The sequence below is a fragment of the Physella acuta genome, unplaced genomic scaffold (assembly GCF_028476545.2).
Source record: "Physella acuta isolate Inbredline_101_S28 unplaced genomic scaffold, ASM2847654v3 ptg000677l, whole genome shotgun sequence".
NCBI classification, from domain to species: domain Eukaryota; kingdom Metazoa; phylum Mollusca; class Gastropoda; family Physidae; genus Physella; species Physella acuta.
In genome coordinates this window covers 330,689-474,867 of record NW_026732196.1, presented here as the reverse complement: position 1 = coordinate 474,867, position 144,179 = coordinate 330,689, and the positions used below count along the sequence as shown (strand labels likewise).

General features: G+C 38.5%; 6 protein-coding genes, 1 long non-coding RNA gene and 1 pseudogene across 7 annotated transcripts; 3 read left to right on the top strand and 5 right to left on the bottom strand.

The window, feature by feature from the left end:
* Positions 1-9,207: 9,207 nt before the first annotated feature.
* On the bottom strand, positions 9,208-9,651 carry LOC131949188 (uncharacterized). The gene has a single exon (XM_059310977.1). The coding sequence runs from the start codon at positions 9,649-9,651 to the stop codon at positions 9,208-9,210; it is 444 nt and encodes a 147-aa protein (XP_059166960.1).
* Positions 9,652-11,702: 2,051 nt separating this feature from the next.
* On the bottom strand, positions 11,703-12,758 carry LOC131949187 (matrilin-3-like). Its single transcript, XM_059310976.1, has one exon. The coding sequence runs from the start codon at positions 12,756-12,758 to the stop codon at positions 11,703-11,705; it is 1,056 nt and encodes a 351-aa protein (XP_059166959.1).
* A 38,066-nt stretch (positions 12,759-50,824) lies between these two features.
* Positions 50,825-68,161, top strand: LOC131949172 (uncharacterized). Its single transcript, XR_009388127.1, has 3 exons — positions 50,825-50,937; positions 59,316-59,605; positions 68,103-68,161. It is a non-coding gene; the product is annotated as an uncharacterized LOC131949172 (long non-coding RNA).
* On the top strand, positions 68,156-70,568 carry LOC131949169 (uncharacterized). Its single transcript, XM_059310960.1, has one exon. The coding sequence runs from the start codon at positions 68,187-68,189 to the stop codon at positions 69,258-69,260; it is 1,074 nt and encodes a 357-aa protein (XP_059166943.1). The 5' UTR covers positions 68,156-68,186; the 3' UTR covers positions 69,261-70,568.
* A 7,619-nt stretch (positions 70,569-78,187) lies between these two features.
* LOC131949186 (collagen alpha-5(VI) chain-like) lies at positions 78,188-100,576 on the bottom strand. Its single transcript, XM_059310975.1, has 20 exons — positions 100,542-100,576; positions 98,592-98,683; positions 98,378-98,434; positions 98,189-98,248; positions 97,263-97,486; positions 95,590-95,752; positions 88,066-88,245; positions 87,522-87,539; positions 87,146-87,363; positions 86,161-86,326; positions 85,610-85,780; positions 85,036-85,092; positions 84,074-84,300; positions 83,080-83,242; positions 82,272-82,451; positions 81,304-81,708; positions 80,300-80,550; positions 79,495-79,651; positions 78,707-78,889; positions 78,188-78,267 (listed from the first exon to the last, which is right to left on the bottom strand). Exons 2-20 carry the CDS (start codon positions 98,680-98,682, stop codon positions 78,242-78,244), a joined length of 2,997 nt encoding a protein of 998 aa, XP_059166958.1. The 5' UTR covers position 98,683; positions 100,542-100,576; the 3' UTR covers positions 78,188-78,241.
* Positions 100,577-106,133: 5,557 nt separating this feature from the next.
* Positions 106,134-109,408, bottom strand: LOC131949170 (collagen alpha-1(XX) chain-like). Its single transcript, XM_059310961.1, has 4 exons — positions 109,169-109,408; positions 108,402-108,564; positions 107,718-107,900; positions 106,134-106,229 (listed from the first exon to the last, which is right to left on the bottom strand). The coding sequence occupies exons 1-4, from the start codon at positions 109,400-109,402 to the stop codon at positions 106,216-106,218; spliced, it is 594 nt and encodes a 197-aa protein (XP_059166944.1). The 5' UTR covers positions 109,403-109,408; the 3' UTR covers positions 106,134-106,215.
* Positions 109,409-110,629: 1,221 nt separating this feature from the next.
* On the bottom strand, positions 110,630-143,346 carry LOC131949185 (collagen alpha-1(XII) chain). Its single transcript, XM_059310974.1, has 35 exons — positions 143,129-143,346; positions 142,688-142,850; positions 142,369-142,548; positions 142,161-142,181; positions 141,774-141,791; positions 141,544-141,558; positions 140,780-141,006; positions 140,178-140,340; positions 139,160-139,339; positions 138,378-138,797; positions 137,564-137,787; positions 136,505-136,667; positions 136,025-136,204; positions 135,843-135,860; positions 135,303-135,320; positions 134,668-134,885; positions 133,990-134,152; positions 133,254-133,433; positions 132,630-132,662; positions 131,676-131,702; positions 129,640-129,657; positions 129,369-129,383; positions 129,066-129,086; positions 127,983-128,209; positions 127,397-127,553; positions 117,511-117,687; positions 116,896-117,039; positions 116,445-116,671; positions 115,480-115,642; positions 114,805-114,984; positions 114,103-114,150; positions 113,090-113,331; positions 112,253-112,415; positions 110,870-111,052; positions 110,630-110,640 (listed from the first exon to the last, which is right to left on the bottom strand). The coding sequence occupies exons 2-35, from the start codon at positions 142,827-142,829 to the stop codon at positions 110,630-110,632; spliced, it is 4,566 nt and encodes a 1,521-aa protein (XP_059166957.1). The 5' UTR covers positions 142,830-142,850; positions 143,129-143,346.
* Positions 120,441-123,348, top strand: LOC131949168 (dnaJ homolog subfamily C member 16-like; annotated as a pseudogene).
* Positions 143,347-144,179: the final 833 nt, after the last annotated feature.

Genomic DNA, 144,179 nt, shown 5'->3' with positions numbered 1-144,179 from the left:
GCTAAACAAATTCAGTCAAGCAAGTCGCACAAGATCACTCAATCAATTTCGTATGTTCGACAAAATATTAATTCAGAATTCAAGCCTGCTGATATTTCCAATACAAAAAAAATTGTTATCTCAATGGTGGGAATATATCGTTATATGATAGCAACAGTGTGAGGTGGCCAACGTAAATCTAATTAGTAATTAATGTTTTCGAGTATAACGTACTGTTATGTAACTATGGTCCAGCACAAGATACAGAGATGGCCGTACGCCCCAGCACAATCTTTTGTGTGGTACTGTGGTCAGCACAATCTTTAGTGTGGTACTGTGGTCAGTACAATCTTTAGTGTGGTACTGTGGTCAGCACAATCTTTAGTGTCCAACTGTGGTCAGTACAATCTTCAATGTGGTACTGTGGTCAGTACAATCTTCAATGTGGTACTGTGGTCAGTACAATCTTTAGTGTGGTACTGTGGTCAGTACAATCTTTAGTGTGGTACTGTGGTCAGCACAATCTTTAGTGTCCAACTGTGGTCAGTACAATCTTCAATGTGGTACTGTGGTCAGTACAATCTTCAATGTGGTACTGTGGTCAGTACAATCTTTAGTGTGGTACTGTGGTCAGTACAATCTTTAGTGTGGTACTGTGGTCAGTACAATCTTTAGTGTGGTACTGTGGTCAGCACAATCTTTAGTGTGGTACTGTGGTCAGCACAATCTTTAGTGTCCAACTGTGGTCAGTACAATCTTCAATGTGGTACTGTGGTCAGTACAATCTTTAGTGTGGTACTGTGGTCAGTACAATCTTTAGTGAGGTACTGTGGTCAGTACAATCTTCAATGTGGTACTGTGGTCAGTACAATCTTTAGTGTGGTACTGTGGTCAGTACAATCTTTAGTGTGGTACTGTGGTCAGTACAATCTTTAGTGTGGTACTGTGGTCAGCACAATCTTTAGTGTGGTACTGTGGTCAGCACAATGTTCAATGTGGTACTGTGGTCAGTACAATCTTTAGTGTGGTACTGTGGTCAGTACAATCTTTAGTGTGGTACTGTGGTCAGTACAATCTTTAGTGTGGTACTGTGGTCAGCACAATCTTTAGTGTGGTACTGTGGTCAGTACAATCTTTAGTGTGGTACTGTGGTCAGTACAATCTTCAATGTGGTACTGTGGTCAGTACAATCTTCAATGTGGTACTGTGGTCAGTACAATCTTTAGTGTGGTACTGTGGTCAGTACAATCTTTAGTGTGGTACTGTGGTCAGTACAATCTTTAGTGTGGTACTGTGGTCAGCACAATCTTTAGTGTGGTACTGTGGTCAGTACAATCTTTAGTGTGGTACTGTGGTCAGCACAATCTTTAGTGTGGTACTGTGGTCAGTACAATCTTTAGTGTGGTACTGTGGTCAGTACAATCTTTAGTGTGGTACTGTGGTCAGCACAATATTGTGGTGAGTACAATCTTCCACATTGTACTGTGGTCAGCACAATCCTCAATGTGATCAGCACAATCTTCAATGTGGTACTGTGGTCAGTACAATCCTCAATGTGATCAGCACAATCTTCAATGTGGTACTGTGGTCAGTACAATCTTTAGTGTGGTAGTGTGGTCAGCACAATATTGTGGTGAGTACAATCTTCCACATTGTACTGTGGTCAGCACAATCTTCAAACCTGGTACTGTACCTTACTATATACTACATTGTATATCCCTGAACACACGTATATATTTTAAAGAGAAAAGTAATGGAGACTTTATACACATAAGTGAAATAGCCGCCTTCATGCAATCCTTTAATATAGAAAATTTGTAACAAAATGGTATTTATTATAATTTATTTTTGATATTATTACGATGTTTAACACAGTATAATGATGTACCATAACACGGTTTTCCTAATACCTCTTTAGAGCAACAAATAGCATTACCGAAACTGCCAGAAATATAAAGGAGTCTGTCACTTTCTGGAACAGTCCTAGCCGTCCCCTAGTCGTCAACTTTACACCAACCCTCACCCCCCCCCCCCCAACCATTTTAATCCAATTATCCTATGTTTTTCTGGACCGTCTCCCGTTCTCAAAGCGTAGTGTTTTATTCAGTAATCCATTCCCCGTCATCGAAAAACACCACAAAACTCCTATTACATTTATAATTACGGGTTTAATGGTTTAATTATTGAGTATTAAGAACAACTGCTCAACACAGCGGTTTAACATGATGGCCAATTATGATGTATAACCAGTCTTTGGCTAATTGTAGGCGCTTATGTTATCAAATGGATAAAATCTTAAAAGAAATAGTCTAATCCGGAAATCGCACATTCTAGCTGTGTTTTTTTTTTCATTTGGTTAAACGTCCAGTAAAACAGCTTGCAGACCAACAGACCAATTTATTCCTGGCAAACATTTGGCATTTAAGTACATGTGTTAGAAATCGATTAGTTGTTTCTAAAATAAATCAGTTAAAATGTTATAGTACAAAAAAATAATAATAAAAAACGTTTTAATAACAAGTTTTTATGTAATAATGCACTGAAAAGTAGAAAATAAATTATACACTACTATTTAAATTACTATAAAGAAAAGCTTGGGTCACTTTAGTATCTATTGGATATCGTTACTAATATTTAGGAAGAGACCCACGCTTTTCTTTATAGTATTAAAAGCTTGTGAGGATGTAGACGTGTTTTGTGTTGTAAGGTGTGGTAGGGCTGGCCCCTAAGTCTGGCCGCTATTGATGTTCAAGTTTATTTTCTATTTTATAAAAGACTAAAGTATCAACCATTAAAATTAACGAGCTGAAATTGTGCTTGTGTTTTCTTGAACCTATCACAGCCAGATTTTCTTCCAGGCATCTCTTCGGGGGGGGGGGGGGGGGCTTGGCCCCCCCCCCCCCCCGAAATTTTTTTACCGCCCCCCGAACGAAATGAAATTTATATAATTTATATAGAAAATATATACTTTTAACAGTGTCCGCCCCCCCCCCCGAAGAAAGTTTACCGCCCCCCCCCGAAAATTTCAAGTGCCCCCCCCCCCCCCGGAGAAAAAAGTCTGGAAGAAACACTGATCACAGCAGTCATCAATACCAATCATACTGATGACATTCTTAACAGTGTGTGATTGCCTTAGTTTAGTCCAGACCTCCCACAATGTTAGTGTAGGTTAGTTCTGTACTTTTAGATAGCCATTGTATCTTATTTTGTGTACTAGCTTATGTATTTATATTTAGAATCGACTATGTTGTGCAATATATATAGTATTAAATTCTTTTAGTGTTAACGTGTCGTGTTTTGTAACCCGTTTGTGGTTGTTTCGTCTTATATCACCTTAAAGTTGTGTCAGTGTTCACAACAAATACCTAGAAAGTTTAGATGAAGCTACACCTTGTTGAAAGGTAACCCAATATTCTAGCAGTTAATGACATTTACCTAATATTGACTTTTATCTACACCATAATCCTAACTTTGAAACGAGTAAACTTAAGTATGTGTTGATGAAATGAACTGCGTCAATTATCGTGGAAATCTATCCCGAAATAATGGCACCAATGGTCCCTTTGTCTAACTCTATGACAGATAATGATATCGGTTATGGAGATTTACAGAATTTGGTCATCCTCACTGCCAACAGTATGGTCATTTTATATAACATAAATTAAGCATCATTTCACAGCAAAGTCATGATTTAAGCAACACGATTCGCGTTATAACTTATAGAACTGAGTTTGTTTGAATTTGGCTTTGAAAAAGTACACTCGTAGATAATTAAAAGAAAATAAATAAGCTAATTAATAAACATTGATCAGTATTTATACAAGCTGCTAAGCAAAAAGCATAGAAAAAAATCCCTTTTTAATTGTTTAATCTAAACCTGTGTTCTACAGTTTATTTCATGTAAAAATTAGCATTTATTTAAAGGACGATATTTCTGAACAACCTGTAGTAATGTTAGGTTAGCCAATCACCCCTCATGTCCTGGGCTAGTCTCTCCAACTGTCCCCAGGTGTATCCAATCATCTTGATGTCTTCTTCCGGGTCACGTCTCCAGATCGTTCCTGGTCGGTCCCTATACTTTAGCCCAGGGGTCGGCAATCTTTTGAGACGGAGGAGCCAAAAGTTACAGTTTACAAAATGTCCTAATTTTTTAAAGGGCCACTTACATTTGTATGCACCTCGGTAGTGGCGAGCATGGAACCATGGCCACGGGACTGGACACAGCACATTTGTGGGGCTGTCTGCTGTCCTACTGCTCTACTGCACCTATTCTCATTGTTTTATTTTGGGTTTTTTTGTGTGTTTCATGTCGTTTTTGTTTTTACAGTATACTATTTTTTAGTTTAAAAATAAAATATAATTAATTTTGAACTGGAGAGTCGCATCTTGACATCAAAAGAGACGCATGCGGCTTGCGAGCCGCTGGATGCCGACCCCTGCTTTAGCCCTATTGGTTCCATGTAAGAGCCTGTCTTGTTATGCTGCATACAGGCTTCCTAAGTGTGTGGACTATCCTAGTCCATTTTCTCTGAAGGATTTCTCCTTCAGCTGGTTGCTGGTTTGTCTATAGCCATAGTACGTCAACTGTGATGGTATTAACCTGCATTAAAATATGTACATTTTCTATAGCAAATAAGTGAAATTCTATTTTTATGAGTCCAGTTTTATACAATAATTAAATATGAACACAATGTTTCAGTTTTTCAAAAACTAATAAATTTTAAAATATTTAATTATCGACGACATAGACGTTTTTAAAAACTGTATATTAGTGCACAAAACAATTATTCTGTAAACAAGTTAATAAAAAGTCTAGTGACAATTTAAGCGCAATTTCCTTAATTAATTTTTTGTGACCGAACGATAGGATATTTTTGAAAACTTTCTTCGGCAATATTGTTCTAAATTAAGGCAGGAATCGATTGGTAAATGTTTCAAGTCGCTAAGTGGTCTGGTTGCCGAGAAATGGACAAAAAACTTCATTTTTTCGAGGTTTTTTTGGCTTTTCCGGGAAATCCAGGAAGGAATTCCGGGAATTTCTTTGGCCCACAATCATCCTCTGAACTTGCTTAACATATTTGCTTTTGGAACTAGTCCTCGATATTGCTTCGTTGAGGGGGAGATACGACTTAAATCTGCGCACATCCATCCATCCATCCAGAAATTACGAGTTGATAATCGCAATTGTCCAGTATGGAAATTGCGCTAAAAAAAAGTTACTGGTAACTACAAAGGGTTTCTTCAAGGATTTTTTTTTTCATTTATTGAGGTTGAAAAATAATTTAACAAAATAAATCACAGTGATTGTTGGTGCTAAAGTTTTAAAACTGTAAACAGTTATAAAAGTGATCTAAGAACTATCCGTGAAATTAATTAAATATTTTATAAGCCACATGCAGAAAACCATAAAGTAAAGACACGATTGTTTCCCTGTCGTTCTCACTGAACATTGACGACGTTTTTTCTGCAGACAGGCCTCAGCTTTGAGAGCAGGAACTTTATGAGTGTGATGACGTCAGGAACTACTACAACTCCCATGGTGATCCCGAACAAAATGGCGCCAAATAAACCGACTGTGTCTGACGTCATTCTGTCGTCTGTAGCGGAAGTCTTGCTCCGTATGTAGGACGACAGGTCGTGAGTCTCAACGGTCAAGCTCTTTTTGATCTGGTCAATTTCTTTCTGAACGGCCATTAGAGTACTGGACATGTTGATTCTGGTCTGAGTCCTACAGGAGCAGGGACAAGATGGTTGTGATCTGGTCTTGACACAGGAGCTACCATCTTGGTCAAGTTGGTAACCTAATGGGCAGGTACAGGTGTAAGAACCTAATGTGTTGACACAGGTATTTTCACAGGTGTGTACGTTTTCTTTACACTCGTTGATATCCAAGCAAGTGACGTTGTCTTTCTTGTTTAAACGGTAACCATGGAAACAACTACATACGTTAGAGCCAATAGATTTTGTACAATTTTGTGTACAATTGTGTCGGCCTTGTTGACACTCATCCATATCCACACAGGTGAAAGGATCGTGTGTGTCAATGTGATAGCCGTCCTTACATGTACACACGTAGCTACCGGCCGTGTTGTTACAACCATCAGAACAGTTGTCAGTTCCTAAACCACATTCGTCGACATCCACACAGAGAAATCTGCTGTCGTTGTGTAACTCATAACCTTGATGGCAGCTACAGGTGTAACCACCTACAGTATTGTTACATAACTGGGAGCAGTTGTGTGTGTTTTGTCTGCACTCATCAACGTCGTCACATGTCGTCATATCCGACCCGAGTTTGTATCCCTGGTTACAACCACACCTGTAAGACTGGTTTACACGTGCGCAGATCTGCTCACACTTTTGACCGGCGCACACATCTACACATTTAAGTTCCTCGGAGCTGAATGTAATATCACTATTGCCTGGCGACATACACAGAGCTTGATAGTCATAGTTGCTTGAATTTCTGTCCATTAATTTACTTTGTGTCATTCTCACAAAACAGTGAGTCGTCCCTTGAAGTTGACACCCGTCGTCTGGATTGCCACCACCCCATGTATTTACTTTTTCTAATTTCCAGAAACTCCCAGTAATATTTTTTACGACGTCGACCCACACGTCAAAGTTCCCATATTTTCGTTTTAATTCATACTCAACTTGAGAATATTCATCGTTCGTATCAAAGATGGCGATAGAGCATCCAATTAGCTTGCATAATCTCGATGAACAGTAAAAACTCTGTCTTGTGTTTGAAAGATTGTACGTCCTGCCATTTACGTTGAGGACTGTGAAGTCAAGCGTGTAGACCCTTGTAGGCCCTTAGACAGGAGAAAATATTACGTTTTAACATTGAATCTGCCAACAGTAGTTGTGTAAGATGTTGTGTTTTTACTTATACATTGCATTAACAGTACAATTATAAACATAGTATTGAAAGGTAATATCAACATATATAGTGAATAATAAATTTAGGATGGTTCAAGCCTAGAGTTATGTTTTGTTTTTAGGTTTAGCATCAGCATAAAATATGGGGTAAAATTTAGTACCGTTGACAGAGTTAGTGATTGGTTTAGAAATTAAATAAGTGGAGTAAAAACAAAACAAACTTCTGAGTACGGATAACAGACGCAAGTCGTTTTATTAATACTAAACTACCGTTGCTAGGATTAAAAATAATTATTTAAAATTTGAAAGTTAAATGACCACAAACTACTCACACCACGAACAGATCAGTAAGATACTCCAACAAAACACGAACATCCTTGGTTCAATCTCCTGACTTGTAAAACTTGATGTTAAAATTATAATTCCTACTGATCAGTATATTAATTTTATCACAAAGGATCTTCTGTACTTATAAAAGTTAGAACGTAACACTAACTATAAATAAGACGAAGCACGCCTAGTTATGCTACCTTATCCAACATGCGTAACTAGGGTAAACAAATCATTCACTTCAACTTTTCAAAAGTAAAAACCGTTCTCTGTCTAGAATAATGGGCATAAAACTTTTGTTTTCATCAGACGTTTCACTGAACATCATCGAGGCAATATCTAACGTCAGTGTGGCGCAACAAATTCTTTCTTTGATCTATCGATCCAGCATTTAAGAAGCAGCGAAGTGTGGAAATAGGAATTAACATTATTCAATTTAATAAATTGGATATGACTAAGACAAATTCTATGCATTTAGTTTTATTAGAAATTTTTAATTAAATATTTTTAATTAAAGTATTTGAAAGCAGAAAATTGACGATGATTAATGAAAAAAATGTTTTCATCGATTAGCAAAGGTTGGTCTAGCAACAAGCCTTAGAGGAACAGACACATTTCTTAAAGAACTTGAGTTATGAACTAGCAGTAGTTGCTCAGTGGTCGTCCATTTAAGACGTCATGTATGTTAGGTACTCATTCCCCATGCATACATAACAACCCTAGAATGAGCAACGTCAATTTTCGTAACCAAAATACAAACACGGGAGGGTGAGGTTAGTTAACGATCTTTTTAATCACCGACCATTTCATTAGCCACATTAATTACTTGATATAAGGTTGAAATTGATTGATATTATAATTTTAAAATACTATATAAATAAGATAACTACTAATACCCTATTACAATTAACCCACAATGAGCTATTTAGTTGTTAATTTACTAGACGAATATTCCACAATTCATGTTACAGAGACCATTGCAGTTTATCGATTTGCGACTGGTGTGGTTCCAGATACGTTTTGCGTACAAACTAAAGTTATCGTTAGCGATCACATGCTAATCATTAATATATTCACAAGAGACACATTTAACAATTTGGCTCGTGTGTTTCTAAAATATCATTTTCCAGGGAACGTATTTGCTTATACATGAAGTAATGTTTGATTCAAGATTAATATCCATGAGAAAGAAAGCTTAACATTTCCATCACTGCATGTGTGTGAAGTGGAGGACATCCTATCAGTTGTCATAGCAACACAAGGGAGGCTAATAAAATAAATCTTGAAAAGAAATTAAAGCTCCCCTTTCACAACGAATGATCTCCATTGGCAGATAGTACAGTTGATACGTTTCCTGACCCCGACGTATGAAGGAACTGTGTTGTCAACATTATGCCCAGCCGTCTTTGCTTTTCCACATCAGATGACATCATAGAGTTTCTAGTCCGAATCGTGATGGTAAATCGAGACCTTCGGGCTAGCAGTCGAGCACTCCACCATTTGACCACGTCTTTCCATTAAATAATTTTTACTATTCATAATTCTTAAAATGGATCATTGTTCATTCAATAATATTACCCCTGTGGTAGACCAATTATAAAATAATATCCGTAGAATATCTAGACTATGATCCAGTGGCCTGGCCGTGTCTATCCGAGGTGTTGAACACTAACTGTAATGGCCGTACTTTATGTCAACCTGTTCATCAAAACACCCCAGTTGGCTAATAATTTTCATGGCTCCCGGTCAAAAACCCCCTGGACATAAACCCCCTGGACATAAACCCCCCGACATAAACCCCCTGGACAAAAACCCCCCGCGACATAAACCCCCTGGACAAAAACCCCCCGCGATATAAACCCCCTGGACAAAAACCCCCCGCGATATAAACCTCCTGGACAAAAACCCCCCAATTGAGGTTTATATAAGGAAAAACCAAAGATGACGAGAAACAAAATTAATATAAAAATACAAAACAAACATTAGGAAAAAACTTTTATTTTTATTATAACTTTAAAAAGACAGATTGTGAAGCAAGGCATAAACACATGGAACAGTGCGTCCATTGACCAATGCATGGACTGTGTACAGTTGTGAAAACAATGCAGGAGCTGTTTTGAATGTACCATCCATAAACCAGTGCTGATTAACCTCCAATAACCTAAAGTTGTCCTTGGTTCCAAACAAAAACATCCTACCTTTTGATTTGGCACCGGAATCGAACAGAAGAGATTGTTGTCCATCTTGTGTCATTGTATATTGTTCAGGAATGATTATATCATCAACATTCCTTGGATCAGACAGTGGGTGTTTTAGCGTTTGACGTTGACGCCTGATGTTACGCCGTATGTGTGGAATCGAGGGCAGCTTAGCCTTGGCATCTTCAGTAATCGTAGTAATGGACTGAGTGATGATCTGCTGGGGTGTTGCTTCCGTTTCTTCTGCCAGTTGTTTCATCTGCTGCACTACTTTACACACTTCCAGTTGAGATGGATCTGGTCCATGCGAATGTTCATTACATCGTCCAACAAGCTGTTCACCATGAATCTTTATTTTTGCTTTGCATTCTGCCTTGTTGCGTCTTTTGGAACACTCAAATGACACAACGCCGTTTGCCAGATCTTTTTGCTTGACATAAACATAGCCTTCAAAAATCACCTTTAAATTTCCTTTATTGGATTGAACAAACTCCATTCCAGAAAATATACGATTTGTCGAGAAATAAATTTGATTTTATATTTATACCATGGTTCTGTATGCCAAGGTGGATATGAACCAAGCTTCCGCCGGTGAATCCCTCACATCTTTCGAATTGTTAAGAATGTGTTGCTTTGATCCGCAGTGCTCCCACATGTGGATGACCTATATCTAAGGTGTTGTCGGTGCCCGATCTTTGATCAAATACAACTAAGGTCACTCCTTGATTTCGAAAAGCATTTTTTTAGGTAGAAACTATTTTCTTAGTCGTAAAAAATTAAATTAATTTAATGTAATTTTTTTTTAATTTCTTGGTTCACATCATCGTTATTTTTTCTTTATATAAACCTCAGTCCGGGGGTTATTATCCGGGGGGTTTATATCGCGGGGGGTATTTGTCCAGGGGGTTTATGTCGCGGGGGGTTTTTGTCCAGGGGGTTTATGTCGCGGGGGGTTTTTGTCCAGGGGGTTTATGTCGCGGGGGGGTTTTGTCCAGGGGGTTTATGTCGGGGGGTTTATGTCCAGGGGGTTTTTGTCCAGGGGGTTTTTGACCGGACACCAATTTTCATACAAACAAATAACAGAAAACGACAGATGTGTTTTGCTTTACTTTACATTACACAATCCTCCTCACCAGATAATACGTTGTAACAATGGTTACTACAAATCCACTTCATTAGTGTAAAAAAATTGTGAACAATTCCGTAACTTTTTAAAAACTTTTTGTATGTGTATATGCTTCTGAAAATTTTAAATGAAATTCCAACAACAACAAAAGTTTTTTAAATATGCGTTTAATGTCGAAAACAAAGAAACTACAGTATTCGGTTGCCCATGTTACAACTGTAAATAGCTACATATTTTCGTAAATACGAGAAACACATTCTAAACCAGACCCAGCTGATATTTTTGGCAGACTTTACCTAATTATTGATTTCTATTCGAAATTAATTTTTTTTTGTTTCAAAAAAGTGAACATTATTTCTTGGAAAAATTCTTTATGTTTGTCTTTGTTTTGGTTCTTTTTTATAATGCTAGTATCAACACATAAACAGACTTCACTCGATATCCTCAATTTTCTAGAGAAGTAAATTTTATAGGGAAACAGGTGCATTAAAATAGTAAAAAAAATACAATATATTTATAAAATATGATAAATGACAGTGTCAAGGATACGTGATTTTACTAAATAAAAATCGCGGACTTTACATAGAATAGAGTTGTTTTTTTTGTTTTTTTTTGTATATAGAAAATTTCTAAGTGTCGACATATCAGTGGCGTAGGCAGGGGGGGGTGAGGGGGGGGGGTCATAACCCCCCACAGACCCCTCGGTATATATAAAAAGTATGAGGGGGGGTGCAAATCAAAAGTTTGAGGGGGGGGGGGTGCAAATCGAAAGTTTGTCCCCGGGTAAAAATTGGACCCCCCCCCTTGAGACGATCCTGGCTACGCCACTGCGACATATACTAGTGTATAGAGCATAGAGATTAGTCAATGAAATAAATTATAGTCATATTCGTTGTATAGGTTGTGTATTTCAATTTATTAAGAAGGGTGTGGAAGAAATTTTTTAAAATATAAATATTTGATTTAAAAAGTACATTGTTGGTAAATACGAAATGTTTTTCAGTGATTTTGTTTTTTTTTTGATAGGGATATTAACAAGGTGAAAAAATATTAATAACACTATGGGTAGGTGCTTAGATGTATAAACGTATTGAAGGTACCAAAGTCCTAGAAGTAGAAAATTATTTTAACAGCAATTAAATTAAAACTAATTACGTAACATGTAATATTGTCATTTATTTCACTTATCGTCTAGGACTTTTTTTTTTACAGATAATCATCAGCTTTGAGAGCAGGAACTTTATGAGTGTGATGACGTCAGGAACTACTACAACTCCCATGGTGATCCCGAACAAAATGGCGCCAAATAAACCGACTGTCTCTGACGTCATTCTGTCGTCTGTAGCGGAAGTCTTGCTCCGTATGTAGGACGACAGGTCGTGAGTCTCAACGGTCAAGTTCTTTTTGATCTGGTCAATTTCTTTCTGAACGGCCATTAGAGTACTGGACATGTTGATTATGGTCTGAGTCCTACAGGAGCAGGGACAAGATGGTTGTGATCTGGTCTTGACACAGGAGCTACCATCTTGGTCAAGTTGGTAACCTAGTGGGCAGGTACAGGTGTAAGAACCTAATGTGTTGACACAGGTATTTTCACAGGTGTGTAATTTTTCTTTACACTCGTTGATATCCAAGCAAGTGATGTTGTCTTTGTTTTTTAAACGGTAACCATGGAAACAACTACAAACGTACGAGCCAATAGAATTTGTACAATTTTGTGTACAATTGTGTCGACCTTGTTGACACTCATCCATATCCACACAGGTGAAAGGATCGTGTGTGTCAATGTGATAGCCGTCCTTACATGTACACACGTAGCTACCGGCCGTGTTGTTACAACCATCAGAACAGTTGTCAGTTCCTAAACCACATTCGTCGACATCCACACAGAGAAATCTGCTGTCGTTGTGTAACTCATAACCTTGATGGCAGCTACAGGTGTAATCACCTACAGTGTTGTTACATAACTGGGAGCAGTTGTGTGTGTGAGCCTCACACTCGTCTAGGTCCCCACATGATTTTTTATCGGACATCAACATGTAGCCTAGTTTACATTCACAGTTGTAGGTACCAACAACATTAGTACAGATATGTTTGCAAGTACGATTTAAACACTCATCAACATCCACACACGTCAATCCGTCCACACTGAGATTAAAGCCTTCTTTACACGGCAGTTTACAGAGCGTGTAGTTGTAAAACACGTTTGACTCCTTGTCCTGTAACCCAACCTCTGTCATTTGCACAAAGCACTGTGTCGTTCCTCTTAGCTCGCATCCCTGGTTGGGATACCCCAACCCCCACACACTTTTTGTAATTGGCTCTAGTCTCCAAAAGTGTCCTGTGGTATTTTTTATTATATCTATCCACACATTATAGGACTGAAATCTTTGTAATAAATAGTCCTGGATGTGAAAATAGTCGTCGTTTGTGTCAAAGAAAGCTAGTCGAGTTTGAGTGCCGACTTTGGAGCAATAGCTTAAAGAGCTATAATAACCTAGACTTTCTAAACTCAATATGTAACTTCCGTTGTTTGTGTTGATGGTTATACGTCCCCCAGCTTGAGTTTTGCCATACCCTGTCAAAATAAACAAACAATGTAAACAAGCAAGGTAAGCATAGTCGCTAATTTATGATTACCTTAAATTTGTACTACGCTGTTACGTACGAAAATAAATCTTACATTTATGATTGCAAATCTATTTTCGTTAATTTTGTTAACCTAACTGTAATGAACACACACACTGTCATTGAACTATCAAAGGAGATCACTGTATTTCTGCGCTTAGGATGCTCAATATTCAATGAATAATAAAATCATTATGATTTTCATAACAGCTTCCAGAATAAATCTTTTTAATTTCCGGGGTATAAAAGGAACCCAGGAATATCTCAAATTCCAATTATTGCAAATATAATGCGCGCATATCCTATCGCTATATTTAACTCCTAAATGATAGGTGAGGCGTCGTAAATTCAGTAATCATGTTTATCATGTTTCCTGTCCTTTAGATAGTCACACATGTTTATTATGTTTCATGTCTTCTAGATAGTCATATATGTTTATCATGTTTCATGTCCTCTTGATAGTCACACATGTTATCATGTTTCCTGTCCTCTCGATAGTCACACATGTTTATCATGTTTCCTGTCCTCTCGATAGTCATATATGTTTATCATGTTTCCTGTCCTTTAGATAGTCATATATGTTTATCATGTTTCCTGTCCTTTAGATAGTCATATATGTTTATCATGTTTCCTGTCCTTTAGATAGTCATATATGTTTATCATGTTTCCTGTCCTCTAGATAGTCACATTATTATGTATGTCATGTTGCCTGTGTTCTAGATATTCATTTATGTTTTCTGCCTTCTGGGTAGTCATATGTATATCCTGTTTCCTGTTTGAATTATATATTTCAAAGGGTATTCTGGAATGACATGGCCTAAACTAAAGGGATTAACAGCTTATCTAGCTCGGCCTCTGACAAGTGGCCTTAAGAACAATGTTGGAGGGGGGGGGGGGACTCAGTAAGATGTTATAACTGCCTGTCGTTTAACTTATTAACACGTTTTTCTTAACTCAGCTTCGCGTTTGTGGATTTGTTTGTTGTTAAAATTGACATCGAAAATTAGCCCACTTCTGATTGCTCTACAGATCTGAAATTTGGCATGCAGGCTACTTTCGCCTAACAATTTCAGATGCAATCATAAAAACTAGCAATTAGAGACCGTAATTAGCTTAATTTAATTACGCCCCAAGGACCATAAAATTGAGGACATGATTTCTAAATATACCGAAAAGACTGGAGGCCTATTGACACAGTTACTTCGGCCCCAATCGATGTGAGCGCGCTGGCCGTGATCGTATAGTGGTTAGTACTTCGCGTTGTGGCCGCGACAACCCAGGTTCGAATCCTGGTCGCTCAAGATTTTTAGTCCGTGTATTTATAAACACTTAGTCAAGTCATACTTAATCAAGTCATTAGATAAAATAGAAAATAAACTATATAAAAAACTTTTTTAAAAACCACGTTTTTCATGTGTAGCAACGGACTAAAAAGGAGAAAATAAAATACTTAAAAAAACTTTTTAAAAAACCACGTTTTTCTTGTGGACTAAAAAGTAGAAAATAAATTTTTCTTTTGTGCTTCCTCGAGCTGTGCAGATTCTTGTGATGACTGACAAAAAACGTGGGTCGGGCAGATGGGTCGGGAAATTTGATGGTGAACGTACCCACGTTTTTTGTCAGTCATCACAAGAACCTGCACAGCTCGAGGAAGCACAAAAGAAAAATTTATTTTCTACTTTTTAGTCCACAAGAAAAACGTGGTTTTTTTAAAAGTTTTTTTTTAAGTATTTTATTTTCCCAGTGCTTTGTCATTGTTGGATTATGTCTTTCTGTTAAGGTTATATATTAATCAACATATTAAAACCTGACATGCCTGCTTAGTACAGATATTGTGCTAACGCCCATCCAGATGTTTAGCTTAGACAATCGTAAGGAGTCTAAATTTATGTTTAATAACTATCAACGCTTACAAGGAATAGATAAATAATTCATCTAAAGGCGTCGTTTCGAAAGTTAAAAAATGCGAATTACTTACAGAATAAACAAATGACGATGGCCATCCAACTACCAGCAGATAATCTTAAAGACATGATTACTGTTTTTGCTATCAAAGACTTTTTAAACTGACATAAAAATATATATTAGAATGCTTTCATTGTAAAATTTCTGAATGTTTTTACACATTTTTCATTAAAAAAAAACAGATCCAGAAATGGTAAATGTTAGACATAAATAAAGATCTAGACTATATACCATTTAAATATAAATACATTCACTGAGAGATGATTTTTTTGGCTTATATATTTTCAAAAAAAGTAGCGAAAGTTTAAAATGAAATGTAATTTTATTCTCATAAATTAAATCAATATAGTATAGTATTTCCACTAATTTTCAATTCTAAATCACGTATCTGTATAAAAGCATTTCTTTGCAAAGTATTATACCACTATTTTATGTCCTTCAAAGAATGAAGCGAAATTATTAAAAATTAAAACTCTCCAGACAAATCACCACCAGACGAAGAACAACCTAACAAGAATGAAGTGCCTCAACAAGTGCCGTATTAGACCCTCGCAGTATCACAAAGATTTTTCTTACCTCACCTCTTCTTTGTATTTACCGACATGGTTGGCTGAACAAAAAGAACGACCTTCTTGGTAGTCGGCGAATTACACAAGTGAGCGAAACAAATTCAGTCAAGCAAGTCGCACGCTAGGCACGATATGTCTGTGTTTGCAAAGCTATAAAGTTCTCACTACAGTAGCACGTGATTAAAGTTTCACTTTGTACTGTGTCTATCTCATAGGATCGCTCAATCAATTACGTACGTTCGACAAAATATTAATTCAGAATTCAATTAAAAAATGATATCTCAATGGTGGGAATATATCGTTATATGATAGCAACAGTGTGAGGTGGCCAACGTAAAGCTAATTAGTAATTTATGTTGTCCAATATAACGTACTGTTATGTAACTATGGACCAGCACAATGTACAGTGATGGCCGCACGCCCTAGCACAATCTTAAGTGAGGTACTGTGGTCAGTACAATCTTTAGTGAGGTACTGTGGTCAGCACAATCTTTAGTGTGGTACTGTGGTCAGTACAATCTTTAGTGTGGTACTGTGGTCAGTACAATCTTCAGTGTGGTAGTGTGGTCAGCACAATCCTCAATGTGGTCAGCACAATCTTTAGTGTGGTAGTCTGGTCAGTACAATCCTCAATGTGATCAGCACAATCTTTAGTGTGGTACTGTGGTCAGCACAATCTTTAGTGTGGTAGTGTGGTCAGCACAATCCTCAATGTGGTCAGCACAATCTTTAGTGTGGTAGTGTGGTCAGTACAATCCTCAATGTGATCAGCACAATCTTTAGTGTGGTACTGTGGTCAGCACAATCGTTAGTGTGGTAGTGTGGTCAGCACAATCCTCAATGTGGTCAGCACAATCTTTAGTGTGGTAGTGTGGTCAGTACAATCCTCAATGTGATCAGCACAATCTTTAGTGTGGTACTGTGGTCAGCACAATCTTTAGTGTGGTAGTGTGGTCAGCACAATCCTCAATGTGGTCAGCACAATCTTTAGTGTGGTAGTGTGGTCAGCACAATCTTTAGTGTGGTACTGTGGTCAGCACAATCCTCAATGTGGTCAGCACAATCTTTAGTGTGGTTCTGTGGTCAGTACAATCTTTAGTGTGGTACTGTGGTCAGTACAATTTTTAGTGAGGTTCTGTGGTCAGTACAATCTTTAGTGTGGTACTGTGGTCGGCACAATCTTTAGTGAGGTTCTGTGGTCAGCACAATCCTCAATGTGGTCAGCACAATCTTTAGTGTGGTTCTGTGGTCAGTACAATCTTTAGTGTGGTACTGTGGTCAGTACAATTTTTAGTGAGGTTCTGTGGTCAGTACAATCTTCAGTGTGGTACTGTGGTCAGCACAATTTTTAGTGAGGTTCTGTGGTCAGTACAATCTTTAGTGTGGTACTGTGGTCGGCACAATCCTCAAATGTGGTAGTGTGGTCAGTACAATCCTCAATGTGGTAGTGTGGTCAGCACAATCCTCAATGTGATCAGCACAATCTTTAGTGTGGTACTGTGGTCAGCACAATCTTCAGTGTGGAAATGTCGTTAATACTATCTTCAGTGTGGAGGTTAGTCCCAGTAAATGTCTAATTAATGAACGTAGGGCAAGCACGAAAATTACCGTAGCTGAGCTGCAGTTAAATATCTCTCAAACTGCCATACAAGATGTGTGAATAATTTTCTAAACTATTTTATTTTAAAATTATTTTTAAAACTTGGCCTTTATACACCAATGCTGCTGTCTGTAACTGTCAACTAAGAAGAGCATATTTACGAAGCAAAGATGTCTGTAATCTTTCTAATTCGGAGTTTCCAACATTCTTCCAACAAACCTGCTTTATTTATAAGTCTTTAACTGCATGAATACAAAGCCTACACAATGGATACAAATAAATTGCCCCCTTGTTACTGAAAAACGTTTTAACGGAATTTACCATTATTACATTAAAAACGGGTTGCTATACAAAGATTTCTTAGGAGCGCCTTAACAATACAATATTAGCATGTATATTGCATTAAATTTTTATTTGAATTTATTATAAAATTCGATGCTAATAATAAATTTGATTCTATTGTTAAATTTGAATTAATACAATATTAGCATGTAGATTGCATTACATTTTTATTTGAATGTATTATTAAATTCGATGCTAATGTTAAATTTGATACTAATGTTAAATTTGATACTAATGTTAAATTTGATACTAATGTTAAATTTGATACTAATGTTAAATTTGATACTAATGTTAAATTTGATACTAATGTTTAATTTAATACTAATGTTAAATTTGGTACTAATGTTAAATTTGATATTAATGTTAAATTTGATACTAATGTTAAATTTGGTACTAATGTTAAATTTGATACTAATGTTAAATTTGATACTAATGTTAAATTTGTTACTAATGTTAAATTTGGTACTAATGTTAAATTTGATACTAATGTTAAATTTGGTACTAATGTTAAATTTGATACTAATGTTAACTTTGATACGACTCCAGATGTTATAACCTCACCAAACTCCCAGTACATTGTATCTGTAAATGTATGTAACGACTATTCAAAATTCCGATAGCAAAATTCCGAGTCTTCCTGAAGACATTTGGGGAATAACAAACAAACGTAACATACAAACACAACATACAAACATAATATACAAACATCACATACAAACATCACAAACAAACATCACATACAAACATAAATAACATACAAACATAACATCCAAACATAACATACAAACATAATATACAAACATAAATAACATACAAACATAACATATAAACATCACATACAAAAATAAATAACATACAAACATAACATATAAACATAACATACAAACATAACATACAAACATAACATACAATCATAACATACAAACATTACATACAAACATAAATAACATACAAACATAACATATAAACATCACATACAAACATAACATACAAACATAACTTACAAACATAACATACAAACATAACATACAAACATCACATACAAACATCCCATACACACATCACATACACACATCACATACACACATCACATACAAACACATAAAAACATAACACACAAACATAACAAACATAGCATACAAGCATAACATACAAACATCACATACAAAAATAAATAACATACAAACATAACATAGAAACATAACATAGAAACATAACATACAAACATAACATACAAACATAACATACAAACATAAATAACATACAAACATCACATACACACATCACATACACACATCACATACACACATCACATACAAACACATAAAAACACAACACACTGTGACCTACTTAGGTCTAGTCATGTTTTATTTTTGGTTTGACATTGTTATAATACCATATATGGATTGATGGTGCAACAACCGGGTTTTTTCCACTGTCTTATTAAGAGTGTCTAAGACTCAGAAATTTTCCATCAAGATCTGATTGATTGATTCAGATCAGATGACCACCCCAACCAATGGCTACATGAGTTGAGGATAATCTCCCCTGTTGCCTAAGTCTATAACTGGATCGCACACAGGCCGCACGAGGCAGTCCATCTTGACCAGGCCGTCCATTTTGTCCGGCAATCCATTCTGACCATTTGAACGTGAGAGAGCTTAAGTCCTGAGTGTGCTATGCATTCTTAAGTTGTTTTAGTATTCTAGTATTATATTACTTGTCGCCAAGTGATTCTTGATGCTATAGCAGTGTTGTGTGACCTGTGGCTATTTTTATACAGTGTTAGAATCTGTGATAGTATTTTTTCTTACGCTTTGTAAGTTGGGTTTTGTTATTTTCTAAACTAAATATTTTATCTTGTTTAACCTTGTGTTCTGCCACAACTGTGTTCGCTTATTAAAGGTTGTATGCAGATTGAATGAGTTGTTAACTTCAATAGTTACACTAGTTTTCCCTAGACATCGAAATCGAGCCCTAGTGTGTTGTTGAGTTAGTGTTCATTCATTTAGGCTTTAGGTCATTTGCATATAACCCCAAGAAAGAATCCGGGGGCGTTCACCATCTATCTGGCTGGTAGATAGGTGTCCGTTACAAAGTGGGGGCTCGTCCGGGATTTTATCTGTCGTTCCAGTTGTTGGTTGTATCAGTTAAACACTAAGTTTAGTTTGATTTAGTTGTTTTTCTATCCAGTGGAGCCGTGTTATAAAAACGCGCAAGGCTAGAATTATCTAGGTCAAAAGCCAGACGTGCCACGTCCTAGATTGAAGAGGTCAAGTTCATAACGCAGCGTTGGGCCGTGTTAATTTAGAGAATCTAGGCTTGTTGTGATTTTGAAGTTAGTGTTATGGAATCTTTTTTGTCTAATCCCACTGTTGAGGAGGTCGAGAAGTTGAGTAGGAAAGTTTTGATTAGTGTTGTTAAGGAATTGAAATTAGATTATTCTGTTACGCAGAAATCAGAGGTTTTGAGAGATAAAATTGTTGTTCATTTTATTAATGAAGGTGTATTTGATGAAAGTTTGTTGGCTGGGGTGATACTCCGTGAGGAGAAACCTCTAGAGAAGGTAGAATTAGAAGCTAGAATTGCTTTAGAAAAGGAGAAAGTTACTTTAGAGAAGGAGAAAGTTGCTTTAGAGAAGGCTTTAAAAGAACAGGAGTTAGAGGCTAAAATTGCTTTAGATAAGAGGAGGTTGGAATTAGAATTTGGTCAAGTTAGTGAAGTCACTTCTCTGGTAGATCCAAAAAAGTTGTCGGTGGGGCAAGTGATTGCCAAATTTGGGAAATTAGTTCCTAAATTTGATGAAACAGATTTGGTCGTTTTCTTTAACTCATTTGAGAGTTTAGCGAAGACATGTGAATGGCCCGAAACTTCCATTACTGCTTTATTGAGCACGGTCCTTACAGGGAAAGCTGCAAAAACATACCAGGCACTCTCTCACGACGTTCAAAATAACTATAGTTTGGTCAAGACTGCCATTTTGAAGGCCTACGAACTGACGCCCGAGGCCTATCGGATAAAATTCCGAGCACTCCGCAAGTTACCCACTCAATCATATGTGGAATTTCTCTTTGAAAAAGAGAAAATTTTCTCAAGGTGGCTACACTCTGAGGAAGTTTCTGATTTTGAGAAACTCAGGTCACTTATCCTAAGGGAAGAATTCCTAAAGTCCCTGCCTGAAGACATACGACTACACATACTGGATAACAAGATAATTGACATCCAGAAGGCCGCTGAGTCGGCTGACACATATATGTTGGTGCATAAGAAACCACCAGTGTCAGGAAACCGCCTCAACCCCGTGCTTCCCCTTTTTGGCAGCAATCCTCCTGTTGGCCAACACTTGAAGGCATTACAGTCCAGAGAGAAGCCAAGATCAACTCTCAATCGTCGAGCAGTATGCCAGTTCTGCAAAAGACCTGGTCATCTTGTTAAGGACTGCTACAAACGTCTTCAATTTAACAGAGAGGCGGTGCGTACTTCTGCACACTATGCTCTATCCCCTCAAGCAGCCGGTTCAAATATGAACTCTAGAATTCTAAGGGACGCTAACCCTAAGTGTCCGCAGGAAGGCAGTCAAGTCTCCACACATTATGTGCAGTCACATTTTGATTGTTCACGCCACCATCCAGTTTCTTCCGAGTCTACCGATCTCGAGGGATCGAGAAAGGTTGACTTTTCATCTTTCATTACCGAAGCTATCATTAGCAAACCAGGTGATCCGTTGTCTCAGCAGAATATCACCGTCCTAAGAGACACAGGAGCGTCACAGTCACTTCTTTTGAAAAGTTCAATGGACATTACACCAGAGACGAACACCGGAAACGTTTCCATTATCCAGGGAGTGGGGACAAAATCTACTGTAGTCCCTCTACACAAGTTTGCCCTGAAACATCATCTCGTCGAAGGTGAGGTCATTTTAGGTGTGATAGATAGTATTCCTGTCCCAGGAGTACACCTACTTCTAGGGAATGACCTTGCGGGAAGCAAAGTATACCACTGTACGGTTCTAAACCCTTTGTCAACAGTTCCAGATAATGATAATGAACTGTATCCTGCATGTGTGGTGACAAGAAGCCAGACCAAACAATTGGCTGACACAACGTCTGAACCACACCTACCATCTTAGTCAAGAAATTCGACTCCCAAACTGGAGTCTATGCTTCTAGAAAACACAAGCCTGGGCTTACCCCTGAGGATATCTCAGGAAGACATCATTAAAGCTCAACAAGACGACGCGGAACTCAAAGCAATGGTCGAAAAATCTCTCTCATCTGACGATGGGGAGTATTTCTCCGAGAACGGCCTCTTCTTTCGTCGCTCTGTACCAGTGGATGCCTCACCTGCCGAACCATGGTTGGGTAAAAACCAGCTGTGGGTCCCTCCACCCTATCGGCATGAAATACTGAAACTGGCACATGACCATCCAATGTCAGCGCACCCAGGAGTCACTAAAACGACGGCGAAGATCAAAGAACTGTTCTTTTGGCCCAAAATGAGAAATGATGTGTCGCGTTACTGCAAAAGTTGCACGAACTGTCAGTTGGCCGGAAAGCCAAACCAGAAAATTCCTAAGGCCCCTCTGAGTCCGATTCCTGTATTAGAAGAACCCTTTTCTAAAATCGTCATGGACTGTGTAGGTCCCTTGCCTAAAACCAAGGCGGGCAACGAGTACCTACTTACCTTTATGTGTTCAAGTACCCGTTTTCCCGAGGCGTTCCCCTTACGGAACATTAAGGCAAAGACTGTAGTCAAAGCCATGACCCGGTTCTTCACTACCTTTGGATTACCTAGAATCGTTCAAACAGATCAAGGCAGCAACTTCACCAGTCACCATTTTCAGGAAGCGCTAGCCAAGCTAGGCGTTACCCACATCACCAGCTCAGCCTACCACCCTCAGTCTCAAGGCGTACTTGAGAGGTTCCACCAAACCCTAAAATCCATGCTAAGAACATTCGCTAAAAGTAACACCCAATGGGATGAGACTGTTCCATGGATTATTTTCGCCGCGAGAGACTGTGTCCAGGAAGCTTTAGGTTACTCTCCTTTTCAACTTGTGTTTGGACATTCTGTCCGTGGTCCCCTGAAGCTGATCCATGAACGTTGGACAGGTACCAGTGATCATCCAGTGGAAAACTTTGACGATTTTCACGTTCGACTGAAAGCCGTGTGCGAAATGGCTCACAAGAACTTAAGAAAGGCCCAAGTGAGAATGAAAGGACTGTATGATAAGAGTTCTCGTAAACGAACATTCAATCCAGGCGAGAAGGTTCTTGTGCTAGTGCCTAATCTGAACAATGCGTTATCCTTAAGATATTGTGGACCCTTTACTGTGCATTCAAAATTAAGTGATTTGAACTATGTTGTCAATACGCCAGACAGAAGAAAGAAACAGACAGTGTATCATGTTAACTCACTGAAAAAGTATTATGATAATTGTAACAATTTTCCTTCCACAGCTAAAATTACTTTACCTGTATGTTCAAATGTTTCTGATGATGTGATACATGATAAATTGAAACCCCCAAAATTGGTAAATTCTTCCTTTTTAGATCATCTAAATGACCACCTTATGTATTTGTCCACAGAAGAAAGCCATAAATTGTCTCAGTTATTTGAGACATTTCCCTCTATTTTTGGGGATGTCCCCAAAGAAGCGAAGGTACCACCTCATGATGTAGACGTAGGTGATGCAAAACCCATCAAACAACACCCCTAATGGTTTTTATAGATACAAACGTATGCCCTTTGGTATGCGAAATGCTGGTCAAACTTTCCAGCGGGTCATTAACTCTGTCATTGCTGACATAGACCAATGTGAGGCCTAAATAGATGATATAGTTGTATTTTCTAATACTTTTGAAGAACATATTGTTCAGTTGACTAACCTTTTTAGAAAATTGTCTGAAGTTAATTTTACTGTAAACCTGCATAAAAGTGATTTCTGTAAAGGTTCAATTACCTATTTGGGTTATCAAGTGGGAACGAACCAAGTTAGGCCCATTGAAGCTAAAGTAGATGCTATTGTAAGGTTGCCTCCTCCCAAAAATTGTAAAGAAATCAAAAAGTTCCTTGGGATGGCTGGTTACTATAGGCGGTTCTGTCAAAACTTTTCAGCTGTTGCTGGACCTCTTACTGCATTATTGAAAAAGGGTGTTGAGTTTGAATGGTCAAATAAATGTCATGAAGCTTTTTTAACCATTAAGTCATTTTTATCTAATGCTCCTGTTATGGCTGCCCCAGATTTCAGCAAGCGCTTTAAACTTGCCATTGATGCTAGCAACTTAGCCATTGGCTCAGTCCTATTTCAAGAAGACAACATGGGGATTGACCATCCAATTGCTTTTTTTCCAGGAAGTTAAATGAGAACCAAAAGAATTACTCTACTATTGAAAAAGAAGCTTTAGCTTTGGTTTTGTCCTTACAACATTTTGAAGTCTATGTCACTTCTTCAACCAATCCAGTCAGAGTGTTTTCTGACCATGATCCCCTGAAATTTACCTCTAAGTTAGGACAGAAGAATCAAAGAATATTGAGATGGTCCAAAATTTTAATCTGGAAATTTCACACATTAGGGGTATTGATAATGTTGTGGCTGATTGTTTGTCAAGGATGTAAAATCTTATTACACACATTGATCATGTGACATATTTTGTGGTTCATTAGGACCATTCACAAGTTTTGTTTAGGTGACACTCACATGAAAGTGAGTGGTATGAGTTTTGAATTTTTTCAAAATGACAATCATGTTGCATATTTTGTTTATTTTTAGGTGAACCTTAATTAAAGGTGGTTTTTCTTTATATGTAATCTTCTATGATAAAATGTCTCATATGACTCAGTTGATATTGTAGCTAGTCATTGAAATAAAGGTTTTACCCTGGCGGGTTTACCACTTTTAATATCCACATGGAAATATTGTAATACCCCTTTCTGAGGGATTATGATGTATTATTATTTTTTGAAAGGGTTACTCCCCTTTCACAAATTGTAAAAGTTTGAGTTACTTCCCTTTTATGTTCAGGGATATTTTCATCTGGTATTAAGATTTTGATTGGCTACATTTGTAAAGCATTTTTTTTATTTCATTGCCAGATTGGTTCCTTATGTATGTTTTTGTGGAACCTATCTGTCACTTCCAAAAAGGGAGGGGATGTGACCTACTTAGGTCTAGTCATGTTTTATTTTTGGTTTGACATTGTTATAATACCATATATGGATTGATGGTGCAACAACCGGGTTTTTTCCACTGTCTTATTAAGAGTGTCTAAGACTCAGAAATTTTCCATCAAGATCTGATTGATTGATTCAGATCAGATGACCACCCCAACCAATGGCTACATGAGTTGAGGATAATCTCCCCTATTGCCTAAGTCTATAACTGGATCGCACACAGGCCGCACGAGGCAGTCCATCTTGACCAGGCCGTCCATTTTGTCCGGCAATCCATTCTGACCATTTGAACGTGAGAGAGCTTAAGTCCTGAGTGTGCTATGCATTCTTAAGTTGTTTTAGTATTCTAGTATTATATTACTTGTCGCCAAGTGATTCTTGATGCTATAGCAGTGTTGTGTGACCTGTGGCTATTTTTATACAGTGTTAGAATCTGTGATAGTATTTTTTCTTACGCTTTGTAAGTTGGGTTTTGTTATTTTCTAAACTAAATATTTTATCTTGTTTAACCTTGTGTTCTGCCACAACTGTGTTCGCTTATTAAAGGTTGTATGCAGATTGAATGAGTTGTTAACTTCAATAGTTACACTAGTTTTCCCTAGACATCGAAATCGAGCCCTAGTGTGTTGTTGAGTTAGTGTTCATTCATTTAGGCTTTAGGTCATTTGCATATAACCCCAAGAAAGAATCCGGGGGCGTTCACCATCTATCTGGCTGGTAGATAGGTGTCCGTTACAACACAAACATAACAAACATAGCATACAAACATAACATACAAACATCACATACAAACAGCACATACAAACATAACATACAAACGTAACTTACAAACATAACATACAAACATCATGTTTCAATTGAAGTACAATTATAATTATTTCAGGTCTTAAAAATCATCAAAGCGTAACCAGATCATTGTTCCATGGCTTTATTGATTCTTTATGCCTAGAACAAGTTCCGCCATTCTATAAAGCCACACCTAAGATCACGTGGAATAATAAAAACATTTTAAATTATAGGGAGTTATACTTCCATTGGAAGGTTTGATTTGGAAGTATTTAATAATATATTTAAAAAAAACTGAAACAAACTCGAGGACTAAAATTATTGTCCTGTGTGTGTATTTCGCTGCTTTATTTTTAAAAATTATAAACCATTTGATTAGACAGAATTACAAATATTTTGTAAGTTCGTGCACAGTTTTACTGTTTTTGTTTTTGTTTTCGTTTGCAAAGGTTTCATTGATTTTTTTTTTAAAATGAAGCCAGAGTGATCTTACCTGAACTTTCTCGAATATCCTTCTGCAAGAATAAGTCTTGGAATGACTATTCAAGGGCAAAGGGATATTCAAATAAAAATTTGTGACAAAAACTGCTCTTACTGTATATATATATATATATATATATATATATATATATATATATATATATATATATATATATATATATATATATATGTATGTATGTATACACACAAGGAACTTGTTGGAACATGCTTTATGAGAATGTGGTATAAAAATAAAAATCATCAAATTCGGATGGTTTCTCTGAAATCAGAAATTGATGGAAAAAAAAAAAAAACGCTTATATTACAAATTTAAAATATGAATAGAGTCGTATGGGAAAAAAATTGCACAAAAATTATTTACAATTCTTATGGGTTTTTGAGGGTTTGGAAATAGCTTGAAGAACTACTTCCGATACCCGGAATCATCAAACATTTGAATGAATGAAGAGAATTAGATATTTAACCGTTTTTTGAAATTTTGTCCATCCACCTGAATTTGTACTAATGTTATCTGTATTTTAGAAATCTGAAATAGAGAAAAGTAGGCTACCATTTCCGGATATCGGAAGTGGCTTAAAAATTAAAAATGATCCAATTATATGATCATATGAAAACCTCAGCTACCTAACTGCAAAAATACTAAAGTTCCTACGGAAAAGAAGCTTCAATTGCTGAAAAAATATATGCACATACAATTTTATGCATATAAGGGAAATTTCGTTCATCTAACTTTTGAAAATACTGTTAGTATCACTTCCAGTTATCGAATATTGTTTTAAGAATATACTAACATAGATGCTTGATTATGCTCATTGATTAACCATCATTGAGACATAATCTACATCTTTTTAGTGAATTAAATATATTTTACTAAAAAAAACATTCAAAAAATCTTCAGTATAAGTTTTTAGATAGATACATTCAATGCAACAGCAAGTATTTACTTCTGTTAGAGATAAAAATTAAGTAAAATATATTGTCCGTCCGAAAGCAGAAGAAAAATTATGATCTTCGACAGACAAGCCTCAGCTTTGAGAGCAGGAACTTTATGAGTGTGATGACGTCAGGAACTACTACAACTCCCATGGTGATCCCGAACAAAATGGCGCCAAATAAACCGACTGTCTCTGACGACATTCTATCGTCTGTAGCGGAAGTCTTGCTCCGTATGTAGGACGACAGGTCGTGAGTCTCAACGGTCAAGTTCTTTTTGATCTGGTCAAGTTCTTTCTGAACGGCCATTAGAGTACTGGACATGTTGATTCTGGTCTGAGTCCTACATGAGCAGGGACAAGATGGTTGTGATCTGGTCTTGACACACGTGCTACCATCTTGGTCAAGTTGGTAACCTAATGGGCAGGTACAGGTGTAAGAACCTAATGTGTTGACACAGGTATTTTTACAGGTGTGTAATTTTTCTTTACACTCGTTGATATCCAAGCAAGTAACGTTGTCGTTGTTGTCTAAACGGTAACCATGGAAACAACTACAGACGTACGAACCAATAGAATTTGTACAATTTTGTGTACAATTATGTCGACCTTGTTGACACTCATCCATATCCACACAGGTGAAAGGATCGTGTGTGTCAATGTGATAGCCGTCCTTACATGTACACACGTAGCTACCGGCCGTGTTGTTACAACCATCAGAACAGTTGTCAGTTCCTAAACCACATTCGTCGACATCCACACAGAGAAATCTGCTGTCGTTGTGTAACTCATAACCTTGATGGCAGCTACAGGTGTAACCACCTACAGTGTTGTTACATAACTGGGAGCAGTTGTGTGTTGTAGTTTGACACTCATCAACATCTTCACAGTATTTGGAATCCGGTAAAATCGTGTAACCTTTTCGACATTCACAGATGTAGGAACCAGCTAAGTTGGTGCAGATTTGTTGACAAGGGTAACGCAGACACTCGTCAATATCAACACAGTTGATTCCCACTGAGTCGATATCGAACCCATCTTTACATTGAGCCCTACATAGTGCTTGGAAATTAACTTGTCCAGACTCTCTTGCCTTCAGACCATTTATTGTCATCCTCACCCAACAGTGAGTTGCTTCAACAACCTCACAGCCATCGTTCGGTTCCCCTGTAGGTTCCCAGGCTGTTGCCGAGATGGGTTCCAACTCCCAGAAGTGTCCGCTTGTGTTTTTTATGATATCTACCCACACCTGGTAGGTTTTATAATAATTAGTGTAAAGATAATTTTGAACAAGGAAATATTCTGAGTTTGTATCAAAGATTGCAAGGGGTAAACCAAGGCTGGCACAGATCTCAATGGATTTGTCGTAGTACTGTTGCGTCGTTATGAGAGTGTACGTTGTGTTTTTTAAGTTGAACGTTGTTTTGTTTTGCGCGTGGGTACCCTGCGACCATATTACTGTAAACCAAGAAAAAAGTATGTTCATTTAATTATAAATTAAGACACAAATAGAAGGTAATAGAGTGTGGTGTAAATGAGTTACGTATAACGGTTCAGGCAAGGCTTTGCTCAAGTTAAGGTCAGCATGACGGCTAAAGCATGTTAGTTTTTTTTTTTATAAATACCGAACTTTAAATTACAAGTCCATTGTTATATTTAACACTAGATCTATTTTTAAATTTAAAAAATTTGAAATGAAATTCGAAGGCCAGAACCATTTTTTAAATTCATAGAAAACAATAAAATGAAATTTAAAATCCGTTTAAATTATACTCGTGTTTTAAAATAATTTCTCTAGTTTACCATTATTTACAAAACTATTTCATTGAAAGTAAAACAAAATCATTAAGCTATGCGTTTTTAACTAAGGGCAAGCAATAAAAAAAACTAATTTAGTGTACACGGGCACTCCCTTAACAAGACCTAGTGGCCTGTTTTGTTTGGTTACAACAATAATTACATGAGACTTATAATTTAAACAGAAGATCGGGATTATCCTGGTCAGTAATTACATGCGACTTATAATTTAAACAGAAGATCGGGATTATCCTGGTCAGTAATTACATGCGACTTATAAATTAAACAGAAGATCAGGATTATCCTGGTCAGTAATTACATGACACTTATAATTTAAACAGGAGATCAGGATTATCCTGATCAGTAATTACATGCGACTTATAATTTAAACAGTGGATCAGGATTATCTTGGTCAGTAATTACATGAGACTTACAATTCAAGCAGAAGATCAGGATTATCCTAGAAAACCCAGACATTCTTGAATCCGAATTTTAGTTCTTGTTACTGATATGTTTTGTAAATATCCTGCAATGGATCTAACACGATATATATTTAAAATCTTTGAGACTATCTTTTGCAGCTAAAAGGTACTATTTTGGTTATCCAATAGCTATGATACTTACAGAAACTTTTCTCACAAAATATCGTGATTAAATCAAATTAACGTTTTCGTTGTGAAAGTACAATAAAGTATTTGAATGAAATAAAATACATTTTGCAAAGTTTTTGTTTGGATATATTTTAAATTACTTCTTAAATTAGGAAATAGAAATCAATAATTAAATGAAAATTAATTAGATAATTTTTTAAACTTTTAAATAAAGTACCATTTTCTGCACGTTATCTCACATAACCATCTCACACTGCAGTAGTGATTGCCCGACAACGACTGTCCGACAACTTCTACCCAGCATCAGTTGTCCGGTAAAGAAAGTCCAGCATCAACCGTCAAGCAAAGATCAACTTCTCGATCAAAGAACCATTCGATGTATGTATAAATTTGTTTTGTGTAAAGTTCATTTCATTTTCCGGCAACTTCCGGCACATAGAACTGCCCGCTAAGTTGTTTTAAATGGGACTTTACGGGACCTCAATACTTTGTTCTCGCAATTTCAGCCTGTTTCGTTTCTCTAAGAACCATTTTTAATGAGTTTGTATTATATAGGCCTACATGTTGAGCTTGTGTAGCAGATAGGATCTGTAGAAGCTGTTGAAGTAATAACGGCGTCAAGTCTCATGAAAAATTCACACGATTATTTTACAACTCTTGGAGGGTTCGTTCAAGTTAAATAATGACTGCAGACGTTCTTCGTTGTTTCTTTTTAGATGAAAGAGATTGCATAAGTTGTTCTCATACAAAGACACAGGGTTGGGATGAAGGAGGGTGGGGTTTACGTTTCTTATGACAAATGTTTTATTTCGCTCAACATATGTCAAGTAACGATCTTATCCAAGACAGAGGCGTAGCTAAGACCTGAAGAAATTAATTACTCGAGTGTGAGTGAAATATGAATATATTTCTTCTTCTTTCTTTTTCAGTTCAAATATAGTGGGGAGGGGGGAATCTCCAACAGAACTTTAAATTGCTGGCTATAAAGGGGGGGGCGGTAGACATACTCCGGATGTTGGGGGATTAAATACACATACATCCCCCCCCCCCCCTCCACCCCAAAGAAAAAAAGAAACAATGTTTATACTATTTTGGATATAACTCATCCGAATGCGCAAAATAAGCGTAATTTGATGTATAATATACTCCTCTTAAATACATCTCGGCGATTACATCATCCACAAACGAGGACATTTAAGTATTACAGTTTATAATCGGGCTGTGGAACAACACAGTGAACCGCTGAAAACTCTAAAATGCTAGCACTTAGAAATATTCTAATTACGTGACTACTGTTGATATTATACCTATTGTTTTATCGGTATATTTACAAAGCTTATTTGTAGTTCTATTTTATGGCCTAAAGCCATTTTGTTTTAAGCCCACGTTGTCACACTAACATACCTATTTCTGCGTACTTTACAAACTACGACCTTTTCTCTAGCGTTTGTGTGGGTTTTTTTTTGCATCAGATTTCTAAAGGGCTGTGTGTGTGTGGGAGGGGGGGGGGAATTAATCAAAGCATAAGCTTGTATCGATCTTATCGATTTTACTAACCAGTGAACAGTTTTTAATTTTCAGTTAATTAAAATTGAATTGAATTAAAGGATCAATAGATAGAGTAACCATGACGTAGTTTGTTAATTTTTAAATAACCCTTAGTGGTGGTAGTTGGTATGATGCGTACAGTGGGGTATATATAATGTGTATGTTGCTTATTATGTTGCTTAGGGGATCGGCGTGGTCTAGTCGGTAAAGCTCATCGTCGCAAAACCGAAAAGACTCGAGTTCGAACCATCGGGCAGTTGAGGCTCGTGAGCTGGGTACAGCCACTCTTCTAGGAGAGACAACTCCAAAAGCAAAAAACTGCCTTTAACTTTGTTCTTGGTTGGATAAAAGCTATTGAAGCAAATCCAAAAAGAAAAGCAGGTTGAAATCGGAGTCAATGGCCTCAACCAGTTGACACGTATACTTAATTGTGTTGGAGGGGATCCTTTCCAACACTTAAACTAAGAGCGAAGAAGAACAAGAAGTATATTGCTTAAATATAGCCTAAATACAATGTATGCAATATGGTATATATAACACAATGGTTCTCATAGTATATACATAATAGAAGGTTTTTAAAAATTTGGTTTATGGTTTTTTAAATATGGTTTATAAAACATCATTTAAATTGAATGTTTTTATATTTAGAATGTTGTTTTAAAAATTTAGTTCATAGAACATTGTTTTAAAATGTTGTTCACATAAAACTGTTTTTTTACAATGTGTTACATTAAATGCGATCAAATCAACGGAAAAATAGCTCTAGAGAGTTAAATTTTTCAAAACCAACGACCCAGTTTTAATAAACCAATCGATTAAACACAACAAACCCTAACCCTGACCCTAACCCTGACCCTAACCCTGACCCTAACCCTGACCCTGACCCTAACCCTGACCCTAACCCTGACCCTAACCCTAACCCTGACCCTAACCCTGACCCTAACCCTGACCCTGACCCTGACCCTGACCCTAACCCTAACCCTGACCCTAACCCTAACCCTAACCCTGACCCTGAGCCTGACCCTGACCCTGACCCTGACCCTGACCCTAACCCTAACCCTAACCCTAACCCTAACCCTAACCCTAACCCTAACCCTAATCCTAACCCTAACCCTATCCCTATCCCTATCCCTATCTCTATCCTTAACCCTGACCCTAACCCTGACCCTGACCCTAACCCTAACCCTGAATCTAACCCTAACCCTAACCCTGACCCTAACCCTAACCCTGACCCTAACCATGACCTTCACCCTGACCCTGACCCTAACCCTGACCCTGACCCTAACCCTAACCCTAACCCTAACCCTAACCCTATCCCTATCCCTATCCCTAACCCTGACCCTAACCCTGACCCTCACCCTGACCCTAACCCTGAATCTAACCCTGAACCTAACCCTGACCCTAACCCTAACCCTAACCCTAACCCTAACCCTAACCCTAACCCTAACCCTATCCCTATCCCTAACCCTGACCCTAACCCTGACCCTGACCCTGACCCTGACCCTGACCCTGACCCTAACCCTAACCCTGAATCTAACCCTAACCCTAACCCTGACCCTGACCCTGACCCTGACCCTAACCCTAACCCTGACCCTAACCCTGACGCTGACCCTAACCCTGACCCTGACCCTGACCCTAACCCTTACCCTAACCCTTACCCTAACCCTAACCCTAACCCTAACCCTGACCCTAACCCTGACCCTAACCCTAACCCTAACCCTAACCCTGACCCTAACCCTAACCCTGACCCTTACCCTGACCCTAACCCTGACTCTGACCCTAACCCTAACCCTGACCCTAACCCTGACCCGAATTCCCAGCACCAACGAGATTCGTCTGGTGTACGACGAACCGCACACCCATTTAAATATTAAGCCACAGTCAATTAGACTCAACACAACACAAACACACAACCATTCTACGCCTCCAGACTTTTCTTGCCGCCAGACCACACACAGACATACACTCGCGTAAAATTGAGACCAAATCCCCCATCCCCTCCCTACACAATTCAAATCAACCACATGCCCCCCCCCCCCCTTTCCAAAGACCCCACCCCCCACCCCCCGTTTCCACACACACATACACACGTACAATCAAATCCTATAATTCAGTGCCTCAAGAATCTCACAATCTGATTCTCGTTTTTTATATATGATCGACGGTTCTGTATTGAATAATAAGCATAATTAATTTAGGGTCGGTATCAAATCCATCGAAGTCTGACGTCAATCGTAAGGTAGCATTTATGACGTGGTGCACATTAATTATGCATGCAGAATGTTGTGTTTTTTTTTTTTGGAGTCGGCCATGCACGGCTATTGAATTGATTACGAACTTCTAAAAATGTCCTGCGGTTGGGTGCTTTCGTATGAAATTGTTAGGTGCTTTTGGATGTTTGATTTGTTGGGGGCTGTTGTGGAAATGCTATTTATTAGGTGCTGTTGTAGAGATATAATTTGTTGGGTGCTGTTAAAAAACCGTAATTTATTAGTTGCTGTTGGAGAAAGGTAGTTTGTTAGGTGCTGTTGGATAAGTAAAGGTTATCAGGTTTTAAGTTCTGTTGAAGTCTAATGTGTTAGGTTTGACGTTCATAGCAAACTTTCTTTCTAAGAAAATATTGAAAACCGACAATTGCATTGGATGTTGGTTTTCTTAAACTTAAAGCTTCAAGGATTTGCAGAAACATATATAACAGAAATACATAAATACATAGACCTTTGAGTATAACAAAATTTTAAAGTTAAAAACCATTATGCTGCAACCAAGCAGAAAGTACTGTATAAAAATATAATTTCTACAATATTGTGTTTTAAAATGTAAAACTAAGGGATGTAATAAGATAATCGCTCGCAGTACACAAAATCGGAGTTATGCTGCTTGAATTTTGTAGATCATTTTTTTTTTAAATTTTACTGCCATCTAAAACATGCAACAATAAGACTGATAGCAGTGGCATTTCCAGGTTTTGGTCATTGTTTAGGTTGCTTGGTTTTTGTGTTGTGTTTAGGCTTCAGTGTTTTGGGTGTTGTGTTTAAGTTTAAGTGTTTTTTCTCATTTGTTTAGGTTTATGTGTTTTTGCTCATTTGTTAAGGTTTATGTGTTTTTGCTCACGTGTTAAAGTTTATGTGTTTTTGCTCATTTGTTAAGGTTTATGTGTTTTTGCTCACGTGTTTAGGTTTATGTGTTTTTGCTCATTTGTTAAGGTTTATGTGTTTTTGCTCATGTGTTTAAGCGTATTTTTCGTTGTTGTTGTTTTTAGGCTTATGTGTCCCGGCTCTTGGTCTACTCTACGACTATGTATATGTGCATACAGTGTAAACATGTACAACAAAGTTCCGATCTGATTAAAAGAGAACTGAGACCGTCAGATATGACACACACACAAATTGTTTGACGCTCCTAAAGACGCCAAGAATCACTGAACTGTGACCGTGTTGTCTCATAGCGTGGGAACGTTTAGCAGACGTGAAACATTTGCTAGTTGTTTACTGCAGCGGCGGTACAGTAGGTGACGACAGCGGTACAGTAGCAGACGGCAAGGGTACAGTAGCAGATGGCAAGTGCACTACGCCTGACGGCACTGGTACAGTAACTGACGGCAACGCTACAATAAAAACAAATCTAATTAAACTTTTCTTCTATTCTTTTAAAATGGCACAAACATTCGTAGCTATAACACTTGTTTGCTAATAAGAAACAACGCACACACACACAATATATATATATATATATATATATATATATATATATATATATATATATATATATATAAATTAAACTATTTTGTAATTTTCAAAGGGAAGTAATTTAAAAATAAATTCAACTCACGCTAATAAAAAATTGTGAATGCAAAATCTGCGGGCCTCCAAGAAGGAATTATTTTTTGAATAATATAATCAGCAAAATGTGAATGCAAATTATGCTGACCTCCATGAGGGAATAAGTTTTGCAATAATATAATTAGCAAAATGTGAATGCAAATTATGCGGATGTGTAAGAGGACATTATTGTTAAAATATTAGAATTAGCATGGATTGATAAAAGGCAATCTTTTATTTATTTTATTCACTGAACATACTATTTACTATTTATAATTTGTAATCAACTATGTTGCACTATTATAGACGCGTCATCACAATCATTAGGTGCGCAATGGTTTTAGTCATGAAACTCTATTGTAAATTTTTAAAATATAAAGTACTGAAAAAAATGCATGAATTGATAAAGTGCAATATGGTAGGTAAAACACATATATTTTAAATACTGCCTTTTATTTATTTTATACACTTAACCCTTACTAATTATTATTCGCTTTGCGGACAAGCTGGGGGTTTTATACTCGTTCACTGAATCAGGCGTGTACGCCGGTGCTCGGGCAGGGTGCGATTTGGCGCCATGGGCTAGACTGTGAGCACTATGCGTTTATTTTTGCATTTAAGTTGTGTTTATGTTATGAGTGTTGTGTATATGTTTTCATTTGTTTTTATTTGCGTTTTTTTTTATTTTGTGTTAATGTGTTGCGTTTGTGTTTTCGTTTGTATTTGCATCGTGTTTGCATTGTGCTTGTGTTTTCTTTTTGTGTTTGTTCTTTCTTTTGTGTTTTTGTTGTGTTTATGTTTTCTTTGTGTTTGTGTTTTATTTTGGGTTTGTGTTTTCTTTTGGGTTTGTTTTTTCTTCTTTTGTGTTTAAGTTGTGTTTAAGTTGTGTTTGTGTTGTGTTTGTGTTGTGTTTGTGTTGTTTTTGTGTTGTGTTTGTGTTTGTGTTGTGTTTGTGTTGTATTAGTGTTGTGTTAGTGTTGTGTTTAGTTTTGTTCTGTTCCCAAGTTGGTACATTTAAAAAAGATTTACCAAGGTGGAACACGGGTATGCAGCTAGTACGTATATATACATATATGTATATATACAATGCGCGCATTGGCCAATGTCGCCTCCTATTGACCGGTAAAAGTCCTAAACTTTACTTGATTTTGGTCTTTGGCCGGCCAATCCGCGGACTGGCCATGGTGGACCGGCCAAGTCCGAATTGGAAAATTATCTGGCTAGGGACGACCGACCAAAATCCGAATTAGAAGATCATGAGCAGATTTTTTTTAACACCGTAAGGATCATGAAATTAAGTCTTTATTGATCATTAATTAAAGTAAATGACAGAAACATTCAAATTATTTTACTGTACTATAGTCTCAATCCATATTATTACTTTTTACAAGTTGAACTTTTATAGCATTTAAAATTGCATAGTAGCTTGTTATTTTACACTTGCGCAGCGATTTGTTGTGCACTTGGCTGCCCGATTACAGCGAGTGTATCCTTGGCTGCCGGTCAGTGATTGTGAAGACGCGATGGTTCGTAGTGATTTTTTCTCGTCAACGGACGAGCATACAGTTGTTTTAGAACGCCATGTTCCGTTCCTAGCTTGTAGAAAGCGCCCCCGACGTTCATGACAACCCCCATTTCTTGTTCAAAGTTCTCAAGATCTTTCTCAGTAACTTAATTATCGAGAGCCTATCTTGGTAGATTTGAAGTGTTAAGTCTAACTTTTGCTTTGCATCCAAACAAGGCTTCGTATGGCGATACTCACAATAAAACAGCACCCATAATAATGAAAACGCAATCACAATTTAGTCTAGATAGTAAATTGGCCAGGACATCCCGGCCAGTGCGTGCATAGGCCGGCCAATGTAAGAAATACGCTATCAAGTTTAAGCGCTTCAGACTTTGGCCAGCACGTCCCGGCCAGTGCGCACATTGGCCAGCCAATGTACTGAATACGCTCTCAGTGCTAAGCTCTTCGGGCTTTAGTCAAGAGAGCCGGCCAATGCGTACATTGGCCGGCCAATGCGTGCTTTGGCCACACTTCTGGCTTTGACCGTAACATATATATAAGGTGGCCGGATGGTAGACTTATGACGCATGTCTCTGTGGTGTAGATCATGTGACTTTTGCTAAGTTTAACATGGGAATCAACCATCCACTACCAACCATCAAATGTTCTGATTATAGTTAACGTCTTTGACTGTGTATGACAACATTCCTTTCATGTGTAGCACCAAATGTCTCAAAATATTCATGGCTGGTTTAAAAAAAAAACCTATAAAAATATGTTAATTATAAAGAATCAAAGCTATTTTTTTTTAAATCACGGTTGCCGATCACAGAGATATGACTTCAGAAACATTGTATATTTAAATTTCAGATGCAAGGGGATAAAAATTTAGAGAAAAATCAAAATGCATCCTGTTTCATTGTCTTGATTTAAAAATAACGAGCCGGCCCGCGGCATAACATACGCCGCTATTTAGTTGTTTCTAATTTTCAATAATTCATAATTTGTGAATTCGACAGTACCAACGCTGACACTGAAAATATTTCTTTAAAACACTATAAGTAGCTCGTTAAGGACCATAACCCCCCCCCCCTTCCTTCCCTCCCCCCTCCTCCCCCCCCCCCCCCCCCCCCACCCCTACGTTTAAAATCGTTGGCTCTGCTTGTAAACATTTAGAGTGAACACAGCTCACTAAAACCATGTAGGGGTGGGGAGGTAGGGAGAGCGTTTGCAGCTTGTTTTTTTAACGGCTCGAAGAAGAGAATTATATATATAGATATTGTTATTCTAAGGGTAAAAGTTTAAGAATGTTGGTTTTTTTTCTGGTTGGGTTAATTTAATACTGTGGGGAATTTTATTGTGTGGGAGTGTATATTTATAGGGATGTGGGTGTGTTGGTGTGTTAGAGAATGTGTTTAGGAGCACGTAAAACTGTCGTGGGTGTGTGTGTGGTCTGGGTGTTTAGCAGTGTGGGTGTGTAACTTGTGTGGGTGTGTGTAACAGTGTGTGTACGAGTATAAGTAATCGATTGTGAAATAGTGTGTGTTCGTGTTGTTAAAAAGTATGAAGTGTGTGTTGTGTATGTGTTGTGTGTGTGTTGTGTATTTGTTGTGTGTGTTGTGTATGTGTTGTGTATGTGTCGTGTATGTGTTGTGTATGTGTTTTGTGTGTGTTGTGTGTGTGTTGTGTATGTGTGTTGTGTGTGTTGTGTGTGTGTTGTGTATGTGTGTTGTGTGTGGGTTGTGTATATGTGTTGTGTATGTGTTGTGTATGTATGTGTTGTGTGTGTGTTGTGTGTTGTTGTGTTGTGTGTGTTGTGTGTGTGCTGTGTGTGTTGTGTGTGTTGTGTATGTGTTGTGTATGTGTTGTGTATGTGGCCTGTGAAATGATGTCCCGGGTCCTCCTCTGTTCTATTGAATCCATTGTTAGACACGAGATAATGTGTAATTAGTGTGCCCATTTCTTGCTAAGAACTAATTAAGGTCATGTCAAATTAGAAAACACACAGCGCTAATTAAAATCTTCCAGTATTATTTTTTTAAAGAATTCATCTCCAAATCATTAATTAATTTTAACTGATTTTAACAATATTAATTAAAATTGTTGAACAAGATCAAACTTGTTACCAACCGCTTCGTTATTCAAAGCATGATTAGCCACCAACTGGGACTACTTATTTATGCTGAGGAGTGTATGTATTCATACGCCCATGAATCTTTATGATAGATTAATTAATTACCATGCTAATGAGTTTCGGTCTAAGTAATCTTATGTTATTAATTAAATCTTTCCTACGCTTGGTCTACTATATTTTGATCCTAAATGGATCTAGAGGTGCTCATATTCAAAGGGTAGGATCTATTTTATTTATGTAAAACAGGGTCTCGCGCTTGGGTTAGTTCGATAAATGCTCAAGTTAATAATTTTGACAAGCCTGCTTGTTTATTTTTAATTAATTCTATTCTTAAGACGCATGTGTTAATGTTTTTTGTAAAGTAATACAACATATCTTTAATATATCTGTAACCGATTGCTATAGTTGTATCAGTAACAGGTTGCACCAATCATATCAGCAAGTGGTTTCTACAATCACACCATTAACATATTTCTACAATCGTAACAGTAACAGATTGCTACAATCACACCATTCACAGATTGTTAAAATCACACCATTGACAGATTGCTGCAATCATTATAGAAACACATCGCTTCAGACGTTTCATATATCAGTTAAAGCTACTATGTAACTCCAGACACTGTACAGCCACAGCTAAAGAATTCAGCGCGGATTCAGCCATTCATACAGTTGGAAGAGTTTCATCTAAACTGTTATAAACTTCATTCAGGGAACACGAGGGAGGTTAGGGGTGGGGGTGTGGTTCTAGTAAAAGTTAGTATTCGGTGGGTGGGGGGTGGGGTTCTAGTAAACGTCAGTATTCGGTGTGTGTGGGGGGGGGGGTAGTAAAAGTCAGTGTTTGGTAGGGTGGGGGTGTGGTTCTAGTAAAAGTCAGTGTTTGGTAGGGTGGGGTGTGATTGTAATAAAAGTCAGTGTTTGGTAGGGTGGGGGTGTGGTTCTAATAAAAGTCAGTGTTTGGTAGGGTGGGGGTGTGGTTCTAATAAAAGTCAGTGTTTGGTAGGGCGGGGGTGTGGTTCTAGTAAAAGTCAGTATTTGGTAGGGTGGGGGTGTGGCTCTAGTAAAAGTCAGTATTTGGTAGGGTGGGGGTGTGGTTCTAGTAAAATTCAGTGTTTGGTAGGGTGGGGTGTGATTATAATAAAAGTCAGTGTTTGGTAGGGTGGGGTTCTAGTAAAAGTCAGTATTTGGTAGGGTGGGGGTGTGGTTCTAGTAAAATTCAGTGTTTGGTAGGGTGGGGTGTGATTATAATAAAAGTCAGTGTTTGGTAGGGTGGGGTTCTAGTAAAAGTCAGTGTTTGGTAGTGCGGACAGTCAGTGTTTGGTAGGGTGGGGTGTGGTTCTAGAAAAGTCAGTGTTTGGTTGAAGCTGTGTTAGGGAGCGATAAAATAAAGTAAACATTACAGAGGTAGGGCAGGGTGGTGCAGAGCAGGGTAGGGGAAGATGAGGCATAACCGGGTGGGGTAGAGCTAGTCAGTTGGGGCAAGGTGAGTTAGGGTGGGCTTGGTAAGTGCAGGGTGGAGCGGGGTATGTATCGTGCTGTAAGGTGGAGTGGCTTAGGGTGGGGTGGGGGGTACAAAAGGTCCACGTAAACACCGCCACCAGCTGCTGTTTTCAATGTTTTATTTTTAAACACTGAACACGCTACAACAACATAACAACCACCTTAATCCCACATAACCATCCGAGGTGGGTCGAGGGCGGAGCGGCAGGGCACATACTAAATTTAGCATAAAAATGTTTATCTTTCGATACCTAGGGCGCGATCTACAAGAAAGAATGTGACGTGGGGTTCAAGCCTAAATCCTTAGATCTCCACTCTTCCGTGCCAGTGCTTGACAAAGCTTCTCTTGTGCACAGGGGAACACACGCTTCGCTGAATGCTCCACCGACCGTGTTTCTAGCTGTTCATGTTCTTTGGGCTAGCTGTAGAAAACGTGATACATGTTTATAACTTGTGGTGCTAGCCTTACAGGAGATAGTCTACAGACTACACAATCAAGTTTCGTTTCAGGCTACCAGTAGAAAACTTGATACATGTTTATAATTTGAGGTGTTAGTAGATAGACTACAGAATCAAGCTTTGATAGCCATGTTTGATAATGTGATTAGAGCAATTGGTGGTTGAAGTTAGGACACCAGTTTATTTTCATTGATCTTGTAAGATGTGCTTGGAGAGTGTGATTTGAAGGAAGTAAATACATAACGTTTTATGTTCAGGACATAAGCAAGGTAAGATACAAATACATAAGCTATACATACACGGTAGACATCATAACACACCCCAACAACTCATCACCACAAACCAACTACGACATATATATATATATATATATATATATATATATATATATATATATATATATATATATATATATATATACTACACATTTACTACACACACATATTTCGTAACATTTGAAGAATGACAAGATTTCTTAGATTTTGAACGATTCCATTTTAGTCGATATCTTAACATAGCCGATTCCCTAGAACATGCTGGCTCTACTCCACCTAGCTAAAATGAAGCTACACCTTTACAACATGTAATTTCAGCTTACATTAACTTACATTACATTAACTCTGGTGTCCCATCCAGTGTAAGCAGATCCCTGCCTAACCACCCCCCCCCCCCCTGAGTTCTCCAACTAAACTTTACAAAAAGAATGTCCTGTGAACCTCCTCCCACGCCCCGTCCCTACCTAAGAACACCGCACAAGGTTGATTTAGTTTAATAAGCGGCACATTTTACCCCCAAACGTGCATGTACCCACCCCCTCTCCCGCAACCCCTACTTCCTTAAAGCCCACCCTTGGTCGGTCACCCCAGGCAGTTAATACAACTACAACAGAGGGCGTTGATCATTGTATCAATGACATGAAATATGACATCTAGAGATTGGAACAGAAATCATTTGACACTAACACTCAATGACTCATTGACACAATGTTTACAGAAATTATGTTACACATCAGCAAACACATATACACATATGTTGATGAAAGGTATGTTACACACAAACTAACACATACACACATATGTTTATGAAAAGTATGCTACACACAAACTAACACATACAAACATATGTTTATAACAGGTATGTTACACACAAAGTAAACACATACAAAAATATATTTATAAAGGATATGTTACACATAAGGTAACTCCCACACACAAATGTTTATACAACCATTTGAACCAACACTCACACAATAAATATGTTCATATACACGATAATGCTCATACGTCAGCACCCCTAACACTGACAAACACAATTATATACCACAATATTTACACAATCCGGCCCCACTGATCACCTACACCATCCATTGACCACTCACTACCCTCTAGTGCAGGGGTCTCCAAACTACGGCCCGCGGGCCGGATGCGGCCCGCGATGTCCTCTCATCCGGCCTGCGGAGATCTTTTTGTCCACGGAAAAACGTTTGTTGGTGATGGCTGAGGAACTTTGTCAATAAAAATCAAAGACATGCCTGGAAGAAACTGGCCCCCGAACTGAAATTTGATAGTTAATGTGGCCCTCGGACTGAAAAGTTTGGAGACCCCTGCTCTAGTGAAAAACGTCAAGCTATTTCTTAAAAAAATATTCACTTTTTTATGCCTCACCTATCTTCATTTAAAAAAACAAAAAAAAAACAAAAAAAAATTCACTTTTAACTAAGTAAATCTTACAGCAGCAACAGAAAGTATTTTTACTTAGTTTTTGTTTTTAACTATTATTGTTTAGCATAAACTGTCACTTCTTCCGAATGTAAAGTTTACCCGTTACGTAATAAGATATTTACAACAGCTTTATAGTACAAGTGATCAGACTCGACCTTCCCACGCCATTTTGTTAGCCTTGGTAGGTGATACGTAACTTTTCTTAAACTCTGCTAACGATCCTAAGGTAAACTGAATAGAACTGCTCGTCCTGTTAAAGACAGACTTTCTCACCGATTTGTTGGCATGACTCACTGCTAGGGCTTATGGGATAGGTGGAGAGGTGAATATGTTTGCTGTGTATTGAAACCATGTGACAATGTCAGCGATTGAGTGACATGGAGGGCTAAGCTATGTCAGTTAGTGCTGGGTACGATCAGCTGAATGGTGGGGTGGAGGGGGGGACATGAAGCGAGGGGTGGGTTGGCATGAAGGTTCTGGTACAGGGGTGATTTTTGTGAGGTGGAATAGTGAGGTGGTTTTTGTGTGGGTGGTGAAATGGTGAGGTGGTTAACACGTGGTGGAGTAGTGAGGTGGTGGTGTACTGGAGTGGTGAGGTCGGTGGTGTGATCGAGTGGTGAGGTGGTGGAGTGGTAAGGTGGTGGTGTGGTGGAGTGGTGAGGTGGTTGTGTGGTGGAGTGGTGAGGTGGTTGTGTGGTGGAGTGGTGAGGTCGGTGGTGTGGTGGAGTGGTGAGGTGGTGGTGTGGTGGAGTGGTGAGGTGGTGGTGTGGTGGAGTAGTGAGGTGGTGGTGTACTAGAGTGGTGAAGTCGGTGGTTTGGTGGAGTGGTGAGGTGGTGGTGTGGTGGAGTGGAGTGGTGAGGTGGTGGTGTGGTGGAGTGGTGAGGTGGTGGTGTGGTGGAGTGGTGAGGTGGTGGTGTGGTGGAATGGAGTGGTGAGGTGGTGGTGTGGTGGAGTGGTGAGGTGGTGGTGTGGTGGAGTGGTGAGGTGGTGGTGTGGTGGAGTGGTGAGGTGGTGGTGTGGTGGAGTGGAGTGGTGAGGTGGTGGTGTGGTGGAGTGGTGAGGTGGTGGTGTGGTGGAGTGGAGTGGTGAGGTGGTGGTGTGGTGGAGTGGTGAGGTGGTGGTGTGGTGGAGTGGAGTGGTGAGGTGGTGGTGTGGTGGAGTGGTGAGGTGGTGGTGTGGTGGAGTGGGGTGGAGTGGTGGTGGTGTGGTGGAATGGTGAGGTGGTGATGTGGTGGAGTGGTGAGGTAGTGGTGTGGTGGAGTTGTTAGGTCAGTGGATTGGTGGAGTGGTGAGGTGTTACATAGGTCAGGATTACCACTGATATCGAGCATAAGACATGTGACATTGATTACGTAATGTTATATTGTTGTACATCTAAGTGGGAGTGTCACCAGCTCTGTTAGTGACAGGTACGGACACACCCAGCAGTATGCTGAAAAAAAACTCTCTATACCCCTGGTTTTAACATGCAACTGCCTGTTTCATGTTTGTACACAGATTACCAGAGTCCGTCTCGGGAATTTGTAGCACGGATCCCATTCACCATCACTTGACGTGTCTTACATTACACCTAACGCCTCAAGTCAACTTGATAAAGTCAAATAATCGTGACTTGCAATGGCTTTATTACCTCAATAATTGTATATGACACTGCAAACTCAAAATGTCTAGTAGTCATTACTTGTTATGTCTATATTTCCTCAAAAAGTCAAGTAGTCATTACATTAAATCGCCTTTCCACTTCTAAAAGTCAAGTAGTCATGACTTTAAATGACCGTACTACCTTACAAAATCAAGTAGTCCCGACCCTCTTTGCCCCGCTAACCCACACCATAAAAGTAGAGAGGTGTACAGTTTCATCTATTTAAACACTTGGAACTCTTTGACATTGGAAGGGAAACACCGAACAGGACATAAAGTTTACGGCACTACGGCGCTGGAGTTTCCATTGTGACAAAGTGTTGACATTCAGTTGATGACATTTAGCTGTTGAGATTCAGTTGTTGTCATTCAGTTGTTGACATTCAGTTGTTGACATTCAGCTGTTGACATTCAGCTGTTGACATTCAGCTGTTGAGATTCAGTTGATGACATTCAGCTGTTGAGATTCAGCTGTTGACATTCAGCTGTTGAGATTCAGTTGATGACATTCAGCTGTTGACATTCAGTTGTTGACATTCAGTAGTTGACATTCAGTAGTTGAAAACACACCACAACACATTCAACAACAACCGCGTTAGCAGCTTTTTTGAACAGTTTTCTACACAAAAACCCATTCCTACTTCAATCTTACCTCTGTAAATAAAAATAAATCTCTTTGTCAAATATTCTGAATACAAGAGCACAATACACTTTTTCTAACGTTGGCCTAGTTCACAATACAATTTATCTGCTAACGTTGGCCTGTTTACAATTTATCTGCTAACGTTGGCCTAGTTCACAATACAATTTATCTGCTAAAGTTGGCCTAGTTCACAATACAATTTATCTGCTAACGTTGGCCTAGTTCACAATACAATTTATCTGCTAACGTTGGCCTAGTTCACAATACAATTTATCTGCTAACGTTGGCCTAGTTCACAATACAATTTATCTGCTAACGTTGGCCTAGTTCACAATACAATTTATCTGCTAACGTTGCAGTCGCTAGTTTAGCTGAACGGGGTCAGACAGATTGTAAACCGCGAGAAAAAGTTTTAGACCCTTCTTTTCTAGACGTTTCCGTTTGACTGAATACGACCTTGACACTGTGTGACATACTTTCAGTCGTAATGTGTTAAAGTTGTATTACAAATTTGTTTTCGCTGCATAACACATGCAGTAGCTGCTACATAAAATATGATAATTATTTATCCAACAATGATCCGTAACGCGCAGTATACTAATTTAACTATAACGCTAAAGCCTATCATTTCTTCAACAGATAAGTGGCCAGTGTTGAGCTAATTTAAGGTATGCTAATATTTTATCTGTAACTGTGGAACGTGTTGTGGTGATATGCGTCAACCTTTTAAACCACATTTTCCTGGCATTGAATGCCAGGACCCGAACAGACGATATGCCCTTATCAAATCTCTGACAGGTCTTTGGTACCTGTACTGTTGACTTAGATGTCAGTGACAGGTCTTTGGTACCTGTACTGTTGACTTAGATGTCACTGACAGGTCGTTAGTACCTGTACTGTTGACTTAGATGTCAGTGACAGGTCTTTGGTACCTGTACTGTTGACTTAGATGTCACTGACGTATGTCACGTTGTTTGTTTCCTCTGTTGTGACACAAGGTAGCTTAAATAAACCCTCACCTTGTTAGAATAACAACGCCATTTCTTTATACATTTACACAAGGCTTATTTATTGACGATATATATAATAATCAGCAACATATCCAGCTTATTACCTTATATTCTTGATATGTCCTATTCAATTAAATATGTCCGTGTGTGAAAATGCAATACTATTATGCTTTAAAAAGCAATCTTCAATTCACTTTTAATTAGGTAAAAAAATATAATTTAGTCAACGTTTTTGCCAAATTGCATTGACATTGAATCTTGAAATACTTTTCTATTTTAAAACACATGAGTTCAGTAGTAATGGCGAATTTTTTTTCGCAAGTTTTCGATCATGACTACATGATAAACGAGAATCAAGTTCAATAAAAGCTTGTAAAAATAATTTTTAAAATTATATTCTGTCTTTGATGGACAAACGTTTATGTCAATAGAAACCTTAGTTTTTCTGTTTCGTGCTCTTCACAAATAAAAAATTCTAATAATAAATTTTAGAGATAATCTTTTTAAATGAAAACATTTGCGACATCTCTTCATCTTTTTTAAACAACTAGTTAAGTAACGAAAGAAATACATCCCAACCAAAACTTGGATCTGTTGTGATAAAAGACAAAGCACACTCGATGATATTTTGTAGCTAGGTCTAAGTCAAGTTAAGTCATGGCCTGGGTCTTTGATGATCCGATAACTTTGTTGAACTATGACAAAAGAAACTAACTCACACACTTACATAAGAGTGAAATACATCAATACATCAGCTTCTCTCTAAATGTAATCAAAGCAAACTTTCACTAGACCTACCAAACTTTCCCAATCAAATGGAACTAATTCCACGCTTAGTTGAATCTTGTTTTTGTATAACCCCCATTAACTAGCAGGCCTCAAGAGGTACCAGCACTTTAAAAGATTGTTGACATCTCTCTCCGCTAAATTACCCAGCTCTAGGAGTACATCAGCACCCCAGTCAGCTTTGTTAAGATGTGAACGCTTTGAATGACCCGCACTAAACTTGAATTATGTTCAGTTGTGAATTAAATGTTTTCAACAAACTTTACAATGACTAAGTACTATAATGTATTGTTATGTATTGAGTTCAAGAAGCTCTTATCCCGATTCCTTGCTTATTGAAACCATAGAATTAGTCAATCAATTCATTTTTTTAATTAAGTAGAGAGGTGTATGTATATAGCCCAACCAACCCATCCATTACTTCAAGCCATTCAATCACCAGAAATCAATATCCGACGTAAACAAAATAATAGGAACAGATTGAGGAAAAAGTAAATGAAATGTTGGCATGTGAGACAGATCCGTGGCAAGCATCTTCAATCTTCTACTTTCATGTCTTTATCACGGTGGTCGACATAAGAGAATGTATTCTGTGAAAGGTTTTTGTACATGTGAAGTATTTTTTTGAACAGCTGGAAACGAATGATTTTGTTTTAAGTTTGTGAGATAAATCGTACGACAGTTTATTAGATTCGTTTAAAACAGGTAAAACTAGTTGTATGTGAGAAGGTAGGGTCGAATAGTAGAGCGTTCGACATCTAATCCGAAAGTCTCCAGTTCGAATCCGGGTTCAGATCAGTAGAACGTCCTTTAGTCCAAACCTTTCTGATGGGTAGCTGATTTTCGATAGGGAAAGTAAAGACGGCTAAACCTAGTGCTCACCATGCTATCGCCGTATAAACTGAGATCACTAAAATAGTTGAACTCTACTTCACTTGTCCCATGCACTAACAGGTTCGAAAGGAAATTTTACTTTTACTGTATGTCTCTTTGGTAGCTTGTACCGGGTGAAGCACTGTATGTCACATGGGTTATGTGTACTCTATATGCGACGGTACGTCTGCTAGGTGATCGAACGGTTTAAACCAATGGAAACTAAAGCTATCACTGTATATTATCAGCTCTTTGTTATGTTATCTAAATACATAACCTTACAAAATCAATTTAATGACAATTAGCTTGAAATATAAGACCTATACTGAAATTACATTTCCTGTTAAGAAATATTTATTACAACCTCCTTCCAAGTATATATATATATATATATATATATATATATATATATATATATATATATATATATATATATATATATATATATATATATATATATATATATATATATATATATATATATATAAATTCCATAATAAGATAGGCATGAATATATACACACACTCAGACAGACACATACACATACAAACACACTCAGACACACACACACTCAGACATACACACACACTCAGACAGACACACACTCAGATACACACACCCTCAGACATACACACACACTCAGACATGCACACACTCAGACAGACACACGCACCCAGACATACACACACTCAGACATGACATACACACACACACTCAAATACACACCCTCTCAGATACACACACACACAGACTCAGACATGACATACACACAGACTCAGACAGGACATACACACACACTCAGACATACACACATTCAGATATACACACCCACTCAGATACACACCCACAACCACACCCACCACACCCTGTCTCGATGTATCTGCGACATATAACGTCTCATTTTTTACCTGAGAAAACAATCAATACCGATCACTCAGGTATACAGAGTTCAAAGCAAATTCCTAAGTTCCACCCACAGCCCCACTGCTTTTAAGAGCACTTCGCATCATGAATCACTCAGAAAAAAACTGCCAACAATGTTATTTGTGAACCTTATATACGGCGCATTTTAGACAAAATAAATGAGTAATGTAAACTGCATAGATGTGTTTAAAATAGTAAACATGAAAAGAACGAAAAGCAGCCTTTATTTGAGCTTTGATTGAGGATGTTATTGTAAGAAAAACCGGCATGTAATATATCATGTGACGTTTTCTATTAAATATTCGGTACTGTTGAAACATTACTATGACGAAGTTAACTGTAATTCCTACTACAATGATTGTATTAATGGCTTCAGAATAATTTACAGTAGAATAGCTGTAGTATAATGAACACTAGCATAGCTGTAGAACAATGAAGACTTGCATACATGTAGTATAATGAACACTAGCATAGCTGTAGAATAAATAGCTGTAGAAAAATTAACAATAGCATAGCTGTAGAATAAAGGACGTTAAAGTAAAAGTAAAGTTCCCTTTCAAACCTGACGGTCTACGGGGCAAGTGAAATAGAGTTTACTTGTTTCCACATGGAAGTCGGTTTTTTTTCTGGAGCTTACCCCCAATATAACACCTATATTGACATTTAATTTCATGATTACTTCCTGATGTAATATTTATTATCGCCTGCTTCTAAATACATATTCCATAACGTGAAACGCACGCGAACAAGAAGTTGCAGGTTCCAATCCAGGCAAGATACAAGTCAGAACACCTGGGCGTTGTAGATTTGTATAATGTTGAGCGTGTGTTAATTTGGTACATTCTCTAACTATCAATCAATTATGTACCTTGCCCTAACGATTTGGTACTTATGACTACATGTAATACTGGAGGCTTTAAGATACAGTTTGATATTATCTTCTTCCGAGTAACCAATACAGCTATGCTACCGTCCATTATTAGGGACGGATTGGACTAGCGGTAGAGAGCTGGACTGCTAACCCGTAAGTCTCGAGTTCGAGTCTTGGTTCAAGTCATTAGACCGTCCCTGAGTCCACCCAACTCTGATGGGTACCTTACTCACGTTAGGGTAAGTAAAATCGGCTGGGCATAGAGCTGACCACACTGTCCCTTCATATGCCTTCATATATCAGTCTATCTAGACCTCTTTACAAAACGTCAACAGCACTTGAGGTGATATCACACAAGTTTTTAGGTTCACTTCTCTTCTGATAAGGAACCTAAATATAATCTCAGAAAGCACCCGGTAACTTTGGTAGGGACCATCGCGTGTCTGTTTATCAAACCAAACACAAACCACCCCCTAAACAACGCCCTCAACACCCCACCCCCTGAACAACGCCTTCAACACCCACCCCACCCCACCCCGGCAGCCGTACCTACAAAACTAAGTCAAGAAACTTTTCTTGCCGTCTAATCTTCTACCCAGCCACCACCAAAGTTTGAACTCGCCGATCACAACATTGGCCCAACTAAACCTTGTTTGCATAAAGCGAATTCGCCGGCAGAAATGACAAACCGCCTTTGGCGTACCCCCAAACATGTATGTTTCCTAACTGACATCGCTAGGGGGGGGGGAGGGGGAGGACAGTGTGGGGGTACCGTGAATGGGAGCTGGCACGTCCCGTATCGGCAGTTGGCGTCGCCGGGTTTTCATAATATTTGCGTAGAAAAAATATAGGCCAATCAACTTTCGTTTTCTCAGTCGTGTGTGAGTTTGAATGCGATGCGTTGTTATTGTTTAGAGAAGTAAAAGTGTTTGCTTGTAAGTTTGACTTCTAATGGCGTAATTATGAACACGGTAACGATTATCTGTTAATGTGCTGCTGTGTGACTCTTCTGTGTACAGTAGTCTGAACTGTAGTCAAGGCTTCATGGTCTAGTAGTAGTGTAGATTAGTAGTCAGGGTATATAGAGTACTATGCGTACAATAGTAGTCAGTAGTTAAGAACAAACGGTAAAGACGTTGCGATTATAGTATGACATAGATGAGCTACACCCAACATGTAACGAAGGATTCCATTGGTTGGTTGAGTTCAATGATTAGGATGGCATTGGTGACGTCATATGGTACCAGAGAACACTAGCGACACAAATGTTATTGAACATACAAAAAAACTTGTCAATCAGCGTTTAACGTGTTACCATCATCTTTTACCTGTTCGTACAAAATAAAAACATGTGGCAGATAAAGTAGAGTTAATCTGTTTCAATGAACTCGGCACATTTGGGGATGGTGTGGTCAGCGCTATACCCAGCCGCCTTAGCTTCCTTGACGTAAGTCAGGTACCCATCAGAGCAGGTGGACCCAGGGCGTCCTACACACTCTAGCGTGGGATCCGAACTCGAAACTTTCGGGCTAGCAGTCGCATCGCTCCCCACAACGTGTTTTACTGGTGCATATAATTGTGTAAACAAAAGGACAATTGAGTGGCTAGGCACTCCTGACCCTTAGGCTAAGGTGTGGGTTGGTCGGGCTAATATTGTTACAGCGATGCATAGAAATGTGAAATAAGGACTGAGCTTATCAAAGAAAATGTGTATTTCATAGTTTGAATATATATATATATATATATATATATATATATATATATATATATATATATATATATATATATATATATATATATATATATATATATATATATACATATATATACATATATATACATATATATATATATATGGAAATTCGAATTGTAAAACATATTAATTAGTTATTAATTAATATAAAAACATAACACCATATAGCGGCGTACAATGTATTATTTTAAAACTTGACAGACCGCCAGAAGTGCGCAAGACACAGACGTCTGCTATTGTATCGTCTGCCCACAGTAAAACTTACCGAAGACAGAAATAGGTCAACAGTCGAACAATCTTAGGTGTCGTCGCCCTAACTAAAGGTAAGATTCCTATACCTCTACGACTTTTTTCTTTCCACTGTACCTCTATTTCTAGGTCAACTACCATCTTGTTTCCTTACTTCATCGTAAACCCCCCCCCCAGTCATCTCAACTTCCATCTTGTTTCCTTACTTCCCCCTTACCCCTGTCATATCTCCTTATACTGGTACATCCCTTATTAGATAAGTTTACTTTTTAAACATGACCATTTTAACATTATCCCCCAGCCATGTATCCTCATAAAGCTACCTCCCTTATTAGCTAAGTTTACTTTTTAATGTGACCCTTTTAACGAGTGAATGTCAAACCTATACTGCAGGTGTCAAAACTAGGCTTGACGTTATCGATTAGCTGCGACAACCTTCGATTATCGGAAATCACCGATTACCACTAGCTTCAGGGCATGGCTTCGGGGGAGTGTTTGATCTAGGTTAGGGTTAGGATATTGTGTGTTGTTGTTAACTTTAACCAAAACTATACTGTAAAATATGTATTGATAATGTTTGAGTACAAGTGTCTACCGATATTTTGATCTTAGTTCTTGATCATAGGAGTCAGATGGTTACACGGACATGTACATATTGATCACTAGGGCAGAAGCTATTTGAATTTTGCTACTAGTTGAAGAATAGACAAATCCTGAACTCTAGTACTAAATCGTAGAGATTCGTCTCCAAGTCTTGAGTGGTTTAAGTCATAAGACAACATAACCATTTAATCAGCTTTACATATTGTATCTTTATAGCAGTCAGCATAAATCTGCAACTATATGAGTCACATAAAATGAGGCGGGGGGTGGGGGGGGGGGGGGGGGGTGCAGAAAACTAGAGCAGAAACATCTAAAGGAAAGTAAGCAAATAATTCCGTTAAATCCACGCAAACTTCTATCTGTGGAACAAACAAGGTTGCGACATTTACATAAATAATTTGAATGTATACAAATTCATACGGTTCTATATCAATATCCACATATACACTGATATGCAGAAAACTTTGAACTTCCTGCTTGTTAAATGTTTAAATGTATACCGGCGATATCAGAAAATATTACCTGTGATAGTAGATGAACAAGATACAACACGATTTTTGTAATTGATCAAAAATTCAGCAAGACCTGGCGAAAGCATTGCTTATGACTTGCTGTTATCGTTTCAAAACTTAGTTTTTAATCCGATAAAGCTATCTTAAAACGCGAATTAAATTAATTTAGTCTGAAAGTTATGCCATGATAAGGAGGGATGAGGGGCGGGTCAGTTTGACGTCAAGGTGGACAAGGAACAGCTCTAAGACAAGCTACATGACGCGCCCAGAGTGTGGGAGGAAGATTAGCATTAAACGTGAAGGTCATTTCTAGAGGCAGTTTATAAACGTAAGGGGGGGGGGGGGGGGGAGCTAGGTGTCTGTAGAATCGAAAGTGTTCAATGGAACAAAATCAAGCCAATGGAGTCAAGGGTTGATTTTTATCAGAATATGAATGGATTACTTGACCTCAGTGTATCAGCTAGCCAGAGTTCACTCATGTGAAAAACTTATCTCTAGTTGAACTGCACTCATTGGTAAAAGACAGCTAAAAGCATTTTTTTTTAATTTAATGTTAAAATCTTCATTTAAATAAAACGCTAATCTTTTTACAAGGTTAATTAGTCTCTGTTAAGACAAAGCCTCCGCCAATTAAAGACCTGATTAAGTGGTTCAGAAATTAGGTAAGGAGGTGGGGGATTAACGGCCACTAAACATTCGTGTTTCTGTTGACAAGCAACTTGGAGAGTTGCGACATAGACGTGTGCGGTATGTGTAGCACACACATCATGCGTCATTCGTTTGTTGTTATTTCAGTCAGTCTTGGGTCACAGGGTTTCTCTCCCTTGTTAAGAAGGATGGCAGTAGACTAAAAGTGTTCGGGACTTCTGTTTGTTTACATCTGTGGTATAGACTTATCCTTTGGTATGTTGTTTTACTATTTCTATACTTAATTGGTCTAAGCGTAAACATGTATGATCTATCCATCGCATCAACAAATTGTAAAATACATGTTACATCAGGAATCTTCCTTCTCGAGATTTGAAACATGTATTCTGGGGTCAGTTACACAGACGCAGGTTACTTTCACATCCTTACAGTAATAGGTTATCGTTTAAATCAAGGTTGTTGGTCATTCTAACTGTTGTACGTAGCTGTACGTAGCTTGTTATTTCAGTCAAAGTTTCCTGTAATGACATACGCAGGTCGTTGCAACCCCCCCCCCCCCCCAAACACACACATCGAAACTCACACCTTTAAAATATCTAGAACTATAAAGTATAAAGTAGAACACATATAAAATAACATGAATAATAACAAGCTTATAAATGAACAAATAATAAATTAAACATATATTTTCTATGGCAATAATAATTAAAAATACAAACTTCAGACGCAAGATACATTGAAAATATTTTTTTTTGTTAAAGATTTTTTTTTTTTTACTTTACTACTGTATCTAAAACAATGTATACTTTTTTTTCTAATCTTTAGTGCATTATTATAAATATTTTTATATTTACATTCCGCTTAACCAATATATATCCAGAACGTTGGTCAGATAGGAGTCAAATCCCTAAGTTGTCACTACCCCTCCCCTTTTAGCTTCGCAAAACTTTCAGAACTTGTGTTACGTAAGCCCCAGCCTTAAGTAGAATGTTTATCCAAGGGTTAAGAGCATGCATTATAAAAAAAAGCTTCGGCTTACCTGGTTTTAAAGACAGTCACGTAATTCGAGGTGATCGATATCCAGAGCAAAAAAATATGCATGGGAGTTTCTTTAACGAAATATTTGTCTACACCTACTCTGACCGTACAAGCAATTAGAGTTCACTGCACCTTAAATAGACAGTTTAGGAATGGTAGAATTAGAGTTCACTGCACATGTAAATAGACAGTTTAGGAATGGTAGAATTAGAGTTCACTGCACATGTAAATAGACAGTTTAGAAATGAAGGAATTAGAGTTAACTGCACATTTGGGAATGTGAATGGGTGGAACTAATGCTCCTGTAAATAGGATAGTTTAGGAATGTGAAAAGAGTGGAATAACGTCATTCAGCGTGATGTGGTGTATCTGGGTTACCTCGAGAAGAGGGGTGAGGGTGGGGGGGGGGATTGCAGAACGAGATACAATTACTCATGCATAACCAGCATACTGGACTAGAGATACAGGTGGGGAGACACCTGTTTGACACCCGTACGTCTAGCGACACACCTTCCCATCATTGGTAGCTATGTTTACGTTGTGTTTAGGGCAGATATTGAATAGACGACTCTGTTTGGTGGTTTTATTTGTATGTTTAATCCGCCAAGATAGAGACCTTTGGCTTTGGTCGTGATGGGTGCGGTCCTGGGTAATACACAATGTTCATCTGGTGATTTTGTCATCGTGTTTATTTAATTTCCACATTGAAACTGACGAATAAAATTAGTATACTGTTGTAGTCAAATGGATTAAGTCAGAGTTTGTATGAAGATGTTTATTTGAGCCGGTAGATAGTAACACATCCAACATCTTGTAGTTGGCTGATGAGCTCCCAGCTCCATCTCTTCAAGTGGTCATCGCTGGACATCACCATGGTACAACCGCCGATCAGCAAACCTTGGTTAAGAGGTTCCCACCCTAATCCCACACCTCTATGTAGCTGGTCTCAAAGCTGCGTTTAGTTGTATCATGTTGAAGCATATATAAATTTCTTATGATTTTTGTTTGTTTTTAATCAAACAACATTTTAAACATGCCCATCTCTAGGCAATTATCTAATTCAGATAATAAACTAAAACACATATTTTAATGAACTTGGTATTATTTTGCCACCTGGGTGCGTAATATAGAAAAAAATGATATTACCAAGCGAGTTAAAGCGACTGTTGTTGGGTTGTGGACAAATCTTTGAAACCAACCAAAACAAACCTCCTTATAATGGTATTAGTTCAAAGACATTAATGTTAATGGTTAATTTGTTGAGAAATATCCTCATAAAACCAGGATTTAAACGGCCGGCGATCTACGAACAGGATTTAATATCCTATCTGGCTCATTGGTTGTGTTTAGCCCCCATGGTTCTTTAACTTGGATCTACGAACAGGATTTAATATCCTACCTGGCTCATTGGTTGTGTTTAGCCCCCATGAACAGGATTTAATATCCTACCTGGCTCATTGGTTGTGTTTAGCCCCCATGAACAGGATTTAATATCCTACCTGGCTCATTGGTTGTGTTTAGCCCCCATGAACAGGATTTAATATCCTACCTGGCTCATTGGTTGTGTTTAGCCCCCATGAACAGGATTTAATATCCTACCTGGCTCATTGGTTGTGTTTAGCCCCCATGAACAGGATTTAATATCCTACCTGGCTCATTGGTTGTGTTTAGCCCCCATGAACAGGATTTAATATCCTACCTGGCTCATTGGTTGTGTTTAGCCCCCATGAACAGGATTTAATATCCTACCTGGCTCATTGGTTGTGTTTAGCCCCCATGAACAGGATTTAATATCCTACCTGGCTCATTGGCTGTGTTTAGACCCCATGAACAGGATTTAATATCCTACCTGGCTCATTGGCTGTGTTTAGACCCCATGAACAGGATTTAATATCCTACCTGGCTCATTGGCTGTGTTTAGACCCCATGAACAGGATTTAATATCCTACCTGGCTCATTGGCTGTGTTTAGACCCCATGAACAGGATTTAATATCCTACCTGGCTCATTGGCTGTGTTTAGACCCCATGGTTCATTAACTTGATACCTCCACCCCGTGGTGTTCCGCCTTCAGACTTCACTTCAAAAGAAAACACACCTATATTTCTTCTCTAACGCTGAACTTTAATTATTCAATCTGTCACGAGGAACAAATTCTTCCGCAGCCGTTAGTTTAAAATTTTCAATAGCCACGTTGGCACTTCAAAAGTTTAAAAATGTCTCAAAAAAAAAAATATTAACAATTTTTTATTTTCATATTAGCTTAGTGATAAAACATGCTTGAAATATGTATTTAAGAATTCTAAACTTGAATGCAAAATATATTTCTTGTCATTATTTATTTTTAAAAAAGGCTAAATATAGTAACACAAGTAATGGCCTTTAACTCTGTATTGTAGCGGAATTCAGCTGGCATTCATCCATCCCTGTGACTCTACAGCCCATGAAGGGCTTTGGTCTACTTCACCACTTTCCTTCACTTGTCTGCTGTCTGTCTTCTTCCTTGTGTGGAATCAAACCTTCTGTAAGTCTGTCTCCACATCATCCTTCTGAGCCTTGGTCTACCTTTTGGTCGTTGCCATTTAGTGTGTAAGTCACACACCACTTTGCTCACTCTTTGACGTAATATTCTTTCCAGTTTGTAAGGAAAACCCCGTACATTTTACCCAGAGCTAGTTATTTTTTTTTCATTCCGGATTTACATTCCCACAGTATGTGTCACACACGATGTTTTAACAAAAAGTTATTTTATTCTCCTTGTTGTGTGTCATGTTTGTTGTATTTGTGAGATTAGCACCTGACTAAAATTGGTTGTATCAATAGTTAGATTAGCACCTGACTAAAATTGGTTGTATTCATAGTTAGATTAGCACCTGACTAAAATTGGTTGTATTCTTAGTTAGATTAGCATCTGACTAAAATTGGTTGTATCAATAGTTAGATTAGCACCTGACTAAAATTGGTTGTATTCATAGTTAGATTAGCATCTGACTAAAATATGTTGTATTGTTGGTGAGATTAGCATCTGGCTAAAATCTAACGAACCTAAATGTAATCCGCTTACCGAGTGCTAATAAAAGACACCGAAACTGTTTACTAACATGACGAAACTGATGTTTTGCTGAACAAAGTTCTGGTTCTTATTGGAGCATTAGGGGGAAGGGGGGGGGGTCAAATTTTAGTGTTGTAGAATTGATTTCATTTTCGTATTTAAAAACATCAAAAGGGGTCAATTTTTTTTTTAGATCCCGCGTCTAAGTCTTGCGTGCATCATAGTTGGGCTGAGGATTTGCGACAGGTACCGTGAGGGTGTCCACGTGTTGTGAAACCATTGGGGCGTGAAATTAACGGCCAACCCTGCGCGAGCCATAAAGTATAACTATCTTACAAAGACTATCCCAATCCTCACCCACACAGCCCTCGTCAAAAGCTCATTGATGCGTTCCTTCCCCTGCTACTTACGTTACTGAAACAACGTCACGTTATCAACCAACGCTTAAAATAGACACAAACCGATAAATGCCAGTGACGTCAGTCTTCGCGAGACACTGAGACACGCCCACTGACAACATACCCAACTGACATACACAAGTGGTGCGACATGCACTAGGGGTCGTCGTTAACAAATGCTAACTTCACTTGAACGGTATACTTATAAATGTAGTACACGAATCTACTACAATAAATCTCTCAATTTCTCCGTGGATATACAAGTTGGTCTCGAGACTTAAGTGGATGGCGTGGGAGATTGGTTTTATGAGAATAGTAAATGGTATTTAACTAAACCGGAATCGCTAGATATATTATCTCTCTCTCTCTCTCTCTCTCTCTCTCTCTCTCTCTATATATATATATATATATATATATATATATATATATATATATATATATTAGGAAATACAAGACACAGAGACGTATTCCATTACACTCCAACTGACAGAAAATGCGATGTAATATAAGAAAATTTGTATTTTATCTAGAAATATTATTTTGTGTTAGTAGGTTATTAAGTTTTAAAACATTTCTTATATATATATATATATATATATATATATATATATATATATATATATATATATATATATATATATATATATATATATATATATATATATATATATATATATATATATATATATATATATATATATATATATATACATATATATACACACATATATATACACACATATATATATATATATATATATATATATATATATATATATATATATATATATATATTTATATATATATCGATTTATATATAGGTAAGTGTGTGTATGTAAGAGCCTTTGATATAAAGCAGCTGCCATAAAATTTTCTCCCAATGCTAAGCCACGTCATGAGATCACAGTTATTATCCCACGATAGATAGAGAGAGCGAAATCGTCAACAATAACAGACATACATACGTACACGCCTATCTCCATTCATCGAAGCTACCCGCCATTTTTTATTGCCATCGTGTGCTATTTAATCTGCGGCCCATTCAGCCCCCGTAGAGTGTGGGTACGTGCTTCGTACGGTGTATGGCGCATGACAGGCTTATCTTTTCACTGTTGGCTAAATAATATCGCGAGACCAAATAGGTAAAAGTTGTTTTATCTTGAGAGTGCTTTCCCACTATGTGCGTAGTTTGTGGAATTATTCCTGCACTGTTGTAATTCCAGGGAAGTAAATATTGTGTTTATTTGTGCGAATAATATATAACGTATTCCTTATACTAAAGATTAAAAATACAGATTGTCAAAATTCAAGAAAGGAAATTCTACATAAAACAAGGGGAAGCAACTACTATATTTTATTTCAGGGGCAGAGAGCTAGCCTAGCAACGAATCGTTAATGATAGGGAAAGTTTATGATATGGGGGATAAACACAGGGGCAAGTAATCGATGTTTGCGTCTAGTTTAGACGAGTAAATGTAAACTATACGTATACTAAGTTTGTGTCAGTAGCAGTATTATTCATCTGTTGAGATAAAAAAGTAGGTTAAAAAGTAAGTTATTTGTAAGTTATTTTCATTAAGATTATATAATCCTGATTATCTCATGCGGTTCGCCAAACTTACTTGGTTTCATTAAGATTATATAATCCTGATTATCTCATGAGATTCGCCAAACTAACTTGGTTTCATTAAGATTATATAATCCTGATTATCACATGAGGTACGATATGGATTTTGTGAAGCACCTAAAATAAAGTTATAAGAAGTACTCAAAGGATTAAAATCATAGTCTTTGTGTATCATAAATATCTGTGTGAGGGATATATCTGTGTTTAAGTTAGCAACACTAGCACACACCATGACTTCCCAAGACTTCTTCTCAACCTTTCTCTTAGCACTGCCACTCCGCAAAACTACACACCCGAACACTACACACCCGAACACTACACACCCGAACACTACCCCCACCACTACCCCCACCACTACACCAAACTATATCCCCACACTACCTCTACACTACTCTCATCACGGCCATAACACTACCCCCACACTCCCCCCAAACTACTTCACACTCCCCCCCCCCCCCCCAACACAACACTCAGACTACCCTTACACTACCCCCGCATACTATCTCTTATTAACACCATAACATTTCAAAATAAAAATTAATGTATGCTTATTTTGTATTTTTATTTATTTCCAGATTTAACTGTTGTGATTCTTCAATTTAACTAAACTTTAAGATGGATTCGTTCTCGCGGGATTTCACATAGATTTCTACGCGAGACATTTCACACAGTTTTCTATGCGAGACATTTCACACAGTTTTCTCTGAATATTGTGTAAACCATATCGGATTGCATATCAAATCTTAGGATTAGACACTGCTACGCTTCTTTTATCAACTTGATCAACATAGCACCAACATTATCAACATTCTATCAACACCCGCTACCCAGCAAGGCTTGAGAGAGGTCTTGGTTGACTCGGTTGGTAAGTCTTCCATAGCCAGCTTTCATTGTTCATTTGTCAAGTATTTTGTAATGCATCCAGCCTCGTTCCCATTCCATAGGGTTATGCTATCTTGAAGACTGTTGACATACCTTATGTCTGTACTAATACATCACTGCAATCCCCCCCCCCCCCCCCCTCCCCTTAACCGACACGCCCATCCATCTATTCAAAGACATTTTACAAGAACATAATCTTATTTTATGCGACTTGTTTCAATATTCTTATCTTTACAGGAGGAAGTGAGGCTATACTCAGACGAATGATTTTAATTTTTATTTATGGTTTGCAAAGTCTAACTACCCTCTTTGAATAATATTCACATTACACATTTTTACACGCCAATCTTCACAGCAGGTGGAACTAATATTTCGCGTTTTACCAACCAGATTGAAAAGCTAATTGCGAAGATTTGGATATTAATTTCCGCTTGTCGTAGCTGACAGGCTATGTTTTTTTTTCTTCTCTTTCTTGTCCTGTAACCTAACCGCGTCTTTCGGTGCACCTAAAGTTGCACGCCATTGCACCACCTGTTCTTTGAGAACCAGTTTCACGAGAGTCGTCTGTTGCACATACTATTTCAAGCCATAGCATGTCGGGACAACAAAACAGCGTGATACTGCACTTTGTTTCAGTAAATAGAATATTATTTGTCGACTGCACTTTGTTTCAGTAAATAGAATATTATTTGTGTTCGATTGCACAGGTCTTAAGACGGGATTCCCGACGGTTAACCTAACGTTGGTTCATGCCTTTCCTTGTTGAAGAGGGAATAAAATATGTTTGCCATGCATTGATGCTCATGGCTGAACACGTAAACAGTTGATAAGGTCATCGTATCTTGTATCATGTATAACAGATGATAAGGTCCTTGCATATTGTATCATGTATTACAGTTGATAAGGGAATTGTATCTAGTATTATAGTTGATAAGTTCATTGTATCTTGTATCATGTATGACAGTTAAGGTCCTTGTATCTTGTAGCAACAATACCATGACCTGTCTTGGTATATTCCCAGCTCTCGCCAACTCCTCTCCCCCCCCCCCCCCCACACCACCACCAATTCAGCAACACCCACCCTATTTTTATCAAGCAGTGGGTCCAGGTTTATGTGTGTTGGCATAAAGAGCAGACGCAATATAACAGTCCTAGAAGATATTTAAATTTTTAAGAGCTAGCGGATGTGCAAGGATTTAACACAGATCGCGCATGCGTTAAATGCATATTGTGTGAAGTGGTTCAAGCGATAAAACTCCAAACTTAATGGTCACGAACATGCTGGCTGTACATGTACACAAAAACGTTTTAGTCGGTAACATGCTGGGTGTCAATGTACACAAACATGTTGTCAGAAACACGATAGGTGTACATGTACAGAGTACAAGAACACAAGTCGTCTCAAAACTTGGATTGTGTAACATTTGACATTTGTATTCTTCGACTTATTTGTCTAAAGTAAGCCAAGCCACTATGTATATTCTGTTGCCCTAAAGCTAGTTCGTCATCTATGCTACGTCAGACCTCTCTATAAACACAATGTCTTTCTTGAAATACCATGTACATCAAATTCCTTTTGTCATATTGAGAATTCTATGTGTTGTCAATTTGTTACTGTTACACTGATATACTGTGCCTTCAATGACTGTTAAATTCTAAAGTCTCCTTTCTACCCGCGACAAAGCCCCTAGTTAATATAGATTTAAGGCGTTGATAACTTTTTGTATGAATTGTTTGTTTTTCTTCCTATATTACGTTATCAAACTTTGAACATAAACACACCGCTTTGTGTTTATGTTCATGAAAGCTATGTTTGTGTAACATAACAAGAAGTTCTGTTATGCTATACCTGGCGTGTCGACACAGAATTGATAGGATACAATTGCGGACATTTGGAGAATCACGACACAGGACTGATAGGATACAATTGTGGACATTTGGAGAATCACGACTAGAACTGATAGGATACTATTGTGGACATTTGGAGAATCACGACACAGGACTGATATCAATGTGGACATTTGCAGAATTTTGACACAAGAATGACCTGTCTGAACCGCTTTCATCGGTGGGGTCCGATTTGGACAACTGGCCAGCTACAATAACTTATGTTACATGTAGGATCATTATTGTTTTTTAAAGAATTGTTTAAGAATTCCATTTTAAAAAGGGTACAAAACACGTATCTAATGTCAACAGCCTTAACCTAAACTAAAAACGCAATTTGCATAAACGTATTTATCAATATTCTACCCAGCGGGGAGTCGTCTTTAACACAGCGATACGGTGGTAAACAGCCCGCAGTAGACCTGGGTCACGCTTGATAACTTGCACCCCAAGACTACGTACAGGCTACAAGAAACGTTACACACGCTAGAAACGTTACAGCCGCTAGAAACGTTACAGCCGCTAGAAACGTTACAGACGCTAGAAACGTTACAGACGCTAGAAACGTTACAGCCGCTAGAAACGTTACAGCCGCTAGAAACGTTACAGCCGCTAGAAACGTTACAGACGCTAGAAACGTTACAGCCGTTAGAAACGTTACACCAGCATAAACGTTACAGCCGCTAGAAACGTTACAGCCGCTAGAAACGCTACAGCCGCTAGAAACGTTACAGCCGCTAGAAACGTTACACGCTAGATACGTTACACACGCTAGAAACGTTACAGCCGCTAGAAACGTTACAGCCGCTAGAAACGTTACAGCCGCTAGAAACGTTACAGCCGCTAGAAACGTTACACACGCTAGAAACGTTACAGCCGTTAGAAACGTTACATCCGCTAGAAACGTTACAGCCGCTAGAAACGTTACACACGCTAGAAACGTTACAGCCGTGAGAAACGTTACAGCCGTGAGAAACGTTACAGCCGCTAGAAACGTTACATCCGCTAGAAACGTTACACGCTAGATACGTTACAGCCGCTAGAAACGTTACATCCGCTAGAAACGTTACAGCCGCTAGAAACGTTACAGCCGCTAGAAACGTTACACACGCTAGAAACGTTACAGCCGCTAGAAACGTTACAGCCGCTAGAAACGTTACAGCCGCTAGAAACGTTACACACGCTAGAAACGTTACACACGCTAGAAACGTTACACACGCTAGAAACGTTACACGCTAGATACGTTACAGCCGCTAGAAACGTTACACACGCTAGAAACGTTACACCCGCTAGAAAGGTTACAGCCGCAAGATACGTTACACACGCTAGAAACGTTACACACGCTAGAAACGTTACAGCCGCTAGAAACGTTACAGCTGCTACAAACGTTACAGCCGCTAGAAACGTTACACACGCTAGAAACGTTACACACGCTAGAAACGTTACAGCAGCTAGAAACGTTACAGCCGCTAGAAACGTTACACACGCTAGAAACGTTACACACGCTAGAAACGTTACACTCGCTAGAAACGTTACAGCCACTAGAAAAGTTACACACGCTAGAAACGTTACACACGCTAGAAACGTTACAGCCGCTAGAAACGTTACAGCCGCTAAAAACGTTACACCCGCTAGAAACGTTACACACGCTAGAAACGTTACACACGCTAGAAACGTTACAGCCGCTAGAAACGTTACAGCCGCTAGAAACGTTACACCAGCATAAACGTTACAACCGCTAGAAACGTTACAGCCGCTAAAAACGTTACACCCGCTAGAAACGTTACAGCCACAAGATACGTTACACACGCTAGAAACGTTACACACGCTAGAAACGTTACAGCCGCTAGAAACGTTACAGCCGCTAGAAACGTTACACACGCTAGAAACGTTACACACGCTAGAAACGTTACACACGCTAGAAACGTTACACACGCTAGAAACGTTACAGCCGTTAGAAACGTTACACCAGCATAAACGTTACAGCCGCTAGAAACGTTACAGCCACTAGAAACGTTACAGCCGCTAGAAACGTTACACACGCTAGAAACGTTACAGCCGCTAGAAACGTTACAGCAGCTAGAAACGTTACAGCCGCTAGAAACGTTACAGCCGCTAGAAACGTTACACACGCTAGAAACGTTACACACGCTAGAAACGTTACACACGCTAGAAACGTTACAGCCGCTAGAAACGTTACAGCCGCTAGAAACGTTACACACGCTAGAAACGTTACACACGCTAGAAACGTTACACACGCTAGAAACGTTACAGCAGCTAGAAACGTTACAGCCGCTAGAAACGTTACACACGCTAGAAACGTTACACTCGCTAGAAACGTTACAGCCGTGAGAAACGTTACAGCCGTGAGAAACGTTACAGCCGCTAGAAACGTTACATCCGCTAGAAACGTTACAGCCGCTAGAAACGTTACAGCCGCTAGAAACGTTACACACGCTAGAAACGTTACACACGCTAGAAACGTTACACACGCTAGAAACGTTACAGCCGCTAGAAACGTTACAGACGCTAGAAACGTTACAGCCGCTAGAAAAGTTACACACGCTAGAAACGTTACAGCCGCTAGAAACGTTACACACGCTAGAAACGTTACAGCCGCTAGAAACGTTACAGACGCTAGAAACGTTACACACGCTAGAAACGTTACAGCCGCTAGAAACGTTACAGCAGCTAGAAACGTTACAGCCGCTAGAAACGTTACAGCCGCTAGAAACGTTACAGCCGCTAGAAAAGTTACACACGCTAGAAACGTTACAGCCGCTAGAAACGTTACAGCCGCTAGAAACGTTACAGCCGCTAGAAAAGTTACAGCCGCTAGAAAAGTTACACACGCTAGAAACGTTACAGCCGCTAGAAACGTTACAGCCGCTAAAAACGTTACAGCCGCTAAAAACGTTACACACGCTAGAAACGTTACAGCCGCTAGAAACGTTACAGCCGCTAGAAACGTTACACACGCTAGAAACGTTACACACGCTAGAAACGTTACAGCAGCTAGAAACGTTACAGCCGTTAGAAACGTTACACACGCTAGAAACGTTACACACGCTAGAAACGTTACAGCCGATAAAAACGTTACAGCCGCTAGAAACTTTACACCCGCTAGAAACGTTACAGCCGCTAGAAACGTTACACCCTCTAGAAACGTTACACCCGCTAGTAACGTTACAGACGTGAGAATGTATACCAGTATACATTATTACTCTCCTATCATATATCAGAACTGATGTTGATGTTTTTTACATTCGCCATGCGCACACAAATACAGATCATTATTTATATGAGATCATGTAGAAAAATGTACCAATACCAATAAAAACAATAATGTATGTTAAAATTATTTGCTTACAATGAACGTTGATTATTTTAATTAGCACTAGACGTATAAATAAAACCAAATTCAAGAAATTACTACATTTGTACGTGGAGTTTAAAAACTCTTAAAATACTTTCCTTCTGTTTGTAACAACGTTGTAAACTCTAGGCCCAAAGTAGTGTCACGATGCGTTTAGCATCGCTAATTTATTTGAAAAGCGTTTTTGAATTCGAATCGGATCCCGCACAATGGATGAACGTGTTCTCTAACCGTTTCTACCACCAGACTGAAGACTTGCATAGAACAAACGGCGTCAGTAGATCTTTTCTTTACCAAACACAGGCTAAGCTCTAACTTACGCTAAACCGGTTTTTTTTTAATATGAACTATTCAGTTGGATTTTACACTTGAAATGACATGAATGACATTCTGATGTCATCATCTTTGAGAAAAGCTGAAATATTCTTTTTCTGTTATTTGAACTTCATGGTCGGGTAGTAGCCTGATAAATAGTGATGGCGAACGGTTTGAAAAGACTCGAACAGACAGTGGCAGAGTGGTGTAGCGAGATGGATGGGGCCATTGCTAGTCGGAGGGGAAAGACGCGCCAATGTCTTTGAGCAGCCTAGGCTTGGGGGCAGATGTATTGGTGTTAGTGATGTATGTATACAATGTCAACACAGGGAACACATACATTTGGGGCAGATGTATTGGTGTTAGTGATGTATGCATACAATGTCAACATAGGGTACACATACATTGGGGGCAGATGTATTGGTGTTAGTGATGTATGTATACAATGTCAACATAGGGTACACATACATTGGGGGCAGATGTATTGGTGTTAGTGATGTATGTATACAATGTCAACACAGGGTACACATACATTGGGGGCAGATGTATTGGTGTTAGTGATGTATGTATACAATGTCAACATAGGGTACACATACATTGGGGGCAGATGTATTGGTGTTAGTGATGTATGTATACAATGTCAACACAGGGTACTCATACATTGGGGGCAGATGTATTGGTGTTAGTGATGTATGTATACAATGTCAACATAGGGTACACATACATTGGGGGCAGATGTATTGGTGTTAGTGATGTATGTATACAATGTCAACACAGGGTACTCATACATTGGGGGCAGATGTATTGGTGTTAGTGATGTATGTATACAATGTCAACACAGGGTACTCATACATTGGGGGCAGATGTATTGGTGTTAGTGATGTATGTATACAATGTCAACACAGGGTACTCATACATTGGGGGCAGATGTATTGGTGTTAGTGATGTATGTATACAATGTCAACATAGGGTACACATACATTGGGGGCAGATGTATTGGTGTTAGTGATGTATGTATACAATGTCAACATAGGGTACACATACATTGGGGGCAGATGTATTGGTGTTAGTGATGTATGTATACAATGTCAACACAGGGTACTCATACATTGGGGGCAGATGTATTGGTGTTAGTGATGTATGTATACAATGTCAACATAGGGTACACATACATTGGGGGCAGATGTATTGGTGTTAGTGATGTATGTATACAATGTCAACATAGGGTACACATACATTGGGGGCAGATGTATTGGTGTTAGTGATGTATGTATACAATGTCAACATAGGGTACACATACATTGGGGGCAGATGTATTGGTGTTAGTGATGTATGTATACAATGTCAACACAGGGTACACATACATTGGGGGCAGATGTATTGGTGTTAGTGATGTATGTATACAATGTCAACATAGGGTACACATACATTGGGGGCAGATGTATTGGTGTTAGTGATGTATGTATACAATGTCAACATAGGGTACACATACATTGGGGGCAGATGTATTGGTGTTAGTGATGTATGTATACAATGTCAACACAGGGTACTCATACATTGGGGGCAGATGTATTGGTGTTAGTGATGTATGTATACAATGTCAACATAGGGTACACATACATTGGGGGCAGATGTATTGGTGTTAGTGATGTATGTATACAATGTCAACATAGGGTACACATACATTTGGGGCAGATGTATGGTGTTTGTGATGTATGTATACAATGTCAACACAGGGTACACATACATTTGGGGCAGATATATGGTGTTACAGATGTTTTTATACAATGTCAACACAGGGTACACATACATTGGGGGCAGATGTATTGGTGTTAGTGATGTATGTATACAATGTCAACATAGGGTACACATACATTTGGGGCAGATGTATTGGTGTTAGTGATGTATGCATACAATGTCAACACAGGGACACATAATAAAAAGAGCGGGATTTTTACTAGCCAAGCAGGAGAAAATCAAATTTTTTTGTCCCATTGTGCCGTGTTTGTAGTTACTTAACTTCGTGCTGAATGTATGCGTTCAAGTTGATTGTGTTGTTGTATTGCCATTTCGTACAGAGGCGTAGCGATGGGGGGGGGCCAGGGGGGTACATATGTCCCCGGGCGCCGACCTTAGGGGGCGCCAAAATGGGTTGTAAAAACAAATTAAAATGTCATTTTAGCTGCATTTTTATAGTTTGAGGGGGAGGGGGTGCAAAACGAAAATTTGAGGGGGGGGGGTGGAAATCGAAAATTTGCCCCCGAGGGGGCGACAAATTGAAAGTTTGTCCCCGAGCGCCGGGAAGTCGCTACGCCTCTGATTTCGTACATCGTAAAGGCAATAACAGTGGACGGGTAGAAAGTCACATTATACAATAGGTGTTGGTGAATATTTTGATCTGAAAAAATCAATGTAACTCATTGTGTGAGTCAAGTTTTGGTCAACAAAAGGAATGCATCGAGACTAATGCTACTTACTGTGGGGTTGTTGTTTTTATTTTACGTTTTTCTTTTGAATGATAAAATTGTCTCCTCTAAGATTTCTTGCTTGGTCCAAAGGCAACAAATATAAGTCGCAATGGATCTACTTGTCTTGTTTCTAACTATGTAAGCCTACCAAATTTACACTGCATAAACAAGAGGAATTTGTCAAAGGCTTATACAATGTTCTTAAAGATTTATCTTGATCCAGAGTATCTTCCCATCCCTGTTTTATCTAATTACATGACTGTTACCACATGTCGACCTATAGACCTTACCCTAATTTTTAACCAAAGCATGTACCAAACTGTAGACCCAATTTAGTGATAAGCTTTTAGTTAAAGACACCTAAGCAAATGAATATTTCTAAAAATAGTCCTATAATGTCTATTCACAAAAACTAAAACTCTTTTTTTGTTCAGGTGTACTGCTAGAAGTCAACTATTAGAGGTGAGCTGTAACAGGTGAACTGAAGTAAACTAACAGGTGCCCTGAGGTAAACTAACATGGCGCCACCTGGGAAAGGCTACGAGAGAGAGCAGCGACCCAGCGTGTACAGAGAAACTGCTAACGACCTAACTCACGTGTACAACGGACACACCCGCCACAACTCACAACTCAACGGCCACCACGCCCAGCAGACCCAGGGGGCCAAGCCAAACGGCCGGCCCAGCTCTGGCCACAACCAGATGGCCCCGCACCAGTCTCGCCACACGCGGGTGGCCAGCGATCAAATCTACCCGGCCAAACCCCCGTCACGTCACAGCCCTCAACCGCCCAACAACGTGGAGATCTACAGCCACAAAGAGCAGCAGAACTTAAAAGCCATAGAAAAATACCATCTGAAGGAGAAGAACATTGTCCGCGAAGGCAAGCACGCAGCCGCGGTGGATCAGCTGTATGAGAACGACCTCCACAACGTCCGCGTGATTCCCGCACAGAAAACGTCAAACAAAGATGACCCGCATGTGACCTACTTACCTAACGGGATGGTGTCCGAACCCCAGACAACATCTGACCATAAATACATTCAGCGTTACCTGAGTCTTAACGTCCACCAGCATAACGGGGTGCCAGCTTCACAGGAGATCCAGCGCCTAGAGCACAGACATCCAGAACACAGACATCAGGAAAACAGACAGGAAAACAGACATCAGGAAAACAGACATCAGGAAAACAGACATCAGGAAAACAGACATCCAGAAAGCAGACATCCAACCAACCCTGAACAAGGCTCGGATCTGAGGACGTCCTTTGACCCCCTGAAAGACAGACACATGTGGACGATGTGGCGGACGGCGGTCAACGGTCGCATCGTCGACGAGGTCCGGAAACTGGAGCGCATCAAGTCCGAGAAAGGGTCGGAGGCGTCGTTTCAGCTGGACGCCAACTCGCCGGGCGTTTACGGGCGCGCGATCGTCGCCCCTCCTTTGAGGAGGTTCATCAAACTGGACCAAGAGAACCCGCCCGTGGTCAACACGATGGCCAACTACGGCCAAGGGAACCTGCATCAGGACCAGTTCATATACTACGGCTTGCCTCGAGTTCAAGTAACATACCCCAAGCCTCATCCAAAATAACGCGACGTTTATTGCTCCATTCCAATCGTCTGCTCAATAACGGAACACACTTCAGAAGAAATCAGATCTCTGAAATCTGCCAAACATGAAACTAATTATTATTTTTCTATTTGTGAGTTCTAATTGATTTGTGCCAATACACAGCAACGGTTATAAATAAGACTTTGTTTATACTGATTGTAACAACATTGGTAATTTGTGGTTTCACCAAACTGTCACGGAGTTTCTCAAGTGGTGCTAACTATACTATTCTCAGCATTTACACACAAAGACAACAATTTAGACAAAAGAGTTAAATCATGAAAAAAAAAATACAACTTCCGTGTTTCAAGTGAAGACTGGAGATGTTAAACGATTGGTTGACCCAGTTATGGTTTAGACATCCTCACCTGGTATCCTAACAAACACTTCCTGCGGGAAGTAAATCATCAAGAGACAAATGAAGACACATATCTGCCAGGACTATATGTGGAGTTGGATGTTTATGAATGGTATCCATGACAACCGACAACCGTGTAAGAACGCACGTGAAAGTGAGGTCTAGTAGTTCCAGGGAGACAGGATGGCGCAGTGGTTGATGTATGAATACGTCTGGATTCCCTTGTCATGCACGAACGAGTCTGATGCACTCTATGTTTACATTGTTTTTGTACTTTGTAAAACTTTTTGAAACAAAACAAGCTATAATGAGAAAGAGGATATAGATCTACAAGCGATTCATATTGTGTATAAGAATTGTTTTACTGATGTTAGTTGAGTTAAAAATGTAAACAGAACTTCGCGCGTTTGTTCAATGGTAAAACGATTATGGATTTAATTTACTACCTCGATTTTGTATAAGTATAAGCTGTTTGGTTGAGGTGTGTGGTCCTGTGATAGAGCTATTGATACCTAATCTTAATACCTAGAGTTCGTTTCCAAGCTTATCTGAACGTGCTCGACTGAAGTCGGGGAAAGTAATATCAACTGATTGTAATGGAGATCACAATATCCATTCTAAGGTCCGAGTCATAGTAACATATGAAATCTATTTCATCTACAATACGGGCCGCTATTTCTAATTGTGTACATTACTACACATCTGTACGCATGTTTTCTGAAGCTAACAGATCAAATTTAGTTGTACACAACTTCAACTATGCGCAGGTATACCTGTATATATTACAATTATAAAGAGTGCTTATTTCAAGATGTTACTTATTTATTTTAAAACAAACTGCAGTTATATTTATTAATACATATTATATTTATTCATCTATATCAACAAAATACTGTTACGAGCTGACGTTGAAATAAAATTGTGTATTAGATTTGTATTAGCATAATATATGTTATTAGAGCTAACAGAGAAATATGGTCTAAGGGTTTCAATAGTATGACCAAACTCATACTAGATATGTCACAATAGTGAAACAGTTTTATCTAAATGAGGTGTCATCTTCATTTTTCGCAACGACCATTGGCGCATGATGCATAAACAATTGAACACCTTTTCGTCCTTTCTCTAGCTAGAACCTCTGCCTGTTGAGATGTTAGGCTTTTTTCCTTCAACACTTTCTCCGTTGATCTTCTTCATGTTTCTTTTGGCCGTCCTTGTTTTCTCTTGTCCTGTGGTGTCCATCTGAGACCAGTCAATGGGTCTGGTCTCATTCGTAGCACACGAGCCAGCCATCTCCATCTTCTGTGTCTGGTAAAACTTCTTAAGATGGTAGACAGGTGCTTATTTAGGTACACTTGTGGCAGGTGTTTAATCTATAGGTAAAATATTTTCGGGCAGGTGTCTTTTTGACATTTTGAACATGTGTCTTTAAGTGCGACATTGTGCACAGGTGCCTTGAGGTGTGACATTTTGAAGTGGTGTCTCAAATTAACAAGTGTCTTTAAGTGCGACATTTTGAACAGGTGCGACTATTCTGTTAGGTGTCTTAAGGTGCGACAATTCTGTCAGGTGTCATTGGTTTTGAAAGCACGACAAAAAAATATTTAAATAGACGTGTATCAACTTTCAATCTTTACCTCAGATACAACAACTCTATGTTAATTCTAAAAGCTAAGTGCTAAGCCCGTTGTGGTTACAGAAAACATTCTTGCGCTCTTGAATGGTTGGCTTTGTATCCTCTGTTCTTACATATATATATATATATATATATATATATATATATATATATATATATATATATATATATATATATATATATATATATATATATATATATATATATATATATATATATATATATATATATATATATATATATATATATATATATATATATATATATATATATATATATATATATATATATATATATATATATATATATATATATATATATATATAGTGAGGCGGAACGTCTTAATGACTAATATAAGGATTTATCTTTATTTTTATATTTGTTTCCAAAAAGCACGTAATTAAAGTTTTTGAACTCTCTTTTTTTATAGCCGTTTCAAATATGTGTGCCAAAGTATACAATACACATGTATATTGGTATACGCACACAAGTTCACACACGCCAACACACACACACACATACACGCACCCGCGCAACTAAACAAACAAACACGCGGACTTATACACTTATACAAAGAATAACGTACCTGAATCATCCACCGATGAGAAAATCACTGACCCATGAAGCAGGTCACGCCACCCAGTTCCCCCCTGACCCCCAGAAGGAACAACACCAGTTCCTCACACCAAAGTTCCCGTACGTGCCAGCTACAATACCCCCGTCCACGGGATACCTCGGCACCACTAAACAAATAGACTACGAGCCTTTGTAAATATGATGTTCGCTTTTCACGACCTCGTATTCCTGTAGTATACCTGACTTCTGTCTTGAAATAAATGTTATAGGCGATTTTAGCCAATATGTATTTTAGAACTATTGGTGTGGGTTCGCCCTCAATCAATGATTTATCGCAGTGGTTCTTGACTTGGGTTTGATCTTCTTCTTCTTCTTCGTTCTTAATTATTAGTGTCGAAGGGGATCGAGATTTATCTGCCAGTGGGTTTGAACTCGAGACTATTCGAATGTATCAACCATGAGCTTTTTGCCGACTCGACCACGCCTCCAACACATTGTGTTGTGTTGGGTTTGATCGAACCCCAGGGGCTTGGTGAGTCAGTCTCAGGGGTTCGGCGGAGATCAAGACACACACCCGACTCATTTGATTCACGATCAGATTTTGTCAGTGCGAATGATAGAACTATTAAGAAGGGTTTGGTGAATGCGCATCAGAAACGTGTGGGGTTCGGTATCTCCAAAAAGGTTAAGAACCACTTATTTATCGTTATAGGCTAGGATTGCTTGTACACGCACAATTTACCGTTCGTTAAATGGCCAAAAGTTTGGCGTTAAATAAATTAACGGTTACTTAATTCGACTAAAAAGTGAGTTAGCCTTTTGGACCTGAGTGTCCGTGGGTCAGACGAAGGATAAGTTACTGTTTCTGGACCTCGGCATATGAAGGGATAGTGAGATCAGCACTATGCCAAGCCGCCTTTACTTTCCCAATCGTGGGTCAGGTACCCATCAGAGTCGTTTCTTCAACTACTGAAATTAAGAAGTTCTTCTTTATTTAAATACAATATGTTAAAAAGATTTTACGAACCACTTAAAACAAGTTTTAAAAGAACTGAAAAACGATTTCACCGCGCTATCTCAAAATTACAACTATACCACACACACAAATAATGTAAAAGGTGCGGTTCTGAATCTGTTAGGTGTCATATATCAGGTAAATCTATTCTAGATTAACTAGGATTATCCCGGGTCTAGAAACTACATTCCCCCACTGTATCCGGTAGAATAGCCGTCTCTACTTCAATTTCATTTAAAAAATCTATAAAATAATCAAGTTTCTTCCGTTGACTTTTGACCCATGTTGACCTCCCCTACGAATACACACAACCGGCAAGTGTTGACACATCTGCGACATAGAAAAAATCCACAATCTAAATCACAAGAAATGGAAACTGAAAGCAAAGGACATTTTTATCATCTCATCAAGAAAGCTAACTCTAAGAAGAGTTCGTGCTTGCCGTCAATGGGAGCAGAGATTACCTCCCTTTCTATCATGGGCTTGTGGAGATTTGGAATTTTTATGATTGTCATTTGTGGCGCCCAAGTCATTTGTGGCGCACAAGTCAAGTGTCTTGCAGTCATTTGTGACACCCAACTATAATGTCTTGCAGTCATTTGTGTCGCCTAGGTCAAGTCTCTTGCTGTCATGACTTATAAAATATTAAATCAGAAGTGACTGTATCAATAAGATCAAGTAATACGGTGTATAACTAGTTACTTGTAGTTGGTACAATTTCTTTCAACAGGGTCAATTAAGTTTGATTTTAAAATACTAAAAAACCAACATAACTTAGCTATTACATTTGAAGCATTCGTTCAGGTCACTAAAAGCAATATAGGAAATGCCATTATATATATATATATATATATATATATATATATATATATATATATATATATATATATATATATATATATATATATATACATCTAGTATAGATAAAGCTAGCCTAGAACATTGTAGTCTACTCTATGTACCCTAGGTACAATAGCACATCCATACCCACCCTACACTTCAAGTGTTATGGCAAGAACCAGGTAGGTATTTTGACAACCTCACCTGTCTGTCATTGATGTAGGTTCACCTTGTAGTTGAAAATGCCGAGCTTATTTCAAAAGATACACTCTAGATTGTTTTTAAGGCAACGCTCTGATTATTTCTTTTAGCAAAACAGGTTGGCTGACGACGGGGGTTATGTTGTGTTGAAAACACGAGGGTGATAGAATAAAATATAAGGAAATCGTAAGGAAATTATAAGGAAATCATAAGGAAATCATAAGGAAATCATAAGGGAAACACGAAAAACATGAGGGTAATAGAATAAAATATAAGGAAATCATAAGGAAACAATAAGGAAATCATAAGGGAAACACGAAAAACATGAGGGTAACAGAATAAAATATAAGGAAATCATAAGGAAACAATAAGGAAATCATAAGGGAAACACGAAAAACATGAGGGTAATAGAATAAAATATAAGGAAATCATAAGGAAATCATAAGGGAAACACGAGGGTAATAGAATAAAATATAAGGAAATCATAAAGAAACAATAAGGAAATCATAAGGAAAACACGAAAAACATGAGGGTAATAAAATAAAATATAAGGAAATCATAAGGGAAACACGAGGGTAATAGAATAAAATATAAGGAAATTATAAGGAAATCATGAGGAAACAATAAGGAAATCATAAGGAAACAATAAGGCGAACAAGAAAAACATGAGGGTAATAGAATAACGTACAAAGAAATCATAAGGAAGCTATTAGAAAATCATAAGAAAACAATAAGGAAATAAGGAAACAATAAGGAGAACGAAAAACATGAGGGTAATGTAATAAAATATAAAGAAACCATGAGGAAATCATAAGGAAGCAATAAGGAGAACGAAAAACATGAGGGTAATGTAATAACGTATACAGAAATCATAAGGAAACAATAGGAAAACCATAAGGACATAAGAAAAACATGAGGGTTACAGTTTTTCTTCCAGACTTTTTTCTCCGGGGGGGGGGGCGCTTGAAATTTTCGGGGGGGGGGGGGGGGGGGGGGGGTAGACTGACTTTCTTTGGGGGGGGGGGGCGGACATTGTTAAAAGTATATATTTTCTATATAAATTATATAAATTTCATTTCGTTCGGGGGCGGTAGAATTTTTTCGGGAGTGGGGGGGTCTTCGCCCCCCCCCCCCCCGATGAGATGCCTGGAAGAAACTCAGGAGGGTTACAAGATAAGAATAATGTAAGCGAAAGTAAATCAGAAGGAAAATATACGGCTAAAATAAAGAAGACATAACCATGAAGAAAACATAGTTCAAACATATGTTTTAACATTGCATATACTTTTCTATGTCGACACGACATGATGTTCGCAACATGACTTGTCTCACACCAACGAAAAAAAAAAAAATACAATACAATAGCTTTTGTCTTGTCGTGGCAGGTTAGCAGTGAACTGAACCAAATGTGCTAATCAGGACAGATAACTGTTAAATATTTTACTAAAACATACGACCGCAGTTACAGTTCCTTAATTTTAGATTTGAATTCTGATTTTCCACAACGTAGCAGATGAATAGCGTTCCAATAAAATGTCAAACAATAAATCAAATACGAAAAACTTATATAGTTACTAGCACTAAGAAAAGTATTTCTTTCTTTACTAAAAGAATTCGTCCCTAAATTTTCTAACAAATTTCTTGAACGACCAACGCTTTTACTAAAGTAAACACATTTGTTTTAGTTTTATTTTTGTGTACTTAGAAGCCTGTTATTATAAGCTTTATAAAATTAGCTTTATCATCTCATTTGTAGCAAAAGGAAATATTTATTTTTTCATTCTACTCGTATTTAGCGATGGAAAATATTTGCTTTGAAACAAGTTCAATAACTTGTGGTCCTAACTCTAGACTACAGTAATCTGCCCTTAATAATCAGGTGAGAAAACATCCTTGAACACAGTTCACCTGTACTAGGGCTTCATCCGGTACCCGCTCTCTCCCTCACCCCACCTCCCTTCTGTTATTGAATAAAGTAATCTTGACATTTAAATCCAACCAGATTGAAGATAAAACAAGTAGGCCTATTTTTTAAAAAAAACTTTCTAATACTACATGCACTGAAAAAAAGAAAATAAAGCAAAATTTCTCTCTTAAGTAAAAACGATGGTCGCTAAAAAAAAGTAAAAAAAAATAATTTAATAACGTCCAACGCTTTTACATAAGGGATTTTTTTCCCCCTATTTTCAATGCATTTCAAAGTTGTTTTACACAATTTTAATATGTAGATGATGTAAAGATGCAGCATAAAGTCGATATGTAATTTTTAGCGCAATTTCCATTATGGAGAATTGCGTTTATTAACTCGTCTTTTCTGGGAATGGATGGATGGATGAATGGATGGATGGATGTGTGTCCGCAGCTTTAAGTCGTATCTCCTCCTCAACGAAGCAATATCGAGGACTAGTTCCAAAAACAATTATGTTAAGCAAGTTACGAGGATGAACATAGGCCATAAAAATTCCGGGTTTCTTTCATGGATTTCCCGGAAAAGCCAAAAAACCTCGAAAAAATGCAGTTTTTGGCCCATATCTCGGCAACCAGACCACTAAGCGACTTGAAACATGTACCAATCGATTACTGCCATAATTTAGAACAATATTGCCGAAGAAAGTTTTCAAAAATATCCTTTCGTTTGGTCACAAAATTTTTTTTTAATTAATTAAAATTTGGACCGAATTAGTAGGCATTTTATGCAACCACACCACACGCGTCATCACGTTCAATAGCTGCGCCATCACGTTCAATGGCTGCGACGTCACGTTCGGTAGCTGGGCGCGCAATGGTTTTTAGTCATGTTACTCTATTGTAAATAAAACATGTAAAATACTGAAAAAAAAATTAATAAAAAACGTTTTAATAACTAACCAATGGTTTTACTAACCCTGCTCTTGATTTACGCTACGACAGAGCTATTTTTAGATAACACAAGGAAATTGCGCTAAAATTGTCACTAGACTTTTTTTAATTACTTGTTTTAAACAATTAGTATCATTATTCTAATTAAATTTAACTCAGACGACACAACATAACTGCACGTATGTGACTATCAATAACTTTAAATGACAGTTATATTCCCCTTCATAGAGTCTGTGATCGGTTCTTAGGTATAAAAACAATCGTGAATACAACTCACCAGACTGAAAGGCTATCTCTACAGATAAACCTAGATGTTTCTCGGCTTGTTATTTAAAGATCTCAGGTATAAAGACAATCGTGAATACAACTCACCAGACTGATGGGGTAACTCTACAGATAAACCTAGATGTTTCTCGGCTTGTTATTTAAAGATCTCAGGTATAAAGACAATCGTGAATACAACTCACCAGACTGATGGGGTAACTCTACAGATAAACCTAGATGTTTCTCGGCTTGTTATTTAAAGATCTCAGGTATAAAGACAATCGTGAATACAACTCACCAGACTGATGGGGTAACTCTACAGATAAACCTAGATGTTTCTCGGCTTGTTATTTAAAGATCTTAGGTATAAAGACAATCGTGAATACAACTCACCAGACTGATGGGGTAACTCTACAGATAAACCTAGATGTTTCTCGGCTTGTTATTTAAAGATCTCAGGTATAAAGACAATCGTGAATACAACTCGCCAGACTGATGGGTTAACTCTACAGATAAACCTAGATGTTTCTCGGCTTGTTATTTAAAGATCTCAGGTATAAAGACAATCGTGAATACAACTCACCAGACTGATGGGGTAACTCTACAGATAAACCTAGATGTTTCTCGGCTTGTTATTTAAAGATCTCAGGTATAAAGACAATCGTGAATACAACTCACCAGACTGATGGGGTAACTCTACAGATAAACCTAGATGTTTCTCGGCTTGTTATTTAAAGATCTCAGGTATAAAGACAATCGTGAATACAACTCACCAGACTGATGGGGTAACTCTACAGATAAACCTAGATGTTTCTCGGCTTGTTATTTAAAGATCTCAGGTATAAAGACAATCGTGAATACAACTCACCAGACTGATGGGGTAACTCTACAGATAAACCTAGATGTTTCTCGGCTTGTTATTTAAAGATCTCAGGTATAAAGACAATCGTGAATACAACTCACCAGACTGATGGGGTAACTCTACAGATAAACCTAGGTTATTTAAAGAAATCACCTTTTATTTTAATGACTAATTAACAAATACTTTAATATCTGGTTTGAATGAAACGTGTATTTTTATTTAATAAGCAATCAATAAAGGTAGTAATTGAGTCACTTCCGAAGACTAATAAATCAATCAAAACAAAATTATTCATCGTTTAAATTTCGTTTTATTTCACTAAATTACAACTGCCCGTATTAACGACCTTTTAACTGTTGCCAGTTTCCATTGCGTCTGCAAAAAAATAATTTAAAAAATAATTGTTTAATGAGGTCTTACAAACTTTATTATGTTAAAATCTGAGCCCTAATTGCTCACTTTAATTAGCTAAAAAGGGACTTTGTTGTATTTGTTTGTATGAGCCGTAACTAAAGTAAACAATAAAGAAAATAATTGTTTAATGAGATTTTACAAACTTTATTATGTTAAAAAACTGAGCCCTAATTGCTCAATTTAATTAGCTAAAAGGGGACTCTGTTGTATTTGTTTCTATGAGCCGTAACTAAAGTAAACAATAAAGAAAATAATTGTTTAATGAGATTTTACAAACTTTATTATGTTAAAAAACTGAGCCCTAATTGCTCAATTTAATTAGCTAAAAGGGGACTCTGTTGTATTTGTTTCTATGAGCCGTAAATAAACTAAACAATAAAGAAGCCACCACAAGACTTACATGAGCAGGCCAGGTCAACGACCTTCTTCTTGATGAAGTCCAGCGTGTTGAAGTTGTAGGCCAACACGACGTCTTCCTTACTGCTGGCTATAAGGGTCAGCTCCTCCACCGACACCTCTTGACCGATGCCCACAGCGATTATCACCACGTTTTTCTTTTTCAGCTTATCGGCAGCCGCTAGAGCTAGCAGAAACACAATGTTGTTTTTATTACTAGTACAATGCAAAATCTTTAAAAAGCTGCAAAATATTTTTTTGAGGAGTGATTCTTTCTTAAAAATATATTTGTATTTCTGATTTTTCTGTTTTATTTAATTTATTTATTTAGCATTTTATTTCAACAAAAATATTTTAAAGTTACAGTCACTTTTGTGACTGTAAGACGTCCATGAGTCCACTCAGCTCTGATGGGTACCCGACTTACGTTAAGGAAAGTAAAGGCAGCTAGGCATAGTGTTGTCCACACCATCGCTTCATATGCAGAGGTCAAGAAAGATATGAATACTACTTCATCTGCCAAACGTATCGCTAAATCTAAAGAGAATCTTTACGTTTTAACAAATTCGTAACACTAAAGGTTTAACAAGATGACTAATGGTGACAGCTCTATCTGTCGTCAACAGCACAATCTCCTTGACCCCGCCTATAGGTATAACCAGGTTATGTCTGCTCGTTCATTTACTCACCACGATCTCTAGAGGTGGCGGCACCGTCAGTCATCAACAAGACAAACTTCTTGGCCACACCTATAGGTGTAACCAGGTTATGTCAAATGGTTCCATTACTCACCACGATCTCTAGAGGTGGCGGCACCATCTGTCATCAGCAAGACAATCTTCTTGACGCCGCTCCTGCCGCCGTTCTCCTGTTCGAACATGGTGTCAGCCACGTTAAGTGCCCGTCCAGTGTAGGTCAGCGACTTCATCCGTCTGGCCCTCAGTAGTTTCTGTTGGACAACATGGGTTTTAACGTCAACCGTAGAGCTTTCCGATTTAGCATTTTGTTCAACAAACAAACGATATTACAAATAGAAATCGTCCAATTCCGAGGGGCTCTGTTCTGGGCTGATTTTGTACATGACTAGAGTTTGTTTAACTATAAAAGCACTACGTAGGCCTAAGCGATAGAGTGCTAGGCTGCTAACCCGAAAGTCTCGAGTTCGAATCCGGGTCAAAATCAGTCCATCAGCTCTGATGGGTACCTAACACATGTTAGGGAAAGAAAAGGCGGCTGGGCAAAGTGCTGACCACAACTTCCCTTCATATACCGAGGTCAAGAAACATAAGGACCCCACTTCATCACCCAATGGATCGCTAGGTCTAGAGAGTATTCTTTACTTTACGTAAGAAATGCTATTTGTTAAAGTATGTAGAAAATAGTGTTTTTTTTTTAAATTGAATATGTTTTAATAATGTGGAATGAGGTTAATTTCGTTTATTTTTAATAGGCCGGTTAGATTTTCGAAATATATATTAATCATATATATATATATATATATATATATATATATATATATATATATATATATATATACATATATATATACATATATAAATATATATATATATATGTTGAAAGAGAGACGTAGGCCTACTTTCTCTATCTTCCTCGCATCCCTAAACTCGTTGAGGTTGAAGAGCGGGTCGGCCTCGAGGCTGTAGATGAGAGCACCAAACTGGACGTCGCCTGGGCCGAGCGTGAAGAGTTTGGTCAAGTCGGCGGCAAACTGCAGCTCGTTCTCCCAGTCCTGGTCATCGATGCTGTTGGAGGAGTCCATGACCAGCACGATGTCGGCCATCGTGTTCTTCGGGCAGGGCATGGCTGTGGGCGGGGTCCCCGTGGGTTCTGTGTAGCCAGATGTTGAACTCATACACAAGTTATGTTGGGTTAAGATAAGTTAAAGAAAGCAGGAGGAAGTGGCGCTGGGTGAGTCACACACTGCGAAAGGCTCACCCAAATGTTACACGCCAAATGCTTGAGTGGAACCCCCAGGGAAAGTGGAAGAGAGGGCGCCCAAGACAGACCTGGAGGCAGTCTTCTTGAAGAACTAAAGCCAACAGGGATGTCTTGGGAGATGACAAATTTAATAGCCGAGGATAGGAAGAAATGGAAGGAAATGGTGGAGGCCCTATTTTCCATAAGGAGCAAAGAGGACTAAGTCAAGTAAGTCAAGTCATGTAAAAGTAGAAATTTATACACTACTATTTAAATTACTATAAAGAAAAGCCTGAGTCTCTTCCTAAATATTATTAAAAGTGTCCAATAGCTACTAAAGTGACTCACGCTTTTCTGTATAGTAATTTAATTGATATAAATAGGCATCGTAAGATTAAGTCAACCCCCCCCCCCCACCCCTCCCAAGAGTACAGAAACAGGAAAACTCCGGGAATTTAAAAACTACATTCAAAAGAAATTATACATTGTAATTGTGCCATTTGTCCCTCCCATACTTTCTGCTGTTACTTAAAATGTATAAGTATGAAATACTAATTATTGTGTACTCTGACATATAAGCTTGAAACATGATCATAATTTAAGTAGACTGATAAGTAAATGCTGTGATATAAATTGATTTTATCGGATGTTTAAATTACAAACCTGTGATTATAAGTTTACGAGTTGTTGTGTCGTTAATTGATTGTGTGGCAATTGTCGTACTTAGGCTGGTTACTGTTGGATTAGTTGGAGTTGTTGGTTGTGTTGTTGTAATTGTAGTGGTGGGAGGAATGGTTGTTGTTGGTTGTGTAGTTGTCGTTGTTTGCGTTGTTGTGGTTTTTGTTGTCGTTGTTGATTGAACTGTGGTTGTTGGTTCAGTAGTGGTTGTAGTTTGTGTTGTTGTGGTTGTGAGTTGAATTGTGGTTGGTGGTGGCGTGGTAGTTGTTGGTTGAGTTGTAGTTATCATTTGAGTTGTCGTTGTAGGCACTGTGGGCGAGGTAGCTCTAAGCGTTGTTGTTGTCCCCAAGGTTGTTGATGTTGTCGTGAGTTTCGTTGTTGACACATCACCTAAAAACCAAACAGTATTCTAATTTTAGTATTGAAAAGACAAAGATTTAAGAAGATTAAAATGAAACCTAATAAATTTAGATAAAACAATTGATCGTACCGTTTACAGCATTTAAGCCATACATTTCTGAAGTTCTGGCAGCTTATAAGTAACTTAAATTGTGAAAGTGAGAGATACAGGGCTTGTTTTAAATATGTTCGTTGGCTAAACCTTAAAGGAAAATTTCTTCTAAACAAAATATTGCTTATTTACTCTAAATAGAGAAGTATATTTTTAAATGCTCTAAAATGATATATTCTTTAGTCATTACTTTCATGTTCTATTAATCTGTTAGCTATTTTGAAATGACGTCATTTAAATTAAAATCAGTTTCTTTCAGACATCTCTTGTTAAAGGAGGAAGATGGGTAACTCATCAAACCCCACTCGGTACAAAATAGAAAACATTTACTTAACTTGTATAGAAGATACATACTTTTACTCAGTGTCCTTAGAAAATTTAAGTTTCAACTGTCCCTAGCCCAAAGAAAAAATATCTAAAAAAAAAACTGATAAGAACTCACCCTGACAGGCCGCCTTGTACACCCGGCCCAGGACCTGATCTATGACGTCATATCCTCTGGCCAGCACCACGTTCTCCGGACCACTGGCTATTTGCTGCAGCTGCTCAATGTTAGCCTGCCCAGTGCCAATGGCGACAACAGTCACGCCTTGTTTCTTCAGAGCGCTGGCAGCTTCCAGAGCTGGGGGGGGGGTAAAACAGAGAGAGAGGGGGGGGGGGGGGGAGAGAGTGAGAGAGAGGGAGAGAGAGAATTGGAGAGAGAGAGAAAGAGAGAGAAGGAGAGAGACCAGTTAGATCTTGATTTTTAAATGTTTCCGTGTAAGTAAATATAGTAGTGTCTATTTTTACACTGGCTTTGGTTAGGTCTAATCAGAGTAAGTCATTACGAGTAGTGTTTGATCTTTTAGTTGTGTTCATCTCAATATTTTGTACACTCAAATGTAGTATTGAACATTGAAACGATTATACATGTTTTATTTTAGTAGTTTAGTAGCTATTATTAAACTTGTTCTATAGCTATTTGTTTACATTAGAATGTTGCGATATTTGATGAACTGGTAATTACAACTAAGTTTAGCTCAGTGGACCTGAGTGTGCAACTAAGTTTAGGTCCGTAGAGTTGGCGTTACGTTTACGTTTATCTCCCTAGAGCTGCCTGTACAAATAATTTTAGCTCCAGACAGCTGGCTGTACAACTACGTTAAGCTCAGTAAATCTTGCTGTACAACAAAGTTTAGCTCCGTAGAACTTAGTTCAATGGAGTCGGCTTTACAGGGTTAAGCTCCGTAGTGCAGCTTGCAACAACTTACTTAGTTTCGGTTCCTCTGACTCCCCATCCGATATGAGTAAGACAATCCTAGCAGCCGGTGGCCTTCCTCCTGACCTGGTTTCGAACATGCCCTTATTGCTCACCAGCTTGAAGGCATTGTGGGTATAGGTGGTCTCCCCTGCGTAGGAGGCGTGGTTTAGTTTCTGTAACAGTCAATACATTATGTGTGAACTTTTTAGTTTCTGTAACAGTCAATATATTCTGTGTGAATCTTTTAGTTTCTGTAACAGTCAATACATAATATGTGAATCTCTTTGCATATATATGCCTACGGTTTAGTTTATGTCAATATATTCAGTGTAAATGTGTTTGCATGTAGTCGCCTATACTATCATGTAAGACTTGTGTGTATAATAATCGTGTATGGAATATTTGCGGCTATTCCCTCTATGTGTCATAAAATCCTCACAAAGTTATGCAACTAATTTTTTTCTTTATTAAAGATAAATGAATCAACAATTATTTTTATTCATTTACATTTATGATTTTTTTTATTTATTTGAATAGGCATCGTGAAGATTGCATTACATTTAAATCATTAATTCTTTTTGATATACTGAGAACGGAAGTGGTTTAGTGGTAAACAGTGGAACGATTGACCCAAAAGTCTTGAGCTCACTGCTTAGACTTTTGATACACGAAAAAACTAATTTCTACCGAGACGTGTAACGACACTCTTGAGAGTGTTGTGAATGGACTTTAGTGTATCTCACAACAGTGAGCAGTCAGTGCACGTCTAAGCGAACATTGTTCATGGAACAGTAACCTGAATGATGTATTGGAACAGTTACTAAAATCGTTACTTGACGTTATTGGAACGGTTTCTTGAATGATATACTGGAACGGTTACCTGAGTTATGTATTTGAAAGGTACTTGAATAATATACTGGAACTGTTACCTGAGTTATGTATTTGAAAGGTTACTTGAATGATATACTGGAACTGTTACCTGTATTATGTATTGAAAGGTTTACCTGAATGACTTCTTCCTGAGTATCCAAGTCTCTAAGACCGAACAGCTGCTCCGCCTTGTGACTAAAGAGCACAGCGCCAAAGCGGACGTCGCTTGGTCCAACCTTGAACTTCCTCACAAGGCCAGTCGCCAATGTCACCTGCTCGCTGAAAGCCACCAGACCAATACTACCCGAGCTATCAATGAGCCAAATAATATCGGCGAGAGGGGAGCACGTAAGGTTGGGATCTGGAAATATTTACATGTTATAGAATTGATTGATTTAATGTTCTCAAAATGATGTTTTTTTAAAATTATTTTTAACGCGAGTTTTTTGTGTGTGGATATGATAGGGTTAATTTTAGGGTTGTGTAAGTACATAATAAACACCAAACGTAGATGTGCCGTAAAATAGACGATTTAAATTTTTAGTCTATGGCTATAGTGTTAGGTGATGTTCTATCATGTGATTGTGGTTTGATGTTCAAAAAGTCTTCAGACAAGCAGCTAAACTTTAAGACACCACCTCTATCTAACTTTGAGATACCACATCTGTGTAACTTTGAGATACCACCTCTAACTTTGAGATACCACCTCTGTCTAACTTTGAGATACCGCCTCTGTCTAACTTTGAGATACCACCTCTGGTTAACTTTGAGATACCACCTCTGGTTAACTTTGAGATACCACCTCGGTTTAACTGAGATACCACCTGTTTAACTTTGAGATACCACCTCTGTTAAACTTTGAGATACCATCTCTGGTTAACTTTGATATACCACCTCTGTTTAACTGATATGCCACCTCTAACTTTGAGATACCACCCTTGTTAAACTTTGAGATACCACCTTTAACTTTGAGATACCACAAATGTTAAACTTTGAGATACCACCTTTAACTTTGAGATACCACCCCTGTTAAACTTTGAGATACCACCTGTGTGACCAACACGAGGGTTTAAACCTTGAGAAAAATCGTCTGTACCTGTGGTGGGGACAACTGTGGTGCCGGGCAGATCTGGAATCGGGCCATCTGTTGGGTCTGGGAGGAAAAAAACGGTACTGGGGTAGTTGGTACAACGTGTTTATACATCGACATGTCTAAATTTGTTTTAAAAATAGTATAATTTTTTTAAAATCTGAGTATGAACCACACTCGTATCGAATCCTTCAGACTAAAGGGAAAGACTGACGAAGAAAAAACCTCTAGAAGTGGAATAGAGGAAAGTTTGTGTCAGCTCCCCATGTCATAGTAGAACAACAGGCTAACTGCTACACTTGAGGGGTAGTGTAGGGGTAGTGTAGGGGTAGTGTAGGGGTAGTGTAGGGGTAGTGTAGGGGTAGTGTAGGGGTAGTGTAGGGGTAGTGTAGGGGTAGTGTAGGGGTAGTGTAGGGGTAGTGTAGGGGTAGTGTAGGGGTAGTGTAGGGGTAGTGTAGGGGTAGTGTAGGGGTAGTGTAGGGGTAGTGTAGGGGTAGTGTAGGGGTAGTGTAGGGGTAGTGTAAGGGTAGTGTAGCCAGCCTACTTTCTCAACATATTCAGTGTATAAAATCTGACTGACCAATGCAAGCGATTTCTTTGATGTATTCCGTCAACTGCGGTTCAGTAGCAGAGAACACAAACTCAGAGTTGGAAGACAGGAGTTCAAGTCCTTGTTGGTTCGTCTCCTTCCCAATGCCAACAACAATTGAGATGATGCCGTCGTTCAACAGCTGGTCATTGGCTGTGTATCCTGGAATAGCAGTGGAATATAACATATTAGATGCTAGATCATGCAGCTAAATAATGGATGTGTATCATGGAATATCCATAGAATAAAATATATTAGATGCTGCATCATACAGCTAAATATTGGATGTGTATCATGGAATCGCGGTAGAGTAAAACATATTAGATGCTACATCATGCAGTTTAAACGTCATACACAACTGAAACACGGGAAGCAGTATTCTACTTTGTTGATATCTCTAGGTAAGGTGACAATAAATATTTTAAGGCTAGAGAAATTTACGCCTTTAAATAATTATTCATTTATTCCAAGTCCTGTTTTTTTTTTTAATTAAAATTCAATTGACACTAAAGGAAACAAGGTTTTAAAGTATGATTACTAACGAATATATTTCTTGGATTTGCTTTTTCCATCTGTGAGATAGACCACCACTTTCTGTGAATGAGCCCTGCCACCATATGCTTCACTGAACAGCCCGACATCAACAATAAAAGCAGGCATGTCGTCCAAATCAGCGACCTCGTTCATGTAGGGAGCCGACAGCAGCGCCTGTAAGCAATCAATTGGGTGAGAGAATCTTTCTTTTAAGTTAAAATATAAAAGTTTCCCTCTCAAACCTGACGGTCTATGGGGCAAGTGAAGTAGAATTCGCTTGTTTCTGTGACCTCGGCATATGAAGAGATAGTGTGGTCAGCACTATGCTCAGCTGCCTTTACTTTCCCTAACGTGAGTTAGGCACCCATCAGAGTTGGGTAGACTCAGGGACGGTCTACTGACTTGAATCCGGATTCGAACTCGAGACTTACGGGTTAGCAGTCCAGCTCTCTACCGCTAGACCATTCCTTCCCTGCTAGAACCGAATACCAACAAGGAACTAAAATGTGTAGATACAAAGTGTAATCTTCAAGGGCTATAACCGTAGCAATTTCACATGTCGTATGTCAGTTTCCCATAATTTATAGCTTTTGACAACAAGCCAGATTATGACATGGAAAGGACTGGGATGTCGCTTTTTTGTGTTTAACCTTTTTTGACGCACGCAAATCTGTTGAGTGATTTTACTTGCGCCCCAACTATTTACAGGATTTTAAAATAAACTGCCGATTGCGTTTAAACCTTCTTTTTAAATGTTGGTACAGCTTGTTAATATGTTTAGCCTTTTTTTCTGCTCAGTAAGTCAAGGTTCATAATAGAAGCCCCAGCACGATTAGGTTATACTTGTGTTTAGTACTGAACGGATATCAAAACGACAAAATTTACGTGTCTAACTTGAAGCAGTCTAAAGACAAAACTTACATTTCTATCTTGACTTTGTCTAAATTAAAATCTTACATTTCTATCTTGACTATGCCTAAAGTAAAAACTTACATTTCTAACTTGACTCTGTCTTGAAAACGAGTCCAGTTTAAACAAGATTCGGACACCACTACCAACTACAACAGCACCAACCCTCACATCATCTTTGCTCACGTGGAAAGATTTGCTAATGTTTACGGCTATTTTTAGACCGTTCATGTACTCTCTGAAGCCGATACTTGTAGAGGAATCGATTACAAAGAAAAGGTCAATCTCATTTTTGCAGACATCTAGAAAAAAAAACAGAATAACGGTTGAAAACATATTTTCAATTGAAACTACTCAGCTTCTCTTACACTGATTCATAGTGTTAAATGTGCTACTTTATTTAATAGTTTTCTTTTTAATTTAGGGCCGATAATTAAATCATAAGTAATTGTATAAATACCTTTTGTTCGGGGTTTCGCTGAAATAATGATGAAGATTGATTACAAAATTTAAATATATCAGGAATATACTAAGCATAAATTATCACTATTTAAAAAAAAAACCCACCATACCTGATAAATGTGTGAAAAAATTTCAAACACATTCGCTTTTATTAAAATATAAAACAGAATAAAATTAAGCTGACGGTTGCTATAAATTAAAAGTGATCAGAACGTTTTATTTTATTCTGTGTACACGGTACTTCTGTTACTCACCATAGGTAGGATGGTTTAAATACACATTTGCATTTTCAGGTCTTTTTTTATTTAAATAAAATTGTAATTAGACATTTTGTATTAGATCTATGTATAAGTAAACCATCTTAAATTAATTAAAGTAGGCTACAAGTAAGAAAGAAGTATTACTATTGTAAATCTGTATCAGTCCTCACAAGCCGATGATGAAAGCTGTAATACTAAAGCGAACGTGCAAGGCAAACTGACTCTGTAAATTACATGTCTGAGGCGGAAAAAAAAGAGGTACGATGGTATCAGTAGACTTACCTGCACACAATCTACGCTCCAATGATCTTCTGATGGCTATTGGCACATCGAAGTTGGCGGCCTGGTAGACTTTGTCGGGGTCACCGGTTAGGGCATACAGGAGGTCACGGTCAGCGTTGGCACTACCCACGGCCATGACCGTGACCTTGGCCTTGCTCCAGATCTCGGCCTCCAGCAGGACTAGACAGAAGTCAAGAACACAGTGTAGACACACGCCAGTGGTAAGGACACAGTGTAGACACACGACAGTGGTAAGGACACAGTGTAGACACACGCCAGTGGTAAGAACACAGTGTAGACACACGACAGTGATAAGGACACAGTGTAGACACACGGTAAGGACACAGTGTAGACACACGCCAGTGGTAAGGACACAGTGTAGACACACGCCAGTGGTAAGGACACAGTGTAGACACACGACAGTGATAAGGACACAGTGTAGACACACGCCAGTGGTAAGGACACAGTGTAGACACACGACAGTGGTAAGGACACAGTGTAGACACACGCCAGTGGTAAGGACACAGTGTAGACACACGCCAGTGGTAAGGACACAGTGTAGACACACGCCAGTGGTAAGGACACAGTGTAGACACACGCCAGTGGTAAGGACACAGTGTAGACACACGACAGTGGTAAGGACACTGTAGACACACGACAGTGGTAAGGACACAGTGTAGACACACGGTAAGGACACAGTGTAGACACACGCCAGTGGTAAGGACACAGTGTAGACACACGACAGTGGTAAGGACACAGTGTACACACACGGTAAGGACACAGTGTAGACACACGACAGTGGTAAGGACACAGTGTAGACACACGACAGTGGTAAGGACACAGTGTAGACACACGACAGTGGTAAGGACACAGTGTAGACACACGACAGTGATAAGGACACAGTGTAGACACACGACAGTGATAAGGACACAGTGTAGACACACGACAGTGATAAGGACACAGTGTAGACACACGACAGTGATAAGGACACAGTGTAGACACACGCCAGTGGTAAGGACACAGTGTAGACACACGACAGTGATAAGGACACAGTGTAGACACACGACAGTGATAAGGACACAGTGTAGACACGAGACAGTGATAAGGACACAGTGTAGACACGAGACAGTGATAAGGACACAGTGTAGACACACGACAGTGATAAGGACACAGTGTAGACACGAGACAGTGATAAGGACACAGTGTAGACACACGACAGTGATAAGGACACAGTGTAGACACACGACAGTGGTAAGGACACAGTGTAGACACACGACAGTGATAAGGACACAGTGTAGACACACGACAGTGATAAGGACACAGTGTAGACACACGACAGTGGTAAGGACACAGTGTAGACACACGCCAGTGGTAAGGACACAGTGTAGACACACGCCAGTGGTAAGGACACAGTGTAGACACACGCCAGTGGTAAGGACACAGTGTAGACACACGCCAGTGGTAAGGACACAGTGTAGACACACGACAGTGGTAAGGACACTGTAGACACACGACAGTGGTAAGGACACAGTGTAGACACACGGTAAGGACACAGTGTAGACACACGCCAGTGGTAAGGACACAGTGTAGACACACGACAGTGGTAAGGACACAGTGTACACACACGGTAAGGACACAGTGTAGACACACGACAGTGGTAAGGACACAGTGTAGACACACGACAGTGGTAAGGACACAGTGTAGACACACGACAGTGGTAAGGACACAGTGTAGACACACGACAGTGATAAGGACACAGTGTAGACACACGACAGTGATAAGGACACAGTGTAGACACACGACAGTGATAAGGACACAGTGTAGACACACGACAGTGATAAGGACACAGTGTAGACACACGCCAGTGGTAAGGACACAGTGTAGACACACGACAGTGATAAGGACACAGTGTAGACACACGACAGTGATAAGGACACAGTGTAGACACGAGACAGTGATAAGGACACAGTGTAGACACGAGACAGTGATAAGGACACAGTGTAGACACACGACAGTGATAAGGACACAGTGTAGACACGAGACAGTGATAAGGACACAGTGTAGACACACGACAGTGATAAGGACACAGTGTAGACACACGACAGTGGTAAGGACACAGTGTAGACACACGACAGTGATAAGGACACAGTGTAGACACACGACAGTGATAAGGACACAGTGTAGACACACGACAGTGGTAAGGACACAGTGTAGACACACGACAGTGGTAAGGACACAGTGTAGACTCACGACAGTGGTAAGGACACAGTGTAGACACACGACAGTGATAAGGACACAGTGTAGACACACGACAGTGATAAGGACACAGTGTAGACACACGACAGTGGTAAGGACACAGTGTAGACACACGACAGTGGTAAGGACACAGTGTAGACACACGACAGTGGTAAGGACACAGTGTAGACACACGACAGTGGTAAGGACACAGTGTAGACACACGACAGTGGTAAGGACACAGTGTAGACTCACGACAGTGATAAGGACACAGTGTAGACACACGACAGTGATAAGGACACAGTGTAGACACACGACAGTGGTAAGGACACAGTGTAGACACACGACAGTGGTAAGGACACAGTGTAGACACACGACAGTGGTAAGGACACAGTGTAGACACACGACAGTGGTAAGGACACAGTGTAGACACACGACAATGGTAAGGACACAGTGTAGACACACGGTAAGGACACAGTGTAGACACACGACAGTGGTAAGGACACAATGTAGACACATGACAGTGGTAAGGACACAGTGTAGACACACGACAGTGGTAAGGACACAGTGTACACACACGGTAAGGACACAGTGTAGACACACGACAGTGGTAAGGACACAGTGTAGACACACGACAGTGGTAAGGACACAGTGTAGACACACGACAGTGGTAAGGACACAGTGTAGACACACGACAGTGATAAGGACACAGTGTAGACACACGACAGTGATAAGGACACAGTGTAGACACACGACAGTGATAAGGACACAGTGTAGACACACGACAGTGATAAGGACACAGTGTAGACACACGACAGTGATAAGGACACAGTGTAGACACACGACAGTGATAAGGGCACAGTGTAGACACACGATAGTGATAAGGACACAGTAGACACACGACAGTGGTAAGGACACAGTGTAGACACACGACAGTGATAAGGACACAGTGTAGACACACGACAGTGATAAGGACACAGTGTAGACACACGACAGTGGTAAGGACACAGTGTAGACACACGACAGTGATAAGGACACAGTGTAGACACACGACAGTGATAAGGACACAGTGTAGACACACGACAGTGATAAGGACACAGTGTAGACACACGACAGTGATAAGGACACAGTGTAGACACACGACAGTGGTAAGGACACAGTGTAGACACACGACAGTGATAAGGACACAGTGTAGACACACGACAGTGATAAGGACACAGTGTAGACACACGACAGTGATAAGGACACAGTGTAGACACACGACAGTGATAAGGACACAGTGTAGACACACGATAGTGATAAGGACACAGTAGACACACGACAGTGGTAAGGACACAGTGTAGACACACGGTAAGGACACAGTGTAGACACACGCCAGTGGTAAGGACACAGTGTAGACACACGACAGTGGTAAGGACACAGTGTAGACACACGACAGTGGTAAGGACACAGTGTAGACACACGACAGTGTAGACACACGACAGTGGTAAGGACACAGTGTAGACACACGACAGTGGTAAGGACACAGTGTAGACACACGACAGTGATAAGGACACAGTGTAGACACACGACAGTGATAAGGACACAGTGTAGACACACGACAGTGATAAGGACACAGTGTAGACACACGACAGTGATAACGACACAGTGTAGACACACGACAGTGATAAGGACACAGTGTAGACACACGACAGTGATAAGGGCACAGTGTAGACACACGATAGTGATAAGGACACAGTAGACACACGACAGTGGTAAGGACACAGTGTAGACACACGACAGTGATAAGGACACAGTGTAGACACACGACAGTGATAAGGACACAGTGTAGACACACGACAGTGGTAAGGACACAGTGTAGACACACGACAGTGATAAGGACACAGTGTAGACACACGACAGTGATAAGGACACAGTGTAGACACACGACAGTGATAAGGACACAGTGTAGACACACGACAGTGATAAGGACACAGTGTAGACACACGACAGTGGTAAGGACACAGTGTAGACACACGACAGTGATAAGGACACAGTGTAGACACACGACAGTGATAAGGACACAGTGTAGACACACGACAGTGATAAGGACACAGTGTAGACACACGACAGTGATAAGGACACAGTGTAGACACACGACAGTGATAAGGACACAGTGTAGACACACGACAGTGATAAGGACACAGTGTAGACACACGACAGTGATAAGGACACAGTGTAGACACACGACAGTGATAAGGACACAGTGTAGACACACGACAGTGATAAGGGCACAGTGTAGACACACGATAGTGATAAGGACACAGTAGACACACGACAGTGGTAAGGACACAGTGTAGACACACGACAGTGATAAGGACACAGTGTAGACACACGACAGTGATAAGGACACAGTGTAGACACACGACAGTGGTAAGGACACAGTGTAGACACACGGTAAGGACACAGTGTAGACACACGACAGTGGTAAGGACACAGTGTAGACACACGACAGTGGTAAGGACACAGTGTAGACACACGACAGTGGTAAGGACACAGTGTAGACACACGACAGTGTAGACACACGACAGTGGTAAGGACACAGTGTAGACACACGACAGTGGTAAGGACACAGTGTAGACACACGACAGTGATAAGGACACAGTGTAGACACACGACAGTGATAAGGACACAGTGTAGACACACGACAGTGATAAGGACACAGTGTAGACACACGACAGTGATAAGGACACAGTGTAGACACACGATAGTGGTAAGGACACAGTGTAGACACACGATAGTGATAAGGACACAGTGTAGACACACGATAGTGGTAAGGACACAGTGTAGACACACGACAGTGTAGACACACGACAGTGATAAGGACACAGTGTAGACACACGACAGTGGTAAGGACACAGTGTAGACACACGACAGTGGTAAGGACACAGTGTAGACACACGACAGTGGTAAGGACACAGTGTAGACACACGATAGTGTAGACACACGACAGTGATATGGACACAGTGTAGACACACGACAGTGATAAGGACACAGTGTAGACACACGATAAGGACACAGTGTAGACACACGACAGTGATAAGGACACAGTGTAGACACATGATAGTGGTAAGGACACAGTGTAGACACACGATAGTGGTAAGGACACAGTGTAGACACACGGTAAGGAGACAGTGTAGACACACGACAGTGATAAGGACACAGTGTAGACACACGATAGTGTAGACTCACGACAGTGATAAGGACACAGTGTAGACACACGACAGTGATAAGAACACAGTGTAGACACACGACAGTGGTAAGGACACAGTGTAGACACACGACAGTGTAGACACACGACAGTGGTAAGGACACAGTGTAGACACACGACAGTGATAAGGTCACAGTGTAGACACACGATAGTGGTAAGGACACAGTGTAGACACACGATAGTGGTAAGGACACAGTGTAGACACACGACAGTGATAAGGACACAGTGTAGACACACGGTAAGGACACAGTGTAGACACACGACAGTGATAAGGACACAGTGTAGACACACGACAGTGGTAAGGACACAGTGTAGACACACGATAGTGGTAAGGACACAGTGTAGACACACGACAGTGATAAGGACACAGTGTAGACACACGACAGTGGTAAGGACACAGTGTAGACACACGACAGTGATAAGGACACAGTGTAGACACACGGTAAGGACACAGTGTAGACACACGACAGTGATAAGGACACAGTGTAGACACACGACAGTGGTAAGGACACAGTGTAGACACACGATAGTGGTAAGGACACAGTGTAGACACACGACAGTGATAAGGACACAGTGTAGACACACGATAGTGGTAAGGACACAGTGTAGACACACGACAGTGATAAGGACACAGTGTAGACACACGACATTGGTAAGGACACAGTGTAGACACACGATAGTGGTAAGGACACAGTGTAGACACACGACAGTGGTAAGGACACAGTGTAGACACACGATAGTGATAAGGACACAGTGTAGACACACGATAGTGATAAGGACACAGTGTAGACACACGATAGTGGTAAGGACACAGTGTAGACACACGGTAAGGACACAATGTAGACACACGACAGTGGTAAGGACACAGTGTAGACACACGATAGTGGTAAGGACACAGTGTAGACACACGACAGTGATAAGGACACAGTGTAGACACACGACAGTGATAAGGACACAGTGTAGACACACGACAGTGGTAAGGACACAGTGTAGACACACAACAGTGTAGACACATGACAGTGTAGACACACGACAGTAGTAAGGACACAGTGTACACACACGGTAAGGACACAGTGTAGACACACGATAGTGGTAAGGACACAGTGTAGACACACGACAGTGGTAAGGACACAGTGTAGACACAGTGATAAGGACACGCTATACACACGACAGTGATAAGGACACGCTAGACACACGACAGTGGTAAGGACACAGTGTAGACACACGACAGTGGTAAGGACACAGTGTAGACACATGACAGTGAAAAGGACACAGTGTAGACACACGACAGTGGTAAGGACACAGTGTAGACACACGACAGTGATAAGGACACAGTGTAGACACACGACAGTGGTAAGGACACAGTGTAGACACACGACAGTGATAAGGACACAGTGTAGACACACGGTAAGGACACAGTGTAGACACACGATAGTGGTAAGGACACAGTGTAGACACACGACAGTGGTAAGGACACAGTGTAGACACAGTGATAAGGACACGCTATACACACGACAGTGATAAGGACACGCTAGACACACGACAGTGGTAAGGACACAGTGTAGACACACGACAGTGGTAAGGACACAGTGTAGACACATGACAGTGAAAAGGACACGCTATACACACGCCAGTGATAAGGACCTACTAGCAAATTATGAGTGTACGTACATGATAGTGATAAATGTCCATACATGCAAATAATAAGTGTATATTTATGCTAGTGATAGATGCACATACAAGCAAATTATGGGAGCACATACATGATAGTGATTAGTGCTCACACACTAAAGTGACACCAGCGTGTACATGTATCTGATTGAACACTAACGTCCACCAGCATAAATTAATGACGAATAGTCATTATCGAGTTAAGATTTGTACCTTCTAAATAACTGCAATTACAAAGTTAAATATTAATATTTGTCAATAGTAAAAAAAGTAGATATAAATTAACAAAATACTAATTTAACAAGCTAATTTTTTCCGAGAAAAAATAGCAGTGTACTGCTGTCATGGAGGAAAAAGCTGAATCTTACTGTGACGATTGATTGGTTGTTTCCCATCGGTGAAAACAATGGCGAATTTGGCCGCAGCTTTTCTACCTCCGTAGCGAGCGTGGAAGAGGTCAAGCATTCTCACACCCAGAAGTCCTTTCATGACGTCAGTTCCGCCCTCGTAATAGCGGGTAGATCTGATTTTCTGTTGTCAACGTGTGTACAGGTTAGGCATGAACGCAGATAGGCAGTGGTGAGTCTAGTTGTAATATATGTTGTTTATTGTTTATTTATGTTGTCATTTGTTTACTTATGTTATTTATTAGTTAAGGCAGTATCGTATTTATCAGTACAGATAGATAATGTTTAATTTAGCCCCATGAGTACATAGTACATGTTTCTGACACGAAAAAGTTGAGTGCTGTGTTTTGGCTACCGTCAATTTTAATGGTAGTTGAATTATGTAAAGCAATGACGCTGTGTGGTTGGTGTGTGGACGTTGGAGGGGGGACGTTAAATAGTTGTGTGGTGATTGTGTGGTAAAGTAAAGCGTGCTAAGAGACGAGTACTGAAGTGGGGGGGGGGTGATGTCGTGTTCTGTATGAGAGTATTACAGTGGTGGAAAAATGTGTGTAAATAAATACATTAGAATTACATTAGAAATACATTAGAAATACATTAGAAATACATTAGAAATACATTAGAAATACATTAGAAATACATTAGAAATACGCTTGGGCGTGGCGTAGAGTTAAAAGCAGTGACGTTTCTGTGTAGCCGTATTAAGATGTAATCCTTGTCTAAGTAGTAAGGGAGAAAGGTGGAGCTTAGACAATAATTCCATTACTGAAAGGCGGAAGTTCGTAGCTGAAGTTTCATCTTAATTGGTAATCAGTGTATGTTGATTTTTCTATCAAATGGTTGCGGTTTATGTGTACAAAAAAGTAATGTGTAGTGAAAGCTTGAAGAGTTTTAATTAAAAATCCCATGCTTAACAACAATCACTACCTGATATAGTAGTTTAGCGTGTAATAACAAATCACTACCTGTTATAGTAGTTTAGCATCTAACAACAAATCACTACATGGTATAGTAGTTTAGCGTATAGCAATAATCACTATCTGATATAGTAGTTTAGCGTCTTACAACAATCACTACCTGATATAGTTTAGCGTCTAACAAAAAATCACTACCTGATATAGTAGTTTAGCGTCTAACAACAAATCACTACCTCGTATAGTAGTTTAGCGTATAACAACAATCACTACGTATTATAGTAGTTTAGCGTCTAACAACAATCACTACCTTATATAGTAGTTTAGCGTCTAACAACAATCACTACCTTATATAGTAGTTTAGCGTCTAACAACAAATCACTACCTGATATAGCAGGGGCGTAGCGAGGGGGGGCGGGGGTGCGGACCGCACCGGGTGACACCATTTAGGGGGGTGACACCAAGGCAAAAAATAGCAAAATATATAGACAAAAACTTGAGGGGGTGCAAATTGAAAGTTTGAGGGGGGGGGGGGGGGTGGGTGCAAATAAAAAAACTAGAGGGGGGGGGGGGGGTGCAAATCGAAAACATGAAAGTTTGTCCCCGGGAAGGGTCGCAACGCCTCTGGGGGGTGACACCATTAAGTACCGCACCGGGTGACACCCAACCTCGCTACGCCACTGTGATATAGTAGTTTAGCGTCTAACAACAAATCACTACCTGATACAGCTGAGCGTGGTCCGAAAAATCTTTGAAATTGAACACTTTATGGAAATATGAGTCGTACTGGACGGCCGCGAACCGAGCCTTGTTCGGGCCGAGAGCAAAACTTTTCGTCAGGTCGGCCGCCATCTTGAGTTGTTTGACGAACTGATCGGGGCCAATACTTCCGGACGAGTCAAAAATAAACATGACGTCAATAAACGGTTTGCAGATCTCTAAGTCTGAAAGGACGAAATTACGAGATGTTTATGATAATATCGTGTATGTAACATTTAATTTCGGATATTTTACAAAACAAAACATTATTTTTGTCATTATTTTTCTTAAAGTAAAAAAACCTTTCAAACCTTACGGCATATGGGGCAGGTGGAGTATAGTTGATCTGTTTCAAGTTATTATGTTTAACTATTACATAATTAACACAAATAATAGTCACAGAGTAAGTGCATGTGAAATAAAATCGTATATTTAAGGAGGAAAACCTTAATGCGTGTGCTGCTTATATCCATCTAACGGTGACAAATAGGAGTGATGTTGTTTCAAAAAGTGCTTTGTTAAATATACAACAGTATGTGAATGTCCACGATACAACTTATTGAATGTCCATGATACAACTTATTGAATGTCCATGATACAACTTATTGAATGTCCATGATACAACTTATTGAATGTCCATGATACAACTTATTGAATGTCCATGATACAACTTATTGAATGTCCATGATACAACTTATTGAATGTCCATGATACAACTTATTGAATGTCCATGATACAACTTATTGAATGTCCATGATACAACTTATTGAATGTCCATGATACAACTTATTGAATGTCCATGATACAACTTATTGAATGTCCATGATACAACTTATTGAATGTCCACGATACAACTTATTGAATGATTGTTTGATGTGTTGGTTTACCTGAATAGTCCTTCTGGGGATTCCACGGTTGAAAGATGTCGAAAGCATCGAACTTGAGAGCTGCAGAGAAGAAGCACAATGGCAGCTGTTCAGTTCTAATAAGTTATCTAAGTAAAATAACACAGGGTATTAACATGAGATAATTAGTGGAGTGAACATCGAGGTGCAATAATGCATGATAAAACTTACCTGAATTGTCTTGTTCAACTGGATAAGGTAAATAATCCCCATCCAAAAATGTAAATCCTATAGACAATAAAAACATACAAGTAACTCTACACCTTTAATAAAATAGCATTCGTTTAAAATATTTTAAAAAATCGAACTAGTGTATGCGTAGAATTTTTTCGGTTTAGATAAAAATATGCCGTTCAATGTGACGTCATGCACGCTGGGTACTCACGTCTGTGCCCAGCCCATGTAGAGCTGATGATGCCAGAAATGAGCAGGACACTTGACCACAGGATGCTGGACGTTCGACACGTCATTCTCATGCTGTACTCACGGCAGTGACGTTTAAATAGGGAGTACAGTACAAATATAGAGGGAGTACAGTACAAATATAGAGGGAGTACAGTACAAATGTAGAGGGAGTACAGTACAAATATAGAGGGAGTACAGTACAAATATAGAGGGAGTACAGTACAAATATAGAGGGAGTACAGTACAAATATAGAGGGAGTACAGTACAAATGTAGAGGGAGTACAGTACAAATATAGAGGGAGTACAGTACAAATATAGAGGGAGTACAGTACAAATATAGAGGGAGTACAGTACAAATATAGAGGGAGTACAGTACAAATATAGAGGGAGTACAGTACAAATATAGAGGGAGTACAGTAAAAATATAGAGGGAGTACAGTACAAATATAGAGGGAGTACAGTACAAATATAGAGGGAGTACAGTACAAATATAGAGGGAGTACAGTACAAATATAGAGGGAGTACAGTACAAATATAGAGGGAGTACAGTAAAAATATAGAGGGAGTACAGTACAAATATAAAGGGAGTACAGTACAAATATAGAGCAGTCTTCAAATACTTTGACATTTTGAGATAGACATGTTTTCAAATACTATGACATTTTGAGATAGATAGAAATGTTAAAAAAAAACTTTTACATATTAATGTAGATACATATGTGATTGTGTTCAAATATTTTTCGTTGTGAGGTAGATGAACATTTGTTCTGAAAAATTGGAAATTGGAAGTGTTCAAATGATTTTAGATTTTGACGTTGATAAGAATTTGATTTGATACTTTGTAGTTGTCATGTAGAATGTAAAAAAACGTTTGTTGTGTTACTAATGATTAGTTCCACCGACATGTGTACAAATAATGTACATTGTGATCTAGATAAGCATTTATTCTTTTAGCTAACATTACTAAATACTGATCCTAATTTTACAGGCTGCTTTAGCCCTGTGAGGTTAATCTCTAAGGTTAAGTTTCGTATTTTGATAAATGTTAAATTAAATAAAACTAAGTAATTGAAAGATTGGGCTTAGATTAATTATTAGAAATGCAAAGTGTTATGTTCTAAGGGGTCGTCCATAAATGACGTCACACTCGTAGCGGGGAGGGGGGGTCGGTAATTTTGTGACGATGTGGGATGAGGGGGAGGGGGTGGGGGGTTCAGATGGTGCGACGTCACACTTTTGCTGTATAGATAAGAAATGTTAGGAAACGAATTTTAGACGTTATTTAACGTTTTAGAAAACAGTTTTAATAAATTATAATAGGAAATGATTAAAATACTCTATTTTGACATATTTCAGACAAGATTTTGGAAAAATATCGATGTTAAAAAAAAATTCAACTGTAGTTTTGAGGGGGGGGGGGGGGTTGTAGGCTGAGGTGTGACGTCATTTTAGGGGGGGGTCTGGCTTTTTGTGACGACGTGTGACGGAGGGGTGGGAGGGGGAGGTAAAAATCGTCCAAAAAAGCGTGACTTCATATATGGATGACCCATAAGTAGAGAATGATTGGTGGCATCTTTGAGAAAAATACAAAGAGTGATGTTGAATGTAGAGAATGTGTGATGAGATCTTAGAGAAAAATACGCCTATTATAAAACCCTAGGATAAAATTATTTAACGATAATAAAATCTGGTTCTACCAACACACATGTAAGCAAACACAAGCATAAAAAGTATACATAAGTCTGTTTATCTAAATCAAAATATTATAAAAGTTGATTTAATAATATTAATTTTAATTATCTCAACCATAATGTTAGTGTTTAAATTTTAAAAAATGTAAACATAAAAAAAAAACTTTGAAACTAAGTATGTAATATGTAAGAGAGTTGTAATTGTTTATGGTGAGTAAACGTGAATGGTGATGTCTACAGCCAGTTACTCACCCGTACCGTATGTCAGCTGTGTATAGATGTGTTAAGGTGAAGTGTGTCTGACTTCACTTTTTTCAACTCTACCGTAAAACTGAAGTTCTCTCAAGTTTTGAGATAATGGCATTAAACATATTCCATTTGTTTTGTTATTTAGTAATTAATACAATATTAATAACCCTTTACTTAAGTAGGTGATCGGATGTATAGGAAAGTTATTTACATATGTAAAATTAATTTGAATTTTATTCGTAGTCTATATAAAGTCGAATTTTACAGTAGTATAAGATTTTTTTTAAATGTGGGCTGAACAAAGTGTTGCGAAAAGCCTGAATGTAATTAAGTAACCTAATTAAACTTTCGATTTTTGTTAATTAGCTAGGTCAGGATCAGTCTCATTAGCCGTATAATCTGATGTGTTTCAGCGCAATGGACACACAGCGTTTGAGTGGGACACAAACTTATGTCATTTACTCCACATTCATTTACCATTAGACATTACGTTTCTTATTACAATTCTATATATTTCACAAGTCAGTCACCACTACCCCAACTCTTCCCTGCACAAACACAAAAAATACGGCACTACTCTCTTCCATTAGCTATCAATTTATAAAGTGCTCTAAGCTTTACCTAACAATAAACCTAACTCTTACTGTAAATAGTGTAGAGATTAAGGTAAAGGAAAGCGTTGGAGTTAAGAAAATATTCTTTACAGAAAAAGCTTATTCTACAGTTTTACAGTTGCCGTTAGGCATTCTATAGATTGCCGAGGCAAAATATAAAATTCCCCATTGCAGACATTGTATAAAATGCCGTATTTTTTTTATTGTTATGTGCATGATGGTAAGGCGAGAGTGGAATGACTACCCTGGGGGTAATTGTTAACCTGCTAATTGATATGTAGTGGTGGGGGGTGGGACCTTCAGGGCGGCAATAACTAGAGTTAATTGGTCGGGATTTAAGGCCCTCAACCTGCAGTTGTCTGTACATAGTATCCACCTTCGCTTGACCAATGTTTCCAGACTTTTTTCTCGGGGGGTGGGGGGGTGCTTGAAATTTCCGGGGGGGGGGGGGCGGACACAGTTAAAAGTATATATTTTCTATATGAGTACCATCTCGTTCGGGGAGGGGGGTGCTTGACTGTTGAATACAAGGTGTGGTCAGAACGATTGGTTGTTATAAATCACGTGATGCGTCATCTCACCAGCCCACACCCTCCCCGTTTCACACACTATTTGACTAGCATTTAGTAAAAGTACTAAAAACATTTTAATCACTGCAACAAAGTTTTCCTAGACATTTTAAATACTTCCAAGCATCTCTAAACATTTTAATTCACTCCAACAAACCTTTCCTATACGTTTTAAATATTTTAAAGTCTTCCTAACAATTCTAAAAAAAACTCCATAAATCTTTCCTAAACAATTTAATTCAAAACATTCCAAACTTTTTTTTTAAAACAGTACAAATCATAGGCTTCTCTATATGTATTAAAGATCTTTACAAGTAACAACGCCAATTTCAAAACTCTGACATTGGGTTGGGTAAAAAAAAATTATAAGAAATCTTTGTTTTCTTTTTTTTTTAAATCCCACTGCCCTATGGCAATGTGAACGTACAACTACCACTAATGTGTAGCAAACTTTTTAAACCCACCTATCAAAGCACGATCCTACTCGTACTTAATTGCAATGTGTAACGGGATTACCTCCAACACAATCAAGCATTAAGTGTCAACATGTTAAGCGCCAATTTTGCTTTTTTTTTTCTTCTTTTTTTTTTTTTTTGCGCCAAAACACGACTTATTTTATACAACCCAATAGACAGAGTGTCCAATATATTGAAATAGGTCCAAATACATCAATTCGTATAAGCCTTTTAGTATGCTTTTGTTGGTTTTTTTATTATTATTTCTTTGCGTGTCTTGATTTTTTCTTTTTCATTTGCATTTTTATCTATTAATGTATAAAAATTATATTGAAACTTTGTGTTAAGTAACAAACAAGAGTAGAGGGAGATAACCAACGTTATGTACTAAAGCTGACATTGTTGTGTAGTTTCACTGCATTACTTCCCATGTAAATCTTTAGAAACGTTAACTATAGCCAAGGAAGAAAACTTTGGGCTAAATTACTCTATTAGATGGGTATGTTATATAAATTAAAAGCTTTATCTATTGCAATATCAAATTTTACGAGCTGGTTTCCTTTTTAAAAGCAGTGTTAACTTAATGAGACACTAATTCTACATCATATTCAGGATGCTTTAATATAGAAATTCGTGATCATTTATAGTGGATGTAGAAAAACGAGCTTAGCCCATGACAATAATTACGATCGTGGACAATCTCAGCTATTAAGCAAGGTGCTTTTTTAACTGGCCTCTATGACTCATCTGAATGATGCAGAAGATGCAACACAAGCTCATGAACATGCTCTTAAAATTGATGATAAAGACCCAGCTCTACTGGTGAATTATGCAGTTTTACTATTTAACAAGGGAGACAGACGAAAAGCTAGTCATTTACTGACACAGTTTGATGCTCTTGTTACTCTGAATAGAAGCTCTGGTAAAGAAACAGATCCTGAGCTGATTGAGCTGGCATCTAAGTTAGGACCAGCCCTCCACATCGGTAAAGTAAAGGAGGACACTGGGTTAAGTGAAGCTTCAGGAGGTGATAACATTTACAGCGTGGTCAACACACCTAAACACAATCCATCTCAATCAAAACAAGAAAAGCTGGAGCAGATATCTCTTGGCATGCATCACACGTTACCACTGGATGAAGAACCAGATGTTATGAGTGAATCATCTTTAACTAATTTATCCAGCTCTGGCATCAATACTATAAATGGCAGACCATTATCATCTCCCTTAGACTTTACTGATTCTAAGCTACCTCTCTTACCTTCCGTGTATATTCTTAAAAATAAGTAATACAATGGGAGACTAATTAGAATCTAGTCCTAATTGTAATAAAGTGTTAGACAAAATAAAAATAAAAACACTAATTTTATTTTTTTTATTCTCTTAGCATAGTAAATGTTAAATATTTATTTTTTACAATACAGTTTATTTGCATATTACTTTTTAAAATAATTAAAACTTGACTATATGTAAATTACGAAAATATTGTAATATTTAAATTACAGAAAATAAAGATAAGCAAGTTCATTCTTTAATGGCGCTTCAAGGGTACTATGTTGATAGTGTTTTCTATTTCTCAAAACCAAAATCACCACATCGACTTCAAATTTAACTTGAGATAAAACACCTAATAACTTCTAACCGTGATCCTGATACCAACGCTTATTATATATATACGAGAAAAATGGCCCGTTGAGGAAGGATACAACGGGCGCTAGGCTGATAGTGCTGTCTCTTTTCTCTAAACTAAAACCACCCCAGAACCCCCCCAACCCCCCCCCCCCCCCCAAAAAAAAAAACATGTCTACCGTCCCATTCAACGAAATATAATTATATACTTTTTCCAGTGCCCGCCCCCTCCCCGAAAATTCTACCCCCGCCCCCGAAAATTTCAAGTACCCCCACCCCTCTCCGGGGAGGAAAAAGTCTGAAAGAAACACTGGTGTTGCGCTTAGCCACTACCCGAAGAATTGCATTAAAGAAATTGCAAGAAAACCACTTTTTAGATTAGACACATTAATTAGGCGGTAATTTTATTATAGAGTATCGATGAAGAAATTTCTTTTGAGTTGGGGTGGGGGGGGAGGGGCTCAGACGTTCTTACGCGGGGGTGGGGCTTCGCCCCTACCCGAAGAATTGTATGAAAGAAACTCTTCACGCAAACCACTTAGATTAGACAAAATTTACTGTTTATTCAATGTTTACTCGAGAATCAATGACGTCATATTACTGTGTGCACTCTCCGGCTGGAGATTATTTTCTACTCTATGGTAAATGTGACGACGTCATACTTCGTTTTTCGAAATACTATGCATGTTTTTAATTTCCTTGTGTTTTCTCTAGAGCGTTCTTGTCAGATAGATACATACATATATACACAGACAGCGAAACTATTATATATACGAGAAAAATGGCCCGTTGAGGAAGGATACACCGGGCGCTAGGCTGATAGTGCTGTCTCTTTTCTCTAAACTAAAACCACCCCCCCCCACCCCCCAACCCCACCCCCCCCCCCCACCCACCCCCCACCCCCACACACACCGCCCCCCACCCCCCCCCCCCACACACCCCCCACCCCCACACACACCGCCCCCCACCCCCCACCCCCACACACCACCCCCCACCCACCGACACACCCCCCCACACCCCCCCCCCTAAAAACATGTCTACCGTCCCATTCAACGAAATATAATTATTTACTTTTTCCAGTGTCCGCCCCCTCCCCGAAAATTCTACCCCCGCCCCCGAAAATTTCAAGTACCCTCACCCCTCTCTGTGGAGGAAAAAGTCTGAAAGAAACACTGGTGTCGCGCATAGCCACTACGCGAAGAATTGCATTAAAGAAATTGCAAGAAAACCACTTTTTAGATTAGACACATTAATTAGGCGGTAATTTTATTATAGAGTATCGATGAGGAAATTTCTTTTGAGTTGGGGAGAGGGGGGGGGGGCTCAGACGTTCTTACGCGGGGGTGGGGCTTCGCCCCTACCCGAAGAATTGTATGAAAGAAACTTCACGCAAACCACTTAGATTAGACCAAATTAGACCAAATCAATGACGTCATATCAATGTGTGCACTATCCGGCTTGAGATTATTTTCTACTCTGTGCGCTAAATGTGTCGACGTCATACTTCGTTTTTCGAATTACTATGCATGTTTTTATTTTCCTTGTGTTTTCTCTAGAGCGTTCTTGTCAGACAGATAGATAGATAGATAGACAGACAGCGAAACTATTAATTATATATATATATATATATATATATATATATATATATATATATATATATATATATATATATATATATATATATTTCTGGTATTGTTTAAAACTTCTAAAATTAGAAAATTAAGCTATGAGTTTATTTCTTTTTTATATCATCAATACTAGTGTGTATCGTTTTCGCGAGTCGATTTCTAATTCTATTTTTTGTTTTCTATTTTTCCCAGCAATCAATGACGCGTATTATCCCGAAGAACGTCTCCCGCCCTCTCGGTCGAGATAGAATTTATATAGAAAGTAAGACTATATACTTTTACCAGTGTCCGACCCCCCCCCCCCCCCCCCCACTCACCGAAAATTTCAAGTGCCCCATCCCCGGAGGAAAAAGTCTGAAAGAAACACAGGTCGCATTTATAGATAAAAAAGACTAAAGGTAGACCATACATCTTTAATCAAGACCCGTTTTCTACTTTTGGCCGCTAAACCTCATTCATGCAAATAGCTGCTAAATTGATATATGCTCCCCGTGCAAGTTTTTAATTTCCTTTTGTTTTCTCTAAAGCGTTCTTGACAGACAGATTAGGGACATTTTTATATAGATCGCCCCTACAACCATTATTTTGTTTGTCATACCATCAACTTATGAACGTAGTGGGGTAACAGAAATCAGTGGTTTACTGGTGTTTATTTTATACTGAAGAATAAAACACAACACGAGAATTTTTAATATAATTTCTTATATTTTATTATCTTTTTTTTTTAGTGAACATTAAAACTGTTGATCAAAACAAATTCAGCTGTTATTAATTGCTGGCTTCTGAAAGTATAAAAGAATATATATTTAATTATGTAAAAATATTACACACACAATTTAATCAGCTGTGAGTTTATTTTGTTTGTTTTAAAACACAAAATTGAAACAGATTGTATCTTGTTAAAGCAAACTTTGCGCAAGCACTAAGCTCGCTCTGGGTAGCATGTCATCAAAGTAGAGGGGGGGGGGGGTGTCGTCCATAAGTGACGTCACTCTATCTTAGATAACAACTAGCCTGAACTCTATCATCAAACGTCCTAAAAATAACTTCAGAATTCCACCCAATAACCCTTTTCAGGGGAAATAAACCCTTACGACTTTTATCCTGTTTATCATCATTGTTATTTTTAGAGAAAATATTTTAAGGAGTGCTGCCTCATAATTTGTAAGCACCCTCTAACATGTATCACATAGCCTCCACAGTCTGAACACATACTCCCCACAGCTGTGTACCATTATGTTCGAACATAAATACATTGCTACATAGATGTCTAGACGTCTAGATGATGCCAGAAGTAAATCAAGGCGCAAATTTAGGGGGAACAGGGCATTACCCCCCTCCCCGTCAATTACCCCCCGGACATTTCTCCCCCCCCCCCCGACATTACTTCCGGAGAAATTACCCCCTGTCAATTACCCCCCGCCCAGTAGGACAATACCCCCCCTCCGACACAGCTTAAGGTTCAGCTAGGATTAGGGTTAGAGGGGGTTAAGGTTAGGGTTAGGGCTAGATTTAGGGTTAGGATTAAGTTAGTGTTATGGTCAGGGTCAGGCTTAAACCATTGTCTAGAGTAGGTTTTGATTTGTGTTAAGTTTTAGGCTAAAGTGAATGCTTAGGATTTGATCTTTTTCTTAAGGTCACGATTAAGGTAATATATAGGTATAGAAATTGAGTTAGAGTTAGGATTCTAACTTGAGGGGGGAGGGGTGCCCTTGTGTCAGGCCCCCTTTCTCCACATAGCTGCTGTTGTTATGGACAATACCTTACATATAAACAGCTCTAGTAATGAAACAAATATCGCCTGTATCTAAACTTCTGCTAGAAGCATCAACTGCCCACTGCTGCAGATAGCATAGACAACACTTTACAGAACAGCTCTAGTAATGAAACAAACATCGCTAGAAGCACCGTCTACGTACTGCTACAGCTAGCATAGACAACACGTTACATAACAGCTCTTGCAATGAAACAAACATCGCCTGTATCTAACCCTCTGCTAGAAGCATCAACTGCCCACTGCTGCAGATAGCATAGACAACACTTTACATGACAGCTCTAGTAATGAAACAAACATCGCCTGTATCTAAGCTTCTGCTAGAAGCATCAACTGCCCACTGCTGCAGATAGCATAGACAACACGTTACATAACAGCTCTAGTAATGAAACAAACATCGCTACAAGCCCCGTCTACTTATTGCTACAGATAGCATAGACAACACTTAACATCTCTAGTAATGAAACAAACATCGCTAAAACCACAGTCTACTCACTGCTACAGATGAGGTCCACCAGCTTCCTCTGGACGCTGCCCAGCGTGTCGAAGCTGGAGGCCACCACGACGTCCGCGCGGCTGCTGGCCAAGGTCTGAAGCACGTCCACGGCAAGATTACCACCCACCCCCACTGTGATGATGGACACGCCGCTGGACTTGAGGTTCTTCGCGGCGCTGATGGCTGCAGATAGGAGAGAGGTGACAACATTGTCAGGTACAGATTAGCAGTGTGGGGTCATGAATGTCATGTACAGATTAGCAGTGTGGGGTCATGAATGTCATGTACAGATTAGCAGTGTGGGGTCATGAATGTCATGTACAGATTAGCAGTGTGGGGTCATGAATGTCAAGTACAGCTTAGCAGTGTGGGGTCATGAATGTCATGTACAGATTAGCAGTGGTGGGGTCATGAATGTCATGTACAGATTAGCAGCAGTGGGGTCATGAATGTCAAGTACAAATTAGCAGTTTTGGGATTATGTACGTCTTGTGCAGATTAGCTTTTGGTTGGGGGAGGGGGGGGGTACTGTTTTAGTGTCTTACGTGATATCTCGAGATATTTTAGTATTTCACATGATATCTCGAGACATGTTAGTACCAAATGCTGAGAAACAAATCACCATGCTAGTAAAGTGATAAACGCACATGCAGACAGCTGTGTGTGACGAAGAAATGCACTCACTGTTCCCAACCGAGTTCGAGGTACCCTCTGTTATCAACACAACAATGTCTGGGGCCGAATCCCGACCCCCGGAAATCGGGCTGAACATCTTCTGGGTTTGGACAAAGTTTAAGGCCTTGTCTGTGTACTTCAGTGACGACATTAGCATTGTAGAGACTAGCGCCTGAAACATTTGAGTTCTAGAGTTAGTTCAGTGACGACATGAGCACTTAGCACCTGAAACACTTGCGTTCCAGAGTTAGATCATGAGGACATGAACATTGTAGAGACTAGCGCCTGAAACATTTGAGTTCTAGAGTTAGTTCATGAAAGACATGAGTATTATAGAATCTAGCGCCTGAAACATTACAGAGACAGTATGATGAATGGAAATGTTTATTCAGTAAATAAAAAATAAGCAATAACTATCATGTTTATGTTGAAGATCGATATCTGAATAAGTTCGATTAGCTTCCTCTTTACTAGGTTTAAGAAAATACTTAGAGGTCCTCTAAAATAAATTTTTGAATATGTAATTAGAATTTCTGAAATATTAGTTTCAGTTTAAGAAGTACCACAGCATTGTGAAATTTTGTACTACTACTAGAGTGCTTTGTGAAAGCATGTACCAAAGATCTTTGTTAAACTAAATACTAGATTGCTTTGTGAAAATTTGTACCAAACTGATTTGTGAAACTTTGTACCAAACTGCTTTGTGAAACTATGCACCTAACTGTGTAAAAGTGTCACGGAAACACACAAACACAAACAAACACGAAAAACCCAACCTGTTCGGAACTCAGCGTGTAGCTGTTGAGGTCGAATAACTTGAGCGGGCTGAAGTTGTTGATGACAACCCCAAACCTGAGGGCTGCAGGTCCGATGGTGAACTGTTTCGTCATATCCGCCACAAACTGGAGCTGCTTCCGCCAGTTCTTGATGCCAATACTCTCGGGGAAGTCCAGGATAAAGATGACGTCAGCTTTTGAGGTGCTTGTACATGGTGCAGGGCTTGGGGTCATACCGATGGGGTCTAGGGGTGGGGATAGAATAAATATAGGGATAGAGAAAATATTGGTATCTTTCTCTCCTTCTCTCTGTCTCTCTCTCTCTCTATCTCTCTCTCTCTCTCTCTCTATCTCTCTCTCTCTTTCTCTCTCTCTCTCTCTCTCTCTCTCTCTCTCTATATATATATATATATATATATATATATATATATATATATATATATATATATATATATATATATATATATATATATATATATATATAGTATATGTATTTATAATGACGCATTTGTTTATTTTGATACCACATGAAACTAAATAGAGCTAAACAATTTTCTACTTAATTTTAAGCAACATTTCTCCTTCATGTTAAGTATGGTTTTTTTTTTCTCTTAGATACAATAAAATGTTGTAGGTTTTGTACACACGTTAATAGAGTTATGTACACATGTTGTTAGAGAGTTTTGTACACGTTACTAGAGAGTTATGTACACATTTTACTAGAGAGTTTTGTACACATGTTACTAGAGAGTTTTGTACACATGTTACTAGAGAGTACACACCTTTTGTCGTGATGACTGTAGTGGTTGTGATTAGCAAATCTTTGTCTTGCCCTGGGGATGTGTCATAGACAGAAAAATAAGAGATCAGATGATACTGTGACCTGGCTCCATATAGAAGGTCGTTAAGTCAAATACATTCTCATATAACTGTGATCAACCCAGTTAAGTCAAATACATGCTCATATAACTGTGATCTACCCAGTTAAGTCAAATACATTCTCATGCAGTGGCGTAGCGAGGTCGGATGTTACCCGGTGCGGCACTTAATGGTGTCACCCCCCCCCCCCCCCCCAGAGGCATAGAGACCCTTCCCAGGGACAAACTTTCAAATTTTCGATTTGCACCCCCCCCCCCCCCCCTCAAACTTTCGATTTGCACCCCCCCTCGAGTTTTTCTCTATATATTTTGCTATTTTTTGCCTTGGTGTCACCCCCCTAAATGGTGTCACCCGGTGCGGTCCGCACCCCCCGCCCCCCCCCCCCCTCGCTACGCCCCTGTTCTCATGTACCTGCGATTTACCCAGTTAAGTCATATACATTCTCATATAACTGCGATCTACCCAGTTAAGTCAAATACTTTACCATGTAACTGCGATCTACTTAGTTATGTTAATGTGTGGGAATAAATCTATCGGCTCTACCAATATAACTCAAATGTACCCATCACTGATATAAATCAGTCAAATATACCCTGCATTGATATAAACCAATCAAATTGAGATACATCAATCAAATATACCCACCATAGAGATAGTCTTGAACATATACCTACTATAGAGATAAGTCAATAACATACACCAACTATAGAAATAGACGAAGAACCTATACCACTATAGAGATAAGTCAATAACATACACCCACTATAGAAATAGACGAAGAACCTATACCACTATAGAGATAAGTCAATAACATACACCCACCATTGCATACCAACTCTACAACAGTTTTTTTGATGAAGTTCAAACTATCGTAGCCTGTGGTCAGTACAACATCTCTGGGCGAGCTGGCCACCTCATTGAGCTCTGCCAGAGATATCTGGTCACCAATACCGACAGCGATGATGATGGCACCATCGTCTTTCAATGCTTGGGCGGCACTGAGAGCTGTTTAGAGGGAAACGAGATTTTTACAGATATAGGCAGGTAATGATCTTAAAGATAAGGAAAGTATTAGAACTGGAATCAGTAGCCGGTGTTAGTGTAGTTAATCCTAATCGGGATCATGTAGAGGAGTAAGAATAGCTAAATCAAACCAAAATCATGTAGAGATGTTAGATTGGATAATCCTAACTTGTTAAATGATAATGTATTTATTTGGTTAATCCTCGATTATTTGTTCTTTCATTGTGTAAGTCTGACCCACACATAAACCATTACCTGAGCTACAATCTACTCACACCTACTGGGGTAAATTCTGGATGTACTCACCACGTGACGTCACCTGTCTGTCTCACACGGACACGTGTACCTGATCTAGGACTGACCCTACACACCCCACACACCCTGCTCATCCTACACACCTTACACACACACCCTACTCACCCTACACACCCTACACACCCTGCTCACCCTACACATCCTACACACCCTGCTCACCCTACACACCCTACACACCCCACACACCCAACACACCCCACACCCTACACACCCCACACTCTACACACCCCAGACACCCGACATACCCCACACACCCTACACACCCCACACACCCTACACACCCCACACACCCTACACACCCCACACACCCTACACACCCTACACACCCCACACACCCTACACACCCCACACACCCTACACACCCCACACACCCTACACATCCAACTCACCCTACACACCCCACACACCCTACACACCCTACACACCCCACACACCCTACACATCCAACTCACCCTACACACCCCACACACCCCACACACCCTACACATCCCACACACACCCTACACATCCAACTCACCCTACACACCCCACACACCCCACACACCCTACACACCCCACACACCCTACACATCCAACTCACCCTACACACCCCACACACCCTACACACCCCACACACCCTACACACCCCACACACCCTACACACCCCACACACCCTACACACCCCACACACCCTACACACCCTACACACCCTACACACCCTACACACCCCACACACACCCTACACACCCTACACACCCTACACATCCCACACACCCTACACACCCCACACACCCTACACATCCTACACACACCCTACACACCCTACACACCCCACACACCCTACACACTGTACTCACACTATAACGATGAACTACTGTATGTACTCACTCTCATCCTGTACGGTCGACACGCCATCAGTGAGCAACAACACCACGTGTTTGGCGTTATCTCGCCCCCCTCGCTGTGCAGAAAACATGTAGGTGTTGCTGATGAAGTCTAGAGCCTTGTGGGTCTGGGTGTCAGAGTTCAGGAACTGTGCGGAGGTCAACACCTGGAACAGGATGTCATCTTTAATCAGTTGATCCAAAATTAATGAATGAACGTACTTCTTAAAAATAAATTACAATTTCTTTTTAATGCAGTACATGAATATTTTTGTGATTTTATTATAGTGGGTAGGGATGGCGTGTTTGAAAGTTAGAGTTTAGGGCTGCTAGAACAAAATTCTGAAGTTCGTTAATCTGACGCATATAGAGAGTCGCTGACTCCACCCAGCTCTGATGGGTCTTTGACTCACGTTAAAGAAGCTTAGGCGGCTGGGCATAGTGCTGATCATACTATCCTCATAAAACAGATTAACTCTACTTCATCTGCTCATGTGTATTGCGCACGAAAGTGAAAGGAAGATGATGCTTATCATATCGGTTGAATTGGCAATCATAGCAGTAGACGGAGAATTCAAGAGATTATGTGTTGTTGTTGCTCTGTTTAAGATATATGGATTTTGATTGTTTTTATTTTGTTTTGGTTGATTTTTATCATTGTTACATTTAACCAACCGCGGAAATTATTGAAAATGCTGATACAATGAAAAAAAATATTCTATAACAGAATAGACTAATTGTGTTGTAGAAAACCTGTTCCATGTTTTAACGTAAACCCATTAGCGTCGTAATTTCTCAGGTAAATAGATAACTATGGATCCCAACCATCTCGGCGGCTTACGTATTCCATGTCAGCAGAGTTTGAGAATGTGTTGAGGTCAAAGAGTTTCCTGATGTCGTGGCTGAAGGTCAGTGCTCCCACCCTGATGTCTTTAGGGCCGATGGTGAAGAGTTTGGTGATGTCCACGGCGAACTTGAGCAACTTTGGCCAATTGTCTGCCCCGATACTTCCAGAGGAATCCATGACTAGGATCAGGTCGGCGAGGGTGTTGGGTGGGCATTTAGTGGCAGGGGGTGCGGTTGCTGTGTTAGAGAGGGGGGTTAAGGGTTAAGAGGGGGAAAAATGTCCATAGTATATAGAATTAATTTATATTAGCAGCACCTATAAACAGCGATACAGTGTACAAGTATTACGAAGTGTGAATTGGGTTACAAAAAATTAATTAGCTGTGATGAATTAGAAATGTTTATTAGCTTGCATGAATTGTATCACTTCACTTTCACTAAACTTATATTACAGCTAGAACTAATTAGCCGCATATGATGGCTTTAACCAGAGGCGGAGCGACCCCTCCCGGCGCCCGGATACAAGCTTTCAATTAGGCGGCCCCCCCCCCCGGTATATTTTTTATGTTTATAATTCAAAACTGCAACAAAAATGAGCTTTTAATTTTTGTCCGACCCATTTTGGCGCACCTAGGGTCGGCGCCCGGGGATATATGTACCCCCGCCCCTTCGCTACGCCTCTGGCTTTAACATCACACCAACCAGTGTTTCTTCCAGACTTTTTTCTCCGATGGGGCACTTGAAATTTTCGGGGGAGGGGGGGCGGTAAACTTTCTTCGGGGGGGGGGGGGACACTGTTCAAAGTATATATTTTCTATATAAATTATACAGATTTCATTTCGTTCGGGGGGGGGGGGGGGGGGTAAAAAATTTTAGGGGGGGAAAGCCCCCCCCCCCCCCCCCCCCCCCCGAAGAGATGCCTCGAAGAAACTCTGACACCAACCATCACACCCAACCCTATACTTTGGTCTGGATAACCTCACAGTAGCTTCCCCTTATATTTTTTACCTATCGTTGTAGTAGTGCTGGGTATCGTAGGCGTAACAGTTACAATTTCTGAAAATAACAAATATAACAAATATATTTCTTATTTACAGTGCAGAAACAATAATGTGTCTTAAACATCTCATCACCATTTAGATCTAAAACAGTTATGTCCCATTAAAATCATCACTTATTCACCAAAAATAAAAGTGTGTAAATTTTTTTACTTAATCTGAAAATTCTGTGTGTAGAATTAAAGTTGTTTACTTATTCATCCCAAAATAACGTAAGTGAAAAATTTAATTATTCAAATTAAAAAATCTATCCGTGTAAACTTATTTATAATTGTTTACTCAATTAAAAAATGTTTGTACAATTGTCTACTTATTTAGAAATCTTTGTGTAAAATTAAAATTGTTTACTTATTCCTCTCAAAACATTATGTTTGTATAATTATCTACTTATTCAGAAATATGTGTGTCTAAAATTATAATTGTTTACTTATACCTATCAAAACATTATGTTTGTACAACTGTCTACTTATTCAGAAATCTGTTAGTAAAATTAAAATTGTTTACTTATTCACATCAAAACATTATGTGTGTTCTATTGTCTACTTATTCAGAAATCTGTTAGTAAAATTAAAATTGTGTACTTATTCATATCAAAACAATATGTTTGTACAATTGTCTACTTATTCAAAAATCTGTGTGTGTAAAATGTTACCATTGCACGTTTTTCGTGTGACCTCCCCCTCAATGAGACCAATTGAGTCGTAGCTAGCGGCCATGAAGGCGTCACTATCCTTGCTGGCCACTGCCTTTAGCTCCTTGTCAACTGTTACTCCTATGCCGATTGTGATGATTGTCACGCCAATTCGCTTAAGCTCTTCTGCAGCTTTCAGAGCTAAAGAAAATTCAATCATTAAATTCAAATTTTATAATGTTTTCTTTTAACTTCTGTATTAGGAAAACATTTGATCAAACTCACAAAATGTTGAACTTAATAGGTTAACATGTAAAGATACCTGATGATTTAGTCTACCGTTTTCTTTAGCTAAAAATTGCTTTTTATTATTTATTTTGACAATAAAATCGAATATTTATTGTAGAGTCATTTTGTAGATGCCCTATTGATCATTAGAATGACAATTTTCAATAGAATAAATTATTTTATTTGAAACCTACTTTTGTCTGTTTCATTAAAATAAATTATATCCTATTTAAACCTACTTTCGCCAGATTTGCTAGAGTAAATAATTTCATTTGAAACCTACTTTTTGTCTGTTTCATTAGAATAAATTATTTTATTTGAAACCCACTTTTTGTCTGTTTCATTAGAATAATTTGAAACCTACTATCGCCTGGATCGTTAGAGTAAATAATTATATTTGAAACCTACTTTCGTCAGGTTCGTTAGATGCCCCATCCGTCAATAGAATGACAACCTTGGCTGCGTTAGGCCTCCCACCGTAGGCGACATCAAACATGTTCATTTCCCTGACCAGTCTAAGGGCCAGGTGTGTCCTGGTTCTACCACCCAGGTAGGCTGTCTCCAGTATGGCCTGTAAAACATTTCAACAGTTTTTATGTCAGTGATGAATTGGTAGAATATGTCTAGAATGCAGGGGCGTAGCGAGGGGGGGGGGGGCGGGGGGTGCGGACCGCACCGGGTGACACCATTTAGGGGGGTGACACCAAGGCAAAAAAATAGCAAAATATATAGAGAAAAACTTGAGGGGGGGTGCAAATTGAAAGTTTGAGGGGGGGTGCAAATCGAAAACTTGAGGGGGGGGTGCAAATCGAAAGTTTGAGAGGGGGGTGCAAATCGAAAACTTGAAAGTTTGTCCCCGGGAAGGGTCGCAACGCCTCTGGGGGGGGGGGGGGGTGACACCATTAAGTGCCGCACCGGGTGACACCCGACCTCGCTACGCCACTGCTAGAATGGATGACTTTAATGCTTAAAACCTTCGAACTTCGTGCTCTGCTATGATATTATCATCTTTTTCCGTTCGTGCCCATGGCATATGGGGCAGTAGAAGTAGAGTTAATCTTTATCAAAGACCTCGGCATTTGAAGGGATGGTGTTGTCAGCACTATGCCCAGTCGCATATGAACGAAATGCTAGGTGTTTTGTGAAACAGCTTTTGTTTGAAAATAGATATTATTCGTTAAAGAAATATCTACATTCCAGTTATTAAAAACTTAATTCGGGCATTAATCAAGGATATATTTTTTAAAATTATATCGCTTCGATAATCGACAAACTACTTTTTTTTAAAAAATTGGTGTCGTTAATCGATGTCAGATTAATGACAAATTTTGTTTTAAAAGTGAACTATGTTCGACTAAAAACATAAAGGATACCTTTTTGAGTGTATCGACCGTAGAAAAACTCTTCAGGTCAAAAGCTTTTCGAGTGAACGTGCTGAACACGACACTGCCGAACCGTACGTCGTTAGGTCCTATCTTAAAGTTGCTGACCAGTTGTGCCGTAAACCTGAGCTGTTTCTCGAAGTTTAATTCCCCAATCGATCCGGATTCGTCCATTACTAGGATAATGTCGGCCAAAGCCTTGCACACGGGGATGGGGGCTGGGGGTTGGCGAAAGTTGATTTAAGGCGTACCAATATTTTTACAAACAAAACTGACGGTGTAACGGTGAAATAGAGGTAACATTATAACAAAATAAGAAATTTTCAGTATATTTAATCTAAGTTTTATCAAGTAAAACTTCAATGTGAAAATGTAGGTCGAGAATAGTTAGATTAAAAGTAGATTTGTTTAGTGAACTATAGTGACTATTAAAGCGTCTTACCTTTTGTTGTAGTAGTTGTTACTGTTGTAGTTGTGGTAGGTGTGGTAGTAGTGGTAGTTGGTGTGGTTGTTGTCGTTGGTGTGGTTGGGGTAGTGGTTGGGGTAGTTAATGTCGTTGATGCCGTAGTTACAGCTGGACTTGTACCTAGTACACAAAAAGCAAAGAGGTAATTCTTTTTAATAATCGGGTTAGAAAATTTACAATGTGTTTAATTAATGTTTATTAAATCGCCATACCAACTCTATCATCTTATTTCACACATAATGAAAATAACATTTCAAATTATATTTTACAATTACAGTCATCAATGTGAGTTATCAACCGTATATTATTTTTTTTATTTTTTTAAACGGCCTCCCGGACTATTGTTGTTACCGTTATTGAATAAATTAATTAAGCTAAAATTAAATTGAATATTCCCCCATATTCCCCTGAAAGGTTGACTAGTGTGATTGATCCATTTGAGAACTTGCTGAGCCTGGACAAAGCCAAGCAACTAAGATGGTTTGAGATGGTTTACGACCTTTTGGGGAGTGGGGGGGGGGGGGGGGGGGAGAGATGGCGTAAGGGAATATTGATTGATTGATTCCCCAATACACAGACACAAAGCCTTACCCTGACAGATTCTCACAGAGACACTTTTCCTCAGCTCCATCAAGTCCTGGTAACTTGTCGCTCTGAAATAGTTCGAGTCGCCTGCCAGAATAGCAAGTTCCTTCTCTGGTGTTTTGCCTATGCCGACCACGATGATGGTGACGTTTTGATTGGCTAGCTGCTGCCCAGCGGCCAGTGCTAGAGAAAATTTAAGAGGAAAAGTTTAAAGGAAATTGTTTGTACTATCAATATTACAATGATTCCTTTTTATTATTATCGTAAATTTAATTTACCCTATTTTTCTAAAGTTTGTCCGTTGGTTAGTGGTCAAATCTTTCTAACTCATAGTCTATCCATACCCTATCGTACTGTGTAAAACAACCGTATGCGCTATAGCGCTCACGGGAAGGCCCGGGGCGCCAAATAGCACACTGTCAAGGCACCTGAGGACGCCCGGATTCGATTTAGTTAAAGACTATAGTATCCTTTCTTATCCATAATCTATCGCACTGTTGGAAACGAATGTATGCACCATGGCGCTCACAGGATAGCCCAGGGCACAAATCGCACCCATCCAGGGTGCATGCGGACGCGTCTGATTCAATTTAGTTAACGACTAAAATACCCCCAGCTTGTCCGCAAGCCTAAAGATAAAGTAAACATACAGCACATTTAGGAGCGGCTTCTAAACTATTATTGATTACAAATAATAATTAGTAAACATTACGTTCAGTGGATACAATAAATAAAAAGCAGTATTAAAAATATCCGTGTTTTTCCTACCACATTGCATTTCATCAATCCATGAAATTATATTATCGAGCACTAACAGCGACAGCACTGAGTACCCACAACAATGACACTGAGAACCGACTGCCGTAGCACTGAGTACCCATAGCTTCAACAGTGAGTACCCACAGCTTCAGCACTCAGTACACAAGGTTTCAACACTCAGTACCCACTGTTTCAGCACTGAGTAACCATAGCGTGGCAATATGTAGCTACAGCACTTTCATTGGTAATACATAGTAGTATCATTTGAGTACAACAGCAGTAGCACGAACTATAAAAATCAGAAACATTGTTTACCACCAACAGTGAGTAGGCCTACCCACAACAGGGTCACTAAGTACCCACAGCAGCTGCATTGAGCATGTAAGAATATAAAACGGCTGAACACTGTAATTTGTTCACTTGCTTTTTATGTATAGTAAATATAGGTCAGATGAGAAATATGCGTCTTTATTAGTTGACCTTGAAAAGGAGTTCACGAAATGGACGTAACCAGGGACAACTAAGGCTGTACACATTGAGGAAGTCCTTTCATATGTAGTGTGTTACTGTAGTGTAGTAGAACCACGATAGAAATGTTTCAATGTACCCATTCATAAGAGGTATACAGTGAGCAGGTGCAGCAGAGTTATGTAACTCTATGCCTGAGCAACTAAAGCTATAGTTTTCATTAATTTAACAAGTGAGTCTACATCTCCTTGCGTGTCAATATGTTTAATTTGTGATATTCTATTGCTTGTGCGAGGATATTTAGAGAAACACATGTCACTATAAAATACTTAAAAAAAACTTTTTAAAAAACCACGTTTTTCTTGTGGACTAAAAAGTAAAAAATAAATTTTTCTTTTGTGCTTCCTCGAGCTGTGCAGGTTCTTGTGATGACTGACAAAAAACGTGGGTACGTTCACCATCAAATTTCCCGACCCATCTGCCCGACCCACGTTTTTTGTCAGTCATCACAAGAACCTGCACAGCTCGAGGAAGCACAAAAGAAAAATTTATTTTTTACTTTTTAGTCCACAAGAAAAACGTGGTTTTTTAAAAAGTTTTTTTTAAGTATTTTATTTTCTCCTTTTTAGTCCGTTGCTACACATGAAAAACGTGGTTTTTAAAAAGTTTTTTATATAGTTTATTTTCTACTTTATCTAATGACTTGATTAAGTATGACTTGACTAAGAGTTTTTAAATACACGGACTAAAAATCTTGAGCGACCGATACGCTTTAAAAAGAGAAGGGGCGTAATTTAATTAAGCCTACATGCCGTTATCAGGATTCGAACCTGGATTGTCGCGGCCACAACGCGAAGTACTAACCACTATACGATCACGGCCAGCGCGCTCACATCGATTGGGGCCGAAGTAACTGTGTCAATAGGCCTCCAGTCTTGTCGGTATCTTTAGAAATCATGTCCTCAATTTTATGGTCCTTGGGGCGTAATTAAATTAAGCTAATTACGGTCTCTAATTGCTAGTTTTTATGATTGCATCTGAAATTGTTAGGCAAAAGTAGCCTGCATGCCAAATTTCAGATCTATAGAGCAATCAGAAGTGGGCTAATTTTCGATGTCAATTTTAACAACAAACATCCAAACAAACAAACAAACGCGAAGCTGAGTTAAGAAAAACGTGTTAAAAAATAGTAAAATGTCCAGGACTAAAAAGAAATTGTAATTTACTGTTTAGTCCATTAGTACCTGATGTCGCGAATTCGCGGCATACTGTAATTAGCATAAATAATTCTAAACGGCTTTTCAACAGCTTATATTAGATTAAAAAAATATATAAACGAATGTAATCGATTGTTCCCATGCGGCTTTAATTTTTACGAATGTAACTTTAATTTTATCGTTTGCCGTTTTTTTTTAAACATTTTTTTTCTAAAATTAAATATGATTACACATAGACTTTTTTTATACTTTAAAATTAGATTATATGAAATATTAAAAGACAGAATAATAATTATATTTATATACTTTAAAAAAATTAAACACGCACAATATTATTTTGGGCTTGTTTGGTGAATTTAATTAATTCAAAATTTTAAATCCTTCTCATTACATTTTTTTCGATTAATATCCTTCTTCATTTTTAATTATCAAGGAAACGAATAGCAAACATGAGTACGTCAAAAACATTAATCACAGAACCTAGAGACGATATTTGAGGCCTTGAATCTAGACTAGATCAAGAATCTACATCTCCACTTAGACGTTCGGTTTGGTAAAGATTTTAAATGAAGTTGTTTGGACTTTTTTTATGGTGTTTTGTCAGTTTAGGTGTAATCTTATGTGCGGCCGATGATTTATATGATGTGCTAGGAGTTAGTAGGAGTGCAAGCAGTCAAGATATCAAAAAGGCATACAAAAATCTTGCCAAAGAATGGCACCCTGATAAAAATAAGGATCCATCTGCCACTGATAAATTCATAAAAATTAATGAAGCTTATGAAACGTTAAGCAATCCACAGCGCAGATCAGAATATGACAAGTTTGGTTACACAGCTGCGCGGAAACAAAGGCCAGGTTCTGGAGGTGGCTTTAAAAATGACTTTTTCGGTGGATTTGGTTTTGGTAGTAGATCTAGTGAGAGTAGTGGTTTGGAAAAATTTCTGACCACAATGCGCCATTATGAAACAGTCCTACACCCAGGCTCTCATCGAAATCCTTGCTTTGTGTATGCATATTCAGACTTTTGTTTAAACTGTATGAAGCTGGAACCACTGGTCTCTAAGTTTATGTCTGATCTGCAGAAGATAGGAATGTGTGTTATAGCTGTCAACTTGAGGCGCTCTCCAGGTCTGGCTAGTCATCTCGGGATCCATGAAGCCCCAAATATACATGGTGTTGTGTCTGGAATAGTCGCCTTCTACAAAGAAAATGGCATTTCTTTCAATAATTTACGAAGGTTTTGCAGGCATCTTTTCCCATCAGGAACAGCAGCTATGATCAATAATGATACGTTTGACAGTTTCTTAAAAGGCTGGCACGACAATAAGGTCAGAGCTGTAGTTTTCACTTCTAGAGCAGAGCCATCCCTCATGATTTTAGCATCTGCTTTCTATTATCGAGACCGGGTTGCATTTGGCTATGTTCACATGATGGGCCCTGATGTAGACAAACTACTGAAGCGCTTCAACATTGACCAATACAGAGAGACCTTATTACTTTGGAATGAAATTACAGATTCCACTCTAGTTTCTATTAGTATGCCGCATATTTCAAGATCAACAATTGATGAGGTTTTGTCAAGTTACAAATATTTGGCACTCCCGCGTCTCTCATCACAAAGTTTTTTTGATGAGCTATGTCCTGTAGAGCCAAATATGAAGAAGAGAAAACTGTGTGTTGCCCTTGTGACCAAGAAGGTGGATGAACATGATGAAGCTAGAAACTCCTTCAGGCATTTTGCCATGCACACCAGAGTTCCCAATGAGAGAGTGAAATTTGTTTACATTTATGCAGATGTTCAGCAGAGCTTCATCAATGCTCTAACCAAAGGGAATGAAACAAGATCAAAGACGGTGGTTGAAGTTGTTATTATATGGAGACAAAATAGTCATCGACTGAGCTATGAGTTCCTTGAGCATGGTTGGAGCTTAGACACAGAGACACTGCCGCTGTCTAGGGAAAAATTGGAAAAGAGGCTGACCCAGATCTTGAATGGGGATATTCTTCTCATTTACAAAGACATCGTGCCTGAGTTGTACGATGAGCATATTGAGCATATGGAGCATACTGAGCATACGCTGGGCCTTTTTACAAGAATATTCTTGAAACTCCATGACTGTTATGAAAGGATTATGCACTTTTGCACCAGCCTGGTCTGGCACTACTTGTAGCAATAGCAGCTCTGTCATTTGTTAGGGCTGTGTCCTACAGTTTGAAATCAATGGCAAGCTAGTCCATGCTGAGACTGAGAAACTGAAGAAGAAAAGATTGGCTAGAACAACACAAACACGACCACCATCTTGCTCTCCAGATAACCAGACAGTTCACCTATATCAATTAAAGTATGAATCTTTTTAGAATTTAAACTCTGAGGCAGATACAGGATTAACTGTGACTTTGCTTGTTGATGAACATTTGCCTTCTTACAACTGGAATACTACCTAGACTGGTACCACCATCTTCTAGAGCTTAGCATGGATTTTAAGGTGGCATTAAAGAACATCAACAACCACAATGGTGTTTGGACTATACCTGCCATCAATGGCTACCGCAAACACTTACATTTATCATCCAAAGCCAGCTAAAAAATGGATGAGAAGAGAGCATGGGAAAAATATAACAAAGGCTATTGGATTTGGTGACTCTGATTCTAACAGCTCAGAGGATGAGGGCAAGACTACAGAGGAAAATGTTTTGTTTGAAGATGAAATTTTAGCAGGATTGTCTATCTGTGAAAAAAGTTTGTCTCAGCTACTGGCCTGAGATGAGTAAATAGTGATACAGTATAAGTTAACACAATTGTTTTAGATTGATTTTTTTCCCTTCATTCAGATTTGTGATTTTAAATTAAATATATCTGTGATTTTTATCAGTGTCACATATTAAGATGGTATTTTGCTTTTATTTTTTATTATTTTTAACTATATGCATGTTTGCATTTTAAAGAAAAATTTACAATTTTTGTTAGTCTAAAGGTTGAAATAAAACCTTAGTAAAATATTTGTCTATTTATACTTAATTACTTTACAGTTGTATATTCCATGTGTTTTCTGCTTTAAGTATATATGTTTATATTTATTATCACTGCCAACCAGAAGGTTAAGGAGAATACTGTTTAATATGCTTATGAAAAGCCATCAAGAATCAAGCATCTGTTCTTTGCAGCTTTTTACGTATTACATTTTTTTAAAAATAACAATCTTACAAGTCTGTGAACAAGAAAGTATGTAGCAAACAGATCATGGTTGTGTTGCAGCAAGCCTATAACTAACTTGTATGCAGGTTGTAAAACTGGACTTTGTCAACCTGCACCCATTCAACCCACAACCAGGGGATCCTGTTATCATATTACACTAAAATGTGACAATTTGTATGCTCCTTCTCCTGCATAACAAAATTCAACAATCTCACAGACTAAAATTTTGTTCCATATTATATAACATTTCTAGGGAGCCTAACTCTATGTTAAATGACATTGCTATACCATCACCCTTTCCTGTAAAAATAAAAATTAACAAATAATAAAACACCCCCAACCCCTTTTGCATTATATATGTGCATGACCTCACACAAAATTGGACCATCTATTCCATAACTTATCAGATTTTACAATGCCAAAATGGGCTGTAAATCACTTAAAAGGAACTTAACATATATGTAGAAATTGTATGCATTTATTTTTATAACCAAACCTTCAGCATATGTTTCAACTAATCAGTAGGAACTTTATGTTGATAGAACATTCATTTTTGTCATAAACATAAAAGTTATTAAATACTGGTGCTACTTTTAACAAATTATTTATATTTTTTTAATTGCTTAATTATTTTTTGTTCTCTATATTCAAAAATTGGAGTGTACAATTTAAAGTTTAGGCTACCAAATTTAAACAGGATGCTGAAATGTGAAGGTTTAGAATGAAGAAAAATGTAATTTCCTTTGGTTGGTAGTCTTATTTATGTGGGTTTTTTTTTTATCTTTGCATAAAGGAAGATAAATCAGTATTAAATTTGATCATCTATTTTTATTCTAACCAGAAATCAGTTTTAGAGAAAAGGCAACAAAACAAACTGCTATTTATTTAAAACATTTAGCTTAATGTGTTGTATTCTAAATCCTGATTCTTAAAATATAGCTACTTTTATTACAAGCTGTTGACAAGAACAAAATTAATTTTCCAAACTAAAATGTTTGACAAAATAGTTCATACTTATTCAATGTACAACTAAGGAAATTTCTATTTGTTTTAATAATTTTTATATTTTTTAACCTGTTTGCCATGCATTTACACTGTTGTATTTGGCACATACCAAACAGAGCAGGATTCAACAGGAAAAGGAATGAAAGAAACCCATGGTGGCTCTTATTAAATGTTTTGTATTTCCTATGTCACTGTTATTATCTAGGTATTTAAAACCATCTTGTTATATCTGATGGCTTACACATAATGATCTAACACCACTTCACATTGCAATCATTTGTATATCTTGTTTAATGTTGTATTGCATAAAACATTTCTAATTCATACTTATACATTTAGTTAACCTTGTCTGAAGCAGATATTTTTATGTTTATTTATTTTGAAGAACTAAACAGATGTTTTTGTTTTTTTTTTAAATAAAATAGGTTTTACCTAAAATTATGTGGATTGATTCTTTAGCTTATTTAATTTTTCCTATTTTCAGTAGCATTAAATACTGAGCACAGCCATCTGTTACATATATATTTTTGCTACATCTAGCTGTGCTAGTCTTGTTTCTCCAAACTCATTTCAACCACCCATAGTTGTTCAATCCTTAACAAAATGAAATCTTTAACTATTTGAGCACGAGCATCACACTCATACTCTCTATAATTGTGGTCTAGATGTAGGTCTACATTTTTTAAATATTTAAAAGTTCTGCAATTGATTGAAAAATAAGGTTATCTTAGTGCAATATAATTAAGTGGTGCCTTATAACATGATATCAGCTGATATATACATTAACCTTTAACTTTAATGGTTTTGCCAAAGTTAAATCAATCCTCAAGTTGATCTTAAAATTATGTCCAGAAATAGACATCAAATTGCCTGGGTATGTATGTGTAAACAAGTTGGTTTCAAGATAAATTGGAATCTTTTTTTTTTCCATTGAGCAATTTTGGAGGGGGGGGGGGGGGTGAAATGCTTGTCAGAGCTCATTCTTTGTAAGCATTTATGTGCATGTAAATGTGTAGTGGAATGGCTACCTTGATGTTTAACACTACTTTGATATTTAACACAACCATGATGTTTAAGGCTACCTTGATGTTTAAGGCTATCTTGATGTTTAAGGCTACCGTGATGTTTAAGGCTACCTTGATTTTTAAGGCTACATTGATGTTTAAGGCTACCATGATGCTTAAGGCTACTTTGATGTTTAAGGCTGCCGTGATGTTTAAGGCTACCTTGATGTTTAAGGCTACCTTGATGTTTAAGGCTACATTGATGTTTAAGGCTACCGTGATGTTTAAGGCTACCTTGATTTTTAAGGCTAATATGAAGTTTAAGGCTACCATGATGTTTAAGGCTACCATGATGCTTAAGGCTACCTTGATGTTTAAGGCTACATTGATGTTTAAGGCTACATTGATGTTTAAGGCTACCTTGATGTTTAAGGCTACTTTAATATTTAACACTACCTTGATGTTTAAGGCTACCTTGATGTTTAATGCTACACTGATGTTTAAGGCTACCTTGATACCTTGATGTTTAAGGCTACTTTGATATTTAACACTACCTTGATGTTTAAGGCTTCCGTGATGTTTAAGGCCACCTTGATTTTTAAGGCTACCATGATGCTTAAGGCTACTTGATGTTTAAGGCTACCTTGATTTTTAAGGCTACCTTGATGTTTAAGGCTACATTGATGTTTAAGGCTACCGTGATTTTTATGGCTACCTTGATGTTTAAGGCTACCTTGATGTTTAAGGCTACCTTGATGTTTAAGGCTACCATGATGTTCAAGGCTACAATGATGTTTAAGGCTACCATGATGCTTAAGGCTACCTTGATGTTTAAGGCTTCCATGATGTTTAAGGCTACATTGATGTTTAAGGCTACCTTGATGTTTAAGGCTACTTTGATATTTAACACTACCTTGATGTTTAAGGCTACCTTGATGTTTAATGCTACATTGATGTTTAAGGCTACTTTGATGTTTAATGCTACATTGATGTTTAAGGCTACCTTGATGTTTAAGGCTACTTTGATATTTAACACTACCGTGATTTTTAAGGCTAACTTGATGTTTAAGGCTACCGTGATGTTTAAGGCTACCTTGATTTTTAAGGCTAATATGAAGTTTAAGGCTACCTTGATGTTTAAGGCTACCATGATGCTTAAGGCTACCTTGATGTTTAAGGCTACATTTATGTTTAAGGCTACATTGATGTTTAAGGCTACCTTGATGTTTAAGGCTACTTTAATATTTAACACTACCTTGATGTTTAAGGCTACCTTGATGTTTAATGCTACATTGATGTTTAAGGCTACCTTGATACCTTGATGTTTAAGGCTACTTTGATATTTAACACTACCTTGATGTTTAAGGCTTCCGTGATGTTTAAGGCTACCTTGATTTTTAAGGCTACCATGATGCTTAAGGCTACTTTGATGTTTAAGGCTACATTGATGTTTAAGGCTACCTTGATGTTTAAGGCTTTCGTGATGTTTAAGGCTACCTTGATTTTTAAGGCTACATTGATGTTTAAGGCTACTTTGATGTTTAATGCTACCTTGATGTTTAATGCTACATTGATGTTTAAGGCTACCTTGATGTTTAAGGCTACTTTGATGTTTAATGCTACATTGATGTTTAAGGCTACCTTGATGTTTAAGGCTACTTTGATATTTAACACTACCCTGATGTTTAAGGCTTCCGTGATGTTTAAGGCTACTTTGATATTTAACACTACCTTGATGTTTAAGGCTACCTTGATGTTTAATGCTACATTGATGTTTAAGGCTACCTTGATGTTTAAGGCTACTTTGATGTTTAATGCTACATTGATGTTTAAGGCTACCTTGATGTTTAAGGCTACTTTGATATTTAACACTACCCTGATGTTTAAGGCTTCCGTGATGTTTAAGGCTACTTTGATATTTAACACTACCTTGATGTTTAAGGCTTCCGTGATGTTTAAGGCTTCCTTGATGTTTAAGGCTACCTTGATGTTTAAGGCTACTTTGATATTTAACACTACCTTGATGTTTAAGGCTACATTGTTGTTTAAGGCTACCTTGATGTTTAAGGCTACCTTGATGTTTAAGGCTACTTTGATATTTAACACTATCTTGATGTTTAAGGCTACATTGATGTTTAAGGCTACCTTGATGTTTAAGGCTACCTTGTTTTAGGCTACCTTGTTTTAGGTTACAAAAATTTACATTGATGTTTAAGGCTACCATGATGTATAAGTCTACTCACTGGCAGCTGGGCTATCAGAACCACCATCTGTGATCAAGACGATGACATTTCTAGCAGACTCCCTGCCCCCGGATGTTGTCTCAAACATGTTTCCAGCGAGTTCTAGGGCTTTGTGGGTGTTGGTGCCTTTACCCACGTAAGGGGTGGACAGGAGAGCCTGGGGGAGAGATCATAGTCTATTGAGGGGTGGGGATGATTATACTAGAGCGGGGAGGGGGAGTTAATTTAGAGAGGCTATAGTTTAAAACCTAGGTGTGGGGAATCATACACTGATAAGAAAAGTGACTGCAGCCGAATAAAAGGATATAACTTTGGCCATGAATGATAAATTAAGGATATTTTATTGAACTCGATGGCTAGTTGGGATAAGGCTGGATGTCAAAGGCCATACCTCAATCAGCGGCGTATCCAGGATCGTCTCAATAGGGGGGGGGTTCCAATTTTTACCCGGAGACAAACTTTCGATTTGCACCCCCCCTCAAACTTTCGATTTGCACCCCCCTCATACTTTTTATATATATACCGAGGGGTCTATGGGGGTTATGACCCCCTTACCCCCCCCCCCCCCCCTGCCTACACCACTGACCTCAATGATTGACAGATGGTCCGGGTTATCATCGAGGTCAAACATCTTCTGGGCGACATCACTGAACACGATGCTGCCGAACATGGCGTCGGTGGGGCCGACCACGAACCCCCGGGCTATCAGGGAGGCGAAGGTCAGCTGTCTGATGAAGTTACTTCTGCCCACGCTGGCTGAGGCGTCCAGCAAAAATATCACGTCGGCTGTCGTACGGCAAAGCTGTTCAGTGGCTGGAGAGGTTAAACCAGGTCTTACAACATGGAAACTTAGCGCTGCTCATGGATGATTGGAGAGGTTAAACCAGGTCTTACAACATGGAAACTTAGCGCTGCTCAGGGATGATTGGAGAGGTTAAACCAGGTCTTACAACATGGAAACTTAGCGCTGCTCAGGGATCATTGGAGAGGTTAAACCAGGTCTTACAACATGGAAACTTAGCGCTGCTCATGGATGATTGGAGAGGTTAAACCAGGTCTTACAACATGGAAACTTAGCGCTGCTCATGGATGATTGGAGAGGTTAAACCAGGTCTTACAACATAGAAACTTAGCGCTGCTCATGGACGATTGGAGAGGTTAAACCAGGTCTTACAACATAGAAACTTAGCGCTGCTCATGGATGATTGGAGAGGTTAAACCAGGTCTTACAACATAGAAACTTAGCGCTGCTCATGGACGATTGGAGAGGTTAAACCAGGTCTTACAACATGGAAACTTAGCGCTGCTCATGGACGATTGGAGAGGTTAAACCAGGTCTTACAACATGGAAACTTAGCGCTGCTCATGGATGATTGGAGAGGTTAAACCAGGTCTTACAACATGGAAACTTATCGCTGCTCATGGATAATTGGAGAGGTTAAACCAGGTCTTACAACATGGAAACTTAGCGCTGCTCAGGGATGATTGGAGAGGTTAAACCAGGTCTTACAACATGGAAACTTAGCGCTGCTCAGGGATGATTGCATTACACATCTTGTGGTACGATATTACCAAACTTCAGTGTCGCGACAGGTTGGGGGGTGATATTTGTCAACAGGAAATTAAAGACTTAATAAAAAAAAATCTTTAAAAACGACATTCTACTTACGGTTTATGGTAGGTATAACGACTGAAAAAAAGTGGTTTTAATATTAACAACACTGAGGGGCAACAGAAACACTAACTTTTCTTTTCGTCATATTATACTAACTTAACTAATAACATTTTTTTACTTATAAGTTAAATGCAGTAGGTCTACTAGACAACAAATCAGTAGAAAATGTATTTGTGTTTAGAAAATTAATTATGTATATCAACCATCTGATAAAAGTAATCTAGAAGAACAATTTTTTTTCAAAATTAGGACAACCGATTTGCGTGTTTAAGTTTAATTATAATTTCTTTAACATACCAGTTCCAAGAGTGGCTGAAAATATCGATTTAAATAATGTTAATATGAAACTTTCCATACAATTAAGTGCGATGTAAACATGTCGCTAACAAAAGTAAATAAAATGTAATATAGGTGGAAAATTATTTTACGTGGTAATTTAAACAGACACAGCAATCTTAAAATTAACAATTTAATGATTCATCAATTTCTAGTCTAAAAAATTAATTATTTACATAGTAAATAAAATATTTACAACAGTCTAGAAATTTAAAAGGTAGTTGATACTTACGTTCGTTAGTTTTTGTTTCTGATAAAAAGAGAATTGAAAGTTGCCATTACAAAAATGTATATAAAGATTGAATGGATGAATTATCATCAGGGCCGGCGCAACCTATACTATAAGGCGAACTAGGCGGTCGTCTAGAGCGCCATCCCTACGCGGGGGGGGGGGGGGGGGGGGGGGGGGGGGGGGGGGCGCAAAATGTTTAATCACTATTATGAAAAAGTGTCTAATAATTAATAACTTTTATAAAGGAGTAGCGATCTATTTCGGTACCCAAGACGAACTATCAATTTTGCACCCCCACCCCAAATTTAGGTCTATTTATATAGGCCTATATTTATTCGCGATGGTGAAAATGCAACCCCACCTCTCTAATTTGGAAAGGTCGGGGCGCTTTTTACCAGTCACTTTGACTTTTTAATTTGGTGTCACATAATTGATGTAGAAAACGATTAAATAAGTTCGTTATTTAAATTTCGAACATTTCAAAATGATATCTAATTTTAAAAGGGCTTTTAAGTCTCGTTTTCTCTGACTCTGAGTTAGAAATATGTCCTGGTGTATAGAGTTTTGTAATGACGGGGTGTTCAAAGTATTGTACTTGTTTGGTAAGTTTTGATGAATCGTTTAGATTTGGGAGTAACGGCGGAAGGCTGTTGCTGATAATGTTTTGTAGGTATAAAGTAAGTATCGAAGTGTTAAGTGTCAATTTCTATTCGGCTGTTTTGTAGTCGAAGGTCTAGTGGAATCTGATTGGTAATAGAGAAATGAGAATGCAGGTACGGGAGTATTGATTCTTATGGTTTTAAGGTATCACAGAGGCGTAGCGACCCTTCCCGGAGAGAAACTTGCAATTTGCACCCCCCCCCCCTCTCAATCTTTCGTTTTGCACCCCCCCCCCCTTTCAAACTTTCGATTCCCCCCCCCCCCCTCCTTCAAACCTACCATTTGCATCCCCCTCCCATAAATTTTTTATTTAATATTTATAATGCAAAACTGCAGCTAAAATGACTTTATCGTAAGGTAGATGATTTCAATTCAGTACGGAACACAGTACAAAGAAAGGTAGGCGTTCTCTAGTTGAAAAATCTTTAGATTTTTAGGAATCTATATTACCACTCTTAAAGTTTAATATATATTATTAAATAGGCTGGAATTTATAACTTTGTTTTTTCAAATTATAATTTTTTTTTATAATGAATCAATAATTCTAGCAATGTCTAAAACAGTTACCAGTATTTGATTTTTTGAAAGGCGTCCCTTTATTTTGGGGATCCAAAATTTAATATTATTTTCCCAAGTTTACTCGCGTTGTAAAGTATGTTATTGAAATTATATAGAAGTATGTTACAATAAAGCTAAAGTTTTTAGACTTTCAAGCAAACCTACATTTAAGTATTCAATAAGTAAAACATATTGTTTTTACAGGTTACATAGCTAATATAAAAGGTTTATTATAATTATTAAGTAATGAAATTGAGACCGTTTTATTGGGTTTTTCAAGCTTGTCTTAGTTACACTAGGTTAATTTAGCTATATTTGTGAAAATTATTTCCCTTGAATAAAATATTGTTATTTGGATTTTCAAATGGGAGATAATTCGTTGCTTAACTTTACATTCATTTCAAATTCCTGCACCTTAGGTTGACCGCTTACATATAAATAGGCTACAACTTTAAGTTATTATTTGATATTGAAAAAATAAAATAAATCTTAAATTCTAAACAAATTAGTTTAATAGGTGTTTTTTTTAGCATTATTAATATCAAGTTGAAAAACAAATACATCAGTAGCCGTTATAGATTGCAATACTTTATTGTAGTAGACATACAATCTTAATTGTAAATTAAACATCTAATTAATTTCTTTTCATTTTTTTTCACCCTCTCCTAAACGATTTTAGGCTTGAATCTATATTATTAATAACCTTTTATTTTTCAAAAACAAAAATAATTTGTTACATAATCACACAATATAGGCATCTATAATTAGAACTAAAGACTGTCAAGCTTAAAACAGATAAGTTCCGTTTTGGAACTCACCTTGGGAGGACTGCCGGGAGCCCCACCCTAAAAGAACTTTTTTTCATTCAGTGGTTTTTCCCCAGACTTTTTTCTCCCGGGATGGGGGGGGGGGGGGGAAGCACTTAAAATTTTCTAAGGAGGGAGGGGGGCTATGTCGTAAATTACAAAGTAGACTCGTGCACTTAGCGACAATTTCAATAAAATTTGATTACGCTTGCAAACTGGAATTGAAGGAATTAGTACAAACTTTTGAGACGAAGGAGGCAAGAAACATTTTATGTTGATGTCTACTTATAACGTGTATGCAATTGATAATAAATTAATATGTCACTTTTAATTAATTGTTTTCTTATACATATGTTTTAGTAATTAATTTGTGTGAAAGGGGGCGTTTTAGTTAGTTTTGCCTAAGGGGTCGTCCATAAATGACGTAACACTCGTAGGGGGGAGGGGGGGGGGTCCGTAATTTTGTGACGGTGTGTGATGAGGGGGAGTGGGGGGGGGTTCAGATTGTGCGACGCCACACTTTTGCATTATAAAAAGGCAATGTTAGAAAACGAATTTTAGACGTTATTTCGCGTTGTAAAAAACCGTTTTAATAAATTGTAATAGGAATTGATTAAAATACTCTATTTTGACAGAGTTCAGACAAGATTTTAGAAATATATCGATGTTTTAAAAATAATTCAACTGCAATATTGAGGGGGGTTGTAGGCTGAGGTGTGACGTCATTTTAGGGGGGGGGGGGGGGGGGGCTGGCTTTTTGTGACGACATGTGACGGAGGTAAAAATCGTCAAAAAAAGCGTCGGCACTGATTATCATTTAACTACACACAACACATTCACACATATCTACCAATGAGAAATTCACATTTTCCTTAACAACACAATGACTTGACACATGAAACATTTACATTTTTCTTAACATCACAATGACTTGACACATGAAACATTTACATTTTTCTTAACATCAAATGTTTTTACCTATCGTCGGTCCAACTGTAACTGAAAAAAAGAATTTTAAAAATAAAAAAAAATTCCGGTTGTAACATCAACAAAAAAGGCATGAATTATACAATACACATTCTAAGAACGTAATTAAAAATAAACCACATAGATACTAATGATAATGGCTTTAATTCGAAACGTATTCAAAATTATGCATACGAGTTTTGTGATAATGATTGTAACAATTGTATTTCAGATATCTGTAATTTTATCTATTTGAACGGACTACTTAACACCCATAAATGTATGTATTTCAGCGGACTATTTAATATATGTTATTTTATCTACTTGAACAGACTCTTTAATAACTGTAAAATTATCTTTTTGCTATCAAAACCAAGTTGGACTGAAGTTTCTGGCGTACATTGTTGTTTGGCTTCAACATAACAAAGGGAGGTAGCTATGTCGAATCCAGCTCTAGAACGTTGCAGGGATTACCTACCTTGTCAGAACAGATAGCTTTACAAATAACAGAATTGTTTTATTTTATCAAAATAGGGTTTCAGGCCGTGAAGCTTTGGGATTTCTTGCCATTATATCATTGAATTGTATTGTTATTATTCTATAACCAGAACATATTTGTTTTACCGGCACATGTTCTCTGTGAGACTTTTTGCTTCAGTTTATTCAAAAGGTCAAAGGTTTCAACTTTGAAGACGTTGTCTGAATCCCCAGCCATCAACTTGAGCTCCTGATCGTAGGCGTCGCTAATGCCGATGGTGATGATGTTGAATCCTTTGTTCCTCAGTCGTTCTGCGGCACGGGCGGCTGTTGGGGGACACAGGGAGTACAGGTGGTTCAGGAGTTAGAGAGAAATAAACCAAGCCGTTTATCATAGTTATAAATATTTGTAGGAATTATAGGATGTGTGAAGGGGGTTTAGTGTGTGTCGGCTTGTGTATGTGTGTAAATGTTGAAATATTTCAGTATTGGTAATAAGGACTTTAAATATATGAAATATTTCAGAATAAAAAGAACACCGTTAAATCTATTGAAATGTTTCAGCAGTAAAACTAACCTTTCGATATATTGAAATATTCAGTATTAAAAATAACAATTTTGAAGTGATTTAAATATTTCAGCATCGAAAAATACCACCGTTGATCTATTGAAATATTTCAAAATTATGTCGATGAATTTATTTATATATTTAGTATTACAAATAACACTGTTAAATCTATTGAAATATTTCAGTATTAAAAATAGCACCATTAAATATATTAAAATCTTCAATATTAGTAATAGCACCGCTGGATCTACTGAAACATCTCTGTATTGAGTAAAACACAGTTTGACTTGTCTATACACTGAAGGTGTTACTTACTTTCGATCATGTTGTCAGATTTGCCATCTGTCATGACAATAATCAACTTTTTGACCCCCGGGCGCCCCCCGTACGAGGGACCGAGCAGGTCGTTGTCCATGACGTAAGTGAGGGCTAACTGTGTGTTGGTGGCGGTCTTCATGTAGGGTGCCGTCACTAGGGCCTATGGTAGAGATATCTTCATTTAGTCTAACGCAGTTAGGCAGTTGAACCAAAAGCTAATGCAGTCAGTGATTATCAAACTAGTTTCTTATTCAGTCGATGTTTTCAATTTAATATCTAATTCAGTCGGTGATTATCAAACTAGTATCTAATTAAGTCGATGTTTTTAATTTAATATCTAATCAGTCAAGGTTTTCAAATTAATATCTAACTCAGGCAATGTTTATCAAACTAAAATCTAAATCAGTCAATATTTATCGAATTAATATCTAATTCGGTCCCTGTTTTCAAACTATAGTCGATCTTAATCGCTGATTATTTAGTTTGTGTAGAAATGTATTACAACTAGCAACGGAAATGTTGCTATTATTTACCTAAATTTGACCATACCTTATTCCTAACCATACCTTTAAGCCAATAACGGTTGAAAGATCATAATACGTTTTTTTCGAGTTGAATTTCTTTTTTTTAAAGAAACAAAGATTAGATAAGCGGTTGGTATAGTTTGTCACTCACCCTAGTTAGTTCAGAGTGAGAAGTGAACTTGTTCAGATTAAACAGCTTCTTCACATCTTTCCCGAAGATGAGCGCACCAAACTGCACGTCTTGTGGCCCCAGTGTGAAGGCCCTGGCGATCTCGGCAGCGAACTGCAGCTGTTTGGTGTAGTTCTCTGCTCCGATGCTGCCGGAGGAGTCCAGGACGTAGAAGATGTCTGCTACGGTGTTGCAGGTGTCTGTAAGGTTTCCAGTCGCGTTGTTAAGCAAACCCTAGTGACCCCTAGCGAACCCTAACGAACCCTAAACAATTGTCATCTAGCAGCCGTACCCACATTTACAATTTACTGATGATAGCTAGGGTTATGTTAAATGTTACAGAGAAGATTCTAATTAGAGTTAAGCTTAGTATCGAAGTACCGTTATCAGCTATATCAACAAAATGAAAATGTATGTTAGGCACGTAGACAAAAACCTTAAGCTTACTGAGACCCTAACTAGACAGTTAAGCCACAGGGATTAACCTCAGAAATGTTTTAAGAATAATTATTAATTAAAATTACCTGACAATATAGTATGTTTATATAATTGTTCAAATAAATATTTTACGTTTTATTTTAAGTGCGTCATTAAGAACCAACAATAAAGGAACGTACCCACAGTCTGTTTTTTATCTAAACAAATGAGAAAATCAGATGTTTAGTTATTAGAAGTGTTAAACAAAGAATCAAAGATAAGGATAAACAAAAAATAGAATGAATCATAGTAGCAGTGCTAGGATACTTAGAATGCATACCTTGATAATGCAAAAACTTTTTAATGGATTTAGCATAGTATACAGAACTAATGAAGATAAGGTAAGCCGTAACTATATGTAAAATCGTTATCCGTTATTGGTGTAGGTCTAAACATAGGCATATTTTACATTCATTGCCAGAACATAAAAGCAGCTTTATGGATACATTTAGATAGTTCTGTAGCAGACAAAGTAAAGTTTTGGGGAAAACACTGTGCTCGTTGTAGTTTAATTTTAGACTACTTTTTGACATGTACTTTTTCACGTGTATAAAAAGCATTTTACTCTTAAGAGATATAAGTGTGTGTGCGTGCTTGCGTGCGTGCATGCATGCATGCGTGTGGTGGATGCGCATATGGTATAGTATTGGACTTTTTGTGCCGTAATAATAGAGACTTACCGTCATCTTCCTTCCACACTGAAAATATAAAAATAAAAATGCTACAGTATAAAGGAAAACGCATGATGCATGCATATGATCTTAATACGATACCAAGTGATATTCAATGTATCTGCATTTGAAAGTAGCGAAGTAAAAGTATGGCAGAACATTTGATCATTTTAACCATTTCTTATTGCTACCTGTACAAATTCGGCTGACAAATTTGTCCATCAGTTGAGGCAGCTGCTCGTAGCTCTCCGTCTTGAAGACGTTGCTGGTGTTGCCTGCTATGGCGTTGACCTCCTTGTCCGACACCCCGTCCACGGCCAGCACCAGGATGTTCACACCCTTTGCCCTCAACTGTTGGGCCGCGGCAGAACCTGCTCGAACATTCGCTCAACTCAATCAATCGATATAAGCCTTTCTAAGTCCAGTAATAATCATTCCTATCATACGCGTATCTTCCTCAAATAGAACACAAGGTTAACAATGAATAACCTATTTGACAACTGGTGAAAGTGCTAAAAACAATGTCCTTTGCATATCAACTATATTGAAATGCAAATCTACGTTTCTCTACGGTAAGTGATACATAGACATAGAGATTATTCCGTTCCAGACTGGCTACAAGAAATAGTTTACGACTGGCGAATTGAATTCTATGGGGACAGTTGACTCACTGGCGGCCTGGTCCTTGGACGGGCTGTCTGTGACGATGACCAGCACCTTGGTGGCGATGTCTCTGGCACCAGCAGACGAGTCGAACATGTTGGTCGAGTAGACGTACTCTAGGGCTTTGGACGTCAGCGTGGAACCTCGCCGGTACAGCGCTCTCAGCAACACCTGGGGAGGGTTAGCAAAAGGTGTGGAATGTAAGCAAAATACGTTAAATGTAAGCAACACCTGGTGAATGTAAGCAACACCTGGTGAATGTAAGCAACACCAGGTGAATGTAAGCAACACCAGGTGAATGTAAGCAACACCTGATGAATGTAAGTAAAACCTGGTGAATGTAAGCAACACCAGGTGAATGTAACGCACTCCTGGTGAATGTAAGTAAAACCTGGTGAATGTAAGCAACACCTGGGTAATGTAAGCAACACCTGGTGAATGTAAGCAACACCTGGGGAGGGTTAGCAAAAAGTGGGGAATGTAAGCAACACCTGGTGAATGTAAGCAACACCTGGTGAATGTAAGCAACACCTGGTGAATGTAAGCAACACCTGGTGAATGTAAGCAACACCTGGTGAATGTAAGCAACACCTGGTGAATGTAAGCAACACCTGATGAATGTAAGTAAAACCTGGTGAATGTAAGCAACACCAGGTGAATGTAAGCAACACCTGGTGAATGTAAGTAAAACCTGGTGAATGTAAGCAACACCTGGGTAATGTAAGCAACACCTGGGTAATGTGAGCAACACCTGGTTAATGAATAATACGACTATGTAATGCTGATTAACGCATCAAGCTGTTGCGGTATACAGCTTCTTTCAGGCATCTCTTCGCCATCCCACTCCCCTCGGAGCAAGTCCACTACCTCTCCTTCCCCCGGAGGATATAGAAAAATATAAACATTTTATAGAAAATATACTCTTTAACCAGTACTCGCACCTTCCCCCACTTCGGGAATTTATACCGTCCTCCCTCCTCCCCCGGAAGTTTCAAGAGCGCTACTCCGTCTCGGAGAAAAATGTCTTAAATCTACACATTCTGTGGACAGACAGAATGAGCACCCACCTTTGTGACTTGAGCATTACTTTTGGACGACTTGAGGTCAAACTGTTTGTACGGTGCCTGGGCATAGATCACCGAGGCGTACCTGGCGTCGTACTGGCCAACCTTGAACTTCTCCGAGAGGTCAGCGAGGAACTGCATCTGGGCCTTGTGTTCGTCTGCCTGAATGGTGGCCGACTGGACCATCAGGAAGACAATGTCCACCACAGGCTGGCATGTGGTCAGTGCTGGAGGTTAAAAAGTGTAACAATTCCTGGAGATTAGCTTGTATGGTGCACTAACTGCTAATTACGTTGTAGCACGGATATTCACATAGTAAATATGGATCTTACAAAGAGTATACTATAAGCATAGGGTAGCAGTTATTCGTCATTGTGTTATATTGTTATATTAAGGTAAGTGTAGTATAGAGCAATATTATGTAACACAACTTTGATTTTAGGTAATCTGATGTTTTACGGGATTCTGCTTTTAGTTTCCAATGCTTTAACAAATACCCCGATACAAATTGCTTACACATTAGTCTAAACACGATATTAGTCTCTACTTGGTAGATTCTAATTTGTCAAAAATGTGAGACCTGTCCATTTTGTAAATAACAAAAACCTCAGTGGGAGGGGGTTACTAGAATGATTATGAAAATTTATAATATTGTTATTTAGCAAGGTGGTTTGTCAAAGTTTTATTACTAGTATTTAAAAATATGTACTTAATCCGATTGAAATTAGAAGTCATTACATGGCCGTGTCATTTTAGGGTCATTACACGATAGGTATTGAATTCTGTAGGTGTATAATGGAAAGTAAAATGTACTTACCTGTAGTAGTAGACACTGTAGGTGTAGTTGTAATGGTGGGTGTTATTGTGCTTGTAATTTGTGTGGTACTTGTAAGCGTTGCTGTTGTTGTAGGTGTTGTTACGGTTGATAGAGTAGGCGTGGTCATCGTAGTAGAAAAGGTTGTAGTTGGTGTGGGTTTTGTTGTTGTTGTGGTAGGTGTGGTCGTCGTAGTAGGCATAAATGTTGTAGTAGGTGTAGTTTTTGTGGTTGTTGTGGTAGGCGTAGTTGTTGTAGGTGTTGTTGTAGATGTTGTTGTAGTTGTTGTTGTAGGTGTTGTTGTAGATGTTGTTGTAGTTGTTGTTGTAGGTGTTGTAATAGTAGTAGATGCCGTGGCTGGAGTTGCTGTTGTAGATGGTACTTTCACTGTTTCTGTGGGAAACACCACCGATTCTTTCGACACTAGAATTTCAAACCAAAACGTTTTTATATAAGACAAATAATTACAATATTTTCATTCTTAAATTCTTTCTTATATTTATAAAGATTATACGTGTAGATTACAAATGTATCTTAAGAATATGTTTTTTCATGTGTAATTCGAAGCTAATAATTAACTGAACGTCCCAATTTCGGATCCGATGTCAAAGAAGTGGTTGACACAGATTTCCTCTAGTTTTTCGTAAACTTGGCATTTGAAGTGTTAGTGTCATCAGTTCTAAGCCCTGACGTATTTCATGCTGCATTACTCCCCCCCCCCCCCCCCACACGCACACACGCCGACACCCACACGCACCCACACCGACATCCACAAACACACTTACCTTCACACGCTCGCTGAGTGACCTTCTGCCTGAGATTGAGTAGGTCTTGGTAGTTGCTAACCACGAAATAATTTTTCGGATCGTCGGACAGAGATAGCAGTTCAGATTCTGAGGACTTGCCGATACCAACAGTGATGATAGACACACCAAGGTCTTTTAACTCTTTAGCCGCACGAATAGCTGGGTAGGACAAACGTAAGATGTGTTCATCTTTTATTAGTAAACACTGTAATCGGACACTCATATCTTTTACATAGGGGTGTGTTGTAAGCAGTTCCAACATACATTTCTTACATTATCATGTCATTATTTATTCAATTAAATATACAAATTATTGTGGCACGCCAGGCGCTTGAGTTGAACCCCCAGGGAAAGCGGAAGAGAGGGCCCTTAAGACAGACCTGGAGGCGGAGTCTTCTTGAAGAACTGAAGCCAACAGGGATATCTTGGGAGATGACAAAATTAATAGCCGGGGATCGGACGAAATGAAAGGAAATGGTGGTGGACATATGTTCCTTAAGGAGCAAAGAGGACTAAGTCAAGTCAAGTCATACGCATTAGGTAAAATAAAATCGAACGTTTATTGTCACACGTAATCAATAATGTGGTTAGTTTACGCGTAACAATACGCAGAAATAGTATACCGTGGTTCCAGATGTAATAGAATAACATGTAGAACATTTAATAACAGGTCCAAATTTTTAGTATTCGGTCTATGCTTTGATTGCAGGTTCTAAATTTAATCATAGGTCCCAAACTTAACGGCAGGCATTACCTCGATAGAATACAACATTTTCAGTTTGTCATGCCATTTTTTGAGGGTGGTATTTATAATGGTGGTGATCGTATGTATAGGAGTAATTGATCTGCCGGGTCATAACCTGGAGGGGGGGGGTATGTATTTGACCAAATAGTGGAAACAAACTAATACATGGAAAACATGACCCGATTGGTTGCAGGTAAGGGATTATATAGATGGCAAAACGCTTAGAAAACAGGGGACGTAATCTTGACCTACTGCTGGCAGAGTCATCTGAAGGGCTGTCGGTGATGAGGATGACGATGTTCTTGGCGTCGTCCCTCCCACCGGATGTTGACATGAACATGTTGTTGGAGGATATCAGCTGCAGGGCCTTGTGGGTCTTGGTGCCTCTACCGGCGTAGGGAGTGGACATCAATGCCTGCAATTAAAAGACGTCAGCTTTGTGCAAGCAAGAATTAAAATAATTAAAAAAAAACAGAGCTATATTGAATATATATTTTATATGATTGTGTGTAAGCCGTAAATGACTTTAAAATAAAATAACAAAAGTAGTTTTTACTAAATATTATTTCAAAATGCAGAAATTTGGTTTTAAAAGTCTAATCGAAATTCAGCTAAATGTACATAGAACAGCTGGGAACAAACTAGCCAGGCAGTTTAAAATTGGAAAAGTTTAACTCGAAATGCAGTTTTGTTGGTTTCACATGTTTTAAGTACTGTATGAGGCTGTAGGGCTCTAAATGCTGTATACAGCTGTATTTTTTTTTAATGCCGTATAAAGCTGTATGGTTCTAAATGCTGTATACAGCTGTAGGGCTCTAAATGCTGTATGAAGCAGCTGGCCTCTATATACAAACCTCAACGATCGACTTCTGATCCGGATTATCATCGAGGTCAAACATCTTCTGGGCGACATCACTGAACACGATGCTGCCGAACATGGCGTCGGTGGGGCCAACCACGAACCCCCGGGCTATCAGGGATGCGAAGGTCAGCTGTCTGATGAAATTACTTCTGCCCACGCTGGCTGAGGCGTCCAGCAAAAATATCACGTCAGCTGTTGTACGGCAAAGCTGTTCAGTGGCTGGAAAGGGAAAGTTGGTGACGGATGTATATATTATCTTCAGACATTGTTTATAACTTACTTTATCGTGTTTACTCTTCAATTTATTTCTTTTAATTATATTTTTCTTTTGGTGTGCTATACTTAATTATGATTTTTTTTTTACTTACGGCTCAACGTTGGTACAGTGGCTGAAAAAAAGATAATTTACGCTTTAGATTATGTATCTATAACAACATTTTATTTACTCTTCTCATCTTTAATATAATGCTTGAAATAAACGCATTTAATAAAGAAATCAGTGAATAATTAATAGTTTAACCCTGCGGAAAATATTTGATGCAGAATAATTTGTATTAATCTACCCAAAACTATTTCTAAATGCTTATCATCCTTTTTGTAAATTTTAACATATAAACAACTAATAGTATATTTCGGCTAACGAATCAGTTGGAAATTATAGTTTTTTTTTTCGGCGGTCAACTTTAACGTGTTGATTAGATAAAACAGATCAATTTCCAATCTTGTAATCGAACTTCAATAAAATTAAAATCATACCAGGCTCCATCGTGGCTGAAAAAGTTTGAAAAAAAACATTATGAATTTTATATTTTGACATGATAGTATAAAATGTATCTCCTTAAAGCTGATCAATAAATGGTTTTGACGTATAAACGAATATACGCTGATTGATAAAACATTAGAAATTAATGTATCGGTGTATTTATTTTTAGCGAAAGTCTATGCTTGCAACAAACAGTCCCTGTATTTATAAAGTAGGTTCTTACGTTCAGTTGGTTTCGGTGCTGTGAAGAAGAGTAAAATAATGGAACTAATTACACAATCAAAATAGTACATACAAATATATATGTGTGTCATAATGCAACTAATTACACAATTAAAATAGTACATACAAATATATTTGGTGATAATGCAACTAAATAACACAATCGAAATAGTACATTCAAATATATGTTTGGAAGTTTGCTAGCATGTGTGATTGTGTTTCACAGTAACATGAATTTAATTAATTTGCTCTTATAAATAATGTAAATTACCAATAGTGTTTAAAACCAATAGACACAATGGCGTTTGGCTAAATTTTTTACTTATTAACCGTTTAAGACTTTTTTTTCGAAGTATAATTTTTAAAAGAATAAATTAATTTAGTTTACCTGCCGTGGTCCCGATTGGTACTGAAAAAAAAACAAATATTTCTTTAAATAAATAGTTTCAGAATAGTTTATTATGTACAGACAACACCATAAACCGATAAATAATAGTAACATAAATATCATGTTTATTTATTTATTTTATTTATTTATTAGAATAAAGATACTGTTGCTCCAAGAAAAAAAGGTCTAACAATTTTGTTTCGTTTACCGTCACAAGTTCGCTGCGAAACTTTTTGTTTGAGCTTGGTCAACAGGTCAAAGGTCGCGACCCTGAAGACGTTGTCCTGATCACCAGCCATCAGCTTGAGCTCCTGATCGTAGGCGTCGCCAATACCGATGGTGATGATGATGAATCCTTTGTTCCTTAGTCGTTCAGCGGCTCTGGAGGCTGGATTTGGGTTACGACAATGGTGTGTTTGTTAATTTGCATTTAAATACATTATATATATATATATATATATATATATATATATATATATATATATATATATATATATATATATATATATATATATATATGCACTTACTTTCGATCATATTTTCAGATTTCCCATCTGTCATGACGATGATGAGTTTCTTGGCATCAGGGCGGCCGCCATATTGTGGTCCATACAAGTCATTCTCAGTGATGTAGTTGAGGGCTAGATGAGTCTGTGTCGCTGATCTCATGTAGGGGGCCGAGTTCAGTGCCTATGGATAGAAGGGTTGTGATCTATGTGGCCTGTAGAAATCAGTATTCCTATGGCTTCTTAAATATTGTTTTATTTGAATAAGAACAAAAGATTTCAGAAATGTGCTGATTACATAATACATATATGTAAAAGTTGCTGAATAAATGATTCTGTGTTTCCAGAATGGAGAGTATCAGAAAAAAAAGTAAGAGAAATTAGCAGCTTTTGAGAAAACAGTTTGTTGTGAGAGATGTTCCCTAACATTTGCAGCGAGAGATTTAACCAGATACGTCATACCCGAGCTAGAGTGGACTGTGTATTGTAGGTATTCAAATCAAACAACTTCTGCACCACGGTGCCAAAGATGAGCGCACCAAACTGCACGTCTTGTGGTCCTAGTGTGAAGGCCCGGGCTATCTCGGCAGCAAACTGCAGCTGTTTGGTGTAGTTCTCTGCTCCGATACTGCCAGAGGAGTCAAGGACGTAGAAGATGTCTGCTACGGTGCGGCACGGACCTGCAAGAAGACAGTGTAGCCTTGTCTAATAGTTGGCATTAACACAACAGTCACTGATGCAAGTATTGCTAGAAATATTATATTTTTTAAGCATAATTTTAGGATAACATGCCTGAAAATAATTACAACACTTATTAATATTAACATTTACTTGACAAGTTACCAGTAATTAACTAAATTACTATTAACTAAAGACAAGATGATGAAATAGAAAGAAACATACCAACAACTTCTTGTTTATCTGAAAATAAAAAGTACAAGAAATATAAAATGCGCTAAACTGCCATTACATTATTTGTATTTATTTTGTTTTGTTAGCTTTTAAACGCTTGTATTTGCATGTTTCTTTTAAATTTACGACAAGCAAATTAATTATGGATTGGCCAATAAATGTTTTACCGGTCCTTTGCTGAACTCATCTATGTTATCTTATTGTCGTTTTATGTTGATGCCGCTAACGATAAATTGTCTACAGCGAACTTTGGTAATCTTTATTTTTTGTGATCTCTTATGGCTTTTAAAGTTGGTAGTCTTTGGTGTTCTTTATTGTTCTTTTATTACCCATAACTGTCTTTTGTTGTCTTTGAACATTTTTTTTTAAATTATTGTAATTTTCATGATTAATAATGATCTAGTCTTTATCGTTGTAAGAATCCTAGTCAGTTGAGTGTCACTGAGTCCATCCATCGCTGATAGGTACCTAACTAATGTTAGGGCAAAATGCTGACCACGCCTTCCCTCTTATGCCGAGTTCAAAAAACATATGAACTCTATTTCATCTGCCTAATGGATTGCTTGGTCTAAAGAGGATTATTTACTTTTTTACCAGTAAA

Bases quoted from the DNA above. Each gene is read 5' to 3' on its own strand.
- LOC131949187 (XM_059310976.1), bottom strand. From the start codon at position 12,758: ATGACAGAGGTTGGGTTACAGGACAAGGAGTCAAACGTGTTTTACAAC.
- LOC131949170 (XM_059310961.1), bottom strand. From the start codon at position 109,402: ATGACCCCAAGCCCTGCACCATGTACAAGCACCTCAAAAGCTGACGTC. The intron at 108,565-109,168 runs GTTGGGTTTTTC...CAAATGTTTCAG, and splicing joins ACACGCTGAGTTCCGAACAG to GCGCTAGTCTCTACAATGCT. The intron at 107,901-108,401 runs GTGAGTGCATTT...TCCTATCTGCAG, and splicing joins CTCGAACTCGGTTGGGAACA to CCATCAGCGCCGCGAAGAAC.
- LOC131949185 (XM_059310974.1), bottom strand. From the start codon at position 142,829: ATGAGATCAGCGACACAGACTCATCTAGCCCTCAACTACATCACTGAG. The intron at 139,340-140,177 runs GTAGGTCAAGAT...TGTCCTACCCAG, and splicing joins TTCAGATGACTCTGCCAGCA to CTATTCGTGCGGCTAAAGAG. The intron at 138,798-139,159 runs GTAAGTGTGTTT...TTGAAATTCTAG, and splicing joins CACTCAGCGAGCGTGTGAAG to TGTCGAAAGAATCGGTGGTG.
- LOC131949186 (XM_059310975.1), bottom strand. From the start codon at position 98,682: ATGAGAATGACGTGTCGAACGTCCAGCATCCTGTGGTCAAGTGTCCTG. The intron at 81,709-82,271 runs GTGAGTTCTTAT...TTTGGTTTTTAG, and splicing joins GTACAAGGCGGCCTGTCAGG to GTGATGTGTCAACAACGAAA. The intron at 79,652-80,299 runs GTAGGCCTACGT...GTTGTCCAACAG, and splicing joins ATGCGAGGAAGATAGAGAAA to AAACTACTGAGGGCCAGACG.
- LOC131949188 (XM_059310977.1), bottom strand. From the start codon at position 9,651: ATGAAACAACTGGCAGAAGAAACGGAAGCAACACCCCAGCAGATCATC.
- LOC131949169 (XM_059310960.1), top strand. From the start codon at position 68,187: ATGGCGCCACCTGGGAAAGGCTACGAGAGAGAGCAGCGACCCAGCGTG.